This window comes from Pieris rapae, chromosome 15 (assembly GCF_905147795.1).
Source record: "Pieris rapae chromosome 15, ilPieRapa1.1, whole genome shotgun sequence".
Taxonomy (NCBI): domain Eukaryota; kingdom Metazoa; phylum Arthropoda; class Insecta; order Lepidoptera; family Pieridae; genus Pieris; species Pieris rapae.
The window spans coordinates 4,611,574-4,728,733 of NC_059523.1; the positions used below are offsets into that span (position 1 = coordinate 4,611,574).

The 117,160-nt window shown below is 34.3% G+C and overlaps 9 protein-coding genes across 10 annotated transcripts; 5 read left to right on the forward strand and 4 right to left on the reverse strand.

The window, feature by feature from the left end:
* Positions 1 to 32,296: 32,296 nt before the first annotated feature.
* On the reverse strand, positions 32,297 to 33,254 carry LOC110994370 (fork head domain transcription factor slp2-like). The gene has a single exon (XM_022260972.2). It carries the CDS (start codon positions 33,213 to 33,215, stop codon positions 32,523 to 32,525), a length of 693 nt encoding a protein of 230 aa, XP_022116664.2. The 5' UTR covers positions 33,216 to 33,254; the 3' UTR covers positions 32,297 to 32,522.
* A 20,021-nt stretch (positions 33,255 to 53,275) lies between these two features.
* LOC110994396 (radial spoke head protein 9 homolog) lies at positions 53,276 to 54,125 on the forward strand. Its single transcript, XM_022261010.2, has one exon. It carries the CDS (start codon positions 53,282 to 53,284, stop codon positions 54,095 to 54,097), a length of 816 nt encoding a protein of 271 aa, XP_022116702.1. The 5' UTR covers positions 53,276 to 53,281; the 3' UTR covers positions 54,098 to 54,125.
* Positions 54,126 to 54,381: 256 nt separating this feature from the next.
* On the forward strand, positions 54,382 to 57,495 carry LOC110994373 (putative E3 ubiquitin-protein ligase UBR7). Of its 2 annotated transcripts, XM_022260976.2 has the most exons (3): positions 54,382 to 54,638; positions 55,295 to 56,744; positions 56,775 to 57,495. In XM_022260976.2, exons 1-3 carry the CDS (start codon positions 54,474 to 54,476, stop codon positions 57,380 to 57,382), a joined length of 2,223 nt encoding a protein of 740 aa, XP_022116668.2. In that variant the 5' UTR covers positions 54,382 to 54,473; the 3' UTR covers positions 57,383 to 57,495. The 2 variants fall into 2 exon arrangements, with proteins under 2 accessions (XP_022116668.2, XP_022116667.2); XM_022260975.2 differs by having other exon boundaries at positions 55,295 to 57,495.
* Positions 57,496 to 57,869: 374 nt separating this feature from the next.
* LOC110994385 (ubiquitin thioesterase otubain-like) lies at positions 57,870 to 59,878 on the reverse strand. The gene is made up of 5 exons (XM_022260988.2): positions 59,718 to 59,878; positions 59,340 to 59,639; positions 58,770 to 58,991; positions 58,288 to 58,398; positions 57,870 to 57,993 (listed from the first exon to the last, which is right to left on the reverse strand). The coding sequence occupies exons 1-5, from the start codon at positions 59,823 to 59,825 to the stop codon at positions 57,907 to 57,909; spliced, it is 828 nt and encodes a 275-aa protein (XP_022116680.1). The 5' UTR covers positions 59,826 to 59,878; the 3' UTR covers positions 57,870 to 57,906.
* A 149-nt stretch (positions 59,879 to 60,027) lies between these two features.
* On the reverse strand, positions 60,028 to 61,535 carry LOC110994361 (pre-mRNA-splicing factor SPF27). Its single transcript, XM_022260961.2, has 5 exons — positions 61,151 to 61,535; positions 60,916 to 61,079; positions 60,602 to 60,814; positions 60,322 to 60,475; positions 60,028 to 60,223 (listed from the first exon to the last, which is right to left on the reverse strand). Exons 1-5 carry the CDS (start codon positions 61,232 to 61,234, stop codon positions 60,086 to 60,088), a joined length of 753 nt encoding a protein of 250 aa, XP_022116653.2. The 5' UTR covers positions 61,235 to 61,535; the 3' UTR covers positions 60,028 to 60,085.
* Positions 61,536 to 61,641: 106 nt separating this feature from the next.
* LOC110994362 (peroxiredoxin-5, mitochondrial) lies at positions 61,642 to 62,842 on the forward strand. The gene is made up of 3 exons (XM_022260962.2): positions 61,642 to 61,836; positions 61,919 to 62,185; positions 62,533 to 62,842. Exons 1-3 carry the CDS (start codon positions 61,732 to 61,734, stop codon positions 62,728 to 62,730), a joined length of 570 nt encoding a protein of 189 aa, XP_022116654.2. The 5' UTR covers positions 61,642 to 61,731; the 3' UTR covers positions 62,731 to 62,842.
* A 2,120-nt stretch (positions 62,843 to 64,962) lies between these two features.
* LOC110994368 lies at positions 64,963 to 77,330 on the forward strand. Its single transcript, XM_045631494.1, has 16 exons — positions 64,963 to 65,161; positions 66,505 to 66,632; positions 66,875 to 66,923; positions 67,016 to 67,124; positions 67,455 to 67,532; positions 68,186 to 68,393; positions 68,755 to 68,796; positions 68,934 to 68,979; positions 69,703 to 69,784; positions 70,934 to 71,062; positions 71,456 to 71,614; positions 73,756 to 74,085; positions 74,496 to 74,550; positions 75,235 to 75,457; positions 76,349 to 76,503; positions 76,833 to 77,330. Exons 1-16 carry the CDS (start codon positions 65,031 to 65,033, stop codon positions 76,925 to 76,927), a joined length of 2,019 nt encoding a protein of 672 aa, XP_045487450.1. The 5' UTR covers positions 64,963 to 65,030; the 3' UTR covers positions 76,928 to 77,330.
* A 494-nt stretch (positions 77,331 to 77,824) lies between these two features.
* LOC110994406 (apoptosis-resistant E3 ubiquitin protein ligase 1) lies at positions 77,825 to 100,575 on the forward strand. Its single transcript, XM_022261028.2, has 17 exons — positions 77,825 to 78,077; positions 84,484 to 84,649; positions 89,844 to 90,052; positions 91,639 to 91,778; positions 92,420 to 92,560; positions 92,972 to 93,080; positions 93,227 to 93,414; positions 93,862 to 94,060; positions 94,627 to 94,823; positions 95,252 to 95,416; positions 95,808 to 95,985; positions 96,747 to 96,892; positions 97,466 to 97,609; positions 98,162 to 98,335; positions 98,906 to 99,058; positions 99,723 to 99,917; positions 100,258 to 100,575. The coding sequence occupies exons 1-17, from the start codon at positions 77,894 to 77,896 to the stop codon at positions 100,426 to 100,428; spliced, it is 2,859 nt and encodes a 952-aa protein (XP_022116720.1). The 5' UTR covers positions 77,825 to 77,893; the 3' UTR covers positions 100,429 to 100,575.
* Positions 100,576 to 104,882: 4,307 nt separating this feature from the next.
* On the reverse strand, positions 104,883 to 114,405 carry LOC110994382. Its single transcript, XM_022260986.2, has 10 exons — positions 114,328 to 114,405; positions 113,759 to 113,876; positions 111,725 to 111,925; positions 111,335 to 111,485; positions 110,230 to 110,382; positions 108,380 to 108,443; positions 107,726 to 107,853; positions 106,524 to 106,666; positions 105,752 to 105,931; positions 104,883 to 105,558 (listed from the first exon to the last, which is right to left on the reverse strand). The coding sequence occupies exons 2-10, from the start codon at positions 113,872 to 113,874 to the stop codon at positions 105,465 to 105,467; spliced, it is 1,230 nt and encodes a 409-aa protein (XP_022116678.2). The 5' UTR covers positions 113,875 to 113,876; positions 114,328 to 114,405; the 3' UTR covers positions 104,883 to 105,464.
* Between the last annotated feature and the right edge of the window lie 2,755 nt (positions 114,406 to 117,160).

Consider the following 117,160-nt stretch of genomic DNA (forward strand, 5'->3'; position numbering starts at 1 on the left):
TAGTTGTTTTAATATTATCATCGCAGATCGTATATCAGACTTGTAATGAGTCGCCGCATGTGTCCGCGGCCTTATTTATCGCCGCGATTTGTTGCCTCGCGACACGACATCGCGCCTTCCACCTGATTAACAATATCAATATAAAACAAAGTTAACGATATATTGCGAATTTTATTAAGACGGGATAAAAATAGGCTGAAATAACGTAGTCATAACGAGGACTTTGTGTGTAAGAATAGGTCGGTTTTGCAACCGCTACAGCGAATTACGGAATACCTACCGGTGCAGGAAGAGGAGAGAAAGAGAAGCAAATACGTAGGAAACTCTATTCAAGTCATCAGCTTAGCACTGCTGGGTTGTTAATCAAGATGTCGGTGTTGTTCCTTTACCATATAAATAAATAAAAAATGATCACAAAACGGATTTTCTTTAATTTCCTAATAAAATTAACAATATGATTATGCAAACAAATAAATATTTTAGTAGTAAAAATTAGATATTACATTTACTGAACCCGTTTCACAGATATTGGCCTCCAAGGAATGCCTTTTTTCTTTTACGCAAATGTATCCTTCGAATCTTTAAATTTCTTTCCCTATAGTGTTAATTGCGCATTTAGAATTGTATTTGTGATAATCATGTTCAAATGCATATCAGTGTCGAGAATCGCACTTTAACTATATACTGTATTTATATGTGATAATTTCTACACGTTTAATATTAGTAGTAGGTACTGTACTGTATTTAAATTCTATGAAAGAGTTGTAGAACAGAATTTCTCTTCGTTAATCATATTTGTCTTTAATAAAACAGTTACATACAAGATTTACAAGAAAAATGTTAATATTTTCCATTTTTAAAAGACAATCGACACGTGCAAACAAAGAGGACACTCTGGTCTCAATACAAATGAGATGTCGAATACTATAATCTATCAATATCGAAAAACACCATTGCGAATGTTGATTTAGTGAATGTATTGTTGCTCCTGCCTCTGTGCAATTAGTTACGCTCTTTAGTTTTCAGCATTAAACTCGCTACAACAGAAGTATACCGAAACCTACCGTTTGGTTACCAAAGTATCATAACTAAAAAAGGGGCAACTAGTTGTCGTCAGAATATTAGCTTATTCGGCTTTTTACTTGATATATGTTTATATACAACACATATATTAATTATTAATTTACGTGTAAGAAAAGAATGTTTATACGGAAAAAAATTTCTTCGTTCAACCATCCTTTTTTTAATTTGTTTTAGTTTTCTCTTAGTCCATTTTTAATTAATACGGTTAATATAGTAAGGTTTTATAACCTGCATACATTTGTGTCAAAACTCAATACAGCATTTTAAAAAAGGACCAAAGGGATCACACAGCTTTTTAAAGATAAACAAATTTCAAAATCATAAATAGCTACATCGGTCCAGCCATTCTCGAACTTTGCGAAATAAATGAACATCAATATATTTATATATATTCATGATTATTATTACTACCTATGTAAGTAAAGTTTTGAATTAAATATGTAAACATATAACACTTTTGTATGTGTTTATTACAAGTGAAGGCAGAATTAATCACATAGCTTTGAATCACACGCAGAATTTTAATAACTTTATCTTCATTAACACATTGTACTCTCACCTTGCAATATCTTAAAAGTAATTTTAGTAATTATCCACGCTACTTGCTACGCTTCTTGGGTGTGCTTCTGAATTTCACGCATTGATTTCAAATGTTTTGTTAATTTTGTGCGCGTGACGGAGCTATTGTGCCATGTACTACTGTTTTCAATAAATTTACGAATATATGCGTAGCGAAGTACAATGCAGGTCTTTATTGAGAGATTGTTTCGCTAAGTGGGGGTCTTTTTACTATGCATATATAAAATGCTACCTATTTAAAGTAACAATAAGCAATTTCGTTACTGTCAAATGTCACAGGGCTTATAAATTACGTCGAAGACAAAGTCATAACTAGCAGGTTATTTTCATTTGCTATTCCTAGATCTATAAATTAACGGCTATTTAATCGTTGATGGTGTTTTATATCCATTATTATTATTATTAAAATTAATTATATAGTGTTGTTCCGGTGTTAACGGAATGCTTTTATTGTTAAAAGCATTCCTCCATTATCAGAGGAAATCATTCTAATATGCTATATTAAACCCCGTAGAAAATAATAAATGCAAAATTAAATACTAGTTGCTATGAAATGAATGTAATGTAAATGCTGAAGAGAGTGCCTGCTTCTGGCTATACTCTCGGGGCGTGACTCCGATGATTTAGAATCGCAGCTCTCATAAAACTAAAACTACTATTATTATATAAGGCTGTACCTTGATTCATGCATAACATTTAGCACTGAACCTTTGGTAACTAAATACAATCGTTATTAAAGTAATCATTTGACACTTCTTCTTAAGACTGCCTTATAAGCCCAATGGCAGCTGACAGTTACGTCATAAATCCGACATATGTTAAAAAAAGACTTAAACTTAAGAACAGCATTGGTATTCTGGAACTTGAAATAGCAGCAATGATTGCTCCCGTCGTCAATGTTGAGGTTGGGTCATCAGCGTATCATCACTATTTCGAAATTGTAAACTACGGGAATTTTGTCGATTTTGCTATTGGAAGTTATTGAGTACCGGCACTGATAAATAACTTCTATTAAAGACAATAAGAAAGAATAAATTTTGATTCTCTATGACCTAATCTGTTTCTCCCAAGCGTTACAACACACGTACAATAGAATTAATAAGAATTGTTTGAAGTTAATAGAAGTGGCTCTGTAACCCTATATGGGTATTTGCCTCAGATTGCGTCAATTTCTTTGATAATTTTTATATCATACACAAAAGGTGACCTGACCTACCTTGTAAAATATGACATATATTTCTTTATTAATTCTATTATTATGCTGTCTGACCCTGTTTTGTATGCCGATGTTTCTATCTCTGTAAAAGCGTTTAAGAGAGATACATAGAAAGTCCATTGGTGCACAGCCCTAGGTGCACCAGCCCTAGCCATTGGTGCTAGTCAACACTGCTTAGCATAATAGTTTAATGTAATCCAATTTTATTTCTACACGGTGCTAAAAATCGTACGTTAAAGCGTCCTCAAAACGCTAGAAATACACTTTCGTTCATTCTTATTGAAATGTGCTACTTATATTTATGAAAACAAATGACTTAAAAATATGACATTCGTTACACGCACTAATTCATGTTTTTATTTAAATAGAAGAGGTATGACAACAATATATCACGAGCATGTATTTGGGCAAAAACAATGACAGGCCGGCTGTAATAGCCGTCTTTCAAATTCAAATCAGTAGCCGAGTTCATTTATTTTGAATTTTTAAATAGTTTACAAAAATGTAACAATACAACGTTGGAATAACAGTATGTGTAGTTACCAACATTGTGTGTGTTCCGTATCTTTTGTGTTTTACATATTTCTGTGCTAACAACCGACTAGTTCATCGTTAGTTATTCTTGTAAGTCCAAGTTTATAACGAAATGGCGCTACTAAATACTTTGTTAGAGACTGCCTCGGCTAATAAAATTAATTTGTGTGTAATTGTGTGTATTCGTGTTCTGCGTATAAATCAAAATAGAAGCCAATCATATAAGTAACTATTTACACCTACGGACGTCAATGAGAAGATTAATTTCTTATATAAATTTAGCTAGAGCTTGCTCTGTACTTCCAAACTTTATAAAGATCTTTTGTTCCTCGCGATACCAAGGTGACGTCAGTGCTACGGACATTAAGAGAACTATATCGAACTTGCGTACAGGCAATTAACACTCCGTTATTCTTTTAAATCGCCAAGTTTTTGTAGTTTGTCAGGTGTTGCAATTACATGTGCAATTTAAAACAATTACTTATTATATTTAAAAATAAATAAGAAAATGCCCTTAATCTCTATCAGCAACAACAACTTGCATTACTTTGAGAACAATTCGCAAATAAATAAAAAATGTAAATCAATTTATTTCCAACATATGTACTTACAAATCACCTAGACGTCCGCCGTTCCACAACTGCGCGTTTTTCAAGGCAGTTTTTGCCGCGCACCACCACTTTGTGGAACCAGCTGCCCACTGAACTATTTCCGAACCAATTCGACTTAGGGTCCTTCAAGTAAAGAGCGTACCAATTCTTAAAAGGCCAGCAACGCACTGGCGAGCCCTCTGGCATTGAGAGTGTCCATGGGCGGCGGTATCACTTAACACCAGGTGAGCCTCCTGCCCGTTTGCCCACTGTTCTATAAAAAAAAATATATATATATACAGTATTTACAATATTCTTAACCTAGATATAATGTTGATTACACATTGATAAATAATAAATTAAAACAAATTTAGTTTGTTCCCTGTGGCAGTTAAACTTCAATGTTGGTAGCATTTCCTCGCTGTATTACGATACTTATGCGTTGAGCGAGGAAATCACCAGCCCTTGAGTCACCAGTACCTACTGTCACTATTTCGCGCCGTTTCCTTTTCTGCCAGCCCTGTAGCCGCGCCACCTTTCGTGCTTGTCCGAAGGAATAGGTATATTAAATTATGATTGCCTCAGCATTATCTGCTTATAATGATCACAACAGGAAATATTCACTTTAAATTATGTAAAATGTATTAAATAAAAATATTTTGAATTTTTGGATTTGGGTATCAAAATATCTGTATCAAATAAATTGATGTTATGAGATTGTCATAATATTATCTATCTGTTACAATCATTACCAACCGTCATTTGGTTTACGGATGGTAATGAGTTCCCAAAAACATCGATTCGTCATCCCGATAACAATCAAACTGTTATGATCGATTTGACGAATCATTTTTACGTCATTTTACCGTCTTCTGTTTTAGAAGCTTATAACAAAAAATATCCTTAAATAAATCTTTAGAAAGACTACTCCAACTGAGTAAGAATTAACGAATATTTTGAAACTTTTTAAGAAGAAAATTAATGAATTTTGCTTTGATGGTGTATAGGAAAGTATTTTTTATTATTTTAAATGTAAACTTCTTTAGTTAATCTTCGTCTGCTTTTGGCTGTGAGCGCGAGTATAATGTATGATATATAAAGTCTATTTTACGAAAGTTTTTAACACTGTCTAACTCCTTGAGTTTTGATACACTCACCACAGTTGTTTCATACATCACACGTACCTTTGACGATACCTTAAAGACTTAGGGTCCTTCAAGAAAAAAGCGTACAAATTCTTAAAAGGCCGGCAACGCACTCGCGAGCCCTCTAGCATCGAGAGTGTCCATGGGCGGCAGTATCACTTAACATCAGGTGAGACTCCTGCCCATTTGACCCCTCTTCTATAAAAAAAAAGTTAGCAGTATTCGTGGATTAGTCGATATCGTCCAACAAATCCGGATATCTCATTGATCTGACCTCATTAAACGGGTATTAGCAATTTCAATTTCCAAAATAGCTTCATAAATAACCGGCTATGGTAAAAGTAACATTCATCGGGAATTAGCATTAATAGTGCGATTGAGCGATTAGCTTGCGTCATCCATCACGCGGGCCGGGAAATATTTTCGAATGTTCTCGAAAAGTGACGTTTCCTCACTATCGCACAATCTACAAAATACTTCACGTATTGTTAGGAATAACAATTAAAAATATTTAGGTCGACGTAACAGTAATGTCAGGAAATTAAACACAGATTATGTTTTTTTTACGTAACAATCGGTCAGTATGCTCCTAACCTGATGTTAAGTGATACCCTTGATGGACAGAAGGTTCGTAAGTGGGTTGCCGGCATTTTAAGAATTGGTACGCTCTTCTTCGAGGAGTCGATCTCATGAGCTCGAAAACTGAACCATCATAGTAACTAATAGCTATGAACCATCTCGATCAGCTTTCTCACCAAATTGAATTCGTTTAGGAGGGACGACACTACAGGCAGACACACATACAAATTAAATTTGATAAATGATTACACACCTCTTTTTCGTCGTTTAACATTATTAGAGTTAAAGGTACAATGTTTAAAGAACTTTGATTCTCATAACAAATGTATTTATATGTATTTTTATTTACATGAGTAACATAGATAATATATACAAACGAGATACACGTCGCCATCAGCCATCCTAATATTAGTCTACTATGCTCATTCTGTCGTGTAAACGAGCTAGTATAACGAATTTTAGACGGTAATTGATTAAATAATTGCAAGTATTACGCTTATAAAAACTGAATTAGTGTTATTACAGTATTCAAACTACTGTTTTTTAAACGGCGTAACCATTTTAGTTTTTTCATACAGTCATTTATAGGTATTCAAAGATCTTATCTACTCTACATACTTGAACTTGCCTTGCAGCTTTTGGCCATTTAGCTTAAAATCGTTAAAGGTCAGAAAAGATTTTGCTATAAAATAAAATCGTTCCAAACTTTTGCGTCTAAATCTGTTCAAACTACTTATGTTTAATGTATGCTTCTAAAATAAATTAGATTAATAATGACAATTACATCAACAAAATTACGTTTATACAATAAATTTTGCTTGTAATCATCAAATAAGTAAATATAATTTAGATTAAATGCAACCTAAATTCATCATCCTTCAAAAGTTATCACACAAATCTAAGTCATATCTCTAGAGATGCGCATGAGTGCCCAAATATATGACATTATTTAGATCTTAACAGAAACGTCAAAATAACAAAGCGAACCGGCCGTCATTTCCACACCAGTGCGCTGTGTGACAGGGGCGCAAGGCTTAATCTGACCTGCGCATGATCACTCAAATATTTGAATAGACGACGTTTTATTATAAAAATTATTCAGTATAGAATAAAGAATAAAAATCAGCGGACTGTATTTTAACGGACACCAGTATTTTTATGTATTATTATTTATTAAACATTTCTTTTTAATTTTTAAAATAAATATAGCTATGTTACTAAGATAGAATGGAGCTTGAAATATCAAAACATTTTTTTTAAAAGGGTCACTATTTTTTCAGGGTATTCGTTACAAGAATAAATAAAAATCTTTCAATATTCAATCTTTATAGTATTAGTATGTATATTATGTATATATTACAAATTGGTCCAGAAACTGACCACATTCACACACAAACGCTCTCCTTGTTGTGAGAAAGAGTTATTTTTTATCACTACACATGAAACAGGCGCTAATAATAAACTAACAAAATCTTTATAAAAGTTATGTAACCAATTCGTATATTAAACATTGATTGTAAATCTAAACAATCCGACATTAAAGAAACGATAGGGGGCGGTAATGGTCGGCCGGCTGATCAAAGGCGGTATAAAGTAATTTGTAAACAGTACACACTTCCTGAAATGATTTAATTGCACCTGCCACTAAACAACAGTTTCCGTTATATTCAGGCGAACGAAAACGCTGTAATACATGATTTTGTCGTCCACATTTCGGCTCCGTATGTCTAGATACACTTTCTTATGTTAAGCCGTAAAATTTGTCGCCGATCGTCAGTTGAATATTCCTCCTAACCATAGACAAAATGATTTTTGTCACTTTATTCGTAGCAGTATTGTTTTTCTCCTCTTCAATCTTTTACAGAGGGTTAAGCATGGACTATATATATATATGTATATATATATATATATATATAGTCCATGCTATATGCATGCATAAATATATATATATATAAATTGCTTGTTGCGACGTTTTCTGGACTGGCCTGATTTGGCGTATAAAAAATAGCCTAGGGATATATAATTGTAGTGCCTCTCCATAGCTTTGTCATTATACACTATCATTAAATCCTCATCAACAGCAGTCGTGTATTCAAGCTCAATCGATGAAGTCGAGCCGCGCAATATAGTGATAGGTATAGTTAGGGGTAGGTATCACTGTGACTGTGACACTGACACTCTTGTGAGTGACAAACTCCGTCGATTTTTTGGGCTAAGGCAAGCCGTTTTGCGATGTTTCCCCTCACATTCAGAGTATTAAATGCGCAGATAGAAAGAAAGTCCATTGGTGCACAGCCTGTAGTCAACCCTACGACCTCTGGGATGACAGTCGCGCACTGGAGCCACTAGGACAACATAGCTTTTAAAGGAGCATTTCATTGGCCTTTACATGGGTAACACTAAAAATGTTTAGAACTGGCCAGTTAGAAACATTGCTAAAGAAAACTTTTTTCAATTTCAATTTTAGAACTCTATGGTAACTTAATGTAGTATATTGCATTCATTTGTCATTTTTTTTGTGAAATTTTGGCAAATCTAAAAATCTTGTTACACACCGCCATAGAAGAGAAATGAAGGGTCATTTACTAAATATCTTCAGTGTTACCTAGGTACCAGTCAATTTAGTATTGAAGTATTATTAAAATCTAACTCTAACGAATTGTAAGTATCGTAGCTAAGATATAGCTTACAACTTAGACCAATAAGTGATTTAAGTATAATTTACTAAAAATAAATTGTTATCAGGACAAAAAATTAAACTAACATCCGTTTGATTTCTTTGATGATCGGAAATATTCGTTTTCCGTATCGACAGATTCACGATGAAAAAACATCCATTATACAAAGTCGTTTATATTAAACGTTGTTGGTTTTATTCGCTTTAAATTCAATAAACATCATTTGATAACATGTTCTTTGAAAGTAATAATAACTTTATGATTTGTAAATATTACAAATGGTGGTTGCTGTGAAATGAAAATAAATATTTCTTTAGCGTGCGCTTGGAAACTTTTTTATGATTAAGGATTTTATTCGTACACACTCACTCGGCTCTACGATCCACACAGAAATATCTCCCGCTCCCTGTTCTGTGCCAATTCTCGCAAATTGATAGAGTCGTAAAGGTCGATAATGGAGCATGCTTCGGTCTTCTGGCATCCGACCGTTTGGTTGGCTTATGTCTACTTTCTTAACTAATTAAATTCTAGACAAAAAATCCGATATAATGTTAGCAATTAAATGTTACAAATTTCATTTTTGTCTGTCCATGATGCAGAAAATATAACGCACTGGCCAGCTTCAGCCATTCCATAGCATTCATACTGGGGAGGGAAGTCTGAGATTAATTAAATATGAGAGGACGCAGATCTACCAGCTTTACATGCTCATCCAATCATAAATATAGTGCCATGATCGTAATTCGTAATGTAGAACAATATTGTTCGAACTAATTTCACGAATAAATGGTAACGTTGCTATTTTAGTCAAGTACTGGTGCTATTCTAAATAAATAGAACTAAGCTTTACAAAAATTTAATATCGAATAGTCCACAATTATAAATAATAAGTAGGGGATGTCTCTATCTTGATAACTTCGATGGCTAATCGACCCAAAAAGTGTCTTGGCCTCCGAAATGTGAGCCTTAAAGCGCTGAAAATGGCTTTCACTGGCACAGGACAGGGAGCTGGAATAGATGAGTCGGTAGCCCATATAGGTCTTCTATAAAAAATATATAAATTAGAATAAATTGAATAATGATTAGGTAAGTTAGTCTCAGAATTGATCATATTTGGTGTGGCGAGGGAATCTTTAAGTGGGAACTTGCCACCTTATTTTCGGACAATACCTTACCTTTATAACGTTTATATTAAATTTTTAAGGTTTCTTTAATAATGGAAGCCATACGATCTCCCTTTGTCATAATCGAGGATTTTCATTAATAATATATTAGCTGTACGTGTTGCGTTTATGCGATTTATGTATTCAATTCGTGATCACATTGATCCCATTAAAAAATACTAAAAACTGATTCATTATTACTTGAATTTCATTTTTCCTTTGTTTTGAATTTACAGTAGATTTCTTCTTTATCAAATGTAAGAAAAAAATCGAAATGGAAAAAGTACTTTACCTAAAAGATATAAAAGTAACTAAATATCTGTAAAACCTTAATCTCTTTAAAACTTAATGAAACATTTCGCTACACTTTTGTTGTTCACATTCAGCCAAATCAAACCTAATCTCTTTCGTGCCAACGTCAGGATATCGTCACTCGTCCAAAGGTTAGAGGCAGTGACCTTTCCTGCGGTCGTAAAGCAGTAATGTCTCGGAAGCATGAGTTATGTAGTTGGGCAACTGTTCAGTAGTTTATAAGTTCTGGGCCACCGCAAATATGAAAATAAACAAACACTACGTAAATATCTCGAAAACACTTCAAAGGCGAATGGAGTACGCCGACGGGGTGTAAGTCATACGCTTATACAGATTTCAGATGTTCTATATAATCATTTGAATGATTTGAATGACCTCTAATCGGCAACGATGGCGGATCGTGAAGCGCATCACATCTACCCCTTGTATTTCCTCTACTACATAGTGCCACGACTGCCGTGTCAAGAGTGCACCGGATAAAAAGGAGAAGATAATCATTTGAAAAGCTTTTGTTTTTGCAGAAGCGTATATTTAAATTGAATAAAGGCTATTATTATTATTATTATTATATTTAAATTGAAGTACCCCTTTTTCGATGAATAGGGGCAGGGGGGGCGAACTCCTCGCCTATTCGTTCGTGTTAAATTTAGCACTGAAGCTGGAATCTTGGAGCTGAGTTATGGGAAGATAAAATAAAACTGGTTGCAGGCAAGGATTGTTTAAGAGTGGCGCAAGAAGGGGCAAGAATGGCTCTAAATATGTCCTTTGTCGGGATCGGCAAATGGATATGACATGACTCATCATGATATATGAATAATGTCTGTTTCTAATGTTAAACTGGCTGTTGTGGTCTTTGGAAGAATGACCAACACTGTGGAACAGTCTACTCCTCAGCATTATGCTGCGGAGCAGTTACAACCACAACATACACTTAAACGAAAGTTCTGTAAATGAAAAAGATTGTTTTCTTGAAGAACCCATTCAATTATGGCAGTTGGGCTTCCAAGCAAAGCCTTCTCAAAGCTATGTTTTACAGCATCAATAGCTATTTCTTTTAGTTTAGACCAAAAATTGACTTAGAAACTATAACATTTTGTTTACACACAATATCGCGTGTTGGACCAAACTCGGCAACATGTTGCGTCGATCGCAAATGTTTGATAAACATCAATGAGTGGAAACCAATACCGAAATCTTTATTTCCAAAATTTCCGCGAAACGTATAAACTTCTCAATAAGTTTAAAGATATGATTTCCTTTCTTGTAAATCCTTAAAAATCACACGAAATATCCTTTTTTGATTAGTTTTTATGATATCCATATTTATTCGTAGTATTGAAGGTTAAATGAAAGTTGATGACCAAATTAGAGGTTCACACTTCACGGTGACACCAGGGGTAACGCGGAAGACTGAACTCAAAAAGACATCTAATAACCAGTCTATTCAGGTGGTTAAAAAAGAAAGAGCTAAAATCTTGGCATGTTCCTTGAACTAGTACCTACGTACCTATAGTATTGACAAGTTATGTACAATGTCTCTAAAACAATAGTGTAATTTTCAAATACAATTTTTTTAAAGGACATACTCTAGACCAGTGTTTCCTAACCCACAGGGAGATAACTTGATTGTTGAGAAAACTTTAAAATAGAATTTTAGTTTTTCGTATTTCTACGCTAGATAATACGTAATGCATTTTTATTATTAATTATATATTCTTATTATTTCATGTTAAGACCTTGTATGTTAAGACACATAGCAAGTCAAATGTAGGGTATTCGGTGATCATTTATGTATTGGCGGCATCATTTGCTATCGGGCGATCGAGTGGATTTGTTTAATAGCAAACACAGAGCATGGCGTAAACAGCGGCCACATCAAAGAGATGCTGAATACACTGTGTTCTATTAGTCTTAATGCTTTTTCAGGATTACATTTCTATATCAGATATTGTCTCGATTACTCTAATATAGATATAGCGTATTAACCCTACTTTTTAAGGCTTTATTCAAATGAAATTAAACTGAAGTAAGGCATGAGGCAGAATACGAAATTCCACCTGTATCACCTCGACGTCCGCCGTTCCACAACTGAGCATTTTTCAAAGCAGTTTTTGGCTACCACTTTGTGGAACCAGCTGCCCTCTAAATTATTTCCGAACCAATTCGACTTAGGGTCCTTCTCGAAAAGAATTCTTAAAAGTCCGTCAACTCACTGCTCTGGCATTGAGAGTGAACATGGTCGGCGGTATCACCTAACACCAGGTTAGCCTACTATCTCACTAATACAAATTTTTTGATAGATGATCTTAAATAAAGGTTTGTTATCCTCAAATCTCAAATATAAAATCTATCTTCATACAACCCGAATATATACCCAAAATTGCAATTACAATTGAAGTGTTATTTGTATAACCTGGGGTGTGATTGCTTAGTTTCATAAATTTAAGATTAGATGTTATATGTATATATTTGTTTTTACTCTTTAGGTTTTTACTTCTCGAATTAACTTTGCCCTTCAGTTCAGCCCTGACCTAGTTTTTTTTATGTTTTTCAACTCTTAGTATATTTCAAATGTTGAGAATAATAAAATATATACACCATAAGAAACAATTCAATTTTTTATTCTGAAGAATTATTGCATATTATAACGACAAAAAACCGTGATATCTCTAACTCATTTACAAAAGTACAAAAATAAAACAAACTTTCAAACATTCCTCATCGGGACTTCGTAACGAAGCATAAACTTAAAACTGTCGTCGTATTAATAAAAAGAGTAATGAATGTGAAAAATAAATATATCGTATAATTTATAAGACGTATAATAAGTTAATTAAGTATCAAGATGATTTGCTCACGGCCGGTCGAGTCGGCGCGGATCAGAAACCCTTTGATCTTCGATCGGGCTTCTTACTTATATAACTCGTTTGAACTGCATGAAAACGTATGAAAATGTAGCATAAATTACGAAAATCGACCTTATTACAGCTGTAGCACGATTGAACTTCAATTAAATGTAGATTAAGTATAGTTCGTTTGTCAATACTTACGATTTATGAAGGCTGAATTTCGGAACATCTGAAACGACTTTACAAAACCAATGTATAATCAACTCTATATAAATTGCTATAGAGCTGTTTATGTTGTGTATGGTACTTGTGATTTTGTACGTTTAATGTGCGTGAGTGTGTGTGTGACCTGTCAAAACGATGAGTGGTAGCAGGCGCGAGGCGTAAACATTTACACGCGGTCAGCGTCGCGAGCGCGGCCGCTCCGGAATCGAATGAGTCAATCCTTAATTCTAGAATTATGGAGAAATTATAGCACTTGTATGGCTGTGGTTTCAAATTGCATCATTATTATACCACGGACAATAAATTATGACATAAGACATTGTACTGAGTACGATGTAATCCGCTGAATTAATTTTAGCCATTTATTTGGGAATAAATGTAATCTAAAAGATCGTTCCCCTATTAAGTACTTTGTAGGTTTCCCAGTGAAATTATTTTGAAGTGAACAAAGTCGGTGGTCCTCCCTTCCGGTCTCCAATTGCTTCTATCCTGTTTAATACAATTATACTAATTACACGAACCACACACAAGACAATATAAAGTACGTAATAAAACTTGACTTTTCTAAATAAATCCATGACCATATAGGACTTTAATTAGTGTATCGTTGCATTTTTTCCCTACAAAGTGCACAAGGAAGAGTGCGACTTTACATGAATTACAATCTAGCGAATATAATAATTATGGCTAATAAGTAATGTTATATTGACTTAAGTTTCTACAATACTAGTGAATAGCTTGAACTAAAGTAATGTTAATTAATAGTCTTAGTATTCTTATGCCGAGATCTATAGAGCGCGCTTTGACTTAGCTCAAACTGTACTAACGAAAAACTTAGCTTAGTGTACACTTAGCATAAACTATGATTTGGTATTTATAGACATTTTAACGGTAAGATTAAGCTAAGCACAAGCTAAGACAGAAAATGACAAAATACAAAGTGATGTTTCATTTCACGGAATACCTTCTTTATTATTCTTTAAAAAAGTATAACAATAACAAATATTTAAATGTCCAAAACGGTACACATTTATTGATATCTATTTATTTCATTATTGCAATAACTAGAATTTTACAAGTTTACCTTTAGAAAAATTATTTAAAAGTTAAATGACATAATTACAGAGATGACAATAATTTTTTGTTATGTAGAACGGATCGCATTGTTATGACAACTTGTATTTACAATTCAAAATTTTCAATCGCTTCTTCACTTTTGCTGTTTCTCTTTGTTTGAGCTGTTACAAATGTTTAATTATACTTTAAAACAACGACTGGCTTTGACTTGGACCTGTACCTAGCTTTATCGAAAGTGACATAATGGAGAATATAGAGAGAGAGTTCTATCTTTAATAGAAAACATTGAAAGGGTAGGAACTGCAGCCGATATGAATCCCCGAATACCAAAAGTATATGTTCGGAACGAACACAACCAAAATGAAGCTAGGACTACGGTCAAAATTGACAAATACCAGTAATATAAATATTGCTTGTGCTGTACTGCATAATATAGGTATAGAGAGATGGGATGCTTATGACGATGGTGATCTTGCTGATCAGACACCAGAAGTTGAAGAACACAGAAACAATGAAATATACCGGTCTAGAATTCCGGCAATCTGTGATTGCCCAATTTAACTACGTTTTTGGTAATAAAGAAAATCAAACAAAACTTATTGTATTTTAATAATTTATTTTCCGATTCTTTTTTTAACTGTAAAGCTTCTAATGATAATTTATTTTTTTGTTGAAGAATCTATTTCTAACTGATTTTTTAATTTTAAATGTTCCATTTCTATCTCATATTTTCTTTTGTTGTTGTCCAACTCTTGCCACAGCAATTTTTTTTAAGGTCCTCAAATGAAGGTTTATTTTTTCTGCTTGCTGATTGACTTTTAGTGGTGACTTCAACACTGGTTTCCGTCAACCCAGCTTCTTCAGTCCAGTTGCGGCTTGTTCCCGGCTGATTTACATATTTAAATGTGGCATCTATAGTGGACGCTCTTGCCCTCTTTGGTCTCCAGCTTTCACTATTATTGTCATGATCAGTACCAGCTAAAAAAGTAAACAGTCTAATAAGTAAACATTTAGGAATGTCTTTTATTGGCTAAGATAACCATTAAATTTTTGCCGCGGGCTTATACCTAATTAGTGAATGAAGTGTATGAAGATCTTTGTATTTATCTTACAGCATATTGATATTTATAGATAGTGTAGATACTTACAGTATGTGACACGGTAGAGAAGATTAAATATCTAAGATATTAATATTTTTAGGCAAACGAAAATAACAGATTTGAAGCGAGAGTTGAAGTTAGTTTGAATTTTGTTGTCAACATATGTCACTGCTATAGGGCAGATACCACAAAATAAAAAGTCAAGTAAAAGATATGATGGCAAAGTAAATTTTGGGCTATTATTTTTGTTAAGCTTATAGTCAAAGTTTTTGGTAAGTCGTCGATTTCGTGGACTTGAGATTAAGCTAAGCCAACACTCCGAGAGATTCGTAGTTTGCTCTATAAATACCAAATATGACTTAACTCGATAGTTTAGTCTGAGCAAAGTGTAAGTTCGCTCTATAGATCTCGGCATTAATGTTTTGACACTATATTCGTATGTCAGAGATCCGCACTTATCACGCAATATATTAATTATTGCATTATGTAAATCATTGTGTACAGTATGACACCAAAAATATTGAGTATGAAAAAGAAAAAAACTTTCCTATAAAATTTTATTTTTATTTACTTTAATATCAGCGTTTTAAATCTTACAGTATCTAGTAATCAATAGTACCATCGATTTGTGTACAGTAATTTTCGTTAATAGCCAAAAATGAAGTAAATTGTACACAAACATCCCGCATCAGTATCAAATCACAAGAATGTTACAATCCGGGAATCAATCGGCCATTTGTAGCAATTCCCTAAACTGAGGATTTGTGATAATAGATTTGATTGAATTACATTTATGAGGGCTGGGTGCATTGTTACTAAAATTCCTTTTGAACACGCTAATATTGAAAGTGTTTAACTTGTGAAAATGTAAGTAAATTTTTAATCACCGTGTACAACAACACCAAAATGGCGTACCTACTGCAAAAAATGGCGCGAATTTAAGTTTTAAATTCAGAAGAAGTAATTCAGAAAAAACGCCATTCTTATTTTATATTTCGTGGATATCAAAGATGTTACTGTGAAAACACAAGACATATTTTAAAATATATTACGACGTACGACACTAATCTCAGTCTAAAGTACCTAATTGCTACGATTCGTAATTGTACGATTTACGATCAGACCATAGAATTTTACAGATTGCCTTTATTAATAACAATAGAAATATTTTGTGTATTCCCGTAAACTGATGCGGGATTCGTGAGTGCACACGGAGGGCCATAAATACTCATTATTTAATTTATCTTGTTGACATCACTTATTGCGTTTGAGAATCTCAATTACTCGTTGTAACCACTGGCAGTATGACCTATGTGCCTGTGTTAATATAAAATATATTTCTTACAAAATCCCGTACAGTTTTTGTGACTTTTTCATAACTTATTAAAGATTATTTTTAGGAAATTGACGCTATTTTTTGTAAACAAGCCACAGTCCATAAAAACGCAAACGCATATTAGTAGGTGAGTGGCCGGCCTTTAAGAGGGAAGTCTTTTTTTTTTAAATTTCTTGTTAATGAAAGGCCTTCACTGGAAGCCGATTCGATAGTTCATAGAATTGCCCAGCGGGCTGTGGACTTCCAACCACCGTGGTGGGGTGAATAGTGAAATTATAACATGCAGTAATGAATAGAGATAAACCAGTTCTTCAGAACACTATAGTAAATTGATTAAAATACTAGCACTATGGAACCACTGACGGAATACTTTATTTGTACATTGAATCATTATTATGCACAGATTAACAGACGTTTTTATTGTTGGTTGATGGTCTGCTTCATGTCACTCCTATACTGTAGGAAATAGTTATTTGTAAATATTGGGGAAGTACCTTGTGCCCAGATGGCACAAATAAAAGCCATATTAAAAAAGTATATATATTTTAATTTATCACTGTTTAATGTTGTGCATTTTTTCTATTACTTATGAATTGTTTTAATTTTCAATTGGAGTAATCTGTAGTGGTAGCTTATTTCGTTAAATAATTTAAAACTAAAACGTTTCTTACTTACGTAGATTTACGTAGGCATTCAAATCGAGTAGGTTACGGCGTAAGAGACGGCTAACGAAAAGCAATTCTCAATATCCAAACATCTCCAAATTGGCTTAACAACTTGGTAGTTTTGCCTGTACTTAACAAGTTAACACAATTAGTTATGAAAGGTCGTGCCTCAATTGCGTCTGAATACGACAAGCAGATTGGACGGCAATGCTCCCGTATCGGGCATTGTTGTCTCAATAGATGTAAACTGTTTCTCAGGCTAACAAAAGGACGGCTTGAGATGCGTGGAATACTGCTTATGGAGGCCAAATAGGATATACAGGACGATTTAAAGAAGATACTTTGTCATATGTAAAATAAATATTGGCTGAAATAGAGATTTTTACTCGACCAGGATAAAGCTTATCTCATTAAGGAGATATGGTATATGGGTTCTTCTAGTGGATTCACTGTTAATAATACTCACAACACAATATTAAAATAATGAAGAATAAAAATCGAGATGTGATGTTACCCTCAGCAAGTTTTACATCAGCTGGATCCAAAGAGTGTATAAAACAGTAGGTACTTCAACGAATCGCTCATGAAAGTTTATGCAGACTGTTAAAATACGAAAAATCGCATATCTCAGTCACATTTTGCATCATCATCGATACGACTTGTAGCTGTTAATGGTAAAAGTTCAAGGTAAGACGGGTTGAAAGATGGAAGGAGTCGTGGTTGTGTAACGGAAGTGGACCGGCATCACATTGGCTGTGGAACTGTTTAGACTAGCGCAAGTAGCAGTTCAAGCGGCACCTGAAAAAGAAGAAGAATCTAGTATAACTACCTAAAGAAACTACTACCATACTAAGTATTTTTAGAACAGCGTTTTGTGATTAATATCATGAAGAATTCTGAACATCCAACATCTGCCCCGTACTTTGTTTTTTATAGAACAGGGGGTTGATGGGCAGAGTGCAGGAGTGTGTTAGTGTCTCATGTGATGTTAAATGATACCACTGCCCATAGATAATCTCAATGCCAAAGGGCTTGCGAGTGCGTTGCTGACTTTTAAGAGTACGATCTTTTCTTGGGAGACCTAAAACGTATTGGTTCGGTCTTTATGTCATGTAACGAAGAAAAACTTGCTAAAAATTTAGTTGTATTGTACATGTTTAATTAGGAGAAGCGCAAAATTCTTCAAACCCACATAAATAATACTTTCAATTGAAATCAATTTCATTTATCTACACCCAATTGAAATTAAATAAATGGCTTATTTGATAAATGATTTTTACGTGTTATTGTTGATTTACGTTCAAATTAAATTGATTATTATTAATTGCCGCCGCATCCATCTAACCCATCACTCGTCAACTGAACGAAACACCCGCGCGATGCTCCGATGACCTGTTGAACTTGAAGGGTTATCTTTGAATGATTTCCATCTTAAGTCATAAGTTAGAGCGTATTAACGCAGCCTTTTAAAAAATATTTCTTTTGGTTTTGTACGAGCCAAGAATAAACAATGTGCTCACTTAAGCTTTAGTTTTATAAGCGTGGCAAAATCCGGCTCGAATGACTAAAATGTACGGTTCAACGGTCAACGGGATATTATAATAGAGAATATTATTTTTACTTTACTTTATTCACTCACGTATAAAGAAATAATAATGCTAGTTAATTAATGAATGCCTAATGAATTCATATGTATTGAAAGGCCGAAGAGAGTGCATGCGTCTGTCTTTCAGAGCGTAACGCCTTCTCAAAATATCTAAAAACAACAGCAAACTGACTGAGATAGGTCACACACTTATCTAAGACTATTTGAAATGAAATAATAAAAAAAAACTATTTTTAATAACACTCTAAAGAAATCTTTTTATTACCTTTAAAATTCTTTAAACAATTTTGGAAGAAATTGGAAAGCACCATTTTGGTTACAGCACAATTGCTGTAGATTTATTAAAACCTTCATACAGGTGTACCGTCTGTGCCTCGTGAGACCCCAAAATTACTGGTCTGTTAATGCAGCAATATTTTTATGTAACATTCAAGTACGAAACAATAAAATAAATTTATCGCTTACGCTTTTAACTTGACGTGAACTATATCAATCCGTTTCGGTCGCATTGACCACTGTGTCGAATCTTGTAGAAGGGTTAGGGATTACGCGACTATTTTCTATCACGGCCTATTAAGGCCCTTCATTGAAGAGGGGTTAGTTAGGGTTAAAGTACTGAATTAGGTTGAAGTAGACAAAATGTTTGCTTATCGTCAAACATTTTTTTATTGTTATATTTGTATTGCAATTAGCGCGTTACTAAGTAATAAACCGCGCAAATTACCAGTGGCCAATATGGTATCCCCTATATATTGCTAACCAACTTCAAAGTTGTACAACACAACACAAATTTGACGGTTAGAAAATTATACTTAATATGCCGACTTTATTGAATCAAACACCGACGATACTACATAATCCTACACTACACAAACCTATATATTATATAAGCTACCCAAATTACACACTTTCTTCGCCAAACATGCAACTTCTTCTCAACCTGCCCTATGACAAAACGAAAGGTTTTTTTCTGCTGCAACAGTTGGTTAATTATAAAATTATGTTATATAGAATTTGTAATACAGTGTGTTTCTTTGAATAAATTTAGTCAAAATAGTCTGTACAAAATTTTTATTGATAATTTTTTCTTCGCGTTTTAATAAAGAGACTACCCGGTAGAATCTTTTCAACTTGCCTTAAGTAAAATAATATAATAGTAACAAACATATCTGTCTGCTGCATGGCTCAAGGGGAGTGTCACCATGGCAAATGAATCTTCTGTACAATTATAGCAGTTTCCGGCAAGTCACTATCGTAAAGTGCGCAGGAGTTCTGTAAACATATTTCATTATCCATTTCAAATCTGCCCAAGATACGTAATAAATATTACTATTATAGAATTTGCCTATTTTCTAGATTCTAGATTTTATAGAAGTAGCTTCTAGAAGTACTATTAGTAATATATTCCAATTTCTCCTTACTTGCTAGTTATTTTTAAAGAAAATGAGAAAGCGTCTCAACTTTAAACAGGATATCTAGGGGAGGCAGTGCGGACACTAATGGCTGAACCCAATCGGTCGGCGTCGACAACTTATTATAATTGCTGTATTACTCTGACATGCGGGCTGCTGCCGGTCAATGCAGGGGTATGGAATCTTGCTGTGGAAATAGGTTCAAAAATATAAAGTTAATAAAATCACAATTATACATCTGAGTACAGCTATTCATAAAATATAACACAGTGCCTCGTTCTACGCTTCTCTCAATAACTCTAGATTGATAGAAGCCAGTATAGTCCAATATTAACTATAGTACAGTTTCGTTTCACTCTTGAAAGTTCCCGCGATTAACATATAACTTAGAATTTCAGCTGTACCACATTCGTAATATTTTAAATCATACATCCAGAATGTTCTAGTCGACAAATAAAAACAAATTTAAAGAATCCCTATTTTTACCGTAATTGTTTATAGATATAAAATATCGATTAGTATATAATTTTTTAAACGTAAGAATTTAATCATTACTGGGCTTTATAAAACCTGGTTTGTATGGTGTAGTAACCATGGTTACAATTCCTACTTTATTGATAGTTATTTTATAAGATTTGGTCCAAACAATCCTACCATTAAATTAAATATAATTTTTTTATTGTTTCTCAAATTTTTACATCAATAAATGAGTACCTATGAGACAACCCCCGTAAGTAGTCAAGAGACACTTATGTTAGGTTAGTACTAGGTTAATACTGTATGTTATTCTAAAAAGAATAGCTATAAGCTTATTCTATGCATGCGTGTTTAAACCCCTTTTAATTTAATATATATGGGATAAAATAAAATAGAAAAAATGCAGGTTTTTTATTGAACAGGCAGGAGACTCATCCGATAATAAGTGATAACGCCGCCCATGGATACTCTGTGTCAGAGGGCTCGCGATAGCTGTATAATAAGCTCGTACGGTTATTCTATTATTTTACAATTTGCTTAAGAACTCCGTGTCCAAATGTTGTTCATCCCTGTGTCGCTAAGTCCTCTTTAGCCGGACGAGGGTGCGATGGTGCGAACTAATCGCTCCCAGTTTAAAATCATTCAATTATGAATATTGACCGACACGAGCATTTCTCTAACGCACAAACATTAGCGCTAACTAGCGGCTCGATGCATGAATTCAATTAATTTACGCAATTTTGACTTCTTTTGAAGTATGTATATAACTCCCATAGTAGACAGTTTTTCGTATCTGGTTTATATTGGTAGGCAAGAAAGCAAAGAGATCATGTAACATAAGTTCTATAACTTTCATGATTACAAACATTTTTTGTCGCAATTTTAATGCGTAACAATTCTAAAATATAAAACATTTCATCAAGGGGCAGTATTCGTAACAGCGGATTTTATATAATTCTTAAAAGTCTAACTAAGGAATCAACTCAGAAAAATTATTAAAGAAATAACGAAACGCACTAACAAACTTTAAACTGTCAGAATACTGGGGCAGCTTTACTCGGCTTTGAGGGGCTGCACATTTTTTTAAATTGCAAATGTGGGGAATTATTCAGGAATTCATCAAGGTGCAATATTCGTAATACTTCTTTAACGTAAATTACGTCAACTAAGTAAAATTAACAATGAAACCATGCACTTATACTGGTAATACTTTGGCACCCTGTCTCGGCTTCGAGCGGCTGAACATTTTTTTTAATTTTGGAGTATTTAGTCAGGATTAAAATGAAAGTATATTTATAGTTAACAGTTTTTTTCCCTTTACAAAATTATTTATTTATTTATTTATCTATTCACACTTCGTTGCTAGAAAGAAACACAAATAACACAATACATATAGATTACAATGGGATGCAACGGGCGGCCTTATCGCTAACAAGCGATCTCTTCCAGGCAACCCTAGTAAGAAAAGAAAACAATAAATAAAAATGATGAGTGCATAACCAGAAGTTATATAAAAAACAAAATATATTTATATTAATCTATAGAACCTTAATCTAGAGAAAATAAAAAAAACTATATTAATAACTAACTAAAACTAAAAAGGCTAATCTTACAGACTCAAGAATATTACTGTACATTACCAATACGAATAATTTACGTTCGCAGCGTTAGTTCGAGACTTAGTAACAATAAAATTCTATAGTTATCAATGTATAAGTGCCAAGCACCCATTACATACAATTGCACACATTATTTAATATTTTAGTCATAGGCCTCAAAAATGTTGGTATTTTTTCGAATCGCCCATCCGATTAAAGGATACGGTTATAAATATCTTATCTTGGTATAATTTGTAATTTAAGGTCTTCTTTCTGTGATTTATCTTTGTACACATACTTAATTTTATGCGTTATGTTTGTTCACGCCAGATTTTTACGAGACCATAGATTGATTGGTATTTGTATAAATTATTTATTTTATTATATCTGTGGCCTTGGTGGCCATAAATAAATAAATAAAGAGACTGCATTGTATGACATCCTTCATAACATTATGCCCAATTTAATCAAACTCCAAGGCGTAGGTGTAGCGTAGGCGCTGTGGTCTCATCAGCTCACTTATTAGATTAGATTGTGACCCCTGCGCGGAGGTTAACTCAAGTAATTGGACTCCAGCTACTCACAATAAGGGACACCAATTTGACCATCTCTGATATCATAGTGATTAATATGTACTTGGTTATTTGCTTGGAAAATGTAAGAGTGGAAAGCAAAGAAGTTAATGACCCCAAGCCCTAAATCATTTTCCAAAAAGGGTAAAAATATTTAATCGAGATTTCCAAAAATTCATTTTAAGTGAAACCCAGTATATTTTTTTATTAAAAATTCTCAACTGTGGGAGTCCCCTCCTCCCCTGAATCCGGGGCTCTTATTTTGTGTCTTCAAGTCGTATATTCTTACTCATTTTAATATGTACTTTAATAGCCATAACTAACTGAAAATATGTAGCGCTCGCATGAGAATTACATTATAATTCGTCTATAATTATGAGCTTGAACTTCATATTTTTTCTATACATTTCTATATAAAAATTGATACATATCCTATTAATCAATGTTTGTACAGGTAAAGATAGATATATTCACCTAAAATACATAAAACTTAATGACATGGAAAATCTTAGCCACAGCATCTTATAAACAGCATTGGGAACAAGCGAATTGAATTTTTGTTTATAATGTTATTAGGGCCTAGTGACATCTGCGTGCTTCTCTCATTATGTCTAGTTTCTATCATCTGTGCATCAATAGACTTTCTATGTGTGCATTAACCACTCGTTAGAACGTTAAAGGAAATCATCATAAGACATGCCTTAGACACAATAATTGAAGTCTCACCTAGAGGAAACTAATGATCACGAAATAGATACATAAATCTCAGGTCTAGACGTAAAAGTGACAACCTTGTTTTCTTTAAGATGTTTTGGGTATTGTTAATATGGAGACAATAATTATATACCTACGATAAACAAATAATCGTGATTTTTCATGCGTACAAAGACGCTCGCGTAAACATTTGAGTAATTCGAAGATTACGTGAAAAATATCGTGTTTCACGTATTGTGTTTTGCGCAAATATTTAAAAACATTAGTAACTCGATATGCGGGCTCTATCGTCCATCGATAGTATAATTACAGCAAACAATGTCATTTTATCGGATCAAATCGTTTTCGAAATCGTTCAAACGTAAATTTCTCTTTGTAATGGATTTCTAAACGACTTCATTTCACCGCTGGCTTTTAAACGCTTGTTTACGTCGCACTTTTGTGATAAAATAAAGAAATATATTACAAACTAATACGACTTTCTTTACCACTGGCTAAATACTAACACACCCGCTAGCCCTCAGCGTTGCAGGAATCCATGGGCAACGGTTATCATTTTATTCAAAGTGATAACTGCCCTAATCATTAGCCTATGCGTAGCTATAAGCACAGAGGATAAGTATAAACTTCGTTGTTATCTGTTATATAAAAATAAGTCGTAATAATCTGTAACTATTCACACAGACTAGTTCAACTATTATATGTAGCTACACCTACAATCACTACGATGGCGTCATTCCTTAAAATGCGCTCGCAGTGTTATTATGACTGCTAAGCACATGACCTTAGGCGGTATCTTTCTCCCTTCGTAAATATATTAGGTTCATTAATAGAATAAGCAAAGAAAATCGACAATAGATTTTAAAAATAAGAATGTCCATACCAATATATTTCCAGTTAATTTGTTCTCTCAATTCGCATTTATAATTAAGTTCTAATCATGATTTACAATGACTTCACACCGTTCACTTTACCGTAAAGAGCTATCGAATTCCTATAGAATACTTAAGTATCTAAAATATCTGAAATAATATCTCTATTAGATAACATTAAAGTCAACTAATCGATAGTGCACGGTACAGGACCACAGTATACTTAGATCAATTGGTGAACTGCAAGAACAGCACAGTTCGTCACTTCAGAAACGTGCTTAGTGTACACATCTTATGCTTAAAGCTCATATTTGGCAAATTGGAATGTTAGTTTAGTTAAGAGAGACTGAAGGTCTAACTTGGGATTTTAATGTTTCCTATATAAATCAATAATGCTTTTTCAAAAAAGGGGTTTCTTTTTTTTCTTTTTTCTCAATTACAATGGCCTCATAGTGGTATTACGAAACTTCACGCACGTTAGAAAACTATAAATCTAAATTAAATTATTTTAGCAATAGGTTTTTAGAACGATTCAAATTAGCTTTCTTTTGTTAAATTATTTATAAAATCCATAGCGTTTTACATACATTTATACTGTCGCCAATACCCTGTGGTGACGGCGATCGTTTGATCTGTGCGTGAACGTCTTTGAAGTCGCCGCGGCTGCTTCTCGTTACCTCGCCACGCCGTAAACAACTAAACACCTTCCGATGAAACACTGCTAACAAGTAACGTTCAGAGAAATCAAAAGTTATTTTATGATTTCTCTATGCTCACCGATGCTGCCAGCCCTGGTTTCGCATCTTGTAAACAGAACCTTAGCCAGAAGATGTTCAATATACCTGAAAGAATAGACTCTTCCCCTGACCTAAAGAGATGATGGACTAACCACTGATGATGATGGACTGGCCCGAAGACTCCAAGCGTAAGGTCGTAATAAGTAGATTAAGGTGTGACGTCATCGCAATATTTTTGTACAAATTCATAATCTTGTATTGAGCAACATATAATATATTTATTATAATATTTATGATGTTGAAATAAATATATATAGACCGAAGAGTTACAGTACTAAAACATTTATATGTACTAATAATTAATTTACGTTCAAAATAATTCAAAATTTCTAAGAAGTAATTGTCATATAATAATCCGCCATTTTGTGATACGTGTTAACAAATAAACATAACCTTTCTAGTTTGTTTTGACCAGCGCTATTCCCAGCCTGCAATTAATAGATAAATTCAAAACTGTTTGATTATAATTACGTTTATAGTAAACACGTCGTTCGTCTGGTTGAAGCGAACTAAACAAAACTGATTTCTCGGTAATGTTATGAGATCAGAGTGAAGAGTTCATATGTAATTGTTGTATGAACACTCGTTTTGTTTGTTTCAATTCTAAATAATTCGTTTTACTTATGGTAACAAATAGTAATTTGTTTTGGATTTATATTACTTGGAACGGAGAAGCAGAACAGAGAGTGTTTAAAGGAGTTGCTTGGATTGATAACTGCAGCTGAGTTTGTTGATCGAACCTGAAATTCCGCCTAACACCAAGGTAAATTCACCAGCACATCCGTCGTTCCAGAATCAGTTCTACTCGCGTTTCAGTCGAAAAAGAAGCGTACCAATTCTTAAGAGGCCGGCAATGTACTTGGAAGCTGTAGCTGTGTATATGGGCAACGGTATCAATTAACATTAGGAGAGCCTCTTACTTCTTCACCCCCAGTCATATGAAAAATAACTATATTCTCTGGATAAAGATGTAAGAAAATTAACTGGAAGAACTAAGTCTTATTTTTGTCTCTTTCTGTTTAATTGTGTTACGCTGTGATAAAGAAACACAATATTAAGTTAATTTATTTAGAAAACCTCGCTAAACTTAATACAATATATATTTTACGCCAATCAAACGGTTTACAGTCTTAATAATTATACAGAGATAATGTGTGGAGGGCGTGCGTGTGTATTTGTATGTGTGGCTTTGTTTCACTGACATTAAATGTCTGATAGTGTTCTAAGGATGTTATGTTTTGAGAGCGTTGCGAGGGGAATTAAATATGTGTAGTGTTGACAATTATTGTATAGGGCAGGTATCCGATTTATAAAAGTGTCACAGTATCACATGTAGGTTTTTCTAGTACCTGCCACAAGAGTAATAAAACTTTTTAGTACCAATTAGGGACAATCATCTTTAAGCACTTAATTTTCACTTATATTTCTAAATTCACAGTAAATAACTCACAGTAGTGAATGTTTGTTATGTAAATACATACGTAAAAATCTCAAAAAAATTTGTTAACCTGTTCTATGCTAATACAGAAAATATTTCGTATTGTGCAAAAATAGTTTAATTATACATTTGTAAAATGTAGAAATCATAAAGTAATAGGGAGGAAGAGACACAGGGAGTCTAGTGTGGGGCAAGTACACTTAATAAATATTAAATATATTATATAAATATAATAAACATTTCGGATATTATAAATAATTATTGTTACATATATTTATTTTACTTGTTAGTTATCCTAACTTCCTTCAAGTACAAGACTCTTCTACATTGTAATACGGCTAACAAATGTATGTTTCGTTTGCCCCCGGTTCTATAAAAAAAAATGTAAACGTGTGGTAATAAAAATTGGTATTCATCTTTGGTCGTATTATACTGTATTTGTATTTCGTGTATGAAATTTATACAAATACAGATTCAATGGTCTTGTCGGTAATCCGTTTTTCGCAGTTTTGAACGAATGCATGTCATAATAATATTAAGATATTTTCGGATGAATGTCATTTCTTTCATCCCATTGTCGTATAAACTGGCCAGTAGAGCATGAATGTGTATTTGTTCGAAATGAATCGAAAATATTTATTTCGAACTAGTTATATGTATGAAAATTAATTGATGTTCATTTCGGAATATTTTGATCTTGAAATATTTGCGGGAGTTCAGAGAAGGTTTAAACCTGAATATTATATAATTTAAAAAAAACTCATACTATTTTCCAATACCTACAATTCGTTTCTAGCTACAAAACATTTGATGTCTTTGGTTTTTTTTATAAACATATTTATCTGTGGTTATCAAACTGCTACACTCTCTGTTGCTCTGGATACCTTCTACGAGCTGTAGGAGGCTGTTAAAGGCCTAGCATAAGAACTCTTTCGTGAGATGGATGAGGAGTTACGAGGAGGAGAAGGTTTTCCCGCCAATTAAGTGTATGCGAATACGAAAGCCATCCCAAGAGCCTTCTTGATGCCGTTGTGTTGGTACTCCTAAAGTAGTTTTATGAGTATAGCTCACCCGGTAGAAGTAGCAGAGTGTATAGAGTGAGTCAAGCATAGCATTCACAAAAGAAAAAGTAACGCTAATGGGTTTCGTTTTCAGTTAAGTCTAGATTTTACCAATACTCAATGAAACAGACGAATAGATTGGTCCGCCCCATGCCCCGTTTGGTGTGGACTGACATTCAATCACAATCCTAATGTACCACACTAATCCCTTTACCTCTAAAGGTGTATTTAAAGCAAAGAATATGTTTAATCATAACATTTATTCACGTTCAGTGAATAATCACGGTCAAGTTTGCGTCTTTTCAAATAAATTCCATTATTTCCCTTCAAATTTGATATTATGAAAATGACAAACTTCCTGACTATGGGATTTATTTCTATTGTATTATTATAAAAACATCCGTGAAAGGGTAAATGTGGACAAATAAACACGAATAAAATGTGTACAAACTCACTAACTAGTGGCCATTAAAATAGCGATAATTTACAAAATATGAAAGCTGAAACAGGAATGATTTTATTAAACAAGTTAGTTAGGTAAACAGTGTATTTTTAAGTCTGAAAGCGTTTCATATTTCAAATGTCCGTGCCGTGATCTTACCTATTTTATATTAATTACTTATTATTAGATACTTATATACTGTACTGAAAATACTACTACTAATAATATAAGAAATGCTTACTAAACAAAATCATACGAACTATTGACGTAATACAACTATAACATTTACACCCTATTTTAAGTTTAGATTTGAATACTCACAACTTTAACCAATTTTGTGGCCCGACTTCTGTCGTATATTTCGTATTGTTGGTAATCCGTTTTTCGCAGATTAGTTTTGAACGTATTATGAATGCAATTGTCATAATAATATTAAAATATTTTCGGATGACTGTCATTTCTTTCATCCCATTGTTGTTTGAAAATCTGGACAGTGGGCTTAAGAAAGTATTTGTTCGAAATAGAACTATAATTCGAACTAGTTATTATTTATAAAAGGATATATTTTAATTAAATATTAACATTAAAAAAACATACATTTAATGTTAATACAACAATGCAATAAAAAGATTTATTACGATAAATTTATAAAACTGTATTAAAAAAGCTAACAAAAACTCTCAGTATAATCCAAAATAAACACATTTATTTTTATATACAATTAATTCAGTGTTCTCCGTAAACAAAAGGTGCACTATAAATAAAAACACTTTAAGCCATATTTAAGAGTCAACATCCAAATGTTGCCATATATTTATGAGGATTAAACCAATACGTCGGTAAGTCGTCACTACGGGAACCAAATGCGCAACATAAAACAGCGAGAAACGGGTTAATCCATCCAGTAATCTCAACATATGTATTTGTCGTTGGGTTTTGACATAGATTTACAATTATTAAGAAGAAATGCCAACGAACGCCGCTTGTGTCTCCTCACGAATAATCTGTGGATTAACAGTGGGCATGTTTATAATGATTGTCTGTGGTCGGAAAAGCGCGCGAGAAACAAGATGGCGCCTGATTAATGGCACAGCTTTTCACAATATTTCTAGACGCAAGATGTTTTCTGTCGAATGAGGGATGGCCGGGGTTATAGGGATTAGAGCGTTCAGTATCACGACATGTTTTTGTTGGCACCGATTGAGCCCATAATTTTACATGACACCATTCGAAAGTTCACTAAATGTTTCCATATGTTGTCATCGCGCGTAAAACAACAGTAAGTAGATGATATAAGATAGTAGCGATCTTTCTTCGTTATCATTGCCATTAGAAATATAGTGAGGTGAACTTTGTGGTAATTTAGTTGACTTTTGCGTTCGTATTGGTACGAAATAATTATTGTTTCCATATATTGGTATTAATGTAAGCTATTAAGGCCTTTAATATATAAACGTTAAACACCCACGTAAGTAATTAAATCATATATCATATTAACATTGTTCTAAACAAAACGAAATATTCCATGATAATTACACATAATAATACGAACAGTAAACCATTAAACTATCATCAAAACGTATGAATTCACATTAAAACCTCCTTTCACTTCCATATTAATAACTGTTAAGGTATTCGATATAATCACAATATATTAATATTATTTTCACATTTATCAAATATTATCTAGGGCTGCTGCTTACTCAGTATTCATAAGTCTATGGTATTTTTTCAATAACAATCGTTTCTATTTCCCAAGAGGGGGATGGGGCAGCCCCTTTCGTGTATCTTGTATTAATATTTTTATTCATAAATAAGTAAGTATTTTCTCTATGTATAATTGAAAGAAAAGAAGATAGCTACTACGGGCCAGGCTGCCCCATATCCCATTCGGAAAAGAATTTAATTATAATAATTATACAGGCTAAAGGCACTCTGCGTTATAAACCTAAGCATTTTCGACAACATAATATATAAGAATATTTTAAAAAATCATAGTTACAATAGTTATAAGTAGTTTACCATGTGAATGTATATTTCTTTGAATAGCTTCGTGATTATAATTCGATTATAACGAATCATTAGATATTTAATTTAAAAAGTAGGTACACTTTCTATTAAGCGCACACAAAAAACACGTAAAAATATTTTCATTACAATATGATATTTTTACCGATTTTCTAATTGATTTATAAATTATAACGGCGTTAAAGTGAATCATATAATTTACTCCAGTTATATTAAAAATAAAAACGTGCTGTGTAACAAGGAATACCTACCTCGTATTTAAGATGTAGGGACAACCCTGACCATTCTTTAAACGATCGACAACTCATTTAATCTATCTTTGTCGAAGAACGGCGCGACTATAAGCTCGGTTTAATAAATAATATGTAAAATAAATCGAAATTATAATGAATTAAGCTATTAAGAGATTCGCCACACGCAATATCAAAGAAATTAATTGTGACGCACTGATTATGATAACAGCTGCTTAAATACAGCCTAAGTGGGCGTAAGACAAGAGGTATTGCTATGGAATAAAATATGAATTTTATAAAAGCTTGCTTTAATTGAGTTATCTCTCGGCTTGAGAATATGACCTGCTTTTTATTATGACATGGAGTAGACGTTTAATGATTGAATTGTAGGGTGAAAATCAAGTATGACTATATAACTCGATATGAAATCCCGACAATATTGTTTCGCTTGAATCAAACTCATATACCGTTAAACACTTACGACCGCTTAGCGAAGGACCTATGATATATTTATGACTTGATACACGTTCGTATCATTTCTGAGCATAAAGCCTTTAATTAAATCTTTTGCAAGTCTTTGATAACACGAAATATTATAATATTTACTAACTACTTTGAACTTAAATAGAATTATTTCAAAGTTCCGAGAGAGATAAGTTTATATCGTATATAGAGGAACTGCAGCCTATTTTGGAAAATGGTATACTTATTTATATGAGTATATGTAATACTTATTATAATTTGGCATACGTCGATATCTAAATATGAACGTCAGCTGTTTCCTTATGTTTTTAGAGGTTTTTTAGTTTGATATGCATTTTGTTAAGGTATTTTGTAGGTTTTGTAGGTAGGTATATAGGTATAATTTTGATATTTTTCATTATTAAAATTCAATAAATTTGTCAATTATTATTTATATTTTTAAGCTATCCTGTTTTTATTTAAATGTATTCTCAAAAATTAAAGCTAGTATTTCAATAATTATGGTGTTCATTTATTGACAGAATCCGTTGTTCCGTTGTCATGATTTCGTTTCGGGTTTACAACTTAATAGTTTAGAGATGTCTCTCTCATTTATATAAGGCGATCTATTGATGTAGCAGGACTCTTTAGTCTTGAATGATACTTGAAACAGACGAAGAAATGTTGCTCAATGCTAAACATTTCTTAACTGCGCTCATATCTAAAAATGTTTACTTCCGTGTTCATGTAAAATTTAATGCAATTAAAAATTGTTACTCAAGTTCGTTTTCTAGAGTAGATATAGAGAAATAAAAGTTACGTACTGGATTCGTAATATTAGTTGGGTTAAGCCCATTAAAATCTATTATGGCGCCATCTGTTATACTTTACATAAAAGTTATGTTTAAATTTTAATTTAATGAAATAATGCATTATTTAATCGATCAAAAGTAAAATAATATTCAGTGGTATTACAACCTTTTTAAGTCTGGGCCTTTTTTTTGTTTCATCATCATTTGTCAATACAAAAGGATGATGATGATGATCTGCGACTGACACACGCCGTCGACTTTTGAGGTGATTTTTCTTTACCGCTCGAGAAATGTTTAATGCGCAAATAGCAAGTTCATTGGTGCACAGCCGGGGATCGAACCACTATGCTATTTGCTCATAAGAAATCATATAAAGTATGAGAGATTTAATGTTGTTTGAGTATCACATTACTTTTAAAGTCATAGTTTGTTAATAAGAGTTATATTTGTTCAAATTATTGTATTTTGTAAAGAGGTGCTTGAATTTACAGCTCGCTCTAATAATGAGAGAATTATAGATAGATATCATAATTAATACATGCTAACCCTGCTCAATTTAAAGCAGAGATTTAAAAAATATTCTATAATAATGATTGTCCTATTAGGTATTATAGTTAAATTAAAACAATTTCGTTATCGTATTTACATTTTATTTCATCAAATAAATTTCTTAGAATCTTATACCATTTGCAACTTATTACAATAAATACAGTTTCAAATTCCTTCAATAACTTAGCCTCTTATAATCCTACGTAAATAAATAAATACGTCCACTGTACAGATACTTGCAAATATCTACACGTCCTATCACAGTCACTTCGAGTCTTCAGCGAGATATCTCGACAAATATCGCGCGAATTAACTAAATCAACTATGTTTCATATCGGATTCGTTTGGAGGACTCACTGACGGCGTCAAACCGTGGATCCTTCGATAAAGATGGTGGTAGGGGTTCGGTGGTGGAGGCGGCAGCCGCAACAGCGGACTTGGAAGAGCATACCGCCCGTAGACCGATAACAAAGGCGGGTAGAGCCCCACCAGCGACGCATACGGATTACCAAACATTGGATGTAAAATTGCACCTCGTTTGAACGCAGCTAACCTCGATCTAGATGCAGCAGTGGAACGCCGTCTCAACTTCCCTGTCGTTCCGCCAATAAATACGTCATCAGATGACGGATCTAACATCCAGTAATTTCCTTTACCCGGGTCATCATAATGCCGCGGTACTTTCACGAAACACTTGTTTAAACTGAGGTTATGTCGTATAGAATTCTGCCAGCCCTGCTTATTCTCTTTGTAATACGGAAAATTCTTCATAATATACTCATAGATCCCATTAAGCGTGAGCCGTTTCTCAGGACTGCTTCTAATCGCCATCATGATGAGTGCATTGTAGCTATACGCCGGTTTTTCATTTTTTTTTTCATCTGGGCTTTTGGAGGAGCATGGTGGAGGTGTCTCCGTCCCGGTGACATCTAGTTCCGTATCTGAAGGGGAGGGAGACCTGGAGGTCGCTTCCGGCAGCAGGTCTCGTATGGCGAAACTTGGCGGACTCATTTTTGTGCGGCATTGCGAGCCGCGCGCGTCCGACTAAGCTCACCGTGCAACTGGTACGCGAGACCCCGCCTCAAACCCCGCCCAGTCGTAGATCCCTCCTATCTGCAGTACTGCGATAATATAGGGTGACCAATTTACGGATACACCTGAGATGTACCTTACCCCACGCGGCTAGGTATCATTTTCCGTTGGACGAATCTCGTGTTTGTATTTTAGAGGGTCAATGTTTTGCGGCGTCGTGTTAGGGTTACGTTACAATATAACCAGATCTGTCATGGTCTGCAAATATTGTTTTTTTATAGTGTTTAGATTTTAACGACCGGTTTGTATGATCGCGGCGATCATTAATCGAATTCGCCTCTTTAATGGGTTATGACTTATGACAAATCACTTTGTGTTTCGTCTATTGCGGCAGATGTTCGTAATTGTTGTTTTATTTATTGCGACATCATTAAATGCGTCATTTGATAAAAGATTTTTTTAGAACTTGCAATACTTTACTAAATTTTGTAAGGGGATAAAGAATATGTTAATTTCGTGCTGCGTCGATGCTTACTCTGTAACTATCAATGGCATCACCGCTACACATATTATGTATATTGAAAAAACCACATTGATTTGTATACAAGTATCACAGTTTTGGGCGTTACACAGTACCAACACAGATTGTAGATTAATTTATAATGTTTAAGTTAGGCAACCAATAAATATGTAATACTTCAATTAATAAACAAAATATTCCTTATTTTAATACTAACATCTTCCCCATGATTGGTGATATTAAACAATTAACAAGTTGTGTAATGTAAATCACGCAAACTTGAATCACAACATACAAGAACTAAATATATCAAGTTACGGTTCTCCTAACAATCTTTAACCTCAAGTTATTTATAGGAACACGTCTAGGCACGAATATAGCCGACCCCGCCCACTCAAAGCCACGCCCGCTTACGTGACTACAAAATAAAGCTTTTATTCTTCTGTTTGCATACAAACATACAAATGTAATGGTGTATTGCGAGGTTATGTTTTATCTAAATTATACAGTTTAAAATACGTGTAATCATATTCATTATAAGGAGCCGCAAGAATTTGATACTTATTTAAGCTAATTCTCTTACTCTTGGCAAAAGCTTGTAGATTTAATGATTAGGTACATTAGTTATTTAAACTCAATTACACCTAGATTCCAAGTTCAAAAGAAACAATTAAATGTAGGGCTGAATGGATGAATGCACTAACAACGGGACAACTTTGATTTATAATAATAAAATAGGTTATATACACACTACATTTATATAAGTTGTAATACTAATAATTTATATCGTAAAGTATTTACAAGACGAAAAATTACACTGAAAAGTTCCGACTTTGTTAAGTTTGGGTTTTGCAATATGAAGGATTTGAATCAGCTGGTGATTTAAACGATTGTGGAATTTTCCGTCAGTTCTCGTCCATTTTACGCCCTTGATTTCTGGCAGTAAATGTTAATTTAGAGTCACTGATAACAATTAGACAAAAAAACGATCTTAAATTTACCTAAATATATTTAATTTGACTGTCAATCTAGGTACCTATATTCTAACAGCGAGTGAAGTCTCGATAAAACGTGATGACAGCACCGTCTACAAGACTAATTGGCAGTACTTCTTAGTCTGATGGTGGAGGTGATACTGAGAGGGATTAAGCTGAGTCCTACATACCTCTCTGTCCTTAGGATGTGTAAATCTATGTTATATTGGGCTTTATAAAAAAGGATTTCTAAATTTGCGATCACCCTGTGCTGGTACGACATTCCACATATAGTCCACTAGAGTACATTATATATAGTTGTATATACATTCTCAGCACGTCGGTAAATGTACCTAGTACAATATCAGAGCGTGTGACCGCGCGCGTGTTTACACAACGATTGAGCCAATCAGTGCTACTGAACTACTGACTCTATGAAACTTGGTTTTTCTGGGACTATTAATATTTTTTTTCCTATGATATAATAATAATAAGCCTTTATTCAGCGACATCTTATAGACATACATTTATATAAATATGATTTTACTACTCTAAGATGCAGCCCCTGTCCGGAAGAAGGCCGTCTGCAATTTTTTCCACCCTATCCAACTCATTTCATTTAGATCATCATCCAATTCTTTCCAGCTGAACTTTCGATCCCATCGGCCCGTCACTCTGCCCATGTTCCTCTTTCCTTTTGACCAGTCCATACGGTTATTTTTTGAGACCACCTCATCTCGGTTGCTTGAATACGCTACGTGCCCTGTTCATCTCCGTTTAAATTTTAGCGCATGTTACTCAGCATCAATTATTTTTGTTTTCTGCGAATATGGTCACTGTTCTATTTGTTGCGTAATTTAATTCTAACAAAACTTCTTTCTGTCGCACGCGGGCACCAACGTATTTTGGCTTTCGTTTTTGAAAATACAAGTTTGTGCTCCATATGTATTTCGTGCTCCTTTCAAAATTGATTAAAAATAAAATTAAATGTTATGTATAGGAAATAATTAGTAAACTCTGACAGGTCTCATGGTATCCTACTCTTACCTTCTCTACCTCTCTATAATGGTAACAAGTTACAGAAGTTTTACATTACAGTAATAATATAAAAACTCAAATCCTATATTAAATAAGAAAAAATTCAATTGTTCCTCACTTCTAATCGTAATATTGCAGTTAAATTCACTTAAAAATCATTTTATGTAAAATAAACTATATATACTGATTTATTATACAGTTACCTGTACTATTCGTCAATAATAAATATCTGATTTGGCTTAATTATAATTTATCTTTTTTAACCTAAAATGATGGTGTCAATAGCGAGACGTGTATCCACGACTGCCGTCAATGTTGCCTCCACACAAATATTTAACTACCGCTCGTGTCGCTACTGACGCTTTTTGCTACATTTGTGTTTCAATTTGTACGAGCAATTACGAGTCTATAAATGAACTGCATGTTAATGCAATCCAAAAATAAATTTTAATTACACTTTAACGGCAAGTGCCGAAAATAATATAGACCATTGGTTACATTTTGTCCAAGACCAGTTTTTACGTACACATAGATTTTTTTTTTTTTTTATAGAACCGGGGGCAAACAGGCAGGAGGCTCACCTGATGTTAAGTGATACATAATTGGTATGCTCTTTTCTTGAAGGACCTTAAGTCGAATTGGTTCGGAAATACTTCAGTCGGCAGCTGGTTCCACAAAGTGGTGGTGGGCGGTAAAAACTGCCTAGAAAAACGCGCAGTTGTGGAACGGTGGACGTCGAGGTGATACGGGTGGAATTTCGTATTCTGCCTCGACGTCCGATGATGAAACTCAGCTGCAGGTATTAATCTGAACAACTCCTCTGAACACTCTCCATGGTAAATGCGGATACAAGTATAGGTACCTACAGTGAAATTTGTCTCGTACTGAAACCTTACGACAGATTTTTTAACACAATTTCAGCTGATTTCTCTTCCAGCCTACATCCATTTAGCTTAGAATTTCAATCGGTGAACTTATAATTTAAACGCATAAATTGCGAAATTCGTTTAGACATTAAATCTTGGGGTTACCATTAACGAAAACAAACTGCAAATACGAAATTCTAGTTAGAAAAACAAAAATCCAAATGTCGCAGTTTCCGCCCCAACTTCACTAAGTAAATAAATAAATAAATACGCGCGTGTTTTACCGCCGATTGGAGCAATTACCGGAAGCGGAACTACACTGAAGCTGTTTTCGAAATGATTCTTTGTAGGTACGGGCTTTAATTGTTGAAAAATATTTTTTAGACTTTTTAACTCGTAGGATTTATGACACTTATACAAACACTTATAGAAGACATGGTTACAAATATATGCTGCGTTCTATTACACGTGAATTGATTTTTTAGGTCATAAGTTTGGACAACAATTATATATATCTTAACTAGTCTTATTATTATCACATTATGGTAATTAATATGAAGTTTGCACTCCAATTTAATATGGCTATGCGGTTATTTACATAACTATACAATCTTCAATAAAACTCTTCCTTTGCAAATAAACGAATATTTATTTACAATACGGAATTAGAATTTCTTTAGACTAGCAGATATAACAGCAACTTATGGTTATATTTATATCTTTCTAAGTACCACGGTATATATGTTAAAATAGTTTCATTTACACTAAGTAAATAAATACTTACTAACATTGTCAAAAATGTCTAGATACCTAGATGCCATTATAAGGTCAAACAAGATATCTTCACAAAGCTTTAAATCCTTAATAATAAATACAAAATAAGCCAGAAGATTAGAAGTAGGTAAGACAATGGCGTGGTCTCAAGAGTGCTCTTACAAAAGACGAGTAAGCAAGGTGGCTGCCTCCGCGAGAGCTCTTCACTCGCGAGCTAATGTTGTTGAAATATTGATTAATATTGTAGCCATCTTGGATGGCCTCTCACCACCGGATGACGTATAGTATAGAGCTTTGTTGATGAGGGTTTTTGATTTTAGGAAGCTTTTGTAAACTTTTATGAACGGATTAACTTTAAAGGGATTGTCGGCTGGTGCTTCTCGTATTTTATCACATTTTTAATCTTTAATCAGTTTGATTAGTAAGCGTAATTCATGCAAAGTATTGCACAACTACTATAAATATGTTGAATTTTATTTTAAAAATGGTTTGCAATATGAGACTATCTATCCACTTAAAATAATTTTGCTTTAGGTATTTGTTTTCTAATGGTAGTAACGATTATTTTTATATGTCCTTATGAAAGTCGTTCGCTCAAAAGTCGTCAAAAACTTATATATATTATCACGGTGTGTTCCTTCACCGTTCGAGCAAATGTTAAATGGGCACATAGAAAGAAAGTCCATTGGTGCACAGCCGGGGATCGAACCTATGACCTCAGGTATGAGAGTCGCACGCTGTAGCCACTAGGCTAACACTGCTCCTTATTAAAACAGATGGATAAAGGAACAATCGCATGTATCGGCCATTATTAGACTCCACCTACACGCCACCCCTAACGGGTACAAGAAACCTGCATACCAGTGTTGACAGATTTATTAAACTAAGTACTATCTCTATGTTTATTTGTGTGTCTGATTGCTCCCACGCTTGCCTCCACTTGTTTATGCATGGCTTCCGTATTGTTCCATTGTTTTCTTTCTAAATGACATTAATTTGATTTTGAAGTAAGGTTTCTATTGATTGGCATGTTCTAAGGGGTCTTATTTATAAATGATAGAAAGTATACACAGCTGAAAACAATTTTTTTAATTAAATGAAGCCCCTATATGTTTTTCTTATTGGCTTGTTAGGTTTAGGATCTTCAAGAAGAAGTAAGTTTAGATTTTGACACAGAATTTAATGCGGATATGAAGGTGTGTATACTTAGGTACTATCTAGGAGTGTTTATTTTTTCGTTTGTACGTCTTACAAATATGTTTTATTATTTTTAAATACAGGTATGTCTGGCACGGTGGAACGCAAATTAATCACATATTTCCCACGGGAAATATTCCTATAGTATATTCATTATTGACTACTCTAAATTATTTAAAAAAAATCCTAAGCCTTGTTAGGAATGACGCGGCCGTTTTTAAAATAAATTAATCGTTTAATCGATACCAACTGGCCACGGTCTCCTTAGGAACGTACCGAGACCTATAGTATACCTAAATATCTCCGTACCGAAAACATGTAGAAGTTTACTTGAATACGTAGGCCAGGTGCAGTACCAAAGTACTCTCGAGTATACAAAACGTTATACATTATACAACATTGAGTGTATAATTTAAATAGAATTGTACTTACGAACAAGCGTTATATCGAAGTATTTATTGTGAATTCTATGCGCCAGGGCCACAAATTGTTTATTAAATAAAGGGAGGGAGATGAAGAGGTTTTAATTTAGCGTTGCTCAGTTGAGTGGAAGTGAGTGTGTTGCTTTCAAATATTTTTCTATTGTTTTAATTAGTGGCACACTGTGTGGCTTGATTGCAGTTGCCCTATTTTTGCGAGTTTATTTGGAGAACAATAAACTCCTAAAAGCAGCGAAACTTTTTTTCAAAAATATTTTCAAAATATTTAGTAGTTTCTGCATTCGTTACTGCGTTGTTTAAATCTTTTAACTAAGACAACTTGTTAAATGGTGTGATAATTACAGATGAAAATTACATGTCTTGCCTTGCTAAAAGTGGATACTCAATCTAGTTAAATTTTTTAGTATTTACCGCAACTGTGTCATATTAAACATTGGACTTAGACAACTCGTTAAAAGGTGGGATAAGCACACTGGCAAATATATGTCCTCCCTTGACAAAAGTAGATATTTAATAAAATTTAAATAGTAAGTATTTACCAGAACGTATTTGATTATATATAGAACAACTTGATAAAAGGTGTGATAAGTGCACAGTCAGATACAAGTCAAGCCAAAAGTAGATAATCAATCAATTATCAAAGTAAAAGTTCGAAATAATACATCTGATATAATTTATGGTGAAATAAACGACTTTTACATCCATTAATAATGTAACGTGACAAAACCCAAATTGTTACATGCAACTTTAAAGTATTATAAACACTATTTCTCTTATATTGGAGTTGAGCGAGAATAAGCGATACAAAAGACCTTATTGCGACATTTTTAATTGCATTCGTTTGGCGAAAACACGAAAATGCTTTTTGATAAACTTCACGCTCCGTTGGTAAATAAATAATAAATGTTAAAGGAACAAAGCTGCGGCTTTTATAATACCATGTAATATATATTTTAAATGCACCTTTTATTACAGCTTCAGAGGATTAATGATATGAATCTATTTCAAAACAATTGCTGTGTCTCGAAAAAAATTAAGAATACAATTTATTACACTGAAAAGTATTTAATTATTCGTATATTATAAATCCATGATTTTTATACATAGAACTACTAATAAAGTCAATTTGACAACTCTTTTTAAGCCGAATTTGCCGCAATAAAGATCGTCAAGTCTTGCCAACGCACGATTTGCTCCAATTAAAAAAATCACCACATAATGAGATTCTAAGCACTCTGTCAGCATCTGCCGTATCCTCGTGTCCATTCTTATTTTTTTTATTTTTTTTTAGCTTACAAGCGATCCGATTTGTCACCGGGGGTCCGGAATTGTGCGATAACGATTATTCTTATGTTTTTTTGTTACACGCCCTTCGATTGTCCGAGTTTTGCCGATTCAAACGTCATTGTGGCAAGTGAAGTATGGACCATTTGGCAAAGAGGATTAGAGAAAACTAGTTGATCGGATAACGCTGCATTTGCAGTTGGCAATTTTACTGTATTCACAAATAGGAACTCATTAATTTTACTTGTGCTTATATATATTTTAAGCTATCATTAAACAAAACAATTTACAAACAAATTTACAAGATAAACAGAACTCAGAAGATATATATATTTTGTGATTTATTAATTTGGTTTCTCTCTGCATTAAAAAAAATGCTTAATGTGTTCCTTTAAGTTTTAATTATACACGTAATTATAACTTTGGCCGATACGAATTTTTGAATGAAAAGTGAATCTCGTATTTTTCTATTTAGAGTAGGTACTCTGAAATACAATAGGCCTATATTGGTCCTAACAGTTCTTCCCACGCGGTTTCTTTATCAAATATTTCCCAACAAATCTCCAGAGCTTTAGGCATAAATAAATCATCTGCCCACGAATGAAGACATGACCAATTTAATTAAGTCCTCAAGTTAGCGACACGTGAGCTCAATACCTTTTATTGTACCACAGTGTCGCATTGTCGGCAAGCAGTGGGAGGTTAGAACGATTTCCGAACGCATCTGTCATTTAATCACAGACAATAATAGACTTTGTGTTCGAAGTTTAAGGTGTTAGTTTTATCTGTAGCGGCAAAGGAAAAACGCGGTTCTTAAATAACATCTCAATATGTTCTGATGATGTGTTAGGTTATTGTCGGTTTCTGACAATGGTGATAATTGATCGTACTCATGCAGATGGTGGCACCCTTTCTGTAAGATACAATTTATTTCGTTTGTTTAGATGTCTTTATGTAGGTTAGGAAATCTTTTGACGTATGAGCGTGACTTTTTGCCCCGTCTCGCCGCAAGAGGCTGACATTTTAATTTTATGTTCCGAGAAGTGTGAACTCCTGCAATGTTTATAATTGAATTTTAATTATGTTAAAAGGAAATAACAAATGTATTAATCGAATTTTGTGAAAACATTTTCTGCAATAAGATTTCAAGCCAACAATTTAAACTGCACGATAAGTTAATTATGGTGAAACAAATATTGCTTGGTTTAGTGGCTATAAGTTTTTTTTAATTCTGAGTGCAACATTGCAACGAAATACCAACATTCTTTAATAAACAATAACCACTCAATAGAATGTTATTACTCTATTTTAACAGAAGAAATTGTAACTAAAGTTAGATAGATTTGACATTTGTATTCTTATATATTTTTATTTAATATATTCATATATATAATAACCGATAATTATTTTCTTATACATAGTTGTAAAATATAAGGTAGCAATTTTTTCATCAGCACACCTTTTCCAATATTCTTTACAATGATCGTGTAGGTAAAGAGCTTGTGTTGTGAACGCAAGCCAAAACAATCCATCAACCGACATGTCAGTTTGTCTGTCTACCGTTACCTATTATAATACGATTTTTGTTATGCAAGTAGGTAGCGTGATGTAGTAGCATATTTTACAAACCTCTTATTTAAATATAATGGTAATACTACTGCTGATGCCCGCTCAACGCCCTTGACTTGCGAACTGGTAGTAAATGTAAATTTACAATTAATTTAATTTTTTTGACGTTAATAAGTGTACTTGTTTACCTATATGAATAAAGATATTTTGAGTTGAGTTTAGATGGTATCTTATTTGTCAGTGTGTGCACGACTTTTTTCGCTTTAAACGAGAATAACCAAATGTCAATCTTAATGAAATATGTATAATGTTACCACTCAGTAATAAATATAGCTTTCTAGTAGGAAATGGGATCTCATTCAGTAGATTGCCACAAACTTACTCTTAAACCTCATATTTACATGAAATTGATGTAAATACAATTAACATTATTATAAAATAGGTACAAAACTGTTTACTATTTAGACGAGAGAAAAGAATAATTTTGTGCACTAATTAGTGAATAGTAGGTAATATAAAATAGTTCGCTAATTACGGAGTAAAACACTAAATTCAGTGAAATCTCAATGTTTATTCGACGGTCACCAGCCCCAGGAACAAAAACAAATCTCAAAACAAAACATTAATCCACGTTTTATTCGGACAAAAGCACTCATCATTATCAAAACATTAACGCGCGTCTGTCCGCGGGGCGCCAATTATTTTTACTTTGCAACCCCATCAGACGATGGTTATTCGCATTGGCAACACCGTTAAACTCGTTTATCATTATCTGTGGCGAGTCGCGTGTGCTAGCACTGACACGCGACGCACTTCTGGGAGATTTTTAAACAAAATAATCATTGTTATTTATAATTTTCATCTCATGTGTGAACTGTAACAATTATTTAACAAAGCTTTTATTGTAACTATTTTTAAGTAAACATTTCAATCTTTTGACAAAAATAAAACTGCCATAACCAATTCGACTGGCCCATCAAGAAAAGTGCCAATACCAATTCTTAAAAGGCCGGCAACGCACTCGCAACCCCTCGAGCATTAAGAGTGTCCATGGGCGGCGGTAGCACTTAACATCAGATGAGCCTCTACCCCGTTTACTTGTTCTCTATAAATAATGAATCTTTTGTTTTTATACTACTTGCCAGCCACTGGCGAACTTTACGATGAACACAGATATATATATAATACCTACTAGATATTCCCGTAAACCTCCTGCGAGAAAGGAAAACGAATTTCTCCATCTGCTTCTGTGTGATTGTTCCTGTGTTTGACACATAGACTTTACAGGTCTTAAATATGTTGGTTTATTGCGAAATATCATTTAATGCACAACCAGGTTCCAAATATGCGACCGCTTTGAGAAAGCCTAAGCGGTTCAGAACTTTGTAACAATTCCTAAAAATTCTCAGCAGTTTGGAAGTTCAATCAATACCTACTTATTAAACCATCAATAACTTATGGTATAAAGACGCATTGAACTGCAATCTGTTAACTTTCTCAGGGCTGTTAGCCTCTCGATCTCAGCATAATCCGCGAGCATCGAGCAATTATCGCCGGGTCAGCGACGCGGATTCACTAGCACAAAGGACTCATGTTTTACAAATAGCTCACATCGCAATTCGCGCCACGACCCCTGTTTGTGACGTTCACTTGCGATTAGGCACAAATTCCCGCCTTTTGTCATTCGTTCGGAAATCGCCACTCCATCGCTCACTCTTAATTCCTTTTCTTATACTTAATTGTGGGAAAAGTGCACTTAAATTTTGCAAGTTATCGAACGCAATTGTGAGAATACATTTCCATTCATCGGTTTACGTGAAGTCATTAAATGTTTGTGAAATTCTATTCCATCAATTGGAATGAATTCGCTTTTATTTTGAATAGTTCTTGAACTTTTGTTCTCATACGAATTGATTTAACAATATCTTAATTTTTTTTTTTTTTTTATGGGTGACGGATTTGGTAAGTATCGAAGTTAATTAATATAAACCCTTAGTTATGTTACACAATCACACCTTGCAATTTTAAATGCTAAATGCTGACTTAAAACTTGTGTTTAATGTAATCATTAGATAAAAAGTACTAAACTGCGTAACTTAAATACCCCAAAAGATATTAATAGAGGTACTAAAAGATTTTTTAATCCTTTACCATTTATAATCTTTAACACAAACAGATAAAACCAACAAATGAGTTTGTAAAACATGTAACAATACGTTATCCGTAGCGGATTCACGGCGCGCCCGCAGGCGAGTCAGCCAGCCTCCTGTTAACAAACAATTAACGGCGAAAAATAAAGAAATGGGGCGATTAAGGTCTCATGGGGCGGGAAGGGAAGGCCCGGGGCGCGGTTGTGGGAACTCTGTATTGTTTTTGGATGGTCACATTATGATTGCTCAGTCGGCTGACGCTGCGCGCAGACACACCGTGTCGCTAAACAACGAAGCTTTAGCACACACATGGCGAATTAATTTTATTGTACGTTTGACGATATGATTGCTTTTCAATTGGGATCGAAAACCGACATTTGTTCGGTATTCAAAGTGAAAAATATTAGCTTTTCGCCTCAGTAGGCTTTACGAATTGTGTTTTTTTAGAGAACGCAAACGGGCAGAAGGCTCACCTAATGTCATGTGATACAGCCATGGACCCTCTTAATGCTCGCGAATGTGTTGCCGGCCATTAATTGGTACGCCATTTTCTTGAAGGACCCGACGCCGATTTCCTTTTAATTAATCATTAAATTAAGATTAATTTAATAGCTACTTACCTAAAAATAATGGAGTGAGGTAGAATACCTTTTTTTTTTTTTTTTTTACTTGGGGAAATGCTTTGCGCATACCCTTCCGCGGCGCGACTGCTTGGTGCAGAAGGATTATGTGGGACTCGCCATTGTGCATACCCACTAAAACCCCAAGGTGCCACCAACAATCGCCTTATGCGGGATGCGGTAACAGCAGAGCCTTATCCGCTTCCCAACACGCGATGCGGCGGTTGCGTCCGCCTCTTCCCGCCCATTGTTGATTTGTGAGGATGCTTGACACAGCAAGCATCTTTCACAGACCGGGCCATACGCATTTACAAATAGCTAGGGGAGATCGGGTCCAGTACTTGCAGGGATGGGTCATCATCCCTTCTTTTAGACGCATGGACCCCTGCTCCCCGCTTAGGCACTTTTTAGGCGGCGAGAATTTGGTGAGCGCGTCGCGCGTTTATGCGACGGGCCTGCGGTTTTCTTCGCCGTCGCGGATGGGCATCGGGACAAAGCTCCCTGGTCCTTTCCGCCTCTTCTTTTATTTTCATGACCGCCTCGCAGAAATTATAAAATATTTTCCACGGGCCGTCATTTCTCGCGCTCACTAAAACCTTCAATACATTTGGAAGTGTTGCGTCCTCGCCCTGGAGTGCATCCAGCAACGGTCCCCTTTCCACGTCCCATGCTGGGCAGTCTCTCAGCGTATGCTGGGCGTCATCCGGGCTGTCTCCGACACAGTGGTGGCAGGTTGGTGCCTCTTCACACCCTACTACTCTGTGCAGATAACTACCGAAACATCCGTGTCCGGACAGGATCTGCACAAGACGATAGCTGAGCTGGCCCCAGCGCCTCCTTACCCAGTGTTGGAGCAGGGGTCTGAGGGCTTCTATAGTATATTTACCGGCAGTCGCTCCCGCCAGCTCCTTTTCCCACTCTGCTAGCATTTCTTGGGCTTCCAGGGCTCGCCAAGCGTTTATTTCTTCCAGTGTGGGGTTGCTTCCTCTTTCCCTGGTTTCGGCTCTCCGCCAATATACTTCGCTAAAAGCAACCGCGTCGAGATGCCAGGGTGCGGTACCGGCTATGACACACACTGCGTCATAGGACACAGTGCGGTACGCCCTCGCAACCCTGGCTGCGATCACTCGCTGCGACTGCCTGAGAATCGTGCGATTGTGCCTGGTAAGTTTGTCGGCCCATATTGGGCACCCGTAGAGTGCTTTCGCCCGGATCGCATTTGCGTAAAGGTGGCGACACCCCCCATTCGGCCCGCCGAGGTTCGGCATTATGCGCGAGAGCATGTTTGCGGTGGCGGTGAGCTTAGGGGCAAGTGCTGCGAAATGTGGTCTGAAAGTCCACCGTGGGTCGAGAATCAGCCCTAGGTATTTAAGCGTGGTACCAACCCGGATGACTACTCCACTGACAATTATGTCTGCGCCTTGGGGTGGAGCTTTTCTGTGTCCGTAGAAGCATATAGCTTCTGATTTCTGAAGGGCGACCTCGAGGCCGATCTTTTTGATTTCAGAAACCACCCGAGCTACTCCAGCTGTCGCTCGAAGGCGCGCCTCCTTAAAATCTTGTCCAATAGCGACCACGAGGGTGTCGTCTGCATAGCATATCGTTGACACTCCCGGAACCAGTTCCCCTCGCAGCACTCTATCGTAACCTATGTTCCAAAGGAGGGGGCCAAGAACCGAACCTTGTGGAACGCCGCACTTGATGAGGTGGCTCCCTATGCTATTTTGTTTCGGGAAGATGACACGACGGCCGTTAAGGTACGATGCTACACATCTTCTTATATGGGCCGGTAAGCCGTGGTGGCGCAGGCCATCCAGGATACAGTCCCAGGGCAAGGAATTGAAGGCGTTCGCAATGTCTAACGACACCGCTAGAACTACTCTGCCCCGTGACACCTGCTCCTCGCACACTCCTCGCAGTTGCGCAATTGCATCGATCGTTGACCTGTTTTTTCGGAAACCGAATTGAGCCTCATGTATGTTCGGTCCTATAGTTTCCAAATGGTTATAAATTCGGCCGGCAATGATACGCTCGAAAAGCTTACCGGCTTCATCTAGAAGAACTATAGGACGATACGCCGATGGTGACTCCGGAGGTTTTCCACCCTTTTTTAGAAGAACTAACAGACCTGTCTTCCATGTCGACGGAAAAAGGCCCCTTTTAAGACATTCCGTGAGGAGGTTTCGAAAGCGCATGTCAAGACCAGCGTCGAGGGCCAGAGCCAACACTCGTCCGTGCATGCCATCGGGGCCGGGTGCGGTCTTCTTAGAGGACATGCGTGCTATTGCCGTCTTAAGCTCCGAAGGAGACACTTCAGACACTATTTCTCCGTGGTCCAAAGTCGTATCATGTGGGGTGCTCGAGGCGTCACGTTTAGGAAAGAGTTCTGTCACCACTGTACTGAGCAGTTCCGGCTCCATGTGTGTCGTGAGGGGTGGGGCTCGCGAGCGTAGCTTGTTTGTAACTATTTGGTACGGGCGCCCCCATGGATCCCGCTCGAGAGTGTCCAGCAGTTCTTGCCATGCTTTCTTTTTTGCTTCGGCGATACCTGTTCGCAGCGCCAGTTTTGCAGCTCGGTATGCGCTATATGCTTGCCGTTCCTCTACTGCGGGAATGGGTCGCCTTCTGCGAGTCCTCGTGTAGCCTCGGCGAGCTGCAACACAAGCAAACCGCAACTGGGCGAGTTCTGCCGACCACCAGAATACACTGGTCCGGTGAGGTCCAGGGCGGCTTCTTCGCATCGCAGCATCCGCGATGTTCGTCAGTGCGCCACGAAACCACTCTGCTTCTTTTTCAGGCTCTACGGAGGCTGGGCTGGGGCACCAGGCCTGCACAATCGTTGCCAACTCCGCCTGCTCCTTGTTCAGACTCTTAAGTGCCCATTTTGGGCCCAGTTCTGTCGAAACCGGAACAGGATTTGCCGACGGAGGGAGGATGCAGAAACGGATATACCGGTGGTCCGAAAGCGTCTCAACCTCCGTCAGGACCTCCCAGTCCTGGATACAGCATGAGAGTTGGGTGATCGTGAACGTGACATCCACAATCGACTCACCATTTGCTCGAACACACGTAGCATCAGAGCCTTTGTTAGCCACTACCATACAGTGCGCTGCTGCCCAATCCATCAACGCATTTCCCCGTGGCCTGGTCACCGGCGAACCCCAGGCCGCGGACTTCGCGTTCAGATCCCCAGCGATGACTAAATGTCTCGGGTGACTCCATTGCACCAGGGTTTCCAGTTCGTTTAGGAAGGCCTCAAATTCAGCTAGGGAGCGATTGGGGGAGAAGTAAGTGCTCACGATACACATGTCGCTACCCAACTTTGCTGCCACATAGCCGTGGCCTTTTCGGACTGGGCCAATGTAGGGCGAGCTGTCTGCCGGAGTAACGATAATTGCGGCCAGACCGTCGAGGTCGCCAATGCAGTTCGTTTTTTCGGGTATTGAGTAAGGCTCGGAAATAATGCCAATGTTGATGTTCCACTGCGCCAGACTCTGATACAGTAGGTCTTGCGCAGCAGCGCAATGGTTTAAGTTGCTCTGGAGAATCCGTAAGGCCATGATAATTTACTGCGGTTTAAATAACCTCCATGCGCGCATTGTTACGCGGAGACTTTGCGGGCGACTTCTTTTTAAGTGAAGGGTGGCGTCTGGAAAATTTCACACTGGGAGCCGTGCAACTATTTCCCCCTAGCCTGTGATCCGCTTTCCTACCGGCCTCGTCGCAGAGTAGGCACTTGGGTTTTGCACTGCAGGAGGCTGCTCTATGGTCTGCTTGACCGCAGCGAAAACATAGTTGGCTACGATCAGTGTCGGACATGCAGCGGCTAGCTACGTGCCCGACTTGTAGGCATCGATAGCACCGTAGCTCTCTTGGCTTTGCAACACTAATATTTGCCGCCACCCAGCCGACGAGGAATCTCCCCGCTAAGAGTTTCTTAGTGGCCGTTATCGGGCAGTTAACCCAGGCTGCACCAAGACCCGATCTGTCCTGCCGTATGTTGCTGATCCTAATTTGATCAGCCAGGCACTCTCCTTTTGCCGCAATCGCTTCGCGCAGTTCGTCCGCTGTGATAGAGTCGTCCAGGCCAGAGATTCGGACATCGGCGCATCGGATGGGCCGACTAATCTTGACTCCACTGTCACTCAGTACTGTTTTGAGGCGCTTGGCAAGAATGTCAGCCTTTTCCCCGCTACCAGCTCCAGGGATCTGAATTATAGTGGCTCCGGTTGCCGCTCGGCGAAACTTAACACCCTCAATGCCAGCCTCCTTCAGATCTATTTGAGCGCGCGCTTCTTTAAGGGCAGCGGCATAGGTTACACCCTTAGCTTCGGCGTCTTTAGGCAGAGTCAGCACAATTGCAGCGGTGCGAGGTACTTTAAGCTTGGGCAGCGACCTGGCCGGGGGCTTTTCAGACTTTGAAGCTGTCACATTTTTTTGTGTTACCGTTGCCGGTTTTCGCCTTTTTTTGGTAACCATCGTCCAACCTTCTTCATTGTTGGTAGCCAAAGAGGGTCGAGTGGGTGGTAATACAATGGCACTTGCAGGAGAGGAGGCAGGGGTATTTCCTCCAAACATTTCCTTTCTCGGCACTTTTGCCAAGCTGTTTTGCTCTTCCTTTCTAGTAGCTTGCGTCTGCACGGTTGCCTTCTTCCGCTTTGTCTTCGGTGCTGCTGAGGAAGTGAGGGGATCCCTTGACCTCGGTGATTTGAGAGGGGGCTTCCCTTTTTTGCTTTTTTTACTATCTACAGTTGGAAGGGGAAGGAGTGGCGGCTCCAGGTTAGGTATTGAGCCGAGATCCTTTAGTTGAGCATTAATATGCTCACCTACCTGGCGGAGGATACGAGCCTCCATTTCTTCTACATTGACAGTTGGGTGGTCCTTCTGGGCCCCCTTCAAGATCAGCCTCAACTCGCGCATCTCGCCTTGTAGTAAATTAAGTTGTGCACGGAGGCGTTCATTTTCTAGCTGCAAAGCTCGAGTTTCATCCGAAAGCGTTTTCTCCGCCAGACTGTCAGCATCCTTTCTGATTGCTGCAACTGCCTTTTTGAGAGCGGCGACAAAGGTACCTTTTAGGTTCATAGAACACCTGGCCACTTTATCTACGGCAGCCAGGTTTTCTTCGATGCGTTTTCTGGCGTTTCCGACCGTACCCGTCTCGGTGGGTTTCTCGTTAAGAACCGCGAGTTCCGCCTCGGCTTCACTTTCTCTCTCCACTCTTCGGGCTCTTTGGTACCCCGGTTTCGTGCGTTCACGCGAAAGAGTAGGGGTGTCGCTGCAGCTACTCTCCTCGTCGTCCTGTCTCGTTCTCTTTCGGGGACGCCAAAAGCGCGACTTCTCCCCTGGGGTGCAAGGGGCCTCACCTAAGCCTCGAGGACGCTGTTGAGTGTGTGTCGAGCTTATGCTCAACATGGAGCCGGTTGAGTCTGAGCCCATATCGTCAGCCATCGCGTAGGACCAGGTTGCACTTTGCACCGGTGATTGACATCGAGTGCGCTGGACGGTCTCATTGTTCTCCCTTTTTGCGATCTCTCCTTGTGTAGAGGGCGTTTTAGAGGCGCCTGAGCACCCCTCCAACGGCCCGCTACGATCCGTAAGCTTGATCAGTATTTCCGTATTATTGCCAGGTCGTGAGTTTTTGGGTTCTGTCGCATGGTCGTGGTCCGCCCCCAGAATACGATGCGGACCGGATGCCATGACCTCTTGGTCATGGGAGGGATTTGACCCTCCTGGGGTATTATTATCTTTTCCGTTACTTTCCATGCTTTGTGGTGCTTTTAATTTAAGGAGGGGTAGCTCCCCTCCCTGGTGCCCTAGTGACCGGGTTTAAGCCCCCCCGGTCATGCATCCCATCGCCGGGAACCGAAACTTGGGATTCAGGTGACCTGTATACGGACAAAGTATACATGAATAGTACACGTTGTAGTAATAAGAATTAGAGATAGCGCGGGTACGGCGGACCAATGTAGGCCGAGAAAGAGACAGCCGCGCATAGGACGCACGGAATGAATAACCGCTTGTCCTCCACCTTGGCCTCGCATGTACCGAAGCAACACAAGAACATTTATACAGACGGACGTGAAACACCACTCTCCCCAATCCCCTTTAAGGGAGTAGGAAACACACATAACACCAACACAAGTAAACGCCGCTCCCGGATAAGGGAAGCGGGATACAATAAGTGAGCACGCACACAACACTCCACAAATCAGTCTGTTGAAGTGCTGGAAGCACGTTGAGACACGAACAAGACAAAACACAGATCGCTAAAGTGCCCAGGCACCTAAAGCGCCATCTATCCGGCCGCATCTCACATGGTTCTTCTAATGAGAACCTGTCGGGAGCGGCTAATTACGTCGTGGTGGTCCCATTTGCTTTCCAGCAGCACGTTCAGGTATAAGCCCCGTGCTGCCGGTACTGAGCCCTCCCGCCACGACAAGGCTGGACCCCGCGGAACTACGTGTTCCGCGGTGGGAGGGGAGGTAGAATACCTGCCTCAACTTTATGTTTACTAATATTAATTGTTTATAAAATTGAAAATTATTAATAATTATCTATCATTACCTTACCTTACCTCATGATTTGGGAATAATATATATAATATATAATTGTCTGCTTTTAGCGATTGGAGTTATACTCGCCAGTTAGGTAAACAAAAATATTTATAGTCATAGACAAAGTGATTTATTTTCCTTTACCTCAATTTGTTTAATTAATAACATATTTTTAAATATTTCATTTAAATTCAAATTAACTGTAACCTCTACCAAATTTTGGCATTAAAATAGTTTTAACACCCTTATCATATTTTAAGTTAAATCTTTAAGTCTAAACCTTTTACCATAAAATACCCAAAGAATTAACAATATCATCTCCTACATTTATGTTAATAGACTTTTTTTGCACAAATATCTAGTCGTGCTCGTCTTGAGCACTGTCGAAAGATTCCGAGGTATCTCGTCCCCATTTTAGAATACTGGCCATAGAGTCCAATCAATACCAGCAGTGCAGTTATCGTGCATTTGAAGAGCCCTCACATAATCTGTGCCCTCAACGACACGTAACCGACAATTTTCATTTTTACCGACACGTAGCGCGTGCCGAATCGCCGACACGCGCTCATTGTTTTTATTGCTTGATGTTTTAATTGTGACATTAAGTGCGAACACCTGTATCTATTGAGTCGAGAGAGGGTGCATAGTTTAGTTGGAGGAGTTTTCAAGTACCTAATCCGTTAAAGAATCGACTGGAACTCGGAAGTGAGATAAAATACGTGAAAAAAATTACACCCTCGAGAGTCAAAACGCCAATGCAATTATAAAACTCGTATATTAAAAAGTACATACTTACGCAAGTACTTTTTAATGAACATTAACTAACTCAGGATAGTTCACCAGCACGGATGTAACAGTCCTTAACAGTCTTATAATTCTAAATTCAAATTTTCTTACCTAAAAATCGGGTAAGACTTCGTAATATTTAAATTGAACTCTACAAAATACCAGAGTAGTAGAATATTATTATTATACTTACATATCTTACGTATTAGATTTTTTTTATCAAAACATTCGATGGAATTAAGCGATTGCTACAGTTTTAACAAGTTTAGCCTGGTAGATCCAGCTGAATTTGAATTCTAGCAGATATAACTCGTATATAACTTTTACTATAAAATTATGAATAATTTAGTTTGATGTATGAAATTCGTCAACATGCTCTTTAAAAACGGAATATTATATTTCCTTTAATCGAGCTCTTAGCGCCATCTAGTGTGGAGTAGTCAAAAGTTGAACAAAAAGCGACATCCAGTATGAGGTAGAAACTGTTAGTACAAAATATTATGAATAAAAATATATTTCAATACTAACAATTAAATTTAATACAAAATGTAATTAGGTAAATGATAAAATGTATATCTAAATTTCCTAAGCTAAATATCTACAATATTGTAATGACTATTATTTTGTAAAAGTCTATTTTTGTTAAATATTTACATGATAAATTTACGCACCCGTGGGCCTACAAATAAGCTACATGACACGATAGAAATCTTGCGAAAATAAGTAAATTGCGGCTTTGGTTATTTGACCTCACATCCAGTACAAAATGACCTATCTAATCGTACACAGTTTACCGTAACAGAAATCTTGTTAATGTGGTAGTTTTTCTACTCGAGTTACAAGTTACGATCAACAGAGGGCTTGCAAATATTTGACGTCCGGTAATTGTCATACGAGACGTAAATATCCTCTTACATAGCCTGCCGATGTCCCTGTTGGATATCTTAACGATATTTTTGGTATATTATACATTCCATGTTAAGGGAAATTGTATTGCAGTAGTATACTTAGATTTCCCGAATCGTCTTGAAATGTAACTATATTACATTTCTCATATTAAACTAAAACATAAATATGCTATTATGAGAAATACTATTAAGCTTTATCAAATTATTCTTTGCACCATAAAACATGTAAAAACAAATCGAAAGTTAGACGAGTAGATATATTTTACATATATCCTTAATTGTAATTCACTATTAAACTCATCACAAAAAAATATATGTCTGACATATATTTGACATACATAATTAAATATGGTGTTTATCTTAAAATGGATATTCACAAATTGTGGGAATATAAAGAGTATGTTAATGTCAATGGGTTTATGTTATCGAACGAGTTAATATCATTGTTACAAAATTCTCTGACACTGTTACAAGTAGAGAACCACTTTTCTCATGTTCAATACTGGGGACAGATCTACGCTGTCGATGGAGATTATCATATAGCAGTGGGTATCACCAGAGATGCCTTAGCGGAAAGAAAGTATTTCTACTCAACTGACTTCAAATTCTGGGGCCTTCTGGCCAGACCAAAGAAGAAATATAAGCAGCTATCTCTACTTACCACATTTCCCTTTCGAGGGGAGCCGTCATTGAAAATAAAAGTACTAGATGAGGCTATGGATGAGCAGCATCCTGATAGATGCCAGGAGATGCGAGAAGAGAAACGCCTTGCAGCAACAATCAGCAACATTTGTGACGAAGCTGAGATTTGCGCTCGTGGGCAACTAATCAAACAGCCAGATGGTTCTGTAGTAATTAACCCTAATTTCTATGGTCTCACAGGACAGGAAGCAAAACAGCTTAAATCTTATATGCATATTCGCCCAGCACAGCAACGTTGGAATACTAACCTGTTGACTAGACAAGATTATAACTTTAGTATGGATTTTCTGGACTCAATCGACCAGGACATACCTTCTGGGTGTTGGAACCTGTCATTGGAGCAGAATGGCACTCTCGCATATTTAAAAAGTTTATACTGGCCAGGAATGTCATACTTCCACAAAATAAAGACCCCTGATGCAGGATTTTTGTATATTGGAAATGGAAGTAAAAATTTAGATGTTCCTTTTCTAATTTAAACATACAGTTAGGACACACATGTTTATTTCGTTAATAATAAAAGTATGCGTTGAAGAAGGCGTCTAAATAGTTTTTCCTTACTTAGTGTGATAAGAAGCATTTAAAACGTATTATGTAATTGTTAATATTTATATATATATATATGTATATATATATAATTGTGTTATTAAAAAAGGGTGAATCTAATGCGAACTGCGAGTAAAAACAAATAAGTACATAATTAGCAAAATCAACTGATAGTTGACAGAAAATCCTTTGACAATTGACAGATTGAGATCTCCGCCAGGCGTCATTAATAACATTTTTACCGGCACTTTCATTTTTCATTGTTCTTCCTTACTTGTTAATACTATTCCTGTTAAATACGAACACAAAATGGATAATAACGATGCAGTTGAACTAGATGACAATGAAACATCAGGACTGGAGGACGAAAAAGTAGTTACAATGATGGATGTGTTAAAAGAGCAAGAAGACTTTGAAGAAGATGCAAATGCTGTACTCGGAGCTTCTGACGATAAAAATTGCACTTTCTTTATGGTGAGTGCTTTTACTTCTACTAGCGTATATTTTGGTCTTCATTTACTTTTCAATCACTGTATCAATTTTTAAAACCTAAACATAACAATCTAATATACAGTATTTACAATTTTCTTAACCTTCATAGTAATAATTTTAAAAAATATTGGGCTGTATAGCGACACTTATTCCTTGAGCGAGAAAATCACCAGCTCTGTGCCCACCGGTACTATATAACGCCCACATAAATCTTAATTGATGGACTGTGCACTTGAACCCCACAGTCCAAGAGTCCTAAATCGGAGCTTGAAGAAAGGTTCTTATATTTGAGCCGATTATTATTTTAAAGCCTGGTAGATTTTTGCTTGTCTGAGGGCGGTGAGACTGGCTACGCAAGTAGCAGCTGATCTCATCTTCTCGATTGCCATTGTCTCTAGCGATGACTGTTGGGTCTACAATGGCTGGAACCCTGAATTTTAAATTACTCATTCCGTACCCTACAGTTATTTTAAATATCAACACATTTAGAAACTAGTTCATTCTATATGAAATCTCATAAGAATTAGTAAACTATTTTAATAATACCCATTTTCCTGAGAGATCCCAAATAATTTAAAAAATAAAAGTAATTTTTGTTACATTTATGGATGGTTTATTAATAATTATCATATTTTCAGGGTTACATCAAAAGACAAGCTATATATGCTTGTATGACTTGTAATCCTGATGCCAAAGATGATCCTTCTAAGAGAGCAGGTGTTTGCTTGGCTTGTAGCCTTAAATGTCATGAGGATCATGAACTTGTTGAGCTTTATACTAAACGTAACTTCCGATGTGATTGTGGAAACCCTAAGTTTAAGTCACATCCTTGTCAATTCACTCCAAATAAGCAAGATTTAAATGAGGAAAACAGTTACAACCAAAATTTCTCTGGACTGTACTGTATTTGTCAAAGACCTTATCCAGACCCAGATGTAACAGAAGAAGATGAAATGATACAGTGCATTATTTGTGAGGACTGGCTTCATTCTGCACATCTTGATGCCTCTGTCCCTGATAATGATCAATATTCAGAAATGGTCTGTAAACAATGCATGGAAAAAAATAGTTTCCTTCATAACTATGGAGACCTTATTGTAAACTCTGAAGAAGATGCTATTGACATAAGCATGAATGGATTACCTAATAGTGGTGCAAATGAAAGTATTACTATGGATACTACAAATAATTTGTCAATAAAAAATATTGAAAATATACAAGAAAGCATCACTCCACATAGCAAACATACTTTTGTTGCGGAGGTAGATGATGACACTAATAAAAATGATGTATTAGAATTAAATACAATAACTAAGGAAAAAGATTTTGCAAATAATTCCAATGATTCAATGAAGGCATCCCAAATCCAAACTAGTGTTGATAATAATGAAGTGACTTCTGAAATAAATTGTATATCATCAGAGCATACTCCAATTGTAGAGAAAGAGTCAGTTATATTAGTCAATAATTTACAAAATGAAAATATTACAGATTCTAGAGAAACTAACAACGAGGCTACTGAACTACCAGATATTACAGAACAAGATAACTCTGTAGCTAATAGTACAGCAAATAATGAAAATGAAGCAATTCTAAATTCAAAATTAAATATAAATGAGTCAACAGCAATTTTAAGAACTGACAATAGTATTGACCATAGTATACTACAAGAAATGGAAAGTGATTCTATAATTGGAAACCTTCATAAAAATGTATCTGTTGAACAGATTAATGAAAAAGGAGAATTACTAATTGCTGAGACTAGTATTTCAAATATAGACAATGAAGGTGACAAACAAATAAAAGCAGCAGAAACTAAAGAATTATCAAAGGTTGAAATAATAAATTATAATGTAGAGGAAAATGAAAAAGTAGCACCTACAAAATTGCCTGATGACTTGGAAGAAGACAGACTTCTTGAAGATCCTGTAAAACCTTCAATTGTTCCAGAAAACAATGCTTCTCAGGTTAATAGTACAACTGATGAAACAAAAACAGAAAATATAACCACAGTTCCAGTGACAGAAAATAATGTAGAAACTTTACTAGAAAAAGATACAGAACCACTTTTAGAAAAATCTAGTATTAATGCTCACTCTGGTCATAAGACATCTATAATAGATAAAAACACTGAAGAACTTCCATTAGGTACGATACATAAAAATGAACAATTATGTGAAAAAATGGATGTGACTAATATTGAAGAACCTGTGGATGAAAGTCAGAAACCTGAATGTAAACGTAAGCTCAGTAAGGTTGAAGATCAGGTAGATGATTTAGAATCCAAAAAACCAAAACTAGATTCAAACCCTTGTGTTAAACCTCAAAATGTGAAACAAAGATACCGAGGTGCTACATTTTGGCCAGTACACTTTAGGCAGAAACTTTGTATTTGCAATGAATGTCTGTCTATGTATAAAGATTTATCAGTATTATTCCTAATAGATCCTGAAGACACTGTAAGTGCATATGAGCACTTAGGAAAGGAGAAAAGAAATGGAAAACCAGCATCTGAATATGAAAAAGGGCTTGCAGCTCTATCTTCGTTAGACAGAGTCCAACAAATTAATGCAATGGCCGAATACAATAAGATGAGAGATAAATTATTAGATTTTCTAAAGGGTTTTACAGACCGTAAAGAGGTAGTTAAAGAAGAAGATATTAGGGCTTTCTTTGCTGGAATGAAACCAAAACGGGAACCTGATGGAGTTTACTTCTGCAGATAAGATTCTCCTCCTTATTTCCACACTACTTTTTAATTTTTATTTTAGCAGTAAGACTTAACTTTAGTTCCAATGATATTTGTCAAAAATTTCAAATATAAACAGTTTAGTTATTATTTTTACCCTTTACTAGTCTAGTCCAAATAAGTAAATAGTGACAATATTTGATTTCAGCTTCCGTTTTGTTTGGACTTATGCATTTAAACTAATTTTCCTTCAATTTTTTGAGCCTTCAATTATTGAGTTTTGCAATAACATCCAAAATATCTGGATATTATGCTCTTTCTTTTTTTAACTTTTTTCTATTAATATTATAATTTTTTATTATATTTTTATAAGTGATTATTTAATTTTTTTTAAGATTACACACTTATTAAGTTAAGTCCTCAATATTTCTAAGAAACCATTTTCACAGCTCTCACACAATCATCCTAATTACCATTACTTCACCTTCATTTAAATGTAATATAGAATAGAGTAAAAAAAGAAATAAGGTAGAATAGTTTATTATTAAAAAAGTATTGCAATCACGCATATAGAATATCGTAATGGCCAGGTCTATATAGCAAGTGGACAAGGGGCTTTGAACCTTCCGGGAAATCATGCGCGATTACCTGAAAATATTTCGTAAAATTAATTACATCTAATCTCTGTAATACATCAAATAAAGTTGTGTAAACCAGATAGTAAAAAAGTAAGTAAATCTGAATTATCAAATAATAATTTCGAAATTGAATGTTACAACAATATATGCAAAATATACCATCAATTTTTTTCTTTAAAATGTACAATCAAATCAGCTCGAGACGTTTCTACATTTGTGGTACTATAATACAAATTTTTAATACTACTACAAATACACAAACTTTACAAAGCTGATTTCACTATATTTCATTAAGTTATAATACCTGACTTCCCTCACCACGATCCATGTACTTAACTCTGACTCCAACATTTAGAGCATTACTAAGGGCTATTATGTGAATATGGTCAGACTCTTTGTACATTGGTTCTACCTCCTGAAAAATATATTAAGTGTCATATCCTGGTGCCCAATAAGGACAAACTTAAATTTGCAACATCATAATATAACAGGCAGTGTCTCTAACTTTAACATTGCCTTACCCACCACAATGTGATATACATATTGGGTATCCTAGTGTCAACAGAAAAATAATAAGTTTAAATTATCTTGGAAAAGACATTCAAACTGTAAGTGTTGTACTTAGTATAAAAGTTACAATTTAAAACAAAATCAGGGTCAGTTTTAACAATATGAAATGTTATCTTATTGAAATATAATACTTGTCTTTAATTTAAACTTTAATATTTGTCTTTTATTCCAATTATACTAAAACAATAATATTTTTAAAACGCTAAGAAAACATACCTGTCTACAAAATTCAGTAACAGTTCGGGGACCCTCAATGAAGTTTTGATAAAAATCATGCTGTGTCTGAAGCTGGCCAGATGTAATAAGTCGCAAGTATACCACAATGTAGTCAGAGTATCCCTGTTTATTAAACTTGTCATGCAGCTCCTTGCGAATATCTTCTATTCCATCTGAACTTCCTCCAGCTTGTTCACCTACTCTCTGAACTACTTCCATAAACTAAAATATGGTTAAAGCAACTTAAAAAAATATTATGGTAGTTTTTATAAATAATATATTTTTATTAGTATTGTTGTTATTACAAGATATCATGAAACCATACAAATAAAAGGAAGTTTATAATTGGATAAAAGAATTATAAAATTATTAGTGTGATGTAAGGTAGTCGGAACTATTTTCATTGACTTTCCGAAGTTACAATATCACATTGCTCGACATAGTAGACATTTAAATATTCAAAAATATTTACAATAGCACAAATATCAAAATGTCTCTATATAGCAAACCTATCAACATATAAATCCATCAAGTCAATAAACAAACATAATCCTAAATATGTTTTCTTACCGTTTCATAGAAGTCATCAACAGTAAATTGAGGAAATCCTAGAGCTACTAGAATATCTTTAGAGTTTTTAGCTATCTCATGGAACTTTTCATACTCTTCTTTATCTTTGAGCAGGTGTTCTAAATATGCGTACGAAAAGGCTCGGAAAAAACAGTTACCGTCCGGCCTTGTTCTTCGAATGCATTTATATTTTGAAGCTAAATCTTTAATTTTTAATAGGTACACCGGGTCCTCATTGTATTCTTTTTCTAACGATGCCAGATCTTCTTGCTCACCAACCAATGGAATAGACTCCGAAATCTGCAACACAAACAAGAAAATTTTTTTATAGAACTAGCGATACTTTCTACAAAAACATCTATCCAACTGTTAACTTACCTCTTTCTCAATTTCACGTTGTTGTTTCAAAATCAATTCATCTTGATTAACAGAGTTATCACCTAAATTACCGGTACAAGCGCTGCTGCTCGCTGCATCGTCCGCCATTTTCAATTATTTTGAAAATAAAGTTGACAGCTGATTTATTTGCGGTTGCCGGTTGGCCATTATTTTTTTGACATACGATTGACAAATGACAATCAAAAATATGAAATGAGAATAATAATAATAATTCCTAGCAATTAACAAAAAATATGTATGTTTGAAATTATATGAAAATAAATAATTAGCAATATTCAAACAAACTTAATGTTTAAAAACTTATTTATTTCTATTTTTTTTATTTATTTATAATTAAGCGCCATAGGTTAATCTGCAAACATATCTTCTATTTTCTTTTGAACTTCTTTTTCGGTATCAGAGTTGAATTTGTCTGGTAGGTTTTTAACAGCTTCAAGATCCATGTCTGGAGTTTCCCCATCATCAGTAGAAACTTGACCTTTTGCCTAAAAGAATATTTAAGTATAATTGAATAAGTCACACCAAACATTAATTTATACCTAAAATAAAATTATTGTAAGTTATTAATTACACTAATACATACCTTCTCGAGCTGTATTTCCAGCTGCATTATAGCTCTTTCCAACCGATAATTATCAGATACCAATTGCGCCCAGCGACGTCGCAGAGCTCTTAGTCTGGCACCACTTGCTGTTTGAGAACGTTTACGCTCCCAGTTTACTGATGCAATTTGTTTTCTGAAATATTTCATATTTCCCTTTTTATTAAAGAGTTATAATTTTGTTTTTTTTTTAACATTTGACTAACATTTCAACAGTAAATTTAAAACTTGAATATGCCATCAAGTTAAAAAGTTTTCTTACCTTAATTGTGCATGAACATTCTGTGAACGTTCAACCAATGCTTGCAAAACATTTAAGTATGATCTCCAAGCTTCTGAACTGTACTGTAATTGCAGCTCTAAGTTTAAGACTCTTATAGCTTGGTGAGAAAGCTGGGCATGTGAATTGTCAACTGCTTCTGTCCAAGCTGTAGGTTCACCTAGTCTTCCTGTTTGTGGGGGTGGTAATTCATACCTAAAATCGCCAAAATCTTAGAAAAATCAACATGTGTATGATAATTAAAAATTAGATTTGAAAATGTAGTCATAACTCTAAACTAAACTGGTAATTTGTACCTTTTCATAGATAATGGTTCCATTGGCAATCGTTGCTGCACTCTTTCCATTTCTCTATGCAAAGCTGGAGTTTCGAAAGCTGTACTCGGTTCAGGACCAGCATTTTCTAAATAGTTTTTAGTAGGCCTATATCTCCGACATTCCTCTTCGACCATAGCCAATGCCTTAAAAAAATAGATTAAGAAAATAGTAGGAAAAATCTATTAAAATAAAACGATTCATTTGAGATATTTACCGCTTCTCTAACCCCAGGATCATCATAACCCTGGTCGATGTATGGCAATGCATCAACCACTGCTTCTCCCGACATAGTTATCATAACAACGGAAATTTATGACGAATAATAACTATATTTAATGGTTAAACCTTAAAATGCCTAACGGATAATGTAAGAACTAATAATTATGAATTGTTTATTTAAAAAAGTATCTTGATTTTGAGTCTTGACTCTTGACTGTTGTTAATCGTTGTTACCACAGCATACAAAATTATTAGTGGTAGTCGTGATTAATTATTTTACGGTATGGAATTTTACGGAAAGTTGAGAAGCAGACAAGTTTATTTATTTAAACGATGACCTTGATTGACTACTTCGTAATAAACAATAATTCTAACACTTTTTTAGCGATTAATAAATTAAACGGCCTATGCCTTTGACAATTGACACAGTTAAAACCTTGCATTTACTTTGACAGTAATAAAGGTATATGGATAGAATGAAGAGTGAAGAACGAAGTACTAACATAATTGAATGATTGAACGTTGAATTATTAAATTCTGGAAATCGATGCAAAAAAATAATAATTGACCTTACAAATGTTTTCCAGTACTACACCGCTCATTAAATGTGTGCCCACACTTACTAAACAAGTGTACCGCAGAACTGTTCACTCGACAAAATTAACAATGGCTCCTATTAAAGTAGGTTTTAACACAGTCGTAATCAGTTATACTGAAGTGTTATATAATAACCGGCTAAGCTTTAATGTTTTAATATTTTCAGGTTGGCGACAAACTACCTGCAGTTGATCTATTTGAGGACTCTCCAGCAAATAAAGTAAATGTTTGTGAATTAACGTCTGGGAAAAAGGTGGTACTTTTCGCCGTACCTGGAGCATTTACACCCGGTTGCTCCAAAACACATTTGCCGGGATATGTGCAAAACGCCGATAAGATGAAGGCTGAAGGTGTAGCGGAAATAGTGTGTGTTTCTGTTAATGATCCCTATGTGATGGGTGCTTGGGGAAATCAGCATAACACAAAAGGAAAGGTAAATTTTAAAATGTTTCATTTTAAAATATTTAATTTAAAAAAGTTAAAACATGTCACCTAAATTGAGGATTCCAGAATATATAGATGTGTTACTTAAGAATTTTCTATATAATTGACATAGTATTTTGATAATCTAACAACTTGTAATTGTTAATTATTGAGTATAGCATGACTGATAAGCCTGTTGATATTGATTGACCTTGACCTTGTGAATAATGAATATACATAAGCAATATTAAAAACTGCTTCGTAAAAGCAGTTATATGTATTATTATTTTCCAAGAGTATAAATTTTTATTTTTCTATAAGATACTGTGTGGCAATATATGTTTTTTTTTATTATAGGTTCGTATGCTAGCTGATCCATCAGGTAGCTTCATCAAAGCTCTTGATCTTGGTACAAACCTCCCACCACTTGGTGGTTTCCGTTCTAAAAGGTTCTCCATGGTCATCAATGACAGCACAGTTGAAGAGCTAAATGTGGAGCCTGATGGTACAGGTCTGTCATGCTCCCTAGCTGACAAGCTGAAACTGAAGAAGTAATTTAAGCAATCTCTATTAATCTCAAAAATACATCCCAGCTTTTAGCTGTTCTAGACTTGAAGCAACCCTTGTGATATGTATATTTTAATGTAATAAATATGTATAAATATTATGTCAATGTGCTCTAATTTTAAAATGTTAATACCTGGGGTTATCCTTTCCTATTCAATCTGGTTATGATGTACTTCATAATTTGTACTGTTAAGTGATTAGGTTTGTTGGGTTACTAAAAATATATTTAAACAATACAGATTACATAGCTATTGCTCTGCCGTTTTGTAAATATTTAACCAAATGTTCTGAATTGTTCATTTCTTAGGCTTAAGAGCATAGTTATTATACTCATAAAGGTTCAAAATAAATTCTTGATTTATAATCAGATATTCAGTATTTTTTTTGGTAGTGCTCATTAGATACCAATTATTATTAAATAAAGACAAAGTAGCACTCTTAATTTAATTTTTTTAAACTTAGTTTGCTTAATGACTCATGACAACATAGAGAAAGAAAATCTATGAAGGAGTAGTCGCCTGTCAAAATATACATTATTTATGTTTAATAGCGTAAAATGGAAGTTTTATCTGTTTCTCTTTACCATCAAATTTAATTGACATGAAGGAGACAAAGATGTTGATGGTATCATAACTCACCAAAAGTCTACATACTAGATTCTCCATTTATGTATCGAATTTTGTCAACTAATATTGTATTCTATAAAATTTGATTTGAAAAAATGATTAGAGGCTTAAATATACAGGCCTAAAATTTAGCAGATTCCCCTCTAGACCATAATGTATTTGTAGAGACATTAAAAATCGCTACCTTATGCCGGCCGCCGCCCGCCAGGCGTACGTCATATACTTGTTAGGCTAGTGGGTGTGGAGCCCAAAGGGAAAATGCAGAAGTACGTAATACATAATTTAAACGTTTTTGCAATCGAAATAGAAAAGTATCATTGGACATGAATTCAAATTCAACTTTCTATAACATTATAATATTGACATTTTTTGTAACGAGTCTATGGTTAAACGAATTTTGTCTATCTATGGCTTTGTAAAGGGTTTTTCAACAAGAACTTTGTTTTCTAAAACAAAATAAAACAAAGAATTTAGAGGAAAATGAATAAAATTTTTATTGTATTACAAAGAGAAAAGTTTGGCAATTATTAATGAAAAATGATATCTGGCAAATGTCCACCACGACCACGCTGACAGATGTTGATTCTTTCATCAAAATTTTTAATCACTTTTTGGCAAAATGGAGGGTCTATTTCGTTAATGACATCACGGATTTTGAGTTTTAAGGCTGCAATCGATTCGATTGGCTCCGTATAGACTCTGTCTTTAACAAGCCAAATCCTGTCGCAAAATTCGCCATGTTGTGCTTTTGGATAACCCCAATTGTTGAGAACGTCGTGAAATTGACAAATTTTGATCTTCTTCAACACTGTGGCTCACGGCGGCGATGTTTTCTGTTGAACGACCCGGTCGAACACGTGTTGGTGTTGGCACATTTTGTACCGAGCCTGTCGACTCAAATTTCGCGACCAAATTCTTAACAGCGGTCTCAGAAGGACGATTATGCTGGCCGAAAATATCACGAATTTTACGAAATGTAACTTTAACAGAACCACCATTTTTATAGTGGATTTGAATTATTTTAATGCCATTTTCGAGCGAAATTGAATTCATTGTAATAATTGCCAAAGCACCTACTACGAATACCGCCAAAAACTAAATGTCAAAACTATCACGTTATCGGTGTTGCCACAATTGAAAAACAAACTTCTTGTTGAAATACCCGTTATAATAATAAATAATCTAAGATTAGATTATTAATTATTTATTAATTTAGTTTATGCTAATTGCTAAGGTGGAGCCTAACGCAATTGCTAAAAGAAACGCCCGAGTCTTCGTCTTATTACCAGGCTTTTAAATATTAAAAAAAAATAAGACGCTACATTTCCATAAACAAATTTAACATCAAAACATGGTTGCAAAATTTTCCCGCCAAAGAACAAACGGGCAACGATTATTCTTTCTAAATCCAGTAGGTACTTCTAAGTTCTAAAGCTTACAACTCTCACCCTAGTGACAGTGAATAAGAATTAATATTATCATTTACATAATTACATTGAGATTTAAGTTTTTATTTCATCTTTTTGAGTAATTCAAAGTTTTTGTAAAATATTTTAAATTTTGATTTACCTATAGCATTTCTAATCAATATTTATATTACAACGGCATTTTTTACTAGCATTTTCATATAGACTTAAACAATATATTTCCTTATAAAAAGAAATGTTTTACCCCGTCGATTCTTTGAAAAGAGGTGGTAGATTTTATTTATGTTGGGTTGCGGATTCTTGGCCACAACGTTTTCAAGCCATTAATAATCGTCAAATTTGGTCTCAAGACATTAGACGAATATGGTAAGTAGGGATGGCGATCTGAGATCGATTAATCGAAGAATCGATTTTTCGAGCAGAAAATATCGATTTTTTAAATCGATATGAAGTACTGTGTCGATTCACTGAATCGATATATCACCCTTGAAAATCGACATTCGATTTTTTCTGTTTTGGTATAAACCATACAATTATTTGCATTTAGTTGAATGTGCGTGAATTATAAGAGTGCTGCCGGTTAAAGAGTTAACTACTCATAAACTCGCGAGATGGCTGTATGTTTAGTATCCTTTACTCGCCTCTCTTTAATAAAAAAGTTACGTTTGTAGTCTTTGACTTTATGTATTTATAATCTGTGACGATTGATATTGCATTATTCATTTGTTGTTGTCGTTTAATGAATACTGTTATTAGCGTAATATAAGTATTTTCATGATTGATTTTCATCAGATTTTCATGTAGTGTTTGTTGCGAAATAATAACTAATTGAGAGTAGGTAAGTAAATAAGTAAAGCGCTTCTTATTTTTTACTTTGACGCTATTATTTTCAGTTTGTTCTGTTAGTTGTGATTATCATTTAAATTTACTTTTACACAGGAATAATCAGCATTGAAATAACTAATAAGTAATATGTGGAATTCTTATTGATGGAAGTGTTCATACTTCATTCACGATTACTTTATGTCCAATTATCTATTTAACGTCAAAGCATCAAATTATTCATCTTGTTTACAGAAAAAATAGTAAAGCTCCCATTATCATTTTAAAAATAAACTATCGCTTTTACTCTAATTTTATTTTAATCAAGTAATCGCCAGGCTAGGGATGGCGATTCTTTCCGAAAAATATCAATTTTTAAAGCAATTCGTATCTTAATTAATCGATTCACATTTATTTACCAGTTATAATTCCCAATGCTTAATATTTAAACTTTTAACTCTTACCTTATTTTTTACTTTTTTGCAATCAATAAAAACATTCAGTATATAAATACTTATTTTTTTTTTATAGTTGATCTTATAGTTTGATACGGTAATAAAAATAATTGTTATTTTTGAATTCCCTGATTTTATTGATAAGATATCGTTAATTGCAATATTAATCTTGTTTTTAGTAAAATTGATACAAATTTACATTGTAAACGCAACCTTGAAAAAAAGATCGATTTTTTAAGAATCGATTTTGTAGGCCTCGATTTTTTCGTGAATCGATTCATTAGACTACGATTCGAATCGATTTAAAAATCGATCTTTTTCGTAAAGAATCGCCATCCCTAATGGTAAGTTTCTATTTTCATTAGGAGTAGCTATTTACAAGATAGTATTTTTTTCCGTAGTGTGGTTAGAAACAAATATTTGTTATTTCAGTCATGATCTACAAGAAGTAATATGTCAGGAATCACGTCGTCCGTCGAAGAGATTCTCTCTTCGGTTAACATCACAACTTATTCACGGATTAGTAATCTTGTATCATAGAAAAGTAAATGTATTAATTGGTGAGCATTTTAGTATCCTAAGATTATTAAAAAAAAAATGACTTCTCAATATTTTAAAATTACTCTATTATCCTGATGAAAATTTTATTCTTATATACTATCCCTATTTGCAGTCAATAAATCCCAATGCAATATTTTTAAACTTGCCCCAATGTGTGTGTGTATGATTTTCATGGAATAAATTAGCAATTTTTATTATTGAATGATGACTGTTTTATCTACACTAAGAATTTTTGTTATAGGTGATCTTTGTATGATACAAGCTCATGCAATGCACAATACTAACAAGAGGTAATAAACTCTATATTTTTGCAGTAGAACAATTATCAACAAAATTTAATATTGTATGTGTATCATTTATTAAAATTTAAGTATTTTCTTAGGCGTAAATGGGTAGATCAAGTGAGAGTTCATGACCCAAGATCAGCTCAGATACCCAGACTAGTTATTGAGGAAGTCGGAGATGAACAACAAGTAGAAGAACTTTTACAAGTACAACATTTATTTATAGTTTACAGATACAAATTGTTTCTGTCAATTTAAAAACAAGAGGAATAGTGTTTTAATGGAATTAAACGTTTTATAAATTATGAAAATTGGTAGGCTTAAACCCCAGTAAACAACGGGTTTAAAATAATTAAATGCCTATTAATTCATCATCAAATAACTTATTAGCATCAAGTCCTTTTAAAAAATTTAATAAGGCTTTGTTATTATATAGAATTAAATTTAAGTTACACATGAAACCAATTGGGATGTGCCCTCATAAATTGAACAAAATGGTGATAATTTTAGGTTTTTTTTCTAATGTTTGTTTTACAGAGAACTGGAAATATAGTAGTCTCTGTAGAAGATATAACATTGCGAGAACCTACCCTACCTGAAAATCGACCTATTGATGTAAGTTTTATAGTAGATATAAAATTTAGGAAGCTATTGATATTTGATTTCTTTAAGTTTTGTTTAAGAAAACAATTATATGCGCTGTATGAATGGGATTTTTAAAAATCGGTTAGAAGACGGATAAACAGTCGAACTAGTCGTGCGTTCGAACCCTGGCTTAACACCATGGTTTTTACTTGTAAGCAACGGGAAAGAAAGAACATTGCTAGGTTACCTGCGTTAAACCTAATATTATACAATCATCTGTATAACAAAAAGAAAGTTATGTCTGCCCCCATGGGCCACTAGATTCTTTAATATTTTAAGCTCCTGGCTATGGAGGTGTTGTTACAGGGGCAAGAATATTATATATAAACGATTGACGAAAAAAAACCCGTGATATTATGATTAACTAAACCGGATACCTTAGCAAAGTTTTTTTAATCAGCCAATGTTATGTCACGTGTGACGTGACAAGGCGTGTTGCGTTAGAGATTGTTGACCAATCACAATCAAACGAAACGCGACATCGTTTCGTCTGTGTTTTACTTTTTCTTACACTTTGTTTCGGGTGTAGTAAAGGAGAGGACTTAACTAAAACGAGAAATATTAAAGAAAATCAATCGAAATTGTCTTAGAATTTCTTGAGAACTTGTATTATGTTTGGGCAGGATGGCTTCGGCGAAATGCACTTAGATCTGCCGGTGATAAATGATAGGACGATCGAATTGATGCTCGGCCCTGATGGAAGTGCGGCACAACAGAGCGTTATAGACCCTTGGGGTCTGTCGCCCGACCGGTTGATCGATCAGTTGAGGGTTGATAAATCTGCACATATGGAGAGGGCGTCGGATCATGACATTTCTCTATTCAATAAAAGTACATATAATTTGTTATTATCGTAACTTTTTGTTTATTGTAAGTCCGTGAACGCGATTACCATATTCTAATTCGTATCTCAAATCAATCAATCTCGTCCAATATGTGAAACTTCATACATATGAAATTGTTTCACAGTTTTTATGTTTTAGAATATGGGGCCTAAGTGTAAGTACCTACAATTTAGAACGCGCGAGTCGATTTTTAACCGAGATTTGACAGTTAAGAGTTGACCTAGTTCGCACTTGGACGTATTTCACTCAAGTCGATTAAAAAAACACAAAATACATACATATATATGTATATACATTTTCGTGTGATTTTGTTTTAGTCAGGTTATTTAATAAATTTGTAATTATAGCCACCGGAGCCGAACTACAAGCCCCTGGTGACTTCGGCAAAGGTAACTACATTTTTTCGTATCTAAAACAATAAATGTCAATTACTTTCTGGGAAGCGTCTAGAACCAGTATTAAAAATATTAAAAAAATAAACTATCCTGACGTATCGTTTTATCGACGTTTTTGTGTTTTTCCTCAGAAATTCCCGATATCCAGTTACCCGAAATACCCGATCCCCAAGAAATGTTAGTTCAATATTCTTTTCCAGTACAGCTAGTTATGTAGATGTGTATTTTCTAGATTCTAGATTCATCTATGTAATCATGGTTGTTGTAAGGAGACAAATAAGTAGACATTTGTTCGTAGTAGGTATTCCTCTCTCTTCTCTACCTACTGTATAGTTGTGTTTCAGGAACAAATTCTGAGCCTCCTTTGTTTATTAGTTACAAAATATAATAGTATAGGTATAGATTAAGTACATCATTTAGTATTTTATCATTTATCATTTAGTAAGTCATGTAGTAAGGTTAAATAGGATATTATAAACATTACGCCAAATACAAAACAACACAATACTAATGATTACTGATTTCAGTCTACGTTGCAGTATAATAAAATAGTAATAAAAATAGTAAATAGACAATATGAATAAGAAGCCGCCATTTTGTTAAACACGGCGTATGGCGTATCTTCATTCTTTCCACGCAACCCCGAATTTTCATCTTTTTACGAACTGTGTATTCTATAGAAGCGGTTGCCTAGAAACATCGCTCCAAAGCGATAAGGCGGCCATTTGCTCTTCTTTTTTATGTAATTCTGTCAATTGTATTTATTTATTTACTAATTTATTATATAAAATCATACATTAAAAAAAACAAGTGACGTAAGTTATTAGGCAACGGTGGCTAATAAGCGGTTTTAAGAGAGAAAACAACATATATTCAGAAAGATTCATAATTTTATTACAGACAAATGGAAATGGTCCCACATGAGAATGAAAACCGAAATATGGAGGCTGAAGATATTTTATTAGAAGAAATTCCGATCGAGGTAAGTGTTTAATGATTGTTTTATGATTATTTTATTTATAACACATTTTCATATAAACCTATGAATAAACCTATTCTGAATAAGACGACAACACGAAATCTGACTTTTTTGTCAAAACCTAATGCGTTTCTTAAATGCAATGGACTAACCGATCGGTGTGCCCTATGAGAGCTAGAGAATTTTATTTGTTTTTTTTAGACAAATTAATAGTAAGATTAAAATAAACGTACTTTATGTAATATTAGTGTTATATTGTCACAATTTGTAACTACCGTCACGTTGCCTATTATTATTTATGTTTCTGCGACCTGGGCATCAGCAGTGAAATAGCTTTATGTACGCAAAACTCTGGGCAAGCTACAACGGTTTCACTGAACGCCTCCATATTACTCTCAGGCACACTGCCTCTGGATTTTAAAGTACAACAGGAAGCTACTATGTATGAAGCCAGAAGAGGTTTATCTCCGAGCGGATTAGAGGATCTTAAGATAGAACGAGGGTCATCATTTAAGGATCTAGTACACCCTGCAAAACAAACAGGCCTACATTTTAACATCGTTGATAACCACGAACGGCCGGAAAAGGAAGAAATGCTAAATATTTATACCGATGGTAGCAAGAGTAACCACAGATTCGGCTTGAAGTCAGATCAGATAGTGTTACATCTCATTATAGAATGTCCTGTATTTGGAGCAACAAATCGTATAAAGGTTACAACCGCGCTAGCGCATGAATATAAAATAGAAATATGTAACAATATATGGTTTTTGTATGCATATATATGTATATTGGGAAATTTCTTAATGTATGTATATATATATGTTTGTATAAAATATTATAAATATGTATAAACTTAGGATTCGCACCACAAGACTCGGGGATATTGGTAAATCTATATTTAAAAAAAAACTACCGTCACATTTTGTTAAAGATTGGTTGTACTTTGAACATGCTTTAATAACTACCTACATTTTCTATAAGTTAAACATTACTCAATGCTAATGCCATTTGTTTATTAATTACTTGTCGTAATTGCTACGTGTCGTTAATTTTTATTTAGCAGGATATGTCTGTCAAATTATCTTTTGTTAAATAAGTTACGGTACCAAATTTTAAACTATAATGCACCATAGAATTAAACAATTTTAGGAATACCAAGCTCAGCAACATACAAGGAAACGCAAGCGCATCGTAATGAAGATAGATGAATGTACAAAGTTAGGAAATGCTTACATGCGGTCTCGGGTTAACGATATTAAAGTGGAACAGCGGTGCCAGGTATGTAATAGTATTAGAGGTATGGGACATTTTGTCAGATTTGATATGTTCACATATCAATAACCCGACAGAAATTTTTTATTGAATTTGATTTATTCAACGAAAAGTTATATCCGGGAAGGGTGATTTTAATGGAAAGATCAAAGAATGTACGGGTAGTTGGCTCCCTCTTGGAATGATATGTTTTTGAAACTTTGCCGGTATAATTAACCTCATATAGAAAGACATCGAAACTTGTACTACATATACATACATGGTTAATATTTAAGTCCCGAAATGACAAATCGCTAGGAATCTAACTCAGAATCTCTTGGTTTAAAACATAACACGTCAGTACCATCGACGTAGGCGTTTCAAGCATTCTTGAATTGTAAATGTACGATAACTATTTAGGATCCGGCCTCCGATATATCACGAATACAAGTATCCGTCCGACAAATGTTACACCGTCCGACATGCGCGGGCGCACGCATCACGCACAATCTAGGATTTGTAATCAGGAAGATGTACTTGAGCAGCCTTTGCAAGTTAGACAGATGTGACGTGGCTGAGGTAAGATTTTAATATCATTAATTTTATCATTCATTAATATCATAAAAACCAAAAATTATCCAAGAAACATTCTCTATCTGTTCTGATTTCTGTATCTGTTTCGTAAACATTTTTTTATCAGTAGTTATATGTCGGCGTTACGTCGAATTATCGCATCCAGATTCCATTAAAGGGGACTTGCCATTATATCGTTGAAGATAATGACGTCAGCAATACTGAAGTCATAGATTAGTTTGTTGGCATCAGCTATTTAATTTCGACATTAAAGTCTATATTTTAAAGGCTTCTGCTTGATTCGACCGCTCAATCGAACTGAGGGCCGCACCAATCAGTTCCAGGTGTATTTATAACAACCAGAATTTGTAATAAACAAGTTTCGTGACATTTCGGGTACACGTTTCACGACCGAATACGAATAGACCACAGAGTCAAACTTCAGTCATAGGAGTGAGTGTCAAATAATACTTTTAGATTTTAATGTTATTCTGTCTCTAATATTATGATAAAGTAACTGTCAGTAATAAAAAAATGACTCGGGAGTCATAATTATTATCGACCATTGAAAAGTCGTAAATTATAGATCTAGCAACATTGACAAGCTAAATGAACTGGTCATTAACGGTTTTAAACTTATTAAATTCACCATAATGACAATGGCAGATGAAACTCACACCATTGCTGTAACATAAATAATAAAGTCTATGAAATTACTACAGACTCACTCAGCGTCACAAATTACGAGATCTAGCTAACACGTAATTCGTAAGGCATCACAAAAGACAAAAATCTGTGGTTCCGTCTAACAACCTCAAGAGACCTACGCACAAGTAGTCGTGTATATAGCAATAGTGTACTAGATAACACTGTTAATTACAAGGCTGTTAATTTGATTATCACAAAATATCGAAGTTTTTGATGTGAAACATCTATTGCCGCACGTAAAACCGATTTCTGGCGTGGCGACGCGTCGCCACACTATATGATATGCAGTCTAAATGCAGTAGTAGATTTCACATTAAAATTATTTAATGAATATAATGTTTATTCAACAAATAGTCATCGTTATCTGGAAAAAAATCGTAATATTTTATTTTATCATTATAACATATTTATTTCCTATCACAGTCTGTTCTTTTCTGCATATTACTTTTGAAAATAATATCGATGTTTCATATCTGCCAGGCGTCCCGAGACGGCTCACATTTTTTTTAATACATCGAAATTATTGCTTTTTAAAAAGTATGTAAATGAAAACAAATGTATCTCAAGATAAAAACAAAATCGCCTGATTGTTTAAGCTTTAGAGGCACTCGTGCCTCTGAATTAGCTCCAGTTCAGTTGTTATTGATAAGTCAATAAAAGGCGGTCTCGGAAAGCAGACTAATTTATTAGCATTACTAAAAGCAGGTAGTCGGTAGATGCTACATGCACCTATATTAATTTTATTTGTCTTGTAGGTAGTTGAAAATATTAGTAAACGTGAGTAACAAAGTGCAATTCTAATAGTTACGGCGCAGACATTAAGTAGAATGTCATTTGTATTTTCATATATTAATAAATGTTACTATAGGAAGTGTATTATAGGATATTAATTAAGGTTTTTACATATTTGTATTCTATTAAAATATTAACTTAGGGTTGTTTCATAAATATGGTTTTTATAGTAGACAAAAAAATCAACTTCTGCGCAATTGAAGGTCCTAGCGAAATTATTTGTTGAGAACAACAGTATTCTTTAATTGAGGAGAAGTTTATATGTTTGTGTTTTTGTTTATGCTGTCTTAGAAATAATTTTTACGCTATACACGCTCTTAAAATGTCGGGGTTCGCCTGGGTATTTTAAAGGGACAGGGGCTAATATCCGACAGCTCAGTCAAGACCTGCGAGCGCTTGTGTCGAGCAGACCTCTTCCGTGAGCATCTAATGCTGCAGACCTTTGCACTCCAGGCCTCCTGACTTCCTAACAAAGCCAATACAATTTATGGTAGAGAGAGACCTTCCCCTGTCCCTGAGTAGTATAAGGCTTTTTATTTATTTCTAGGATATTTTAAAATACGTGCGGAACAGGCCGGAATAGGCATTAGTTATACAGGTTTACCTTGCGCCCTCGTTGCAAGACTTACCTATCTACCTTCTTTCAGGTACCAATGATACAAAGGCAACATCAGGATACAATGATGATGGTAAAAGAAACTGAAGACCCTATGCTAGCGCCTGTGATTGAAGAACCACAGTTACTTGGCCGTGAACAGGCAATTGTTGATGCCGATGTATCTGTTTATACTTCTGCGGTCGGACCAAATGTTTCTGGTCTTGGGCCAAATGCTTCCGCTCTTGGACCAAACGTTTCTGCTGCTGGAAGAAATGAGACTTCCGTTGTATCGGATATAGTTATGGAGGAAGTTCAAGATGTATCAATTTTACCCACTCAAAAGATATCGGAAGTGCAAGTTAAAGAAGTACCATCTGCGGTAAGTTTTTTTTTTGTATATAGGTATGATAAAAAATGAGTAAATACTATCACCATCGTATATGAAATTGATTTAAAAACACCAAAATATTTTTTATTTATTTACACTGTTTAATTGTACTATTACGATACATGAGTTCCAAATATAAAATTACGAGAATATATACAACTTGAACATAGTTATCTATTTTATGCCACCTAGACCTAACTTCATTCTGTTAATTTAGTGTCACGGTGCGCGCGCATCGTAAAATTTCACTCTCATCAATTTTACATAATGCGCCTAAAGAAGTATAACTTCATAACGTTTAAATAATAAACTTTGAAAGAAATTTTGGTAATTGACTTGAGGATCTTAAAACTTATTTTTTTTCCCGTCACGAGAGTAATATAGGTTATTTTTGGTTACAGCCTAAAAGACGTCGAACTAATGGGACAAACGAAGCAAGACTCATGATAAATACAGGTACATTCATAATCTTAAGTAATGTCAATTGTTTGTTCTGTATAAATAAACAGCGGACTCTATAATTAATAAGATAGAAGAAGATAATAGATATTTTTTCCAATATGATTTATGAAAATCATATCAAATCCCTTACAAATCAAAAATCAATTTCATTTTGATTCCAGAAATGCGTGCATATGTATGTAAAAATATACCCTATATATTTTAATTAAAACTTAATCATTCAAATATAAATTAAGTTGAAAAAATCATATGTACTTAAGAACCTCCTTGGAATTAGAACTTGCTAGAACACAATGTACACTTATGAACGTCAAAAAGAAATACATATACATTTACATAATTCTAATATTACATTTATTGCCAGTTCATCAAGGGCGTAGGACGGTCGAGAAGAACTGGCAATAAACTCTCTACTCTCTTTTTTTCGTCAGTCAATCTTAAATCTAGTTTCAAAAGCTTTAGTACGTATCGGTATGCGATAGCGCTCGAGACGATATATGTGAATAAGAATATGGATCTTAATACATCATTCAATTTAAATATTCATTTTTAAAAGTCAAATAAATTTCAAACTGAGTCCGTGAAAAATAGATTAGTACTATTTTGCTATCTAATTTGTTTTTTTTTACATTACATTATGTATAAAAGGTGTATTTAAAATCATCTGATATTTTTCAGATAAAGAGAACCAACCGCCCAACAAACAATTGGACCATCTCTCTGAAATGCTCCACGAAGCTGGAATTTCCGATATACCTGAAATACAACCGGAAAGGGAAGTTGAGAATAGTCTAAGGAAAAAGTCCAGCGAGAACAGTGAGACTCCTTTAGGAAGCCTCGATAGGACAAAGGTGTCGTTGGGAGATACTGACAGCTGCACAGATTCACAAAGGATGATAAAGTAAACAGTATATTTTATTACAAGTGCGGAAAGCCTGTCATTGCAAAAAGTTCCGACAAATGTCTAGACGCAGGTTCGGAACAAGTTGCAATGACGGTATCGCTATTTTTAAAAGTTGAGAAAAAAATAGCATTTTAATAAAACTATTTGCTTATTTTCTCTTCTCTCCACGCAATAAATTCGTCGTATGTAGATATGTAGCGACTTTTTTACGTTTCCGGTAAAATGTTCTCCGAAGCATTTTGTGCAATATACTCAGTTCAGGTGGTGTTAAGCCAAATAAAATATAGTATCGAAATTACTCATATTGTTCAAAAAACAACTAAATTTGCAAGAACATTTTAGGAAAATGGCGCTAACCTGAAAAGAATATATAAACAGAGTTTTTTTATGTTTTCTTCACCCATTATGGGTACGCAAAGCGAACTATACCCATACTGGCTGTAATCTTCAGTAGATTTTTTTCTTATTGACATGAAATTAAATTTAATGAGGTGAAATGAATTGAAACCTAACCTAACTCATTGAATCCAATCATTCTGATATTGAAACAAATCAGTAACTTCTTTTTAGAAATATTTGCATGAAACATAAAAACTTCTATGAATTTTTTAGTAAAAACTTCATCGTTGTTTTTTCTTTTTAATAGACATTGTTTTGACAGTTGGGAAAGAGAACGCACGAGTGCGGAAAAGTTAAAGAAAAAGCACGAGTGTGTAATAGCCCACATCCCGAACGCTATACGTCCCTGCAATACGCTTCTTACGCTATTGAAATATTAAAAAAAATTGCCTATGGAGAAGTCTGATGTAACGAACTGGATTTTGAATGATGGTGTCGCGTAAAAAATATTTGATGAAGATTTTAAAGTAATATTACGAAAATTTTCAGGAAAGATTGGGGAACATTCAGCACTATGGTCAGAATATTCCAGTGTAAAGCAGCAGGATGTGATCCTCTTAATATAAGGGTACTTCTCGAGCGGGGTCCGGTTTTACCCGGACATGGCCGGCTAACCGCCGCTAAATGCTTCAGCTCGTTATTAAGTTAGTATAAAATATTTCTAAATAAAAATATATTTCTGGTTCATACAGTAGCACTGCTTATCTTTATTGTATTTAATTGTATTATTTATTATTGTTTTGTATTTTTCTTATTGTATTATTATTATATTTAATTTGATTTGATGCACAAAATTAATACGCGGATTTCACTATAGAATGTATCAAAAGTCATATTAATTTGCTAGATTAATTTCACATTACAAATAGGCTAAATTGTTTTAGTCTTTAAACCCTATATTAGAAGCTTAACATTTCTCAAAATAGTATCACCAACACTTTCGTGATAATCTATATATCTCTTATCTTTTCAGAACTTAAACAACAAAGATTCATACGCATTGAGAAAAATCCTGTTACCCTAGAAATAGTGGATATCAATCTAGGACCCAGATTCGACAGAACTTGATTATATATTACTGTCAAATGTGTATTTAACTTTTATATTTTTATTAATTGTGGTCTTTTTTCTTTGTTCAAGTGCCCCTCCATTACTGGAGGTTGGCCGTCAGTTTGTATTTATTGTGGTAGGAGTCACTAAAATGTAACCAAAGTAAATATAAATTATATTTCTTTGTTACTTTTGCCTTCTTAATAGATATATCAACATTGGATAGTTTATTAGTTTTTTAATATTTTTTGTAATGTGTTTTTGTATGTTGTATCTTGAATAGTGGTCTTCTTTCAAGCGAGTTTCAAATTATACTTATTTTTTATATTATTTTTATTTTCGATATGGTGGGGAAAACCATTTTTTGTTAGTGTTTTATACGTGTCTGGTACATGTTCTACAAAAATATAAGGTTTCTGAATATATTAGTTTTTTATTTAAACCAAAATTAATTTTAATTAATAACTATACGTAAAAATGAGTAACAAAATACAAGCTGAATAAATTATAATAATTTGGCGTTAAGATCCAACCATCGTTGCATCTCATTAATTCAATTCAGACATTGTAACCAAGATATATTTCTACTAAAAGGTAAAACGAATGAAGAGTGACAAAACAAAACGCATGCGCCAAAGCGGGCGTTGGTCCGTTGCCTGTCATTAAATAATATAGAAATTTGTATATAATATGATGCGATACAGATATAGCGCCCCTCGTAATGTGCACTAGCAAAAATGTAAAATTGTTGTATATGATGACAATTGACACTTAATACTAGGACTTAGTAGTTTGTCGTAAGTATTGTAATAATAATAATAAACTGTACTCTGACAAGTTGTCATGTCAGTGGCCAGTGCTATATGGTCGTCTGTGTTTGTCAAATAAGAGATGATGGATCAACCGTCAACGAGCGATCGTGTGTGTTTGTTAACACGAACATTTGTTTAATTGTGATTTAGCTGATTATTTTAATTATTATGAATGAACATCATAAAAATGCTAAAGCAATATTTAAGAACATTACTATTTATGTTTATTGTTATATACGCAATAGTAATCGGCAAGACAGATATATTAAACGAATTAATTGAAGAGAGTGCCCAAGTTGACGAGTGGCTTGAACAGAGTGATTTGGGAGAATATAAAAAGTTGTTTAGAGATTATGGTATGTATAAATGTTATTCCTATACTTATGTAAGAAAATTCAAGGGCATCATTTAGGATTTTCCAAGCAACAAAAATTAATTTTCATGGCTAAGAAAATTATATATTTAAGTACCTACAAATATTTTGTAAATTAGAATGTTGCATTCAATATTAGTATGTGTTATTTGATTTGTTAAATTTATACAGTAATTGTACAGCTTGCTAAAATCCTAACTAAATTTAAAATTATATTTTATTTATTTATGTGTTGTAAACAGTGCTTTTGCTAACCATTTATAACTTAAAGTTGGTTATGTATTTTTAGACCATGAAGTCCTTCATATAATTATCTAATAAAGAAACCTTTTTTAAATCTAATTGTAATTTCATTCTAGAGATTACCATGCTCAACAAAACAACTAAGCCTGGCTATATTATATAGAGTCAAATTGTATCATTATTAAACTAATGTTTAAATTTCATTTCATAATCATACTTAGTATGTTAGTATCCTTACCCGCTATGATTACACCAAGTCCCATTATTTATATATTTGCCATGTGCCTGCTTCTTACTGTGTAGCATTACGCTTTTACTGTTACTAACAATGCTAGGCATATAACTTGGGGTTTTAGTTTCCTTAGGGGTCCAGCATAGAATTTTGATTAAATATCTCAATATAATTGGGATGGGAAATAGAGGATTCTGGGATAAGTTGATGGTTACCTAAATATTTTCTGAATATCAACATTAAAATATATAAAAAATCTACCATATTAATTAAATTTTAATTAAGATTTATTAGATTTAATGGAGTAAAAAATAAGATTTCAGGATAAGAATTAGTAGGTAATGCTTAAAAAACAAGTTTTCCGAAATAACTTTATATATAATATATATATGTATACATACATATATATTAGTAAAACTTATTACCTATTTTACTGTACAACACATGATTTGAATGGATATACATATGTGAAATAGCTCAGAGCGCAATATAACAGGATAAGGTTATAGCGTGTGACGTCACCCTCCACCCACAACCACAAACTCCCAAACAAAGATAAGAGGAGGTAAGAGGGTATTCGGCACCGACCGCCGCGGCCTCCCACCGCCCAGGGCAAACCCCAGTCGCGCTCCAACCGTTGCGGCGCGCACATACCAGGCTCTTCTGATCCTCGTGTACATCATCAAATATGACCGATTTTAATTATTTTCTAATGAAAAACATTTAGTTGACAGCACCAAACTAATAAAAACTTAAACATTACCAATTAAACAAAGTTTTCAGTTAAGTTCTTGACTAATTAAATACGTTCGTTCTATCGAAAGTGGACATAATTTATATACATAATGTGGCAATTCGAAGATTCGGAAATTTGTTCTATTGGAATGATTCATCCATCTCACAGTCGGCATTCAGGATTGTCGATATTATCCAGTGTATCACAATTTTCAGGTAACCCGTTGTTAATATCATGTACTTATAAACTCGGATCTGAAAGCGACAAAGACTTTGCAAACTTTACTTCAGCTTTGGTCAATAACAGCTGTTGTGTAGAAATATGGGGTTAGCTTTAAAGTTCTGGAACCGACATGGGTTTCGTACACCAAATAAATGTTACAGATATGGGAATCAAGTAATTTAATAACTATATTGCTGAAAATATAAAGTTAGAATGAAAATGTAAAGTAGTAGTAAATTTAGTTAAATGAAAGCTCAGAAGTTTTTGTGGTCTGTGGAAAACTAAAAGTAGTCGTTTTCAAGTGTGATTAAGTGGGGTCAAGTAGGTCTCTATTTCTCTAAAAGCTCTTCTGTTTCGCGGTTGCGACACTGGAACTTAGTTTCGTCATTATTACTCCGTTCCATTATAGGTGATTTTTCATAGACGTCCTTTTACGTATAAATACGTGATCGATGTAAAATTTGGCAAAAGTACACTTTTAGGAGGTTTCAAAAGGTTAGGTGCGTGTGTAAGTAACAGTTTGCATAACAGTGATAAGCATTTATTGCCATAAATAATGAAATCAATTACCTATTGTAGATGTATCGCATTAAACTATTTTAATAGCTTTTTTATTTAACCTTCGTCATTAAACTAAATATCTAGCAGAACCGGCTCAAATTGCACATTCATGAACATAATTGCAGTAATTTGGATCTCAAACATGAAACATTTTCAGTTGCATAAAATCGTTTCATACCTTAGGCAAGGTAATTACTATAACTATATAATCAAAAACATCGCATTGGGTGTAATTATAACCAACCTTAGACTTCTTTGGTTCTGTAAAGCAGATCCAGGATTCAACGGCATTCTACGAAAATGTGTAATTAGTATCAGTATAAACTTGGAAAAGCAAAAACTCTAAGCGATTTTATAAATTGCTGCAAATAAAATCACAAGTTCAAATCAAAGTTGCTTATATGAAAAATTAATAACTATGACATAAAACAAAGGCGGATTTGCGATTGATATCAAGTATAGAAAGTGGTAGATACCTACCTAAAACCTTCACCTGACACAAAAAAGTTCGACAACAAGAAAATCCCTTAAAAGGAGCAATACCTGAATATAGGTAGAGCTACCTACAGACAGATATACACAAATTTTCGCGTCAACATAGCCTCTGTTGAGCCGTAGCTAAAAAACGAAACGCGTAACCCTGGTTGACGTTTCACAGTTGGGAAAAGTACAAGTGATCAATTGCAGTGGAGTGTGTGGGGCATAATGGGGAGCTCTGGCGGCGAGCCAACGCGCTATGCAGTTGGACAATCAGACTTTCTTCAGGGATTTATTGTCGACTTTTTGTGGGGCTTAAGCTTTTAACGCTGCCTAGATGTATTTTACGTTTCTTATTGTTTTAAGGTCTTTGTTTGGCTTCGGTATACAAACCACATTGAAATTAATTAATCTTAATGAATGTTGTGGGCGTTAAATTGAGGGCACACCTATTGTTGAAAGACAAAGAGTTTTTTCTATTCATGATATTCTACTCAGAGACTAACAGACCACTACCTATAATATACCTTTTATGTTCCTAATTCAAAATATACAATCAAGATGGACCGCAGTCGTACGTGGTGGAAATTGGACTGCATTTTGTATGTAGATAGGTTCCCAGGAGGCTTGGGCGGGGGAATGCAGGTCACAGGCCCCGGTGTCCCAATTCAAGCAACAGGTCGAATCGATTGGGGCTGTCAATGTAACTTAGGACAATAAAGTATATGAGAAACTGGCAGCATCCATTGTTATCTGGTTATTGTTGACTGGGCTATTATCCTATCTCTGTGGATTGATCAGTACAAAAGACTTCACGTAGCAACCTTATTTCTCGGGATAATGTTTTTAAATGAGGACAATTTAAAATACTGTTGGTTTAACTTTATGTTTATTATAGAAATGACGTTTGCATTTTTGTATACTTATTATTGTTAACAGTAAAAATATAACCAAGTTAAACATTTTCCGTAAAGAAAAAAAAGGCTTTTATTTACATTTTGGATGTAGAGAGACAGATAAATTATATATTTATTAATGCAGTATATATCTTACGAAATAATCAACAAAAATTTTTTTTAATATAGCATCAGCAGAGTGGGTAAGCTTCGCAAAAACAAAATGTGGGCCGAGTCCGCATTTTAATTGGGTCAAATGTAAATACCCTAGGCTATCGATTATAGCCCCTACTTCCTATACTAGAGTTTAATGTACTGTTCATATACTACGGACACTGCCACCGCAACTGCTTCGATATTAACACTCCATTCGAGTAGCGTTTTTTTACGGCAAAAGTGCAACTTTGTAAATTAATTATTACTAAGGTAAAAGCCCCAATAGATGATCGTGTACAAGTATATGATCACTCAATGTATTTCTATATTTATATTCACACTGTTTACACACTGTAAACGTGCTTATAATAATATTAACAAATAAAAAATCTGCGTTTACTGCACAAGACGTTATGCGACAGAATTGCCATCTAATATGTAATTACTAAACGACTACTACAATCAATAGCTTGTATTTTTTCTCCATCTCCCTTTTTCATTCTCTCTCAATCGGTCTCAATACCTCTGCCTTTTATTCGACAAAAACGCTGCACATCTTCGTGACGTTTCAGCCGTAAAAAATTGCCCTCATGCCCCTAAAGAAGTTTTACTTCAAAAATGCATACATATATGTGTATAGAAAGCTTTAGAACGTTCCTTAAAATAACGAGCTTTACCAAACGCGATAAGTAATGACCATGGTGGTGGATGGTTGTGGAGTTATCTAAGTAGGTTATAGCATGTTGATGTAATCTTAATGTGATGAATTTTCGTGCCAAACCGGTTGCGTTATGTTTTGTATAACATCTGCATACAACCTCTTTTGGCAAATAAATATAATAATACTATAAGCTCAACAAGACGTAAGTTCGCTTTATTTAGTGGCTTCGTGAAGCTTGCGTGTTGAAATTTGTTTTTAGTTGACGCTGACATTTACAAGGCTTCAGGCGAAACCTTTAAAAAATAAATGTTAAGGAACTGAAGATATATTTAACTTCACTTTATATAAACGTTAAGATATAAGAGGTTCAACAGTTAACATATTTCAAACTACGTAATACAGATCGACCGAAGTGCCAGTTAGCACGATATAATATAATATAAAGAAATAAAGACAATAACAAAACTATACAATATACAGCAATGCGGCCTATTTTTAATAACTGACAGACTTAGTTTACAAGAATCCGGGGAGTAGGTAATATATTGCAAGGTGGATTTTATAAAAACGCTTTCATAATTTAGTTCAATAGTTGTTTGTGTTTTTTAAAGTTTCTTATGGAAATTGGTAAAAAAATTTACTTAAGAGATTATGGTAGCATAGTGCATTAATAGTTACAGCTTTTATGTTTTCACTTGGATAAAGAATATAGTTTTTTTATTTTGTCTCCAATTCAAAATAAATGTTCATAGTACATTACAGTATTAAATACAAGTAAATATTTTGATATAGAGTCAAACAAACTAACAATATTTCATCCTTTTAAATGTATTAGATAATATGTAATTTTTTACTTTGGTCACATAATGCGTAGGGGTAACGAGAATCTAGAGAATATCGAGATTAGCTACAAAGATCGCGTGGACATTCGCCAACGAGATGATCGAGACTGATCGAGTCAAAGATTTCTCGTCTTCAAAATTATACACCGTTGCAAAAGAAGCGCAGAACCGATATCGCTGGAGAAAACTACTCGCTCCAGATTTTACTATACAGCTGACCACGATACTCAGATATGAGTTACCGACCTGGAGATAGAGATGTCGCAGTAAAGTAGTTAAATCAGAGATTTAATTTAACCTCTAGACAGTTAATTAATGATCGATATTCAATCAAGTCGCTGAAGAGATATTTAATCGTAGAGCTACGAAAACAAGCTACGAATGATTATTGCCGATATCTACGCGCTTCTGTCTGCGTCGCTGATTATATTGCTTATTCTTGTTCTATACGTCACACCTTTGATTATAAAAGTATCTGGCACTTAAAATTACATGCTATCATAAGTTTTTGCCCAATATAAAGTAATTTTATACATAATACCCATAACTCAAGTGTGAAGATTGTAAGATAAAAAGAACCCTATTGAAAACCTACTATTACTCTTCGAAATATATCTTTTTGTTCCCTTTCTATTCAGTAAATTAACTGTTGAAAGCTAATAGAAAACAGCCTTGGAAGTCGTTGCTAGACTACGACCCACCAACAAACCTTTCTGTAATAAAGTGAACTATTTCTTTGCTAACATTTTTCTTTGTTCTGTACCGTTCTAGCTGTAATTTATTATAATTTAAAAATTACATTATACATGTTTCATATTGATCAATGTTCGTAATTGTTTGAACTCCTGAAATAATTTATTGTACTAGCTTAAAATTTGTGGATTAATATTTTATTGAAAAAGGAAGCATTTTTCATTTTGTTATCTATGTTGGCACACATACTGCTTTAAGAACTCTTGAAAAATGAATGCCTCAGACACTGACAGCTAGATGTTAGATTGGAAATGTTATAAGCTTTTATTTTATAATTTGGAGTATTCGCCAATATGTATCGCCCTTCTTGAATACCTACAATTTAATATTGAGGGTATATTAAGAAATATAACAAATATCAGCAACTTAATTCGATTCCCCATGTATCGAGTAGGATAATAATTTAAACATGTACTCTCAAAGAAATAGTTTTAATATCCCTGTTTAAGTCTCGGAATTCGTTTAACTAAGCGAATACAATGACTGAGATTAAGATTAGATTACAGACAAGAGTTGAAGCTAAGCGCTAATTATGACTCCCGTATGTCAAAAAACGATTTGATTTTGACAGTATTCCTTGACAACAACAACAAATTTTGCAATGTTTCAGGAATCTCAACTTTGTCGGGATGTGCGTCTCCCGAGCACCTGGACCGGCTGCCCGAGTTACCAGCTGCAGAGGAGAAACGCTTGCGCCGCGCTGCACAGGTGTTGCAGCAGAAACTGGTGCTACGACAGTGGCTCGCCACAAGATCACTGCAGCATGTGTATAGCAAGTGAGCGTTTTCTTCTTATTTTTCTTATCTTATCTTATATCTTTAAACGAGCAATTCTTGTATATATATATATATATATATATATATATATATTCCGAGATTCCAATTATATATATATATATATATATATATATATAATTGGAATCTCGGAATCGGCTCCAATGATTTTTATGAAATTAAGTATACGGAGGGTTTCGGGGGCGATAAATCGATTTAGCTAGGAATCATTTCTAGAAAATGTCATTTTATTTGTGTTTTATCAACTTAAACATAGCTCGTTTAAAGATGTCAGTCAAATAAAAACTTAAATATGAATATAATTATCGAATAAAGATAATTATATTCATATTTCATAATTTTATTAGTATGTAATTCTCACTTGAATAAAATTTCCAAAAAACAGGATTTATAAAAAAAAATACCGAGCTTAGATCGGTCATCCAGGTCCTTAATTTTAAATGTGATTAGTACTCCAATAATCTTCGTCTAACAACTGTATTGTTTGGGTCTTCAATTTAACATTGTAGTTTATGACACTTGATATATACAGAACATTTTGAGATACAGATAAATGGGCATACATGTTCTTTGAACCATTGGGATTTCAACATTTCCAAGATTATGCAAAACTGTCGCAGTGCGGGCTGCCTGCTTGTTATCGGCTTGTTCGAATTGATGTCCCAGAACTTACAAGTTTTCGAATTTAGATAAAGCTCAGAAATGTTTATTTGAAATAGTGGCAATATTGAACACGTTGAAACTAATATTGAATGTCTGCGCCTTTTTTAAAAATCTCTTTGGCTGTGGCAAGTACCAAGTTTTTATAAAATACTAGCAGACTCGGCCAAGCGTTGCGTGGCTGAAGTTTTTGTTATATAAATATATAAAGGGCAACGGTAGGAGAACTTATGTGAAAGGTAGATAGCTTATATGAAACGTTGGTACTTTTAACACAGCGCCATCTGTAAGATTTGTATCAAATAATAAATAAATAATTGCAATGAAATAAAATTGCGAATATAATTAAAGATCTAAGCTATTCTATCTCTTAAGTTGGAGACTGGACCAGACTGCCCACGGTGTGCCAATTTAATTTAAAATCGGTTTAGTAGTTTAGGAGTCCATTGCGGACAAACATAGTGACAGGAGATGTATATATATTGAGATATATAGAACTGTAATTCTTATTTTACTAAAATTGCCCGCACGTTACTCTAGAGGCCCTCAGGTGTAGCTCTAAGTAGTCTTCCTAAGAGATCTAGTAATTTAACAAAACAGGAAATTGGTCCATCTATAGTCATTGGTTTTGATGTTGATTATATAATAATTTCTATCTTCAGTATAATTACATTCTAAGCCATGTGAAAGAATTTCCAAGAACAATTTACAAATAAATGTATAATTTATATTTACATATTTATAATAGCCCTAAATAAAATTATTCACAGCTTTGCGAAAAGTTAAAGTATCAGAAAAATTGTATTGAATCTTTTATATAAAAATTCGCTTACGTATTCATTATTTGCTGTGAGTGGCACTTGAATGAATTTAATACCTCTGTCGGATCCGATTGCAAATATTTTATTCGTAAATTTCATACATTCTGAAGTGCCTGTTATACTGCCGGCGTAATAACATCGTCAATCAAGTAAAAAATCAAGTGATACTAAAAATACGTCGTTAGGTTTTTATGTAATACTTGTCCACACTTAACGATACGATAATGATAAGCTATTTTAATATTAGATGAAACATCTAGCGATATAAATTTTTATATTACACTAATATTTTATTGAGAAAAGATTTGTGTGTAAGTATGTTTGTACCGAATTGGCTCAAAAAGTTCCGGATCGATTTTAAATATTCTTTCACCATTTGAATGCTATATTATCACTGATTAATATAGGTTATTTTAATTGCAAGACAAAATAAGCATCTAACTAAAACTACAGTATTGTTACCAAAGGTGAAAAAAAATGCGTATACAGTATCTTTAATCACATGCGCTGCGAAAACTATTTATGATGTAAAAAAATGTCCACCCGTGCGAAGCCGAAGCGAAGATAGATTTTATTTTTTAGATTGAGATTTATATTGCGTATGATGTAGACAATCTATAAAAATAAAATAAAAGAAACGAATATATCAGACAATCTATTAACGTACGAAACTGTGGTTAAATAATTAACTCAAAGAAGAAAGTAGTAAGGTTTAATTTCCTTTAAATAGAAATCACTAGTTACAGTCTTCTAGTATTATATGAAACGAATAATAAGTCATGTAATCTGTAGATGAATGAAATAAATTGAGCGAAGCATGACTCGGCATTTACCGCTTCCAGTCGATTTCATAACCTTTTCTTCACGCCTTGTGATATGAAATTAACGTTAATATTAAAGCTTGTATTTTATAAGAACGATGTCAGTTATATACTTTTAGACTTGATTTTTTGGTTCTACCCTCTTTGAAGTATCCAAGTAACTTTAAATGTTCTATTTTAAATCTTGTCTACAATTAGTTTACAAGGTCTTTGTTTTAAATTGTGTTTATATGTCTTAATTTAAAATGTCACAAACTTCATGGACTGATAAATCCCGACACATCCAAAAACATACGCTTTGTAATCCCGACGCAAAAACTAAGGGACTCCTTACAGTAAAATCTCCTATGGATTCTGAGATCATCAAACTAAACAACTAAAACCTTAACAAAACAAATAAAAATTACGGTAGCCGAATTGGATATTGATTCTACAGAGGCCTTACTACGTGATTTGGCATAACGCTTGTAACGACTCTAAGCTACAAACATATACGCACACATATCCATCCACATACTCATACATTCACGTATGAGTATGTGAATAGGTAACTTAACACTTAACGTTCTTTCTTTTTTAGTCTTGTACGACTTTTGTCTGATCAGATGTAACAGTAAGGGTCTGTTTCACAATGTACCAAATATCTATGCAACACATAAATTATTTGGAAGATAAAAGTTCCGAATAAGAAACTTCGCGTTTCATGACGAATGGCGCTATCTGACAGTCGTGAAACGCAACAAACACTAGTTTATCCTACCAATAAGTAATAAATAGCTCATTTGGAACTTATACGGACATTTTGAAACAGACCCTAAGACTGCGAAGAATGCGCCACGTATTATTCTAATCTAGTTACTCACGACATCTAGTCACTAGTCTAGGGAGTAATGATAAATGAATTTTTGTTACAACTAAATTTCTGGCTAGAATTAGTTGCGTGTATGAGTTTTTATTTATTAAAAAGTATATATATCTAGGCTTTTATTATTATATACCTAATGTATATTGGTCCAAAATGAGTGAATGAATACTTTTATCTCTCCCTATCTTTGATATCATCGAGTGTATACACCTACAACATTTCACGCAATAAATTTCCTAATGCAGACAAGAGAGCGCGAAACTTTCATTTATTTATTTGATGAAAAAAAACTTGATGAGAACGAAAAATATAAATTGCGACCTCGCCTTCGAATAATATTTTTCCATTTTAATTGCGAAGCTCTTAGAAAATATTTAATGCAGTTTCATTGGTAGAGCGGTCTGCTGGTGTTAATTTTACACCAGACTTTTAAATTGAATTTTTGATACGTTTTAATTATTTCAAAATGAAGACTCAAATTTATGAACAAATGCAGTTCGTGTCTGCTCGACTTGGGTTACGCAACGTTTAAGTTAAATGTTTAAGCTACATTCAATTTTATTTATGTAAAAGATCTGTTGACTTCTTCAAGCACAATCTTCATTTCTATAGGGCGTGTAGGGGAGCCCTACATCATCTCCTCTCCTCTGCCTTCGGCAATCCTCTGCGGCTGGGGGATAGTAAGACCTGTAAGATTTACTTGATCGGCCCAACAAGTAAGGGATCTGTCTCGTGGTCTGGTGCCCTCCACTCTGCCAGTCACGATTAGTTTTTTTATTATTGTAAGCACACGAATGTTAAGTTTTATTTAGTACTCAATTAATAAATGTGATAATACCTACAACGAATATTTTTCACTTCAATTTATTTTAAAATCTTTAACCTTTCCATAAACGCTCTTTATTTAGCCCACCATATGAAGTAGAAAAAAGGTCAAATTGGGCATGGATAATTAGGGATTTGAATACCTACTCATTGACCCCAATCCAATTTAATTACAGGACCTGTCACTCACTTTGCCGATAATAGCCTTTCAACAAGGGTTTCAAGTAGTAGCCATGGTATTTTTTTGTATGACAAAACCAAAAGTATAGTAAAATAATAAAAACTCAGTTCACGTAACATAAAGTGTTAAAGTACGGCCACTGGATTAAGAAATTCCGTAACGAAAATAAACCTCTCACACGAAGACGTAATATTAGTACAGCTAATGCACGTTAGAGTGGGACGGAACACATATTGCGTCTCACACACACAAAGGTATATACTCGTATGACAAAATAAATTAATATGGCGCAGCGCTTGCCATGCAATTACCTCACAATCGAGTATCCCGCAATATCAAAGGGACTTATAGTATGTATCCCAAAGGGACTTTATGTATGGAAGTTGCATAGGCCCGCCAAGCATCCGCAATTATACAATGTAAATACATAGCTATTAGGAATATATTATATAAATAGAAGTAAAGACAATAAAATTAGAAAGTCTTTAGATGAGATCATTAAGATACATATGACTGCACATAAAACTAAAATCTTCATATGCATATTCTAATTTGAAAATTATTTAATACAATATAAACTCTTTAAGCCATTTAAGAAATTAATAATTTCTTTGAGGAAGTTACCAGAACAGTGTTAAGTTAAGCGCTAAATATAAAAATTATAAAATATTCTTCTTTTATTTTATATTAATAAAGTTAAGTAAATATTTGTATGTTTGGAAAATTTACTATAAATATCATATCGTTCCTCATCAGCGCTAGTGTTAATAAAAGAAAGTTGTTTTCGCTTCTAAAAGATCACGGTAGTTAAAAGTCATAAAATAGATTAAAAGAGAAGATTCTTAAAAGGTTCTGGGCCATGGGTGGTATCACTTAACATCTGGTGAGTCCTCTGCCAGTTTGTCTCCTGCCCGTTGCCTGCTCTATGCCCTCGGAAGAAGACGTACGAAGCACGAAGTAAATATACCTAGTCGCTTTTCACAAATCATTGTCTATTTTTCAGATTACTCAGCCTGGATGTATCCTCCTTAGAGGACGTATACTGGCTGGAAGACTCAATTGCGCGTCATGTGATTGATGCGAAGGATTTCAATGCGTGGTCTCTTGCCCGCCAGAGCCTGCCCACGGGCAAGGAAGAGCTGCAATCCTTGAAGAACGAGCTATGGAACACCGTGGTAAAGAGTAGCAAGCATCAGGACGCTTGGACATGGGGTAGGAGATTTTACGTTGTATCTTATCCGCGCTACTCTTTTCCTAAAATAACCACGTAAAATATATTCCGGTAATTATAAAAGCTTAACTTGTCTTATACTAAAGGGTATTTCAATAAGAACTTTGTTTTCTAAAACAAAATAAAACAAAGAATTTAGAGGAAAATGAATAAAATTTTTATTGTATTACAAAGAGAAAAGTTTGGCAATTATGAATGAAAAATGATATCTGGCAAATGTCCACCACGACCACGCTGACAGATGTTGATTCTTTCATCAAAATTTTTAATCACTTTTTGGCAAAATGGAGGGTCTATTTCGCATTACTGGAGGGGTGATTGGGCCCTTTTTTTTTCGAAGATGAGGCTGGAAATGCGGTAACAGTCAATGGATCACGGTATCGCGAGATGTTAACCACTAAATTTTTGCCTATTATTGATGACATGGATATCACTGAAATGTGGTTTCAACAGGACGGTGCCACATGTCACACAGCCAATGAAACGATCAATTTATTGCAAACTAAATTTCCCGAGCGCATAATTTCGCGAAATTCAGCTGTTAAGTGGCCAGCCAGATCGTGTGATTTAACACCACTGGATTATTTTTTGTGGGGCTATGTTAAAGACAGAGTCTATACGAAGCCAATCGAATCGATTGCAGCCTTAAAACTCAAAATCCGTGATGTCATTAACGAAATAGACCCTCCATTTTGCCAAAAAGTGATTAAAAATTTTGATGAAAGAATCAACATCTGTCAGCGTGGTCGTGGTGGACATTTGCCAGATATCATTTTTCATTCATAATTGCCAAACTTTTCTCTTTGTAATACAATAAAAATTTTATTCATTTTCCTCTAAATTCTTTGTTTTATTTTGTTTTAGAAAACAAAGTTCTTGTTGAAATACCCTATATATCAACTAAAATACTAGTTTTATCTTTCTGTCAAATTCTATATACGTTGTGTTGAAAAGGGACATAATTTTGCCGTAATTAACTAGTACTTACAATCTTCTTAAAAAATGAAATGTATTATTTATTTAGTAAAAAATTTTATACGTTCACATTCCAATTTATTTTATATTAATAAAGTTTTTCTTATAAAGTATCTAAATTAAATAAATTTTAAATAAAGTTCTTAGTTCACAGACCGTAAAATTAAAAGCCAAACATATATACATATTGACTTTGTCGGGTTATCCAAAAAATATATTATTATATTTAGCTATTTGTAAAACGACATTCTGGAGAATGGGAGATTGTTTTTATTTTGAAGGAAATAATTCAAGGATGACGAAACATATATCTGACGATTTCGACAAGCCGAAGTAACGAAAATTCTTCGATACAGTTTAACACGTGCGGCTGAGTGATGTCTATATTGTCCTTTCCGTGTTTCTATACCTCTCTCACTTTTTCTCTACCCATTACTCTCTAACTCCGTCCCCACTCTTGTTTCTGTGCCCATGACATTATTACAGCTGATCACACAGCTAGTTAGTGGCATTACAAGGTGAAAGACAAATCAAAACCCTTTTCCTTGAGTATCCGGAAATACGATGCTTATCCGACTGGGTTATATTACAGGTGGAATGTTGATAGTATCAGTGTCGGTCTGTGGTCTAGTGACGTTGGCTGCCATGACTCAGCCTTCGCTGGCACCCGAAGCCAAGCACTCTTTGCTGCAGTATGTTACTGGAAAATATCTCCACCCGCCCAGTTGTAAGGTATTTCTTAAATGTATTTAAATTAACACTAAAAGCTATTTCTAATTTATTATAGCTAATTATTTGATTTAAGTTTGAATTGAAGGACATATTTGTTTTAGGTTATAAAATATGAATTTAATTCTGAAACTTTACCTTATGTAAGGTAAGGTTTAGTAATAATATTTCGTTCACATTTATTACAAACTAATAGTATATTTATAGAAAAGAAAGATGTATTTGGTTGGCGGATTAAGATGGCGCAAACTTGCAGTTGGCTCATCTGATGTTAAGTGATACCGCAGCCCATGGACACATACTTTGCCAGAAGGCTCACAAGTGCGATGCCGGCATTTTAAGAATTGATAAGTTCTTTTCTCGAAGGACGGAGGTTCGGAAATACCTCAGCTGGTTCCACATAGCGAATTTGAGGTTTTGACCATGATTTAGTTAATTTGTCACATGTCATGACAGTTCAATTGTATAATTGATGTCAGAACAAACTAAGTACCTTCGTACGTACGAACGAACGTATACGCAAACTTTACGCATACGCATTTTTTTATCTTTGTTGGTCACATACCCTTCTTTTTGTAATTTTTGCAAGATTACTTTTTGGTTTATCTCTCCTCGTTAAAAATAAAGTGTAAAGTGTTGATAAGGTGGAGTGGGGCTGGGAGGAACCCCAACCAGTTGGCGACACAATGTGCTTCACGGTCCACTGCTACCAAAGAAATGGACATCCCTATCCGATTTGCGATACTGATGACCTCACTGTACATATCTCTCATGGGACTAGGAAGGTGATTATTTAAACATTATTTTTCAATACTTTTACTTGTAATAACCTGTGTTTCTTTTAAATTATTACTTTATTTGTGAGAGATTATTTCGAATTATTAAAAATAATTGGTGAATGTTTCACGAATGTTACTTACTGTATTAATTTTATAAGCGATATTATAAATATCTTATAGCGTCATAATTCATGACATACCACAACCAAATATGATATGACTTAGAAGCGTTGTCGGAAAAATAGTTTTGAAAACGAACGTTTTGAAACGTACACATCGAGCGAGTCCATGCGTATATTCTTATGAAGTATTTGTTATTCAAAAGGTCATCCAGAAATATCTATGGATTGAAATAGGTATCCTTATTTCAACATAGCAGTAATATGTGAACTAATTATAAATTGCTATTTATTATAGATAACAGCAGTAGTGGAGTTAGGTTCTGGACAACCGTCGCTTGCGCATACCGCTCGTGTCAAATTCACAGTACGAACGGCTGGAGTATATGTTATAGCTGTTATGATAGGTTAGTATTATTATATGTATTCTTATGCTATTGGCGGTGTACTATATGTACCCTATGTACTATAAGTTGAGCAGTTTAGATGCGCATGTGAACCTTGCGTATAAAAAAATAATGAAAAGGAGTAAACAAAGTACGTGTTATTCAAGGTGGTGTGGTAGCAGCATGCGGTCCTTTCCGCAAGTGGTTCATAGCTGGGGGCGTGGCAGCACGTCGTTCCAGAGTGGGGCGTGACCCGGCCGCGCTCGTTTGCGCTGCGGGACGTCCACGTGCTTTACACGTACATCCAAGGGACCATTATGACAACATTGCCACTATTGCCACAGATGATGCTAAGGTATTAAAAATAAAAATAAATCAGTGGAGCTATAACCTCTTTAGGTCTTGGCCTCAGATTTCTGAATCTGTCTCATGATCATTTTTAAATCTAATAGGCAAGTAGGTGATCGTCGTCGTCGACTTTTTGGGTGTAAGACATGTCGGTTTCCTCACGATGTTTTCCTTCACCGTTCGAGCAAATGTTAAATGCGCACATAGAAAGAAACTCCATTGGTGCACAGCCGGGGATCGAACCTACGACCTAAGGTATGAGAGTCGCACGCTGAAGCCACTAGCCCAATATTGCTCTTGTAAGAATAAATAAATTTAAATCTGAATTCGATAGGCAGACAGATTACCTGTAACGTAAACTTTTCGGCATTTTCATATACGTCATTTATGTCAGTTTTTGATAGTTTGGTAAGGTTTTCAATATTTTGTTATTCAAAATACTGTAATATTTCAGAGCTTTTCAATAGAAATATCTCCGATCGGTGGTGAGGTGGACAAGTCCTTATCGTCAGCTGCCCAATTCGAATATGACAGTGTGAATCAGCGTGTGAGCGTGTCCTTATGTTTTCCTGAGGCGGGAGTCTTCAAAGCTGCTATTTCTTATGATGGGGTGTTATTGCACAATGGACAGTTTGACTGTATTGTTTTGACGCGTAAGTAATCTTAGCTAATCTCGTATCGTTATATTCTGAAAAATGGTTTAACGATTTATCACAGAATAACTTAATCAATAAACAGTAATATAATTTACCATTTCATAGAAAACAATGTTCATTACGAGTAGGTATATATGTAATATTATTTCGAACCTGAGTAATCTGTTCAAGTACACTTTATGCAATTACTTATAGTAGTGTATTAAAATGTATATAACTGGGTAGGTATTATCTAGCTTAATATTCTTAAATGAGTTGTCACTATGTACTCAATATCACGAACCAACCAATTTTCTTGTCGTATGACTTCTTTCTTGAAGTATGGCCTGTGCATCGATTTTATGAGCTCTTCGATCTTTAACTCTGACCGATTTATCACCATTGTAAAACACTTGGTATAATAAAACATCTGTGAGATCCAGAATATGGAGACTTCAAGAAGTGAAGCTGGCTATAATTGCAATTTTGTAATATTTTCTTTAATTCACTATTTTGGTCCTTCGATATTCTTCTTTTCTACGCAAAGCTCTAAAACGCAGTGAAAAGTAAATTATCGTTTTTAGCAAGCGATGCAGCCACAGTCCAACGCGCGCTGTCATCAAAGCGAGCTACAGTTTCGTACGAAGCTCGCTTATTATCTCCTGGGAAGCAACGCCGGGTGCTTTGCTGTTTAAGCCCAAAGCAATTAATCATAAAGGACTACATACTTAAGATTATCCCTAAGAGAATCACATCTTTTAGGGTCTGCCCTTCCACAAAGGTACCATATTATAGCTTATTTATGATAAAATATTTTGTTTTTGAAGTCTTTAATGAGCAAATACGATAGTGAGTCAAGCTGATATTGTAAATATTAACCAATTTTTTTCAAATGAAATGCATTTTTCAACGAATACAAAGATTAATTAACGATCAACTAGAACTTGTCTCATCGTTATATCAACCAAACCGAATTAAACATGTATTATTTGAAATTTAAATAAAACTTTCAACTCTGATAACAACTACTGAATATGAGGAAAATATTCTATCCTTAATTTTGCCAGCATCAGCTAACGTAATTAAAATCTTCTTGACAATTTGCAAAGGCAACTAAAACATATAAAAAAAACATTCAAATGTTTTTTGATTTTTTTTGATACCTAAATAGAATTAATACAACGATAATACGTTCTGATATAATTTCAGCTAATAGTGCGTCCCCGTGAAGAGCATCCATGTCCAGGGGGTGAACTGGTTCTGGAAGACGGAGTCCAACCCCCGCTAAGGCTGCACTGTGCTGCAAGAGATCTTCTTGCTGCCACCTTTACGCGTCTTTTGCTTGCTAACTGCGGCGGAGAGGATACATTTAAGGTAAATGCAAACAAATTCGTACGTAGCTTACGTACACACATAGGCTCGTAAATAATTCTCTTTTAAACTTGATTTGATATTAATTTATTTTACTAGAATAATTGCTACTTTAGTTAATTCAAGTTTAATGTTATTCTTGCTTATAAGTACATACTTGAATAATAATAATATAAATTTATTTCTCACAAAAACTTACAAAAACTTCATACATAATATGTTACAAGAATGTATCTAAATAATTGTCATTCTTCTTTTTAGTAATTATTATTGTTTATGTTTTTTCTTTGTTTGTAACATATCTGCAGTATGAAATTTAAAAAAAAATGCATAGCTTAAAAAATAATTAGTTAATGATAAGTAATAATGATAGCACAGAAAATATTTCTTTCAGAACAAACAAGAGTTCTTCTACAGCGAAATGCGTACGGCGCATTCTCGTCACCCGCACGACAAGATAGCGTTGCGCGTGCGCAGGGACGACTTGGTGCGTTCCAGTCTTAAGGCCACCAAGCATTTTACACTTGCCGACTGGTGCAAGAATTTCGACGTCGCTTTTCATGGCGAGCAGGGTACGTATATTTTTTTTTTAATTGGTGATTTTTATCACTTCTGTATCTTCAAACGGGGATGTAACTCCGTGGTGATTTTTATTAAGAATTTAATGCAGATAAGAAAAAAATGTTTCGCCGGTAATCGAATATTGGAAGATATCCGAGCGACTAACGGGGATATAACCCCGTGGTGATTTTTATTATGAATTTAATGCAGATAAGAAAAAATGTTTCGCCAGTAATCGAATATTCGAAGATATACGAGCGACTAGTAGATTATAGATTTTACGCTACCACGTAGGAGTATGTCAGGGACGCCTAATTTTACTAAGAAAGAAAAGATCACTATATTAAAAAACGACCTAAAGTTTTTGTAAAACACCATCTTGACTCCAACTTAGCGTAAAGAAAACTAATCTGTGATCTTTGAATATAACACATACTAATATATTTGAATTCAGGTTATTTCTGATATATACAATTAATAAATAGATTGTAATTAATTTTTAAAATACCTGAAATTGTGTACATTATGGAACGTCATTAAACTTTTTATTTTTTTTTATAGAACAGGGGCCAAACGGGCAGGAGGCTCACCTGATGTTAAGTGATACCGCTGCCCATGGACACTCTCAATGCCAGAGGGCTCGCGAGTGTGTTGCCGGCCTTTGTTGATTTAATATTAAACTTAATTATATGATATTGAATCGGATATTAAGTTTTTATTACTGAATAATTTCTGATTCATTTAAATACTAAACAATGACATTGTCCTCCAGGCGTGGACTGGGGTGGTGTTCGTAGGGAATGGTTTTCACTACTCTGTGGTCAGTTATTCGACGCAAGATTCGGTCTTTTCGTCTCTTACAGTGAATCAGCGACTGGTCTTGTACACCCGAATCCGGATAGACCACCACATCTGAAGGTAAGAAGTAAAAAATCTACTAAAATTATCTCGAAATAAACCTTTGGCAGGAAATAAAATACGTTTATTATGCAACATTTAAGATATACAGGTATCACTTATTCCTCGTCACTCCACTCTTTTTAAAAAGAGTACCGAGTGTTTTTTAGGCCGGTTTTTTTTCTCGGCCAACACCCTCTGTCTTCTTTGCCGATAAGTAGGGATGCCAACAGGCTCAAATTTAATGACGTGGAATAAGTGATACCATGATGACCTTATGTTCCAAAATAAACGTATTTTTTTTTCTTTTTTTTAATTAAATGTGAACCTGTAGGCATGTACTCATCGGCAAAGAAGACAGAGGGTGTAAGCCAAAAGAAAATTCCGGCGTAAATACTCTTCTAAAATAGCCTATCATCAAACAACACTTATTTTAAAAGAAATAACATTATTATACGTAAAATGAAATAGTATCGCTTTTAATGTACTGTTAAATGGAACAAACATACAACGTTCCATCTGTATTTGTGTCATATAGAAGTTTTAGGAAAATATATTTTTAAATAACTTTTCTTTTTATTTTTTTTATTTTAGCTAAAACACTTTGAGCTGGCGGGCAAAGTAGTCGGCAAGTGTTTGTACGAAAGTGCCCTGGGTGGTTCTTACCGACAACTCGTGCGCGCGCGCCTGGCTCGATCTTTTCTTGCGCATATTATTGGCCTGCGGGTTCACTACAAGGTATTTTTTTTTATGATAATAACAAATGTAGAAATAAAATGTGTCGCTCCTATCAGTTTTGTAGATTGTTGATATGTAAAGAGGATTTTCTTATCTATATAAATTAAGTAGATCATACATGTGATGCAAATTTTTCCCAAATTAGGTGTAGTTTAACTGCAACATTATGCCAATCAAATTTCGTATTTTTTATCATGTTTAGGGTTCCTAGACAATTATACATTATGGAAGGCGTTTTTATTATCCTGTCACGTGACCGAGTTAACGACCGATACTGTCAGATTATTAAATTGTTTCTGTCTTACTGAGATGTTAAATTTATTACTATATATAGTACTAATATGACAAATAGAAAAGACTGACTGCCCACGACACAGGGAATTCTAGTGATCTTTCTCTTTTATAATGTGTAATAAAGCTTTTCTTTGTTTACTGTTTGAAAACTATAAGTATCGTAATCACAATGGAATATATGAACGTTTATCTAAATACTTTCTTCGGATTGCTGTGCTTAATTTGTACGATTGAACTGTTTGTTCGCATTTTTTTCAGTATTTTGAACAAGATGACCCAGAACTCTACCTTTCAAAGATTAAATACATTCTGGATGCGGATTTGGACGCAGCGGACTCATCGCCGGAAATTTATTTCTCGGATGACGTGTACGACTCTAGCGGACGACTGCTTGAGACAAAAGAACTTGTGCCTAATGGAGCTTCTATACGGGTATTTTAGTTTACATTACTCTAATCTGTGACGAGCCTTCATTGACCATGCGGTCAGTATCTTTAATACAAATAATCAAGGATAAAAAAAACTTTTACTTTCTTTGTAATAGAGTTACTACAACTAAAAGTCATCTTCTATGTACCTACGGCTCGCTTATCTGCAATTAATGCTTTAATTGTAAGAGCGAGATAGCCTATTCCCAGTTAATAGCCCTATCTTTCTCTTAAAATTAATTTACGCTCGATAATTTAAAATTTGTATTTGATGAAAAAATCCAGTAAATTATTAAATCTAATAGCAACATTCGTTGTTTACTTTAATTCGTATTTTGGATATAGAATATAATGCCTAACGGATATTTCGCAGTTGCTTAAGTATCTATCTCTTATATGAGTACTGAAAAAAGTCACTGATTTTACTGGTTATCCCGTAATTATGTATATTACGGGATAACTACTAGATAATTTATTATTATATATATAGATCCTAGTTAATTTATTATTTTAATTAAATATCAAGTATAATATACCTTAAGTCGTTCATATACGATTGATTTTGCTTTGACAGGTGACAAATAGCACAAAAATGGCGTATTTGGATGCGTTGGCGCAGTGGCGCCTTGCAGGCCGATGGCGGGCAGAGAGCGACGCCTTTCTACGCGGGCTCACTTTACTCGTACCCGATAATCTGCTCGCAATATTCGACGAAAATGAGTTGGAGGTATTATTAATATAATTAAGCGGTCTACAAGAAGAATGTTACGTATAATTCAGACGTCCGAGGTTCGATATTTGATGAAGTGGATCCATAAAAAAAATTACCTGCATATTACGAGATAACATATTTTTATAGAGTTTAAATTAGTTTAATTTAATAATCCATGTTGTGTTAAAAGAACATATGTATATATCTTAAATCTTCTTAGTTTTGTGTAAATTAGATTAATCTTAAATAATTTATTTACTTTAAATATAAAAAGAACACGAGAGACAAATCTATTAAAAAAATGAAGTTCATCAATAAGTTTCTTGCAAATATATTTGTCCTTTGTATTTTTTGCTTCAATTTAACTTCTAATATGCCCACTCTCAAATTTTTCATTCACAAATGTATAAACATACAATATTATTACAAAATCGTTTTATTACTAAAAAATTACAACAAAAATGTTGGATATACAAGGCAACGTAAATTTGGGTTGGATAAGCCTATTGATAATAAAGGTCCAAATCAAGGACGTACGTAAGGGACAACTTAGAAGTACCTAAGTATGTCAGGACCTAAGCAAGTGAAGATCCGTGGTTCCTGCCTACCTCCCGGGAAAATATAAATATAAAAAAATATGTTTAATGTGTTCAAACTAAATAATACTTCATGTTTCCAGTTATTAATGTGTGGCACTGGCGAAGTGGATGTGAGCGATTGGCGCGCATATGCCCTAGTCTCGGGTTCGGGTCGCGAGTGGGAACGGCGTTTGAACTGGCTCTGGGCTGCTCTCAGCAACTTTACCAATGAAGAGAGAGCTAGGCTGCTCCAATTCACCACCGGATGCTCCCAACTCCCGCCTAATGGATTTCAGGTACTTTGGCAGAATAATGACAGTTGACAGCTGTCACATGACGGCTACATTTTGACTTTAAAATTCTAGTTTGTTTTTGATATACGACAGTTACAGTTAGCGCTAAGTCTGGACTCTTTTGACCAAAATTAACAAATTTTGAACGAAAATAATCTATTAATTGTCATGAATCTATCGGTACGCAAATACGTCTTTAAAGTACAGAAAAAAAAGAATTTAAGATTACAACAAAACTGTCGTGAAATAAATACGTTTTCAATTCCAAATTTCAAATAATTTTCGTTTTTTAACTGTTTAATAATTTTCTTTGTTTAGCTTCTACATAGGTTTTATTTTCCAGGATCTAAACCCGCGGTTTCAAATAACCGCAGCGCCTACATTCGGTGCCTTACCCACAGCACATACATGTTTCAACCAGCTCTGCCTACCGGATTATGACTCTTACGAACAAATGGTCCACGCACTATTATGGGCTATCAATGAAGGAGGGGAGGGATTCGGTATGATCTAAATCGCTGTTTTCCGTGAAATTAACGTAACATATAAAAAAATAGTATACATATTGCATAAAAAAATGGCAGTATTTCTGTTTATAGTGTAGTGTGTTTGAACGGTATAGCAAGAAATTTAAACCATCTTCGTTATCACAGTAGAAAGAGACAGCTACATCGTCTTCCAATACGATAGGCTGAGATGTAGGGAATGTTCAAAATTGCACATCAAATATCTAGTCTTAAATAAAATGTTTCTTAAGTCATGTTTAAGTTATCTCGGGAATGAAATAGCAATAACATTTCCTTATATATTTTGATATTTATAAGGAAACGGTTTATGGGTTATTTTATGATTACGGGTATTTTGTCAGTTTTGTATGATTTAAATTCAAAATCATTTATTCATGTTGGTAAAATAATGTACACTTATGAACGTCAAAAAAAGAAATTTAATGTATTTAAATGCTTCTAATTTTACATTTACTGCCAGTTCTCAAATCGAACGTTGAACGGAAGAGAAGAACTGGCAATAAACTCTCCGTGATTGTTTTGACCAGCTGATATTGTCCGTTAAAAATCTCAAATCGATAACTCTTAGGGCATTTTACAAGTAAAGTTTTATGCATAGAATATTTCAATCATGCATACGTTTCGTTCTTAATCGACGATCTGCGTGCGTGCTTCTCAAATTTTTAACAAAAAAAACTTAATTTTACGTTAACTATGTATACGTTGTGTTATATAGAGTAGTAGAAACCCTTTACAATGTTTTGAACACAATAAAGTGCGATTAGGGTTTTGCTGTCGATTTGCAAAATAAGTATGCAAAAACGTATATTGTAGTGCCCCTATACGCCGATAAAACGCAAAAAAAAAATTGAACACGAATTTAAAACATCTACATAACTCAACTTTGTGTTCAACAGTCGTAATCAAGATCTCACGTCGTGTTCACAATAATGCGTTGATAACACCTAGAGAATATTTAATAAAATCTGCAATACTTAAATAAACCAAAAAATTATTGCAATCCATGATATTACTAAACATTATATCTTTGTTCCTATTTTTCATTTGAGGCATTTGTCTATTTTACTAATCGAACTTTATTTGTTATCTAGTCATGTATGTGATGAAGAAATGTCTATTCCCATAGGTATAGGTATATTTGTGTTAAACATTTGAACATTGGAATGCGTACGTAAATCAAACGAGAACCCACACGTAAAATATAAACAATTTTTAATTAATTGTGATTATAAAATTTTTAAATTGACGAATCAAACAATGTGGGCGATTAAAATTTTCCAAATAGAAAATTGGATTTGTATGACTGCAAATGAGTGAAAATGTATAAGACCAACGTCCCCATGTTAAGCCCTTGATTATCTAATCAATACTTATAAATTGTGTTTATTTAGTACTTAATAAGAAACATTATTTAATTACGTGCTTGGAATGTATATTTTTTAAGGAATTATTATGGAATTGTGGAATATTGAACCTTTCGGCCTAATTCAATGAAAATAATATATGCACACAAGGGGATAACATCCCGATATAGTGTATGCTATTTTAAAATGTTATATTATGAAACGTATACGTAATAAGACATATATCAAATACTCAAATATACATCGAATAAATAGTCGCAAATTGTATTGTACACGTAAATGAATTCTGAGTTGTTTGTACTCAATATGAAATATCAATTTTATAATAGTATATAAAAATCTCAGTGTACATATATTTGTTAGAAATAATGTAAGCCTAAAGTGAAAACCCCATATGTAATATACTTCGTATATAAATCACTTTATTGGATATACGCTAAATCTTATTATTTAATTTACGCAAATCAGGCACACGCAAATTTAAAGGAAGCTAAAATTTCAGGATAAAACGCGTTTCGTTATTATTTATGTTAAATTAAAATAATTGTTAATTGAATATACAGTTAAATTATAGTAATTTGGTGCTGTCTTTTGACCAATTGAGCTTTCTTGTGTCCCAACGATCGTATTCGTCGATTGAACAACTAATAACAATTAAAAAAAAATAGAAATATACTATCAAAAAAGGTTTTAAGTTCAATTAAAAAAAGAGAAATAGTTCCTCTGTTTTTATAGCTTGCGTCCAACTTCGAACCCTTTTTTTATAGAACAGAGGGCAAACGGGCAGGAGGCTCATCTGATGTTAAGTGATACCGATAGACACTCTCAAAGCTAGAGGGCTCGCAAGTGCGTTGCCGGCCTTTATTGTTTCGAGGCCCTTGACAACTCCATCCCACTAACGCAGCCTAGGTTGACGATTTTCTCTTGGTTGTGTGGCAGCAACCGAGTATTATATTACTTTCGGTATATTCGTTACTAAAAATATCGAGTTATAATAACCATTTTTATCCTCTAATTTTCACCCTGTTTCAATGTATGATTTATGGTAGACGACGCGTAAACTCTAAAGTGATTTATGTACAAAGAGAATAAATGTAATTTCTAAAGTTTCCGATGACCTAGTATAGATATTCTGCAATACATAGGTTGTGTTTAATGTTTTGTGATTTAATATTAATTTGGTGGCAAAAACAAATAAGGTTTATTTTTGGGGCCCGATAATAGATCATAGACAGGAGACGCCAATTTTGTGGCTTTATACTTGTATGATTGAATCTTATAATCTATAAGAAAGATGTTTCATAATTTAAGCTATTACCAAAAATACATATTAATATTGTAAGCGATTTCGTCTAACGGCTAGCTCGCACGTTATTTTTGCCACCATAACTGTTTCCTCACTCATAACAGCAGTGAGAGATGCGCACATTTTATAACTGTGACATGTATGTACGCCGAACAAGTCTATGACGAAACTGTCACTCTGTCATTTCACACTGACACTCTCAGCTTCGTTCGTTCGCATTTGCCTTAGGATTCTCGACTCTGGTGCTCGCAAATGGCGTCACAGTTTACACAAAAGATGTGATTCATCATTAGTGAATAAGTGGAAAAGAGACAAGCACTCTATGATAAAAAAAAGGCTACTCTCACATTAAATTGTAAATTGAAGTATGGGAAAAAATATGGTGTAGAACTTTCCACTTCGTAACACGTGACTCCACAGGGGGTGTGCCCAGTATTATTTTTGCGGTGTCTTTTAGTTCGCAGACTACGACCGTTCTATTCGAACCTTATCGGAAAATGAAGCTTCAACTTCAAAAATTGTTGTCACTGTCACATCATGAGCGCACTTCCTTTTAAAAACATGACGTGACAATCATAAAAACTTTAATGTATCTGTGGCGAAAGTAACTCGTGCGCGCTTAGCCTAAGCTTTGGTTTATTGTAGGATAAGATTCCGAAGATGATGAGTCATTGATCGTAGTACGACCCTGAATATGAGATGGGATATAGTGAGACAGATCTTGGCAAGAATTTGCATCCCTAACCAACCAATTTACTAAACTTGTCGAAAACTAATGTTACCTAAAACCCTTCAGAATTACTTGTTTATGAATCTCTGATAACTGATAAATGTGATCTTATTTTATACGTAGTTTTAGAGTGTTGATGGTTAAATCTACCTTCGTTGTGTCACCTAGGGTTGTTGTAGAATCTAGTCATTTCACAGTAAATTCAGAATGGCTTTGTTGGTAAAACCCATGGCATATATAGGATCAAATCCAAGCGGCATCTACTTGCTTTTAAAACAATATTACCAAAGCCTGTGTGCCCCACTGCAGGGTTACATTAAATTATGGTCTCATAAAACGTGGACTAGATACATTTGGTTGCCATGGATACATTAATGTAAACAAATCGTAACCATGGTAACAAATGAATCCACGTTTTATAATAGTTTATGTACTAAATTAAGAACTTAAGATAAACAAACTACATACTTCCAAATCTGTAGTAGTCTATCAAGTAGTTAACAAAAGACGTTTGGAACAGTAAATTTTAAACAACTAAATTGATACAAATTACATGAAGACGTCAAAATATATTGTGTAGATTTTTTAAGATTTCCAAATGTGTGCAATATACAAAATACAGAAACTGTTTCCTAAACATTCCAAATGTTGTAGTAGTCTGTTAGAAATGTAAGACTGAATAAATAATTTATTGAACAAATATGCTTTTTATTAATGAATTCATTTTTAAAACATCTCTTTACAACTCTTTATAAGTTGTACTTTATGGTTTTTCCACGTAAATTGTTATTATCAAGTTAATAATAATTAATTAATTAATGTATTCATGGCACCATTTGACAATGGCTTGGTACTTTTCGCATGTAATCTTTTATATAATAACCTTGGTACGAATTGTAATTTACTGTAAAAATTATGAAATACAAACATTCCCCTGTGAGTAAACTATTTTATGACCGAGAACATAACCTTCTTAATCTAAAGAAATAAGCAAGGAAATCATAAAATGACACAAATAATTAAAATATATTTATTTCCATTAAAATACAATAAAACTTAACTAGCAATAACAAAGTAGAATACTTACCAAAACCGCATACAAACACACCATTCTAAGCGTATGGCGCCACAATATCGTAAAAATTATCTATTACAAAATGTGCGTCAGACAATTTCTATGCAAATAATTCCGCGAAATATGACTAGAGGCAGTTAGCAGCCATTGAAGCATCCGTATAACAAATGCATAATTACAAATAATTATGTTTTTTAAGACGGATCTAAGATAAATTAACGAAACAATAAGAATATATTAAGTAGGAAAATGTTAACCTATTACAAGATCTTAATGTATATTGTCAAAACCTTTACTTACCGACCGTAGTACCTATATACATATATAACCTACATTATATATGTATTTAGAGAAAATTAAAAATATTTGTATTTTCCAATCATGAGAGTCAACCATATTTTCTGACTCTTTTAATCAATACATTTAGTTAATAACATGAGGGTGATAAGTACCTCCCTTTTGCGAAGGAAATGCATATATGTAGGTATCTAGATTAAAGTCTACTCGATATAATCTAACTCAATGTTTAAATGTAGGACATCAATTAGTTAACAGCCATGTCTTGCAGGTACTAAAGTCCACATCACAGCTTCAGGGACGGACATTGGGTGTCTGAGCCAACTTCGAGCCATTCCTAACATACTGTAAGAAAATGCAGTACTGTAGTTATATTCCCAAGTGTTAGATCAACATATTTTGTATTATTTTTAAATGTAATTTAATGTTGGCTGTAAGGAGGTTACACTGGAAATCGAATCTAGAATCTCTAAGCAAAATGTATTAACGAAAGCAATGTAATAATGTATGCTTCAAATATGCGTCAAAATTGTTATACCGCGTAAGAGGTCGCGGCCACCAGTTAAGTTGCTCACGAGTGGTCGCAAGCTCAAGTTCAAGGCGTGTAAGGCGCGCGCGAACTTCACTCAATTCGTCTCCGAGCACCGCACTTTCTGCTGCCGTGGCTAACATCCGTTCGTTCAGGGCTCGGCATTCGGCAGATATCCGTTTACGGGTCCTATTATTATATTCATTTTAAAATGTTTATTATATATATCATTATTCTAGGAGTGGATGAATATATGTTTTTACATAACACTGAAACAGCTCCTTTTTAAAACGTTAGTTAAATAAATTAAATCACAATTAGTTAAATGTATTAAATACTTTTTATCTGTTTGTACCCTTTGTAAATCTTTCTTTAGTAAAATGTATCATGTATTCCATCTTTGGCTATATTTTCAGTGTATTTGTTTGTAATTATATATAATTTATGTTAGCTGTAGGATTACGAAATAAATAAATAAACGCATTCATTCATCTACACATAAAATATATATAATTAATAAATCGTTTCTAAATCAGAATAAGAAAATATTAATAAAAACTAAAATTGATTGTAACGATCACGACAACTTAATTCATGAGAAATGCCTAACAGCACCAGTTCTCTGTAACTTCTAATTTTACGACCCCGATTACAGTTTTAGATTTGTAATGCGCGATTCCATGAACATTATATATTGAAATAAATTTCATAAAAAAATTATATTGGAAGTTGTAGAGTACCAGCTCTGGCAAGGCCTTATGAATTTAAAGAATATACGCACTGCATTTCGAGCTTCAACTGCTTGCTAGTATCATCTAGAAGTCTCTGTCTTTCCTCCACATCTCGACGAAGAGCTGTCGCTTCTTGTTCGGAAGTTGCAAGCATACTTTCGTGCTGTGCAAGGTCTTCCTCAAGGACTGATATCTGATAATTTTAAATAAGTTATATTACAACAAACGCCTATAAATATTCATAGTTATAATATTTCACTAGGACTTTCAACTTCTTGACACCACGGGCCTCGAAGGTCGAAAAGAACAAAACCATTCCAATTATTTTGAGTGCACGTGAGTCTTTAAGTGCTAAGTCTGGAAAATAGTGTAATCAAGAACAGTGTCTTACCCTAAGTAAGTTAGGTTACACATAAATTACTTATTAGTCTTATGTACGTAATATTCCATATTGTCTCAGTGAAGGCACATATATTAAAAAGCATATTTCACTAGGGTAGCCGCTAAACTAATTTTAAGTAAACTTGGATAATGCAGTAGATTCGACTGATTTTTTAACTGTGATCAGTTTGTGTTTCCACCACACCAACTTCTTTCTATGTAAGTTTATGTATACAATAAGTAAAAAAAACGTCACATACAGGCCACAGATGTCTGACTTATAGATGGCGCTGCTAATATTAATATATATAATAGTTTGGATAAACATTACAACTGTCGTACAATTTGTAGATATAGTATTTTGTGTGATCGTAATTGTTCGGTAAATTCATTAATATAAAGGAATTTAGAGTGATAACAAAGCATCGTTTTTGGCGAAAAAAATACTATTGAAGCCTAGCTCGATAAACATTATTCGGTCTCTGCACGGTTACAGGATTTTCATACCCCATGTATACAAAGTTATGTATATATAATATAATTCTTGTGTCACGGGGTTAGTAACCGAACTCCTCCGAAACGGCTCGACCGATTCTCATGAAATTTTGTGTGCGTATTAGGTAGGTCTGAGAATCGAACAACATCTATTTTTCATCCCCCTTAATGTTAAGGGTGGTCCGGTCCACCCCTAATTTTTTTTATTTATTTTTTGACAAAATTTTTCGTTTTTCATCCCTCATGTTTTTTTTTTGTTAATTATAAACTTTATTTTTTTTGGAACAAAAACATGGAAAAACAACGTTTGCCGGGTCAGCTAGTAATATATAATTATATATTTAGGACCTTAACATTGAACATAACATTGACTTACACGTCTATAGGCATGGTCCCGTTGCGCTTGCGCATCCATTACAGCCGCCCGCTCTAACGCCAAGGATTGTTCGGCTGAACCGCGAGCGGCCCTGGCGCATTCCAATTCGTTGCGAGTGTTTCGCCACCCTGCAATGAGGCAATTCTATGATGATTTTTTCAAGGGTTTTCTAGCAGTTATGGGCTTCAAATCCTAGATTAAATTTTGCTACCACGACGTTAGTGTAAGATATTGTACTGACTGCTGGATGTAAAAATGTATTGGCGAGTCCCGTATGTCAAAATCTAAAATCATTATGTAATTTAGCTTAGTCTCATTTCTCAATCATTCATTTACTTGCATTTACAGAAATGACCAACTGGTAACCCTGGATAGTTAGTCCACGTCTTATTGTTATAGGACCTATAGAGTTTAGGCTAGTGTAAGTGAAATTTAAACCATTTCTAATTTGTTACTCGTCGCCCAGGTCACCCGGTGGTGAAGCAAGCATGATAATGGATTACCCAAAACTGTGGAAACCCTACAAAATTTATTTAAAATGTAATAATGACAATATTTATTGAATATATGAGATTGACACACCCACTGCCATTGCCTTCCAAAACCAAGCCAAAACACTAAATACATACAATTTTATTATAATCGATTTTATACCGATGCTTATTTCCGACATTCGATCTTCCGCTGCGCACACATCTTGTTCTAACTCAGTTTTCTCCTGTAAATAAAAATTATTAGTGTAGTTACATGTAGATAGTATAGTTCATATATATACATAACATTACACAAAACTACTTATGGAAGAAGGCTAAACATCATCCCAGTTCCCATTTTTGCGTAAAAGCAAAAAAAGGCCCGTAGATATGGATGATCCAATCAACGTAGCTAACGATATATTAAAAGCCGCCCCCATGAAATAGTATATTTCATTACAAGTGCGGAAAGCCTGTCATTGCAACGAGTTCCGTCGAATGTCTACCCGAGCCGAGGCGCAGCCGAAGGTGAGGGTTGACAGTCGGGACAAGTTGCAATGACGGCTCCGCACGTGTACTGAACGACTATTTTTAATACAGTTGCGAAAAAATTAAGCAATTTAATTAAACTATTTGCTTTTTTTTCTCTTCTCTCTACGGAATAAATTCGTTGCACGTAGATATGTAGCGACTTATATGTTTCCGGTAAATTGTTCTCCGATGCATTTTGTGCAATTATACTGCGTTCGGGTGGTATTCATTCAAATAAAATATCTTCGAAATTACTCATTTTGTGCAACAAATAACTCAACTCGAAAGAACATTTTTGGAAAATGGCGCCAACCGCAAAGAATATGAGCAAAGCTTGTTTTTTTTCTTTTCTTCACCCATTCTGGGTAGGCAAAGGGAACTTGGCCCATACAGCCAATTCGTCAGTAGACTATTTTTATTGAAAGAAAACCAAATCTAACTCATTGAGTCCCATCATTAAATCTGATATTGAAACAAATAGTAGCTTCTTTTTAAAATATTTGCATGAATCATAAAAACTTCTATGATTTTTTTAGTAAAAACTTCATGGTTAGTTTTTTCTTTTTAATATTTTTTTTATTGATATGAAATAAAATAAACCTAACCTAACTTATTGAATCCAATTATTAGTAAACTTTTTAAAAATACGTATTTGCATATATTATAAAATTCTTTTTAATATTTTTTTAATTGATATGAAATGAAAAGAAACCTAACCGAACTTATTGAATCCAATTATTATAATATTTACAAATCATATATCATAAAAACTTCTATGAATCTTTTTAATAAAACCTTCGTGGTTGGTTTTTTCTTTTTAATAAACATTGTTTTGACAGTTGGCAAAGAAAACGCACGAGTGCGGGAATGGCAAAGAAAAAGCACGAGTGTGTAATAGCCCACTTTCCCAACGCTATACCTCCCTGCAATATGCCACTTTTTGAGCAACTGTATTAAAAAATTATAGTAAAAATTAGATTAATAACCGGCTTTACCGGGGAAAGAAGAAATGAATTATTTTTGATACAAATCATTAATAGTTCATATAACAAAACATGTATAAGTAGATTTAAAATAATTTAAACGTCGACAAACTAGTTTGAAAATATCAGTACATATTATTAGGTGTGCAGCCAGTTAAGGAGTGTGAAGGAAATTAAACATAAGCAGTAAGGATACCGGCAATCTTCTTGAGCATTAAACAAATGAATGAGGGAAAGTAATGTTACGCCATCGACATGTCACTCTCCCACCGCCCCCCCTCCCGTGAGACCTAAAATCGCTTCTGTGCAGGCAAGGATTTTTCAAGATGTTTGCCGGTATCTGTAGCTAATATTTTAATGCGCGGGAAGAACGACCGGCGCTACCAATTGTACGCTACCCACGGTCGCTATACAAAACGGGTTGTATACAAAAACCCCTATATATTAAATAGGGAAGGCTCATGGTTCGTATGTTTAAGTTACGAGTATATAAATACACAAGCATTGTCAAGTCTACCTTCACCAATAAAGCCTTTTCAATGTCTTTCTCCTTTAGCAGTTGCTTCAATCGCTCGAGTTCCCGCATTGCAAGGCGCACCTTTACATTGTCCGAATCCAACAAACTCTTTAAAGCCCAAACTTGAGTACGCAGGCGTTCAGAAGAGCACACCTTTATTTAAGACACATAATATGTAAAACAAGTTGTACAATTTGTTTGGATTACCAATAGTAAGCAAGTAGTAGCAAGTTTCAATAATGTGTTTCCGCCTTAATTCACATTTGGCAATATATTTTATATATGGTATATTTATATATATGTAGTTTTGATAATTATAGAACTTACAATTACCTCTAATATGAGGTACGGGGCTTAGTAGTGAAAATGTAGGCTAGTAACAAAACAATAACCCAAATGGTGTAAAGAAATCTTTACCTTTGTCTATACACGTCTTTCAAAAACAGACTCGATAATTTCACCAAATACCCATATGTAAACCTATCGACAAATTGTATTTTTAACAAATGGCAACGAGCTATGTATTAAAAATATAAATTTTATTTATTTATATATTAAAAGTTTATCCAAACAATCTAACGAAATACAGGGTCAAAGGTCGCGTTAATTATTTAAAGGTAATAATTATGATTGTAATTTATAATTAGACTAAACTCTACTAAAAACAATTAAAAAGGTTTTCTAAAGAAATTGGAAAACAAAGGAGTGAAACCGGGCGTTTCTAGGCGATCCTAGGAAATATGATAAAATACAAAAAGTTCCGTAGCTTCCCCAGTATCGAATAGAAAGGTACCTGTATATGATCACACAACGTATTTGCATATTTATACACACACTGTATACGTGCTAATGATAATATAACTAAATAAAAAATCTGCGTTTACTGCACAACACATCTACTTCTAATATAATAATCTTTGAATATGAATACATCAACCAATAGCGTGAATTGTTTGTCAATTTCCCTTTCTTACTCTCTTTCAATCGGTCTCAATCACTCTCTCGCTTTTCTTCGACAAAAACGCTGCACACCTTTGTGACGTTTCGTAAAATTGTTATCCTCCTGCGACTACAGAAGTTTTACTTCAGTAATATAATTGAAAACCTGAAATTCCAAGGTCTTCTTGAGGCATCGAACCTCTTCGCGTCGTCGTCTCCAGGCGGTTGCCAACATGAATCGGCCAATCCTTGCCGCCGCTTGCTGTTCACTCGCATTATGCAATCCTGCTGAACGGACAACAGACAACCTGTCCTTTCTGAAAAATACAACCACCGTAATGCAACCTCCGTCGCTGGGTTTTAATTATTATATTCTAGAAAGTCCTCGGATCAATCCCGGCAAAGGTTGATTTGGTTGCCAAAGAAGATCGATCTCTGGTAAGGTGTTCATAGAAATTAACCAAACAGCAGCTTTTTAACGTAATATAAATTTAATAGATACCATTAAAAGATCACTAAAAAATATATGAATAATTCACAAATAACAATGGTTAACCTGTCTCGCTTGGGTCTATTCGGTGTGAGATCCTCCATTGAGGCAGCCTTAGGCCCAATCTTAGCCCGCTTAGGCGTAGCGTACTCGTCAAGGCAGCTTTTGATGCGTGCGAGGTTAGGACTTGGTGCTGAGCTCTTTCCGGTGAACTTGTTGACAGTCGCTGAGCAAACGTGCTTACGGGGTACTCTTTGAATGCGCCGTCTACAATTAGGAGTTTTAACTTCAGTATAAATAGTAGAAATACGGCAACAAAATTACCTGGAGATCTTTCACCTGAAGAAAGGTTCTTGCAAAATAATTGGAATTTTTATTTAGATTTATTTATTACATAATTACTGCACTGTTTTAAGTAATATGCCATCTCCCTCTCTTTTAATTACAGCTTAAATAGAATTTGACAGATAGAAAAAAACTTTACTTTCGTTAGGGTGCAGTTTTAATTAATAAGCAAAAAATTCTCAAATTTTCCGATATATTACATTCTGTTGTACAACTTTGTACCTACTACCTATTAGATTAAAAATGATCATGAAACAGATTCAAAATCAACCTCAGCTCAGTTAAGTCAATCAGCTCGGACCCAAAAAGTTGGAAGCCACTGATATTTTTTTTATTTTACTTATCATATACTGATTGTCGCAAAAGAATTTTTAGAATTACATTTTTTTTTGTAAATAATAACTTCACATCAATAATATTAGTTGCCACCATTAAGAGCTACATCCAAATAATCCAACGTTTCCAAAACAAAGTGCTCTGTGGAAATGTCAATGCAAATAATTATTTATTTTGTGCGCACGTAAGTCTGAGGTGGTAACACTGGTAATGGAGAAATTGCTTACAAGAACAGAGTGTCTTTCCTTAATACAGACTAGTATAATTGGACACTTTTTTACGTAATATACCTATGCTTTTTAACAAATTAGTTAATAAGTTAGTTTTAAATAACTTAATAGTCTTAATTTAGGGTAGATCGTAATGTTAAATGTTGTCTTTGTTCCGTGTCAATATGTAATGTAGGCATGTATTATCTATACTAATATTATAAAGAGGAAAGGTTTGATTTTTTGTTTGTTTGTTTGTATGAATTGAATAGGCTCCGAAACTACTTGGCAGATTTGAAAAATTCTTTCACTGTTGGAAAGCTACATCATTCCTGAGTGACATAGGCTATATTTCATTTTCAAAAAAATAGGCATCCTTACTAAAATTACGATAACATTAACATTTGTTTATTATTTGATACAATTCTAACAGATGGCGCTGGGTTAAAGGTAGTAGTTTGGCAAGACGACGTTTGCCAGGTCAGCTAGTTAAATATAAACTTGTTATATTATAACAAAGCTATTTGCTGCAATGCAATCATCGTTTATCGATAGGTGACGCGTGGGTTACAGTTGCAAGCAAAATTTGCAGGAAAATCTTAATATGCACGATTAAAGACATAATGTAAATAATAATAATATATATTAATCTACATTTTAATTCTAAAAATACAAACACACACTTTAACAGTAAGTAATTAATTATATGAACCGCATAAAAGCCTCTTCCAAAGCATTCCGCAATTTTCTATTTTTTGCCATCTCTTAAAAAATTTCCAGGTGTTGGAATTAAAAATTGTTTCATGGTTTTCATTTGTATGTACGAACCGCATGACACTTTATAACTGACAAAAGTAGTGGACTGTATATTTTTTTTTATACTTGGACATTCCACATACCCAAGATCCAATCTTTTAAGAGGAATACTAAAAAACACTAAGAAATAACAGACTATAGTTAAATACAATTAACATTGGCATGTATATAATTTGATACTCAGAAAAATATCATAAGTACCTAATATTTTATATTCTAAAAAAATATTTTACTGTAAGACCTAATTTTACTTTAGACGATTGTTGCACCAACTTGAGTTCTACTGGACGGTATTCAAACTGTGCTTCTCTACTGCATTATTCAGGAAAAGATGAGCTTTGTTTTTTTTAACATCCTTCAAGTTTGTAGGTTATATTCAAGCATTATAACTCACATGGGTGTGGCATACAGGTTATGTCGTTCACGCGACAGCTCACGCTCTGAAATATCACCAGCTCCCCATCTGGCCACCGGGGAAGCGCTTTGCGGCACTTTTAAGCTCTCAGGCATTTCTGCAAATTTACAAATATTCATGCACGTAACTTCATTCCATATATCTAATTATATAATAGCTTGAAACCACGTTTTATTAGGGATACAACTCTTAATCGGACTGTAATTGCAAGAAAAGACAGAAATTTTATTTAATATCGCTATTCCAATACATGACCTAGTGGCTACAGCGTGCGACTCTCATCGGTGGGATCGTAGGTTTAAGCCACGGCTGTGTTAAATGCAAACATTGCCTATGCAGGCAAGATCGTATAATGTGTAGGAAAACATCGTGAGGAAACGAGAATGTTTTAAACCCCAAATATTTGACGTATGTCAAGCACGGAACGCTGATCACCTGATTCCCAATCAGTATGATCACGGAATAGATACAGAAATCTGGGGGAAGGACCTAAAATGGTTGTACCGCCATTGCTATAAATATAATTACAGTACATGTTATGAACTTACCCGATTTTATTAGTTTCCTTTAAATTCCTTTTATTTATAAATATTAAGTATAAAAGTGTGGCACCTATACGATTGATTGATTAGAATGAATTGTCGCACATTCAAACTTACTTCAACCCATATGGTTTTTAAATTATTTTTCTTTGTTGTAATGTGTAAAGGAGTTCCTATATTATATTATTGTTATTCTTTATTTTAACGGTCCTATTTCGTAATGTTTTATCTGTGTCTATCCAATTATATTTACGCTGTGATTAAAGAATGAAACAAACAAATATTTGAGTTAAAATTATGAAATTACTTGTTTATTTTTATAAATGAATGAAATGAAAAAAAAGTAAAACAAAATAGAATTGTGAGAAAAAGATGTTGATTATAGGTAAAGACAATTAAAGTAAGTGTACTTTAACTATGGCTTTAAAGGCGTCATTGAGTAAGATAACATGTAAATATCAATTAATTTATCGAAACATCCATACTTAAAAATATCTATTTTTATACGTTACTCATGTGACACAAAATTATGACAAATTAATCGAATCGGCTATCTAATCCTAATGGGGACTGGAACGAGCATCCTACACGGGAAGCGATTTGGCCGGTTTGAAATCATTATTGTTTAATTATTAATGAATTTTTTAATGAACTTAACAGAATCAAAAATGACTATTTGTAAAGGTTAAACTATCAGTAATAAAATGAAATGGTGTTCAAATCGTGTCAAAAAACCTATGTCACATAATTCTCAATCATTTCCAATTTCGACTCCATCATTAGGTACCTACTCTAAATACTTTAATAACTATATTTATTTAACCAAAACTCGTGTCACATTTATGCAATAACAGGAGTCCTAGCCCATTAAAAAATAATTTAATAGCACCGATAATAGTTTGCGACCCTTCAAGGGTTGATGGTATCAAAGCCGAGGGTGCGGTGACGCGCCGTTTTGGCTGGCGCCGAGGTTGGGCGCCAGCCATTGTGGCTCAGGTTCCTAGGCACTATAGGGTAGGGTATATTGTACTTTATAAATAGCTAGGCTCTTAGGGTGTCCTATAGTTTTAGACATTCAAAGGGTAAATAGATGTTTGGAAATTATTAGTTTTACTCTTAAAGAAAACTGCCACAGTCAATGCTTCAGAAAACTTTTCTGTATAATAGTAAGGTAACTGCAAATAATTCTACTCAGTATAATATAATCTACTACAATGTTATTTCTGTGATTTATGTTAATATGCAGGACGTTACAAATAAATATAATACTTAAAGCTATTTTTCTCCAACGAAATAATACATACGATCAATATTTATCTATATGTATAATAATATTATCTAATGCTTTTAAAACATTGAGGTAGGTCATGAGTCATACGTAACCCTTTATTGCAATATTATGCAATTCAGAAGGGTACTCGAAGTTAGGGTAGAATTAACAATATACATTGATTCGATTTTCCCTTCCATTTTATTACACTTTTTATCTTTTTATTGGTTTTGACTATAAATAAGTTAAATAATTTAACTGTTAAATTGCTGTATTCTTATATCTAAATATATTGATGTTGGAATAAAAACCATTATGTATATAAATAATCATTCCAAATGAACCGGGTTTTTTTATTTTGTTCATATCATATCACTTTATTTCATCCAGAATCGCTTAGGTAGGTATTCTGGACTTAGGGTTTATGGTATACTTTATGATTACTTATATAAAATATGTAACAATGTATAGTTATTTACGAACTCACGTAACAACTATAATTTTAAGTAATTTAAATACGATTCAAATTTGAATCGTATATTCAGCTTTTTAAAAACATGGCGGCATGGTAGTTTTGGCGCCACACGCTATCTGTCACAGGTGAGGCGCCGAGGCCTTGGCGTCGACAACGAACATAGACATATACATTGCGACGCGACGTTATAGGCGACGTTTCGAAAGTATATTATTGAAATTATGAGTCACGGGTCATGCCGTTAAATACTGTAGTAAACAAATGGTACTTACTCTCTGGTATTAAAATACATATAAATATTATATTCAACTATTTAATTATAAATAATGAAGATAACTGACATACAATCGGCGTTCGTAATCCTAAAAAAACGGGTAAAATATGAATGCTATTTTTTACATAACCATCAATAGATGTGTTTCATGTGATCAATTTCTTTTGCCTATCACTACCAAAAAATTATTATTTTATCGATGGGAGTTCTAATTATTTATTTAAAACATTAATACACATTTTCCACACGGCATGCATGAGAAATTAAATAAATCCCAAAAAAGCCCTAGAAAGTTAAGACCCGTAATCATGACGCATCCTAACATCCCCTAAGAGCTAAATGCGTATCGTAAACGATGAGTCACATTTCCTGAAGTAGGTAGATACTCTTAAATTACACCCACGCACCCGGATCAGAAGGCTTTCAGGTATACCGCAATGACTCACGTTAGTTTTATTCAGGTAGTACTTTACAGTCTGAAGTTTAACAAATATATCTACAAATAGTTTTAGCAATAAATAGAAATATTGAATTAAGATGGAATTTCAAATTTAAAAGTTATTGGTTGGTTAGGTTTTCTTTGATTCTATAACTCAAATCTCAATATTAAACCATAGTCGGTATAATTATGCTACCGTTAATGTCGACACTGGCACAATTAATAGGTAGCTATATACCTATAGCCTATTATAAATATAATTTTAGTGTTTATTATGAAAAGTCTTTTAATTATGAAAGGCGCTTTTTTATGGATGAAAACGAAGATGTGCAGCGTTTTTGTCCAAGAAAAGGAAGAGAGCGATTGAGACCGATTGGGAGA

Excerpts from the sequence above, each read along its gene's own strand:
- LOC110994362 (XM_022260962.2), top strand. The coding sequence starts at position 61,732 with ATGTTTTCCAGTACTACACCGCTCATTAAATGTGTGCCCACACTTACT. Across the intron at positions 61,837-61,918 it reads TAACAATGGCTCCTATTAAA|GTTGGCGACAAACTACCTGC; the intron begins GTAGGTTTTAAC and ends TAATATTTTCAG. Across the intron at positions 62,186-62,532 it reads AGCATAACACAAAAGGAAAG|GTTCGTATGCTAGCTGATCC; the intron begins GTAAATTTTAAA and ends TTTTTATTATAG.
- LOC110994373 (XM_022260975.2), top strand. The coding sequence starts at position 54,474 with ATGGATAATAACGATGCAGTTGAACTAGATGACAATGAAACATCAGGA. Across the intron at positions 54,639-55,294 it reads AAAATTGCACTTTCTTTATG|GGTTACATCAAAAGACAAGC; the intron begins GTGAGTGCTTTT and ends TCATATTTTCAG.
- LOC110994385 (XM_022260988.2), bottom strand. The coding sequence starts at position 59,825 with ATGGCGGACGATGCAGCGAGCAGCAGCGCTTGTACCGGTAATTTAGGT. Across the intron at positions 58,992-59,339 it reads TTGATGACTTCTATGAAACG|TTTATGGAAGTAGTTCAGAG; the intron begins GTAAGAAAACAT and ends ACCATATTTTAG. Across the intron at positions 57,994-58,287 it reads ATCGTGGTGAGGGAAGTCAG|GTAATCGCGCATGATTTCCC; the intron begins GTATTATAACTT and ends AAATATTTTCAG.
- LOC110994382 (XM_022260986.2), bottom strand. The coding sequence starts at position 113,874 with ATGCCTGAGAGCTTAAAAGTGCCGCAAAGCGCTTCCCCGGTGGCCAGA. Across the intron at positions 111,486-111,724 it reads AATAGACCCAAGCGAGACAG|AAAGGACAGGTTGTCTGTTG; the intron begins GTTAACCATTGT and ends TGTATTTTTCAG. Across the intron at positions 107,854-108,379 it reads AATGTCGGAAATAAGCATCG|GGTGGCGAAACACTCGCAAC; the intron begins GTATAAAATCGA and ends GCCTCATTGCAG.
- LOC110994396 (XM_022261010.2), top strand. The coding sequence starts at position 53,282 with ATGGATATTCACAAATTGTGGGAATATAAAGAGTATGTTAATGTCAAT.
- LOC110994406 (XM_022261028.2), top strand. The coding sequence starts at position 77,894 with ATGAACATCATAAAAATGCTAAAGCAATATTTAAGAACATTACTATTT. Across the intron at positions 91,779-92,419 it reads TCCACCCGCCCAGTTGTAAG|GTGGAGTGGGGCTGGGAGGA; the intron begins GTATTTCTTAAA and ends AGTGTTGATAAG. Across the intron at positions 96,893-97,465 it reads ATAGACCACCACATCTGAAG|CTAAAACACTTTGAGCTGGC; the intron begins GTAAGAAGTAAA and ends TTTTTATTTTAG.
- LOC110994368 (XM_045631494.1), top strand. The coding sequence starts at position 65,031 with ATGTTTTACCCCGTCGATTCTTTGAAAAGAGGTGGTAGATTTTATTTA. Across the intron at positions 66,924-67,015 it reads ATGCACAATACTAACAAGAG|GCGTAAATGGGTAGATCAAG; the intron begins GTAATAAACTCT and ends GTATTTTCTTAG. Across the intron at positions 68,980-69,702 it reads ATACCCGATCCCCAAGAAAT|ACAAATGGAAATGGTCCCAC; the intron begins GTTAGTTCAATA and ends ATTTTATTACAG.
- LOC110994370 (XM_022260972.2), bottom strand. The coding sequence starts at position 33,215 with ATGAGTCCGCCAAGTTTCGCCATACGAGACCTGCTGCCGGAAGCGACC.
- LOC110994361 (XM_022260961.2), bottom strand. The coding sequence starts at position 61,234 with ATGATAACTATGTCGGGAGAAGCAGTGGTTGATGCATTGCCATACATC. Across the intron at positions 60,815-60,915 it reads GAACCATTATCTATGAAAAG|GTATGAATTACCACCCCCAC; the intron begins GTACAAATTACC and ends TGGCGATTTTAG. Across the intron at positions 60,224-60,321 it reads TGGAAATACAGCTCGAGAAG|GCAAAAGGTCAAGTTTCTAC; the intron begins GTATGTATTAGT and ends ATATTCTTTTAG.